This window comes from Melospiza georgiana, chromosome 1, assembly GCF_028018845.1.
Source record: "Melospiza georgiana isolate bMelGeo1 chromosome 1, bMelGeo1.pri, whole genome shotgun sequence".
NCBI lineage: Eukaryota > Metazoa > Chordata > Aves > Passeriformes > Passerellidae > Melospiza > Melospiza georgiana.
In genome coordinates this window covers 130,705,578-130,823,907 of record NC_080430.1, presented here as the reverse complement: position 1 = coordinate 130,823,907, position 118,330 = coordinate 130,705,578, and the positions used below count along the sequence as shown (strand labels likewise).

Here is a 118,330-nt window from a genome sequence, read left to right as displayed (position 1 = left end):
CCACATGAATAAGAAAATTAAACGCAAAATACCAAAGAAACATTAGTTTGTATGACTAACATTGAGCATGATGTCTTTAGTAACCTTCCTTAGATCCTTATTGGATTGAAACCCTGGATGTGATTTTTCTTTTTCTTCGGATACTAATAAAAACTATTTGGTTGCCTTGGAAATGGGAATAATGACAGGAAATAAAAAGGTGCTGGTGGCAAGGAACTGCAAGTTCTCCCCCAAACTACCACACTGGACCCTTAATTAATGTTCCCTCTGAGTGCAGCCAATGAGCAGCACAAATGAAGTTTAGAATTGAAGAGGATTTTCTCAGGGGGGTTTACTGATCACTATCATCCTGCCATCCCATTTGGTGGGGAACATGAGGCCAGCCCTGAGCACTGCTGGAACCCCTGTCCCCAGGCAGGAGAAAACCAGAGGCCACACTCCCAACACTCGTTTTTGACAGATGCAGGAAGAGTTTCTGTCTGATATAACTTTGCCAAAATTGTCTCTTGGTCCACAGCACCTGGGTGCTCCTGCAGGCCTGGGGCACCTGCCCACTGCCTGGGGAAGCTTGGGGAGGAGCTGCTGCTGCAAGAAACCAGCTCTCTGTGGAGCAAACAGGGCAGGGGAGAGCAGCCCAGGCACGCTCAGTCTGCAGTGCCTCAACAAACACGTACACTACCATGAAAACCAAGCTGTTTCAGAGGTTCAGTGTGCCCTTAAAATGTTTAATACTGCCATTACTTAATGATAAGAGATAAATAGTGTGGTACTCACAGGTGGGCCAAAGATGGGTAACCAAATCAGAAGCTGCTCCATTTAAGTGCATTAAGCTTGGCTCCTCCACATGTCAAGGGCTGGTGTTTGTTATTTGCTCACACAGAGGCTGGGAATGGCAACTGGGAGGTGGCTGCAGAGACTTGGAGAGCTGGACACCCTGAGCACATGCCCTGGGAAGGTGAGAATATCTTTGGTATAAGGTCAGGGCAAGAGGGGAAGATCTGAAACATCTCAGGTGCACAGTGAGTGAATACTGTGTAGAGGGTGGGTGGGTGGCTGGTGTGTGCCTCCGGGTCAAGGGAGCCCTCAGCCTGCCTGATAATGTCAGATGGCCATGTCTGTGGCAGGACCCAGGGTCCCGAGCCTCCCCACACAGGGCTGAAGCAGCCCAGGAGGTACCATTGACTGGGCTGGAGTAGAGGAGCTTTTCTGTGCTGGCTACTGCTAACAGGGTTTCACTGTGCAAATTCAGACCCTGGGCTACAGGCAGGGATGTCCTCATAGTTTTTCATTTCTCTAGTCTTTTCACATTGTTCACTACAACTCAAGCTCTTTGTTTTTCTTATTAGACAGCATTTTACAGGTGATAGCTTAATCCCAGCTACACATTGAAATAACACGATCTGTGGGAAACAATGAGAAGCTCCTTGCATCTGGCCTTTCCAGCTTGTTAAGATATGGACAGTACAGCTGGAAAGCTTTATACCTTATCCTCTGAAAATCCTCACCCTGGAAACAACTTCTTAGTATGGATAATTTGGAAACAACAGTAGCAAAAGCCAGGATGGAATAAGGGATACTGTTTAGATTCCCATAGAATGCAGACATATTTTCTGCAACGGGTAAGGAGATTGACTGTGCATCCAACTGATGGCTCTACTGCTGTGAAGGCCAGAGACACCTATTGGCTTTTGCAGTCCCTCAGCAGTGGTTCTGGTTTCTAATGTCACTGATTTCCATGCCAGTTTACAGTCCCTGCTGTCTTTTCTATGTATTTAAAACACAGATGTTCATTTCACCATCCTAGCCTGCAAAATGACACCTGGGCTTTGAGAGTCAATGGAGATTTCCCTTCTTCTGTCTTCCACCATGACCAGGAATGAACTCCCATAGGCAATGGTTTGTCCTCAGCTGCACTTAGGGAAAACCTTATGCTCATCCTGGGAGCTGTTTGTTCAATACCTGCCAGGGTATGGTGAACAGCTCTGCTCCTTAATTTTGGAGTGTATTTTGCCAGCACCTCTGACAGAATATGCAGCAGACAGAGCTGCTCACATAGAAGGTGCCATTTCTAGTCAAGCCCTATCTCGAAACCCATCGCACCACGTGCCTGACGTATCACTGCTGTTTATCTTATCTGCCTCCTGCACAATCACTGGAAAACTCTGCATGCAGCTCTGAGCACTGCTCAGCCCTCTGGCACTTGACAAGTTTCTCTGCATTTCCAAGTGCAGGTTCTGCCTGTGATGCCAAGAAAACCAACTTTCCCCACTTTCTGACTCCTACATGACATCCTGCTTAGTGAGACACAGAGCAAAGAATGCATCCAAGTACTTCTGCAGAGGGCAGGTGAAATATTCTTCTCCACCAGTCTTGCACCAGGCACCTGACATCAGGCTGCCATGCCTGGAAACCGAGGGAGCACCGTGGGGAAGATGAAAGGAGGTGCTGGTGTACTGGGTGCTCAGGAAGACTTGTCCAGCCAACAATCAGACCAGTCTGACTGTCTCACTTGGCACTTGTAGGCTAAACTGCGAAAGGAAACTCCTGAAGGATGCTTCCTCCATCCTCACCTGCTATATTGCTATCATGTTGCATCTTACACCAGTGGTGCTGAAAAAAGGGAGAGTTTTAAAAGGAGGAGGCAGCTGAGCTCAGGGCATTGTTCTGGGGCAGGAGATTCCCTCCTCACTGCCATACGTCCCCAGGGACCTGCCAGTTGTCACCGTGTTCTCTGGTTCACATGTACTGAGACGTGTGGCCAAGGCCATCTTCTCATCTTAGCTTAGTCTGCAGATTAGGGCTCAGCACCAAGATACCACAGTTCACCAAGTTTCCATGAGTCAGCTGAGACAAGGTTCTGCCCACAGCAATGCAAGGTAATGTGACTTAACCTGACCTGCAGTGAAAGAAAATCAAGCTAAGCAGCATTATTGCACTTTTGCCACCAGCAAAGAGAGAAGCCCTGGGCTCATCCCCCAGGGGCAGTGCTCAAACCACAGCGCCTTGGGCATGTGTGACTGCTTCCTGTGCTGGTGTGCAATATTTCTGCACACAGACCTCCTCCAGCTACAAAGTTTACATACTTCTGGCTTACTGTTTTAAGCAGCAGAAAATGTGGAAGTCATGACTTATAACACAGAACAAAAAAGAATGCCTCAGGAAGAAGATAGAAATCCTACAAGCTCCTAAGAACTGCAAGGGAACAGCATCGCTCTGGGTACCTCAGGAACATCATTGAATTGTGAACTGACAGGGCTTCAAATAATGTTGAAACATAAATATTTCTTCAGTCCCTCTCAAACTCTAAGCGCTCACAAGAACATGTGTGTTGATTTTAAAAGGGTTGTGTTCCCTTTTCCCCTCCCAAAGCACCCTGAAACAAGGAGAGTATTGCAAAACTCACAAGTCATAGTCCTCACTCCTCATCTTCTGGCCCAGAGTTTGACAAGCTGGCTGGGAATGTCAGCTAAATGAGACTGGCATTTTCCATGAGTTCAGTCTACATGTGACATATGCTCATTAATCCCTTTGGACAATACATAGTGAAGAATGCCTGTGCATATGTGAGAAAAACTAGAGAATGCATATACAAAATTGAGAAGTCATACAAAATAGCATGCGCTGTCTGCCATCCTTCCTGTGTGGAGATATTGCTAATGAATCACTCAAAAGTCTGACTTACTGTGCTATTCACTTTGACTTCAAAAGCTTTATGAAGGCAATAATGATTACAAATGCAAATGACAGCAAAGCAGAAAAAATCAGTCTGAGGCACAGCACACCACCGCTGTCCTGCTGATTTGAGGTCTGCAAATGTACCTATCACAATTTCAGCTACAAATCACTCTTTAAGTACATGCAGAGGCAGAGAAAGAAAGGGATAGTTAATAATTTAAAATAATACCAATCATCAGTGGCAGTCAGGTAAAAGAATAACCCTAGCTCACTCTGTAAATGTTTCTACAATAGCCTTATCTGCAGCTGTAAGCTAACTCTTATTACTCCAAATGTTGTGAGCTGTGGGAGCATTACATCTCTGCTGGGGTCACAGCACAGGCTGTGCTTTCAGACCTGTGTTGTACAGGAGTAGCACAGGAGGCGAGCCTGGCCCCAACACCCCAAAACTACTGAGCAAAAACAAACTGAGAGATTAGGTTCTGGGCCAGAAGTGCCTTGTAAAATGAAAAACAGGTGGAATGCAGTCACTTAAAGAAAAGGCAACATTTTAAAAGCTTCAGTCACATGCAGCTGCTTTCACAGCACTAAGAAGAAGATGGAACCGTAGAAGGTATCCGAGTTCACCTCCAGTAAATGCCAGCTTCCACAGGTCTGGGCTGCTTTGGACGTGGGTGCCTGCCCTGAGCCAGGAGGTTGGAAATTCAGCAGGGATCCTGTGGTGTCACCTTGTCCTGCCCACGCAGGGGTGGTGATGGAGCACCCCCAGAGAGGCTGGGGGGCAGCACGGGTCACTCCCATCTGGCAGAGGGTGTGCTGATCACTGCATGCCCACTGACCTTCCTTTGCAATCCCCAGAGTCTGGCCAGGCATCTTCTGCTGAAAAACAACCCTCAAGTACATGACTTTCAAAATCCACGAGGTGATGGACATGAAGAGAGGGCCAGAACGTGTCCAGGTAAAGCAGAAAATTACCTTGAAGAAGGTAGGCACAGACTGTCCTTCGAAGGGGATTTGTGCACATGGTGTCCAATTAAGATTTGGGAGAAGGAGATAGAGAATATTTTCATCAGCCAGAAAAATTGGTGCAAAACTTGCCAGTGTTGCTCATAACACCTGAAAGTGCTGGGTATTAAAATCTGTTTGTGTCTGTGGCTGGGCCCCCTTTGCTTTCTTATTTTCCCACACTCAGCTTGGCTTAGCTCAGTATTTTGATGAATGTAATGGAAATATATCATCAATTGGATTTTTGTGATTGTTTGAGACAAAAATGTGTGCTTGAAGACATTTATTGAGTGTCATTAGCCACTCATAAAAATTTTAGTACAATTGATTGACAATGTTATTTTCAATTTACTTTTATTTTCTCTTAAAATGCTTTGCCCTTAACACCCAGCAAAGCAAATGGTATGGGAAAATTAAGTATAGGATTGCTTCTGTCAGTTATTGTACATGCTAGCTAGTGTTCCACAGAAGATTATTTATGCTCAACTACTTATTCGTGACTTCTAATTAGTACTCAGCTAATCATCATCTGCAAAGCAGACTTCTTTTACTTGGTTTATTTTAAATTAAGGCTACTGGGGATTAGCATTTACAAGGTCACTTGACAAAATGCCAGCTTTGCCTGTCAGACAAAGGTTACTCTAACGAGCTCATGCGTTCCCAACACCGTGCCTGCCTGCATGGGTAGCTCTCCAGCAGGATCACAAAGCAGACTTCAGCTAATGACTGATTAATGCCAATTTAGTCAGCATAATGCCTCCTGTTGCTAAAGCTTTTCCAGCTTTTCTCTTGCAACAGCGCTTGTGAAGTCCCTAAGAAATCCCACATGTGTATACTAGCTTTGCATGCAGCAACTTTGACCAAAGGATAAAATTTTGCAGCAGCAAATTTCAGATACTCCTGCACCTAGGCGGAAAGATAAACATTCAACATTTCTCTCAAGAGCTGTTCTTTTTTTGTTTTAATTTTTATATATATAAATATATCATAAAGCGTACCATTTCCTCATTTCAGTACAGATTTTTTTGAACTTTACTAAAATAAATGAAATATAAATGCTACAATTTTATGTTTAAAACAAGTTTTGATGACAGCCTTCCCCTAAGAGCAGGCCCAGAAACTCTGTTAGCTACATGGAGAGAGACAGAAACACCCCCAAAACTTCCTGCTATGCAAGAGCATTGAGAACAGCAGATGTGCCTTAGCTGGAGCTGCTTGCAGGTGTCTGTGAGTTCCTCACATGAATGCCCACTCTCCCTAGTAGCAACTGCTTTATTACTAACCTGAAAATTTCACATTCAACGTGTATCTCACTTAAATTCATTGTCAAGACCCAGCTTTTCATATCTGTGTCTGCTTTTGCTGATCCCAAACGGCAAGAGGTATTGTCAGCTGTGGATTTGGAGATCAGGATTGCAAATTGCTGAATTTTCAGATAAAGCCATACGACTTCAACCACTGTAAACCTAGTAAAAAAAGTCAACCTTCATTTTGTCCCTTCTTCACAACCTGGAAAGTGTTCACAGCATTGAAACAACGAGGCAGAGGAGTGGATGATACACCCCACACGTATTTTGCACTTTCATACTTCTTCCCAGTCCTGTCTTTGATCTTAACTGGTGCCTCCTGGACAGGAGAGGAGGTTCCAGGTGAATCCTACCCCACCCATCACAACCCCTTTGGTTCAGCCTTACTACACTTTCAGGTCCTGCAGTTGAATACTTAACAACTAAAGCAGCAATCTAAAGTCTGTCAGTGTGTCTTGCTGCCAAGGGGTTTGTTGTTGGTTTACTCCTCCTCAACATGTTACTTTCCAAAACACATACAAACTAACAAACAAACAAAAAACAAAATGAAATTTTAAAAACAATGATAACACCACAATATCTGTTTAGAACAGTACTGCCCATGCTCTGGACAAATTGTTAAGAGCAATTCAGCATTCTTATAATTAATTAATCCACAACAAAATAAGCTATAAGATGCCACAAATGAAGGCATAATTGGCCATACAGAGGCAACACTACCATGAATGTTGTTTGGCAAGGAAATAAAAAAAAAAGCAGATAGATAATTCATCCAAAGTACGGGTTCAGAACTGCCCGGCACTGCTGGGATCGCACTGCAGGAGTCGGACTATGGACGGGTCACTCTTGGCGCCGCGGATGAACTCTTCCAGAGAGAGCTTGCCTGGAAAAGAAACACGCTAACTTGGAGCACCTGGGGGCTGCAGCACACCTGGCAAGCCTCTGGGCGGGCACGATGGAAGGCAGCTGGGGAAGCCAGGGAAATCCCTGGGAGAGCAGCCCTGGCGGGTGCAGAGCTGCCTGCCCGCCCCTGCTGGCCCCGCAGGCTGTGCCCCTGGGTCGCCTACCGTCACGGTTGGTGTCCATCTGCCGGAAGATCTTCTCGGTCCTCTTCTCCGGGGTTGACTCATCTTCTGGCATCTTCATCACGGAAGAAACCATCTTGTAGATTGCCTGTGTGACAGACAGTAGCAAAAAGCTGGTGAGAAGCACATTATCATCTTGATGCAAGGGTACAATGATCCTCTCGTGACAGAACCAGGCAGAAATGTCCTCGGAGCACCAGCAAGACCTGCTCTTTGATGCTGGAGGGTGTTGGGTGGCAACAGTAGGTGCAGCTTCCCTCTTCAGTGGCACACTTGTTTGTGGAATACTGTGTTTCTTTATTTAGTCATGGGCAAACACCATGCGGGTTTTCACTAGGGTGTGGACAATCTTTCCTTATTAAAACAGCCTTTGGACAAATTTATCACCTGTACAGCATGTTGGGCAATGGCAGCTCCAGAGCCTGGAGGAACAGACATACCACCAAGGTCTTGTCCCATGCTGTGATGAATCTCTATGCTTTGGGCACACAGCTTCATCCTCCCCACACCCGTCTCCCCACCGTGCCTTTGCTTCTCCCCCATCTCCATTCTCTCCCTCCTGTGAGCATCCTGTCTATGGGGAGAGCAGTGACTCCTTGCATTTGCAGCATCTCACAGATAACAAAGACTGGACCATCAGGGAGGTGGCCTTTTCACTGGGGGTTGATGTGCGTGCACAGCTCAAAATCCCTTCCACAATTTTCTCCACAGAGACCAGATGTTCTGGTCCTACAGAGCACCACTACCATCCACAGCTATTCTCTGCACAGACAAATGCATTAGCCAGCTTTGGTACCAGCTGCCCCTGAAAGAGGGGTAAGGTTAATTTTAAAACAAGGATGAGGATCTGTCTCTGCACTGGTTATCCAGACCTTGCTGGCAAACATAAGCATGCAGCACCAGAAACACCAGGGCTTTGTGTCAGGTGTCTCTGCAGTGCCACTTCTCGGAGCAGCAGCACTCAGAGGGCTGCAGGGTGGTGGCCATGTGGAGGGGCAGCACATCCCAGCCCAAGGCAGCATTGCCCTGGTCCAACTGGCCCCTTGTGCTGCCCACTGCAACTCACTGGCTGTCACCTGGCTGCTTTAGTGATTTGTTCTTCCTTTCCTCCTGCTTTGGGAGGGGGGTCCTTTGTGCAAGCCAAGATTTCTCATTGGGTTACCCCTCTCCCCTCTTTCCCTTCATGAAGTCAGTCTGCCTAGCAGCTCAGATCATCTGGCTCAGGATCCCCAAGGACTGGCTCCAGGAATGCAACAGCACAGATGGAGGATGCCACCAAGCAGCACAGACATTTTACACTCAGACTGGGGAGCAGCCCCTTCCTTGGCCATCCTGCTGGCTTCTCCTCTGCCAACAGCTCACCCTTGACATCTCCCAGGAGAATTAGTGTTCCAGAGTACTGGGCAGAGCCTCAGGAGAGGCGGGGATGCTGTCCACACCACCATGACACTCATACCAGGAGCACAGAAGAAAGGATGAACACGCAAGCATGTAAACACAGGGATGAGGGAACTGGGGGAAGGAGGCAATAGGGAAGGAAGAAATGGAGAGGGTGGACAGTAAGAATTTAGACCTTGCTCATCCTCATCAGCATGCAAGGCTTGCAAGGGTCAGAGCAGAGATGAGGCTTATAAATCTGCCAGTGTTTAAGCATTTGAAGCTGTCTGGCTTTTGTCTGGGGTAGGAAGAGAGGTGGAGGGGTCACTCCCTCTCTCTGGGTGAGAGGACAGCAAAGCAGAGAATCTGCATTGAAAGTGTGGGAGGAATGCCCCAGACTGGGAGTGAGGGCATGTTTACCCTGATCAAAGTAACCATAGTAAGAATATGCAGATTTTTAGGACAAAAAAAGCACTTCAGGATGACTTCATCCTACAGGGTCTTTTTCACAGAGGCGTGTGAAGGGAATAACAGATGAGATATTCTAGGAAAGCCAGATGGGAATAACATAGTGAGCGTTCTTTTCATGCTGAAAATGGTTACTCTGGACAAATTCTTATGTCCTTACTCAGAAGTTCATTGGGAAGTTTTCCCAAAGTAAAAGCCAGCTAAAGCTGATTAAGAACCTTGAGACTTGCCCCATATTAATTCAGTGCAGCTACACAAAACTCTTTATTGTATGTTTGAAAGAGCAAGCTCTGAAGGGAATTTGGTTTCATGCAATAATTACATAGAGCTGGGCTGTGCTAACCCTGGGCTAGGACCTGGCCCTGAGAGGCTGCAGGGGCTCCACTCCACATGGAGTGCAACTCTTGGCCTCCCAGAACCTGGGCTGAAAACCACCAGTGGCATTCTGCACTGGAAGCTGACGCCTGCCAGCACTCTCCTGAGTCAGGGCAGCTTCAGTAAGTGAACTTCTGTCAGGAGAGCTCCTTACAGCTCCCCGGCACCCTGAATGCCACCAGGAATTGTGCCTCCAGAGCCCTGGGCATGTCACCTGAGCAAGCACAGGCTCCAGCTTCATCTGCTGCCCTACTGATCTCCTTTGATTTTCCAGCTCCATGTGGATGAACAGCAGTGGGTGATTTCAGGGCAGTCTCATCCCTTTGCCCATTCACACAGGTTTTGCTCCTCGTTGCTGGCTGCCACTCTGCACTTGGGCCAGAAGCTTTGGTGAGCTGCATTTTCCTGGTACACTTGGCAAACTGGCAAAAAGCTCATTTTGGTGATGGCAGCAGCAATGACAGCACACATTTTCAGTTGATCCTTTTTACTCTTTTGAAATAAATTCTAATGGCCAGAAGTCTCATGAAGTGAATGACTTGTCTGAAAAAAATTGTTTTCCTCTCAATGTCATCGAGAATTTTGACACTGCCTTTACAGAGCCATATCAGCTTCTGCTCCTTCCCATACCAGATTTTGTTTCTTCCTGGCTTGCAAATAAGCTATCCCAGCACGTGAAACGTGTGTGCCCTGTTTTTATTAAACTGAAAGTGTTATTCTTGTCTCTGCTCAGTATTCTTAACATGCCTTTTGAGTCCATATAGTGCAAAAATGTATCCTTAGAGCAAGGTTTCCATCTCCCATTTGAACTCTTATTTTAAGAGACTAGCCAAATATGTCCTGCTTCAGCAAGGGGAACAAATCTTGTAACTGGTTTGCAGCTATTTTTGAGTGGACTGGGCTATTTAGATTATAGGTAAACATATGGGAGACACGAAAAGCTTGAGACATGAATCTGAGAGGAGCTGTGACAAGGTCTGTCAAATGGGCAGGCTATGAAGCCTCTTCCCACAGCAGTCTGCAGATGTGCTGTGCCTGGTGAGTGTAGCAGTGTCCTGTGGACCTTCTTTTTTGAGGCTCTACAACTATTAGCACACCACTGAAGTCCTTCATCTTCCAAACTGTGCAGTTGGCTCCATGTGGATCTCTAAGCAGGGATTTTTGGAGCCTGGCCTGGGGATGCTCATGGACAGGCATGGGGAGGGCCCTGGGCTGGCTGAGGGCATGATGGGGTACAGAGCTTAAAGGAATGCAGGTGCTTTGCCATCTAGCAAGGAAAACAGGCCTGAGAAAGCTGTCATGGACCCCTCACCTTCCTCTCCTTGGCAGCTGGCCAGTCACAGGGGCGCCTGTGGGACATCCTAACCAGCAGCTCTGCTGTGCCAGGGCTGCTGCTGCCACTGCTACCTCAACCTCCTTAATGCAGTGCAGGAGTGCAGTGGCTGCAGGGCTGTCAGATTAGGCCAGAACAATGGAAAGATAATGCAAGGAAGCATCAGCACAACAGTGAAAATCACTGCAGAGAGAGGGATTTCAAACCACAAAAAAAGCAGACTGAAAAAGAAGGAAACTGCCTTGCCCCTATGCTATTTAAAATACAGTAATCCCACAGTAACAGGGACAGTATTTTTCTGTTAAACTAAGACTTTTAGACTAAAGGTGTTTCTTTCAGCATTCATTTTGATGTATTGTCTCAGGAAAAATCCCAATGAAAACATAATCCCATTCTATCAATTTGAAAATGTATGCTAGATAAGGGACTTGCAATGGGTTCCTTTGAGACGTAGAGATATGTCAGAGTTCTGATTTTCACTCTCAGAAAAACTGTGATGGCTGAGGGCCCCCAGGAAGCCATTTGATACAGAATCTTGTCATTCCATGTGAAAAAAATAATAATCTTTCCTAAATTAAAGTGATAGTTGTTTGCTGGCTTTTTGTATCTAATCATTCTACATCAAAGGAACTTCTCAACAAAGCTAGAAAATATGCTCATCTACTTCAGTTTCAGATATCAGCTGAACATGCTTCCAGAGACTACACAACAAATCCCATCCCACTGGGAGGAACTCCTGGTGACCAGTGCAATACAGGGAGACCAATGCATTCAGAAAAAATCAAAAAAAAAGAAGAGAACAGGGTGAGAGCTACAGGCACACTGCCTTATTGCTCCATCACAGAAAGGGTTTGTGGTTTAAAAATTGCTGATAGTCCATGGCACAGAAATAGCCGCTTTTCAGGCTGTTCATTTCCATAATTGCTTTTCGTGTGGTCCCCAAAGCTGCGTCCCTCAAAATGAGGTGAGATTATGAGCATCATGCAGTTGATTTCACATTCAGTCTGAAGGGAGAGAGAGCCAAACATCCCAAGAAGGGCAGAGGGACTGCTGGAGTGCCAGGCTGGGGGCTGTGCCCAGCCCAAGTGCCGCTTGGCACTGGGTGCACACATTGACAGGATGCTGCTCTACACTGACCCCAAAGCTGCAATTCTGTTTGGTGATGGCACTATGGCTGTAAAGGACAATGCTGTGACTTGGTACTGACATAAATACGAAGAGGAGGCAGAGCATTTCAGCCTCTAGACTTGCTGGCAAGCAGATCTGGCAAAAGCTTCCAGCTTTGCTGGTCCTTGTTTGGCCCACTACAGAAAATCCAGCCACTGATATTTTCATTTCATTTGACATGGACAAATTTGTGGCCAAGTTCTGCCTGTTTGTAGCTCCCTTGCCCAGGGGTTTGTGCTGCCTGTGAGCACAGTGCCTTCCTGGGCTCCTGGACAGCAGTGAGGGGTCCTGAGCCCCGGGGGTGTCTCCTCCTCCAGAGGAGTGGGCGGTCACCCAGCTCTGGCTCCTGTGTTTCCCATGTACTACGTTAGTTCTTTTGGGAATCTTTTTGTTTTTTCATGAGGAGAAATACAGCCAGAAAAACAATAATTGACAGTCTGTTTACCCTGCCTGGGGGAGAGGAAGATTTGTAAGGACCAGAGGATCTTCCAACGCAAATATTCCATGGGGTTTGTCACGGCGCAGACAGGGAGGTCCTGCTCCTCAACTCAGACATGGGAGCACAAAACAGACCAAGTGAAAGACAACAAACTCTAGATTTGCAGCTGAGCTCTGGACCTGTCTTGCTGAAGCAGTGCAAGTGCTGCTATTGGCCACTGTTTGAAGGATTTGAGAAGGGCTCTGGTAGAAAGACAGGAGCACCACCCGTCAGGCTCTCTCCCTACATGCAGCTGGCCATCACAGACTGTAATTTGTGTGCATTACTTCCCTTGGTTTTCAGTGCAAATACAAGTCTGAATAATACAGTACATTGTTAGCACTTCAAAATTTCCAGGGAAAGGAAAGGATCTTGATAACAAGCGCTTTTTTTTTTTAACAGTGCTGCATTATACAGATTCAAGCTGTGTAAATACACTGCCATATAAAAAATGTTTAAAATCTTCCAGTAGATTGATGTGCCTCAAGGGCAAAAACATGTTGGAGAAAGCAACGTGGGACTCTTACTAACACCACAAGCAAACACAACCAAAGAAGCTGTGTATGGAATCATCATCTACTAAGATAAGGTTTATCTATACTGTCAACTTAGAATGAAGACAGCTAGTATGATTCTAATAAAGCAGACCTCACTGGAATTAGGCAGACAAAACATCTTTATAGTATGTGACCTGAGCTGCTTCTTCATAATAACATGATTTCAAAGTAGATTTGCTTCTTATTGTGGAGGGAGCCTGCGTTCCTTACAAGTACACTGCTTGGTTGCTCCAGTATACCTACTTGGTTCAACTGCAATTAATCATAATTAATTGACAGGGTTAGAGAATCACATTTATTAGTAGGTTAGTTACTGTGCTCGAGCCCAACAGAGCTCCCAGGGAGGAAATATCCATGCAGCCTGTTGCTCAGGAAGAACTTGCAGTGGATATTAAGCTGTAGTTAGAATTGTCACACGATCTTTGCCAAATGAAATAGCATTTTATATCCAAGCAGTTATAGAAGACCGTAAACCAGCACTGTCAGTTTTTCATTCAGTGTAACGTTGCTTCACAATCTGCTCTCAGGGAGGGAGCAGCACATACCTGCACGATTTCCAGCATCTCTGCCTTGCTGATGTAGCCATTCCCATCCAGGTCGTACATGCTGAATGCCCACTTCAGCTTCTGCTCCAGTTTTCCTCTCGACGTGACGCTCAGGGCTATGATGAATTCTCTGAAATCTATTGTTCCGTCTCCGTTGGCGTCAAAAGTGCGGAATACGTGCTCTGCAAACTTAGAAGCGTCCCCGTAAGGAAAAAAGTTTCCATATATTTTTTTAAACTCCTCCATAGATAAATGTCCACTTGGACAGTCTCTCAAGAAGCCTTTGTACCACTCCTGGATTTCATGTTCTGTAAAGTCTGTACTTTCTAGCAAATCCTGCATGACTTCAGGGCGTAGTTTGCTGTTTTGCTTTCCCATATTGGAGTTAAAGTATTACCTGCAAAGCAAAAACAAACACATATGAATTTATTATTAATTATTGATACTGATTAGCTTGGAGGCTGTAGAAGAACAGTATGCTGTATATTGAGCTTTCTGATGATAGTTCACTCTTGGGTATCAACCAAAACCTTGGACAATGTCCAGAACTACAGGTATACTCTGGAAAAATTAATAAACGTAATCTACATCTTGATTAAACTGTCTTTTGACAGTCTGGAGAACAGTAATTACACAGAATTCACTGCCATCCTATTTTGCCCTTGAAATCCTGAGGCAAGCAATGGCTGTGGCAAGGTACAGCTAACAGCAGCTGTGTGCTGCAGCACACCCTCCATCCCAGTCATCCTGTGGACCTGCCCTAACGAGACACAATTTTTGTATCTCTGGTGGAAGCCAGACTGGTACTAAGGTCTGTGTTCCCTTGGTCTTGTTCCAAAATGGGATCAAGGTGCAACTGCAGGGTATGCTGAAACCAGTAGCTCCAAAGCCGTTCTACATATATCTTTATAACCAGAAAGCAATGCAGAAACTGTTTGGCACAGATAAATTCCCATTTTATTTCAAAATTAAGATAAAATCTGAAGAGATTTTATCAACAGTGGATTCCCCCACTCAAACTATTACTGTGTTTTGTACCCAGGCAATGAAATTGAAAATTCATTTCCCTTAAATTAACCATTAAGGAGTATTATTGGATACAGTCTCTGTTAAATCACCTTAATTATATTCATTTGAGGCAAGTTGGTACATATCACATTGTGCAGCACATTTACTAATGATGGATGCCTTTGGGTTTTAAGTTTTGGAGCCTGAGTGTGTTGGCTCCAAAAGGCAACATCAGTTTTACTGGAAGCTTAACATCATGCTGATTTGTGGGAAGCCCTTCTCTACTGACAGAGACCTGCCTGAGAATTTGTCACGCAAATGACAGTCACAACTAAGATATGATGTATGGATAACTAAAGTAGAATTGCAAAATAATTTATACATGATTCACACTGTTGTCAGAATGGAGTCTCTGGCCCAGAGATGGGTTTAATAATGATGACTGGAATGGCTAATGAGCATTTAATAAAATGTCCTTTCTTAACCATTACTTTAAAAGACAAAGAATAATACAATATTGATACATCACAGAAGCAGCTACTGAGAAATGTGCCACCATTTGAAGCTAATCTACTGTCTCTTCTGTTTGACACTGTGAAGAAGAAACTGAGGTTCCCCTAGGCTGATGCTACTTTTTTTCTTGTGTCCTTTTCTCCCCAAGGACTTTGAACTCCACAAGGCAGCTAGAGGATTGATTCCTTAATTTCCTGTGTTCTTGGACCAGAATGACCAAAAAGCTGTACTTCTCAAGTGGAAAACTACAGCATCCATCCTAGATCCATCTGTGCCTCCAGGATTCACTGATGGCTGTCTGGTAGCATACAGTTGTTGCCTTTTTCCCAACCTGGGAATGAAACTCAACATAATTTTAGTAAGGAGGTAATATAAGAGCGGATATTTATTTGAAGGCTTTCAGGGGCAGTTATGGAAAGATGTCCACAAAAGTATACCCCCTCTAGGGGTGAATACATTTTAGGGGTTTTAGGAAATTAACATAATTGATAAAAAGCATCAATTAGGAGGACATGCAAGTGGTGATGCAATTTTCCTTCAGGTGAAGCCCTTTCTTTGAAGTTTTCTCCTCAGCACTCTCAGCCTTGGTTCCCAGGAATAACCAAGACAGCACTGGGGCCTTGTGCCCCAGGGACTTGGAGTTCTGAAATTTTGTCTTTTTGCCTAGGGAAAAGCCATGGAAAAGTACTGGGAAAACTAGTCACTAATACAATAGGCGACAGAGTTACAAATATATGTGTGAAGAATACAGAGAACATATAAGAGAAAAAAGGCAAAAAACAAATGGAATCATAGTTTGGTAACTATATGTCCTGTTTAAACACATTGCCTACATGGTTCATGGAGAACAGGCTTCCCTGTTCACAGGCAGGAGGATGGGAAGGGTGAAGAATCCTGCCCCATGCCTATGGTCTATCCATCTCCTGACAATTTCAGGGGCTTGGTTGACTACATTGACCAAACAATATATTTTCCTCCAAAGTGTCTCCAAAACACTTGAAAAGTGGAAGATGCCATCTCAAAGGTAATTTTTTCTACCGCCTTTTGTCTTTTCATCCTGATCAAAACACGCTGTACAGTTTTTAAGTTATCCAAGCTCTTCATGCCCTGAAAATAGCAAAAAAGTCCTTGTTTCATAGGCCCAGTCCAACAGCTGCCAAGGCAGCTGAACGTTGTGTTGCCTTCCATGGGTGTTGGATGGGGCCCATAATAAACAACCTGGGAATTAGCTGAGGGAATGGATTACATTAGAGCAGCCAGAGGGCTTTATGTCAGGCAAAACAACATGATCAGGGTCTTCCAGTGGGATGGAAGAGCAACTGGAAGTGGCCAGGGTCAGTTTATAGTGGCACCAGTTTAACGCAAACCCCCCAGTAACATCCCCAGCATAGGCAGCAGCTCCTCTCCATGCCAGGGGCAGCACACTTTGCAGATCAGAGAGCAGGGAGGGAAGATTGCTGACTAAGGTGCAAGCCAGCTGTGGTGGGAATGAGCTAGAATTAGCCATATAACCCCTCCTGCTTTTTAATAATGCAAACATTTGAAAATGGAAAACTCAGCTTGCACATTTCTAGTTGAGAGTCTTCTGAAAAATGAAATTCTGGGGTAAGATGAAGGCAGGGTCCTTCAAGAGGTGGTCAATAAGACTCTATTTCACTCTAAAAATGAATGCCCTTATAGCTGCACAGTGTTGTAGGTGCAATATATTTTCACCAAATATTAAAACCCACAGAAGAGTAGAATGCAGTGCCCTGCAGAGCATCACAACCAGAAAAAACTGTGCTCCCCAGGCAGAAAGGGAGAGCTAACCATATGTGACTTGCCGTACAAGGCTGAAATCCACAGCTGTTGTGATGCCAGGTGATGCAGTCAAAACTAGTAGCATTATTCCTCAGTCCACTTGTGATAAATTTTTATCATGTTCTTTGCCTTCCACTCTGTTCCTTTTTAATAGGTGGTGTTCTAGGAACCACCATAATGGGATTTATTGTGCCTATTCTATCTATCAACAACAAAATGCTTTTGCAGTCCTAGTACAGAAAATCATTGAAGACACTTGAAGATCCTTACAATTACTTCATAGATTGCTGTCTGACTCTTCAAGATAGATTAGATTGTGGGCAGAGTGCAGTAAGCTAAGAGGATGTCTGCTAACAATGACAGCAATACATGCACAGAACAAAATGAAATTGAAACTGATTCACATCTTCTCACACTTTATCATTCCTGTAGATCTTTCAAATTTCTAATAACTGATTAAAAGTTCTAAATACAGCAAGTAAATAGTGAACAGTGATCACAATGGCAAAGTAAAATATTGACAATACTGAGAAATGAATGTTGTAGGAGTACAAAAAGAAAGAAAAATTCAGTGTTTAGTTAATATGTTTAATTGCATTTCTGCAATTTCTTCCTCTGATACAATGGTGTTAGATATTATATATATTAATGACTTGCTAATTAGAACATACCAAAATACCAAGGTCTTAATTCTTAAGGCAATATTTTTTGGTAAAAGAATGTGATGTGTTTATGGCTTGAAAGACTGGTATAATTTCAGCCAACAACTACAGAATACCAGGAAGTAAAGCATCCCTGCTGTGTGGCTGCTATGGAAGGAATCCCGCTCACTGGTTATGGGAGGAAAGGTCACAGGAGATGCTCCTGAAAGGAAATACTGCAGGTTCCTCTATTCAGGTCCATGTGAGGAGTTTTTAAGGTGAAGATGACAGAGTTGTTTGACAGACAGCACAAGCCAAGAGTGACCCTGCACTGATGGCTTTCCTGCAGTGCAGCAGAGCCGGTGTGTGCAGGTTCAGCCTCCTCCGCACACAGGGAGCTCTGACTGGGCACCAGGGCAGTGAACACCTCTGCTACCATGTGTCTCTTTGCCAGCAGCTTGCTGCTGCTCACACACACTTGTTACCTCAACCTGAAACCTCAGAGTAAGGCAAACACCGCCTGCTTAAGCAACAACCTTGCAGGAGCTGGAAAGATGCAGCATGCAGCCAACCCACTGCAACGAGTGCAGTGCGATGCAAAAATGCAATGCAAACATCTAAACATATTTCCTCAAAAACAAAAAGGTTTTATTTTTCCTCTTGAAGGTTTGCTTAAGAAGACAACAAGTCTTCTTAATTTTCATTTAGGCTTAAATCTGAGGGAAAGTCCCCTGCTGGGAAAAAGTATTATGAGAAGGGGGTATTTGTGCAGGGAAGCCTTGTTCTAAAAATGGAAGTTTTAAGCTATTGGGTACTTCAGAGCTAACAGGGCACAAAGCACCTCAAAGGTCTAAAGAACCACCTTGAAAACAAGTCCTGCCTGATCTGTTTCTGGTGGAAACAGCAAGGTGAGTCACACCACAGGCTTGGCTACAGACACCTATTCTGTAAAACTGAAAGAAGAAAACTTTTCAGAAAGAAGCAATGAAAGTTCCATTTTGTGATTTTTGTCTTCAGAAACTTCTGTTTCTTGGTTTCTAACACACAGTTTGACCTGTTTCCAAGAAATAATCCACTTATGGGTGCAATGCTGTCTTTAATATATTTCTAACACATAATTTGAGAATTTTCCTGAGACAAGAAATCGTGGGACTTCAATCTCTGCCAAGCAGCTGCACAAGCTCCTGATGGCTGCTGGAATGAACTAAAGGCTGAAAAGGACAACAGCATCACTCTGAGCCAGCTCTGCTACCTGACAATGGTGAGAAAGCAATGCTCCAGCATGAGTCAGTCCGCTGTGGCAATGGCACTCTGAGGCACGAGTGTGATTCTCCACTCACCATACCTGCTGTGCTTTTTCCTCCGGTCAGATCATTACTGAAAACTTGGATGTGTGACAAGTGGACTCATATACACCATCTATCTCTTTAGTTGTCTGCACATCTGGAAATGGCAGGGATCTCGCCTTCCTTCATGTTCTACCCACCAGCAGTCTTCTGTCACTGCACACCAGCCTCCACAGCACAGCAGACAGGGCTCTGGCAAGATAAATTCCTCTGCCATCCCTTTCTGGCACCCCTACCAGTTCTTTCTCTGCTGCCACTGTGCAACTCAGCTCTGTCACAGGCTCAGAGGAGGGGTGCTGCTCTGTCCTGGTTGACCAAACCTTGCAGTACAGCATCCCTGCAATAAGTGCAGGGATATCGAGGGGAGACTGAGGTGCATCTCAGAGCATGAGACATTGTCTGGGGATGCATCCCCAGAGCTTTCTGGCCAAAATTTTGCCCTATTATTAAACTTCACTGCATTAGAACGACTCTCTTCCTTCCCCTCTGCCAGGTGCTCTCATTGCTTGGTAAAGCTTCAGATAATACCAAGTACCAGTTCACCACAATGCGTCAATGTCTGCAAACTCTGTTGTTGTTTGTACACATACAGTGTACACATGCTTCCAAATGCAGCACTGGTTCATCTATGTCCATGCCCTTACAGAAAGGGGGAAGTTATGTGCATTTACAAAAGTCAAGGCTTGGTGAACACAATGTGATGGAAAAGCTAAGTTTCTTTCATAAGGTCAGTTATTCCTTTGGGCTGTAATACTGCTAACTGCTGTACAAGCCATGTAATGAGGCAGTTCAGAGCAAGAGCTATCCTAAATGGTACATTCCCTCCCCATCTGTTAGTGCTGCTTCCCTGTGGCTGGAACACCAGTGTGGCCATGGCTTCATCATGCAAACCCAACAGTAAATGTGGGCAAGGCACTGTCTTGTGATCTTGGGGCTCTGCAGTGAGGCTTGAGCAAGGCAGGGATGCACTCATTGATCTCTGGTGTGCTCCAGCCCAGGAGAACTCTGTGACCAGTCCCTGAGCTCCCCATTCACAGCCTCAGAGCCACCACTCTCCACTGTCCCACTGGAAATCCCAGGGCAGGATCCCGCTGGTGGGACACTGTGCATCGTGACTGCAGCAGCAGCAGCTGTGCTGGGAAGAACAACTCCTCTGGTTTCAGTCATCTGCTGTCACGTGTAAGCACTACCTGGTCAAGAGATTTCTTTTATTTCCATCCTGCAGAAAGGAACCCCTCAGGCTCTTGGAAGCAGCCACTTTGCTTCCTTCTGGCCATTTCTAGTTTGTTTTCACACGTTCATTTGAGTAACCAGTGTGGAGATGCTTGCCAAGAAAGGCTTTTGCTTAATTTTTTTTAATGGCATCTTGGAACATATTTTTGAAAGAAAACCAAATTTATTAAAAACCACACAGGGACTTAACAAAAAAATAAATAAATACATGCAGAAAAAAAATTTGAGCCTTGCCACCCTCCATTTATCTCTTTCTATTGGCAAAGAGCAAAAACTGAATGAAATTAATGAGCAAGATTTAAAAAAAAAGTCTGACACTCTCTTACAATTTTCAGAAGAAACAGCAGTAAACAGATTTGCAGTGGAGTAAAACAAGTACAAATACATCTGGCTAAAACTATAGCTGACATCAAAGAAGAGGAATGAAGACTGATGAAGAAATTAAGAGGAAAAAAACCAAGGAAGAGGTGTGGATGGGATCATCATTCAGTATTTATGCTTTATTTATCAATAGAAGGAAGAGTGGTCATGTGCTACCCAGTTGCCCACTAGTACTTCCAAACGTTCATCACAGTATTCACTCATCTTTTTGTATTAGGATCTTAGTTCAATTTCAGGATCCTGACATTTTCACTGCTCTAAGTTCCTGTTTTGTTCAGTGCCACCTTCCTGTTTCTTTAGCCCCTTATTGGGAATCCTTCCCTTACCAAAGGTGCCCCTAACTTCTCCTTTGACTCTATTTGTTCTTTCCTGACAGAATTTGTTCTTTCCTGACAGAATTTGTTCTTTCCTGACACCCCAGGAGAAACTCAAGACAAGAAATAAAAGCAAATCCTTTATAGCTCTGTGTCTTGGTTGAGGCAGGAATCCAAGCAGGAGCAGCTGCACGGAGTTCCCACGTTTCAGACTTGGAGGTGCTCATGGGTGACATCAAAAGCCCAGGCTCTTCTCCCTTCAGACTTGCTCTGGCAGAGAAATGCTACAGCTGCTGCACTTTGTCTCCTGTTTCTCTTTATCCTAATTCCTTTGTGCATTTTTGCAGTGAGGGCTGGTGGGAGGGTGGCTATAGGAAGGGGATGCAGTGTCCCCTCAATAAATGCTGGGGTCTTCAGCACCACTGGGTTAACTAAACACCAAACACCAGCCTAGTGCTTGTCATGGTGCTCTCAGCAATGCTCCAGTCTTGGCTGGAGGTGTTTAGAGACCAATGCACAGTGCCTCAGTCTCAAGCAGTGAAAGGGCTGATGTGCACAACCCTCACTCTGCATCACCTTCAGCATCCCTGGCTGGGGCTTCCAGAAAAGGTCTCTGTTTCCAAAGCATTTCCTGAAAGGGGGAGTGTGTGGCACAAGAAGGATGACTAGGCACATGAGCATTTCCAATATTGGGAGCTGGGGAAAAGAGCATATTATGTGCATTTGTAGAGCATGTCACACTGCACAGTGATTCCACTCTCATTCATGGCTGATCACTCTTTACACCTTAAAGCCCTGCATTTAGGACTCAGAGCTTGTTTCTGAAGCTGCTCCTGGCTGAAATTTGGTGTACATCTATCCACCAAAGAGGAGTGTCTGTAATGGGCTACCTCTACCCATTAGATTTTGATTGATGGGGCAGTCAGGTCTGTCATTATCCTTTTGGAGTCAGGTTCTTGCTGCTGCTGCATCAGCAGCCTGGCTATCACAGAGGGGGATGAAGCTCTCTCACTTCATACAAAACCTCTGCTGCTTGGACAGAGCACACCCAGGGATCTGTAGGAAAATTGTCTGCTCAGCTACCATCAGGCAGTGAAGACACATGGAAAAGGGGCTGCTGGAGATACAAATAAAGCAATTCATGTTCCCAGATCCTACAGTGACCCTCCAAAGTGTAAGAGGGTGTAAATGTGGGCTCCTCTGAGCACACACTGAGGCATCCAGCACTTCAGCCTTTTTCAGTGTCCTGGCTTTGTCTGGAGTCCCTTTGGGAAGTGCTGCCATCACTCTATGAGCAGGGCAAAAAATGATGCAGTAAGTGTGTGGACAGTCATTCCCCAGGGCCAGCAAAGGCTTCACCCATCCAGAAAGGCTTGATAGTAATCTTTTCTTCCTTAATGAGAAATGAGCAAGAAAAAAAAAAAAAAAAAAAAAAAAAGAGAAACCACACAAAAGAGGAAGGACTCATACAGATTTGTTTACCCCTTCTCTTACACTCAGAAAAGGTCTCGCTATTTAATTTCATTTCTTCCTAATTCTTTTAGAACTCACAGCAATAAAAATCATGCCAATAAATATTCACATGCTTTTTTGGTTCATAATCATTCATTTGTGAAGCTGAGAAACAACACTTTACCATATGGTGTATAAGAAAAAACCACAACATTTTGTTTTAACCCTGGGTAGAACGATCTAAGGTCTTTAAAATAACTACTCTTTGTCTTGGCAGACTTCAGATGACTCTTTTGGGAATTAGATATATATATTTATGTATTTGATTTCTTAAAACTCTAAGGAAATAGTATTTTTGTAAAAGTATGTTTGCCTTTGCCTAATTTTGTATGGCAAAGGGCAAGAGAGACTTTGCTAACAGCGCATTAGAACATCCACCCTCAGGAGGCTGCCCTTCCAGATTTTACTGCATTCAGCTGTTTCACTAAGCACAGGACATCTGCAGTATTTATAAACATGAGTGTTAAGCCGACAGCAGGGGAGTTGGCAAAATCTCTCACCTGTTCCATCTGGAGGTGATTTTATCTATCAACATTCTTTCAGAACACCATACATCAAGATCCAAATGACGGAAATTTTCTGCAGTTACTGTATTTCCTGTTAAGCAACTTGTGAGCCTAAAGTCTCTTTGGTTAACAAGAACCTTTCTGGGCCACATTTCCTAAAATGCTCAAGGTCACATTTTTCCAAGTTCCCAGTACCCACAATTCAACTTGGGCTTCTCAAACAAAACACACCTTCCCTTTGGGCACCTGTGCAATGGGTAGCTTCTCAAAAAGCATCTGTATCCAGTAAACTGAGACCTGCCAGAAAGCAGCACCACTGATTTTGGTACCTGCTGGGGTCTGAGTGCTTTAGAAAAGCCACCCTTCCTACACACCTGCGTCACTCTGTCTGTCCTTATCCTGGTGCTCACATGTCCAGCCACGTCAAACCCACTGCACTCTCCTTTCTTCCACAGGGCTTCTCTCTGTGCAGGGCACTCACCAGCAGCAACATGATCTTCCCCAGTGCACCTGAGCACACCAGTCACCAAACTCAGCCAGCAGCTCCTTCATCAGGTTTCTAATCTGTCCTACATCTTGTTTGGTCCCTTTATGTAATCTTATATGCAATACCTCGGTGGAGGGTAGTGGAAACTAAAGCAGAAAGCTACTGTTGCACAAAGTAAGAGGAGAAGCTGATGTGAATTCATGATATTGATTTTTTTATCTTTGTAAATAAATAGCATGTGACTCCCAAAGACTGACATCTGTGCTTAGACTCCCCTTAAAAAAATTGTTACCAGATGGTCTCCTATCCCACAGCAGAGACTTGGTGTTGACAGAAAAAAATAGAAATCGTGATACTGGAAAAAATGGAGCCATTAGCTGGCAAACTAGATATTTTTTAAGATGTTCTTATGACAGGGAAAGGAATGATTGTGAACGTTCCTACCTGGACAGTAACTGTGAGTTTTTGTTCCATATTGAAGAGAGTTATTGGAACTTTTTCCAGGAAAGTAGGCAACTGGAGATTGGGAGTGGGAGGATCTGGCAGTCAGGACCAGAATTTTGCTAAGGAGATGGAAACAAGACTAAGATAATGTCACAGTTTACAAGTCCATAAATATGAAGGTCCGTGCCAGGGATGATTTGTCCAGCATTTAACACTCTCAAGTGTGCCTGAACAAAAGAGAGCTAATGTAAGAGACATCTAGATGACTAAAGCAATTTTGTGGGAGTTGTAGAAATTTTTAAGGCAGTCTTCAAAGGTGTTCCCAAACTGCATGTATTGTGTTAATTTTCTCTTTGTGCATGTCTTACTTCTCGGAATTTTTACATCCTTGGACTTGCAAGAATATCCTGTACATTACTGGCCCTGGACAAACAGCACTGGGTGAACATTTTTTCAGCAGAGCTCATTTCCATTAGGGTAATGCAGCTTAGCTGAAATCAAAATGTTTTGTCACATTCAAGAAAACAAATTTTGTAAAAATGTCAGAATTTATGATTTCAATTTAATATTTTTCTTTTAACATGGAAAAATGTCTTAGTGTTACTTTATGTGTTTATTAATTTTGTTCTGGCATTTATATTTGATTAATTTTAGAAATACACTGGTTTGGTATTATTGAGAAAACAATCCAATACCAATGAAGTGAAATAACTTGGTATTTCCAGAGCAGTTTTAATATCCATCCCACTGGGAAATTTTGATGTTTTGTTCCAATATGCAGTGAAAATAAATACAAATGTCAGAATTTCCTTTGGAAAGGGAATTTCAGATCCTAACCAGCTCTAATCAACAACAAAGCCATCTGCTTTGTATTAATGACTTAGGGCAGTATTTAATGCTGCAAGAGAGGGTGATATTCCACTGCTCAGCATTGCTCATGGAAGTCAATGACATATGGCAAGTTTCTAGCTTCTGGTTGTCTAGGGGAGTTTGAGGCTAGCCACTTCTATTTTATTCCTCATGTTCTACTGCCAAGTTCACGGATTCATCTTGCAAATCCAAGATTTTCCTGTGAATATATGAGAAAACATCCTCCCAGTGACATATGGCACAGCCTACAGCTCCTACGTTCGAAAGGAACTCGTAATTCCCAAACTGCAGTGCAGCAAGCTACTTCCATTTTACAAAGGTTTTAAACTGATAATTTAAATAGAATATTTGCTCTGTGATAAATGCCCATTTTTGAAGATTAACAGTTAAATAAATATATTTTATTTCAAAAGTTAACTTCATTCAGATGAGTCTTAATATGAATTCTATTTGAGAAGATATGCTGATGTGAAGGATTTTAGCACAAATGGAAGTATTTTGTTTTAAAACAATGTCTTTGCTGTTTTTTCCTAAGACCTCTTCTCTGTCTCCACATACAACCTTTGCACTGCAGATAAGGTACAGGAAAACCATAGAATATACTATAATTGCCCTGAGCTGGTCCAGCAATGCAGTCAGCTTGCAGAGCTCAGCCATGGGCCCCCGTTCAGCTGCTCTGCTGTGCCCCCTGAAAAGTTTCCATGGGCAAGGATGTGGTTACCATTGGTGATGACAGTATCTCCTCTCTTTCCCGACAATCTGATGATTAACCCAGCCACCTTACAGCACCTCCTCCTCCACACTCCACGTGGACAGCTGACCTGGGAGGGATGGATGGATCTGGGGGTGTACAGCAGGCATTTAATGTGGAGATTCCGCTCCGTGTGAGCACCATTTGTACACAAACCTGAAAAAAACCTCAGCTTAGGGAACTCAGGTTGGATAAAATCTATAAAGTTACTGGAAGAAGATTTTGATTTGTATTCACTTTGAAACTCAGAATGACATCCAGTCTTGACAGCCTGCTGTGAAAAACCCAGAGCTGTGTCCTACCCAACTGCTGTTTCATGCATAACACAGTGTGCTGCCTGATTTTAGAAATTACTCAACAGGAATGAATTTGGGAGTTTGAACAACATGGTAAAGGTCGGTAAGCAAACTCCCTTAAGAGGCATAGAAAAACATTTGACAAATTAAGTGCAAAAATAATTTGCCATGCTTCTCTGTCTGTCACACACATGTAAACAAATGCTTGTATAATCTTGGTGTTGTTACTATTGTTTGTTATCAGTAAACAAAACCACAGCAGTTCCCAATATTAAGTTAGGTAGTAGACACTTATATACAGTACTGGTTTAAAAAGGAACTTTTGAAATGTCGTGTCACACAGTCATTAAACAGAGTGTACCAAAAAATTGTTTGCATGAATTCAAGAAATTTTTTTACAAGTTTCTATCATTGCACAAATTGCAACATGAAATAATGTATAAAACCCAGGACAAAATCTAGACAGAAAAATATGAATTATGAGATGGAAAACTTTTCTGCCATCACTGAAAATTTTCAGTAAATTCAACTAAGATGAACTCCTTCACAAAAGAAAGGGTTAACAGCACTTCTGCCTTCACTACTAACATCCTTTGAGGAAGTAAACAAAGTCCATCAGATAACTGTCTTCAAACAAACGAACTGTTTTTTCTCTTGTGAACAACAAACAATGTGTGTCACTCTTGTAGAAAAGAAGGAGTGCCAGTAGAAAGCTTCTTTCCAAAGTTTAACTTTAGGAAAACCAGATTCTATCCAACATGAAACAAAATGTCACTATTCACCACTTCCTAGTGACTGTAAATAAACAGAAATGCTGATCCTGTTACATTTTTAGGCCAGTGTACTTTTGCCTCTTTGCTGTTCTCAAGATGTCAGTTTCTCTGAGATTTCTTGTATGTGAGTTTTAGTGCCTTTCCCCATTTTTCATTTTCTAGGGTTTTTATTTATTGTGTTAGTATATAAAACCTTGTCCTTTCTCTCTTTTCCCTCTATCTCTTACTTTCCACTACTATTTCTTAGCTCCCTAAAACAAACACAATCTTTTTTATTTTTCCTACTGTCTTTGAACAAGTCTGTCACATAACTTCTCTTAAGTTTTTCTGCATTTCCCATGCATGTCCATTCCTACTACTAGCATTTGCAAATAATGGCATTTTTGATGCCATGCACCATCAAAACAATATCCTAACAATGAAATATATAATCTCTGAAGCAGCAGGGGTTGGAAACCTTGGAAGAAGACCATCTATGGCTTAATCTCTGTCTCTCTCTGGTTAAATCATCCAAAAGAAATATGTAGCAAAGATGTATTTGGTATCTAATTAATAGAAAACTGTTACCATTTCATCTACCACGATTTGCCTTGCTGCTTTGGCCTTAATGGTAGAGTACTGGTACTGCTCTTTTTAAGAGCAGTTTCTGAACTCTGAACATCATCATCACCAATGTCAGCTACAAATTCAGATTCTGATGATCTGATTCCTTTGCCTGTGAAGCATTACTTTTCAGACAGGGAGAGGAGTGAAAATGTACATAAGCATGAGAGATGCTGACTCTAATGAGAATATTTTGCCTGTGGCTAATGAAAGATTTACTAGTTACCTGATGGCCAATATTTCAGATCCTTTCAGTGACAGATGCTCTTACATAATCATAATCTCACCAATGGAACTCTGTCTCTGACATTTGTTCCAGTTTCTTTTCTTGCTCTGTATGCCCATATGACCCATTCTTACTACAGAAATAACCTCTTGCACTCTGTGTCATGCCTTATAAAAATAAAGGTCTTGTATTTTAAATGTCTCTCTCCTCTTGCTTGCTCCATACAGCTTTTAAGATGTCCTTAAATTATCTTCAACTGACAATTCTCCCTTCCACATCACTTCCACCAATAATTTCTGTCCCAACCCACTCCTCAGACATTCCATGCTTCCTCTCACTTCATGCATCAAGTATTTCCTAATTCTCTCCTCTGCTACCCATGTTATGAAAACCAGTGAAGCTCCACTGCCTAGAGACAGGATGAACACTGAAGAATCAGCCCACTGTTTGCAAAGTGCCATGTAAAATCACCGTATAAATCACTTATTCAATAAAGAAAGCACATCCTGTTCCACCAAATAAGTCTCAGATCTTGATCTTCTAATGAATTCACTGGAAAGTCACTTAAGCCAGTGAGCAACACAGGGATCCTCCTGTGAATTACCAAAGGAATCCTCCAAAAAAGATTTAAAGATTGATAACTATGCAAATATATACCAAAAACTTCTGATTTTCTACTTGTTTTTTCTTTATTAAAAGAAGGATGTACCCTATGAGGCTCACTGCTTTTAAATGAATGTGCTAGGAAAGGGAGCCACAATAAGCAACAGTATCCATTTCATTGAGAGGTACTTTAAAATCTATCTCTCGGTTACATTAAAACCAGGATGTTTTCAAATTAGTCTCCACAGGATGATAAAACAGTGACTTATCAGCAGTTTACCACCCAGCACTTGGTAGGAGTCATTTGATCTCAATCTGAATGAAAGGTGGAGCTATCATCATATCATGGACACAGTTCAAACCCACACATTGTTCATTCATGTGTGATCAGATGGGAACTGGTTTCAGTGATCTCATACTGATTTGTGAAACCTCCTATTAGCATAATTGTCATTACTTCTTTTAAAAGGTTGGCAGTAAAGTTGGCTTTGGAGTTGGCTTTCAGGCACTCAAAAAAAAAAAAAAAAAAAAAAAAAAAAAGAAAAAGGAGAAAAGAAAAATCCCACACAACAACTTTGGAAGAAAATCAAAATTTTCTTGGAAGTTTCCTTGATGAAGTAGTATGAGTGGGATAGATCAATATCCTTGATTTTGGCAGCAAACCTTTCTTCTGGAACTTCATTAAAAAGCCATTCCACTTTAGGAGTTATCAGCGAAGAGCTGGTATTTTTGAGTGTGACTGATGGTCCTCCCTCTTCTGACAAATTTAGAAACATCAATAATTCTTAGATTAATTGCTTAGAAAATTTCCAAGAGGCAAACATTTCCTTATTTTTAGACCCTTGTTTTCTTCTGTAGTCAAAGCAGTAGAGGCCAAAGTTTGACTACATGTACTTCACTTAAATGATGGGATCTCCCTGCTCTCAGTTTTACATGTGCACAGAAACAAGTGTGCACCACTGCTGTGTGGGCAAGGGTGTCCCACGCTGAGCCCTCCATTCCCAGTCCCTGAATAAATCCTGTTTATCTCTCAGAGACCCGGCAGCAGTCCTCATGCCACATATCCATAGATCCTTCCAAAGGAGGTGAGGACATGGACATGCTAGGATCCCTAGCAGGGACTTCTGGCATGAGAGAGGCTGACTAATGAGAATGTTTTGCCTGTGGCTAATGAAAGATTTACCCATTACCTGATGGCAAATATTTCAGATCCTTTCAGTGACAGATGCTCTTACATAATCATAATCTCACCAATGGAACTCTGTCTCTGACATTTGTTCCAGTTTCTTTTCTTGCTCTGTATGCTCCATATGACCCATTCTTACTACAGAAATAACCTCTTGCACTCTGTGTCATGCCTTATAAAAATAAAGGTCTTGTATTTTAAATGTCTCTCTCCTCCTGCTTGTCAGGAGGACAAGACTTGCTCCATGATGCTGACCAGCCATAACAGAGTGCTGTGTGTGGCCAGCAAGGGGCAACAAACCTGTATGGGCCAGGGGCTGAGGAAGTGTGCTGGCAGTGACATGGTCTGATGGAGTCCTGGCACAGCAGTTGTGGCTACCTCAAGCACAAAGTGGAAAGCTGTAGTGAAATAATGCACATCTCACCACTTAGATTTTTTCTGTTCCTTACTCAGGGAAAAAAAAAAAAGGTCTTTCTAAACAAGTTCTGTGTACCCTTCTCCACTCGCTGGTTAGTTATGCACCTGGGAATCCAATAATGGGGTTGTCTTCTGGCCAAAGATCTGCATTAGTGCTCCTGAGAGGCTGCATGTGCTGCTCCTGGGCAGAGTACCAGGAGACAATCCTCACCTGCACAAGCTTGGGTGCTCTCACTAGCACAGAGCTTGGGTGTCCTCACCAACTTCTGCATGTGAAAAGGCTAAATACTGCATGAGATGGGTTAAATACTGCTGCTGAGAAGCTGTGTTTGTGAAGGAGGGTTGTAACAAATCTTTTATTTGACCCCCTAATGAGGTAAAATTAAATGGACTCCCTCAAGTGCCTTAGCAGGTCAAACAGAGCAGTAAGCCCTGAGATAAACATAGGAGAGAAACAGGTGGCCTGCAAATTTATCATTGTTAATGGACTATAAGCATGACAGAAAAGGGTAATTAGCACATTTGGAGCAGAGAGGGACACAGGTGGAGAAGGAGGTTGTCACTAACCTCTGTGGAACAGCCCCGCCTTCATTTTAAAGGAGGCAGATGGTGCATTAGAAGATCTGTATCATATCTGGTGACAAATAGATCTGGAATCCACTGGTTTTGAAGATTGTGGGGGCTTTGGCAAGGTCTGATCCCACCTGACACTTCTTGGTTCTTGGGACAATTGAACTCAGATGATGAACTGGGAAAGAAGGGGGGCTACTTGAAACCAAGTGACAGACGTCAGGAAAAAACTCATTTCCAGTTGTGACCTCATTCCAGCTCAGACAGAAATTCTTAAATGATCTCTTCATGTAGATGTCAGTCTGCAACACTCAATAGTGTATGCCAAAGGTAGGTTCTGCTCTTTCACAGCTTATAAACTCATGTAATAAAAATATATCATCTCCCTTACAAGTCTCTTTTCTGTTAAACCATCCTGATGACAGCACCTGTTTCACACTGAATGAGCATGAATGTCCATGCACCATGTGATCACTTCTCTAATTCCTGACTGATGACAATGAAATATAGCATGAATAAAAGGCAGAAGGCAGCCCTGAATGGGAACACTCATCTTGCAGACAAGCAGATTTTGCCATCATCTTAACAACTAGGAGGTGTAAGTCAGAGAATCACAGAATAAACTGAGTTGGAAGGGATCCACCAATGAAACTCCAGGCCCAGCTCAGCACCATCCCCAGGAGTCACACCATGTGCCCAAGAGCAGTGTCCAAATGCTTCTTTAACTCTCTCAGTCTTGGTGCTGTGAACACTGCCCTGAGGAGCTGTTCCAGTGCCCAACCACCCTCTGGGTGAAAACCTTTTTCTAATAATCCAGTCTAAACCTCCCCTGATTAACTTCAGGCCATTCCCTCAGGGCCTGTCACAGGGACCACAGAACAGGGATCAGTGTCTGCCCCTCCTCTTCCCTTCATGAGGAAGCTGAAGTGTCTCCTCAGTGTTCTCTTCTCCATGTTGAACACAACAAGTGATCTCATCTGCTCCTCATACAGCTTCCCCTCAAGGCCCTTCCCTGTCTCTGTTGCCATCATTTGGGTGCCCTCTAATGCCTTTACAACTTTCTTATTTTGTGGTGCCCAAAACTGCCCCAGCACTCGAGGTGAGGCTGCCCCGGTGCAGAGCAGAGCAGGACAATCCCCTCCCTTGCCTGGCTGGTGATGCTGTGCCTGGTGCCCCTCAGGACACACTTGGCCCTCCTGGCTGCCAGGGCACTGCTGAACCCTGTTCAACTTTATGTTGTTCATCTATGAACACATGCAGGGGATTTATTTCCTTCTGCCCCAAGGCAGAACTCACCTGCCTAGTCCAAACATCTTCCAAAACCTTGGGGACAAACCTCTGCATGCCTTCTGCACCAGGCAGCATGTGGGGCATACACTGAACACAGAATGTGCTGTCCAGCTCCCCTTACACAGTCACAAGCATGGACATCCCAGTTTTTTACACATTTCACCTAGAAGCTAGTTTTACTCTTTGTTAAAAAATTACCAGATCTTTTAAGCATAGCTTTGAAGTGGGCCCAAAGCAAACAAGAGTGCTCAGGGAAGATTAGACAGCTCAGGTTTATCATTAAAATATTCTTTCTTCAGAATATGTGTGAGATGTTCAAAGAAAGGAAAGGAGCCTCTGTATGTGAACTTTGAAAGCAGTCACAAACAAAAAAGCATTCTTCTGTTGATTTTTATTCCTGCAGGAGTTTATCTCAGCAGATTACCACTCCTGCATCTATTGAATGGCCATTTGAGACATCAACTTTTTCATCTGGGAACTCTGAATCTTTTATATATTCTGATCCCTTTCATTTACAAAGCTAGCTGATAGCAGACGCATATTTAACTAAAATTTGACCAAAAATGTCTAGAATAGCATATTCACAGAAGAAACTACAGGTCCTTGATGAGATGATCTAGAAACACAGAGACAGCACTGAAAGGGGCATTGTAATGACTAAGGAACATGGATGTGTCTTCTTCATTCTGAGAAAGACACATAGGACTGTTCAAAATGGAAAATTCTCCAGATACTTTTTGAGATAGTGATAGGACTCGAGCAAATGGGCAAAGTTACACTTCCAAGGACAGTAATGCATGTAAGCCCCTTGTACACTCAAGTTATCTGCAGGGAGAGTTGTGGTATGATGCTGAAAAGATTCCACTGATCTGCAGGACCATTTCTGCTTGAGGATAAAAGACTCTGGGGTGTGCAGTTGTTGAGTTGTAAGTAAATTCCCCTGGCTGAAGCCATCTTCCTTATTCACAAGAGCCCTGTATTGTTGCCATCAGGCAGCCTGAGCTGTCTAGGACAGGTACAAAGAAGTTGCACAGGTGTCCCTTGCATGGGGCAGTTGGGAATGGGAAAGCTTGGTGCTTAGGGGGTGCAGCATGGCAACACCTGACCTCCAATCCAGTTACAATAAAGCAGTCTCCACTGATAAATGGCAAAGAAGAGCTGACTGACAGACTTTGGGAGGGGCCAGGGCTGGCTGATGCAACTCCAGGAGTATAAAAGACTGAGCATCCATTTTGAACACGAACCGGCCACGTGGTATGCATGAGGGGCAGTTCCCAGCACTGCATGCTGGGAAAAAAAAAAGATTTTTTGTTGTATTCTTGTTAAGGTTTCATAAACCTTTTTAAATTTTCAAAGTGAGCAGTTGCCTCTCACAGACCCCACTCTTGGATTTCTGCAACCAGTTTCCAAGGGGTGTCACAAAAATGAAGCATATTAGAAAGCATATTGGAAACTGCAGTAACATATATATGTTCCTATTAGAAGAAAGAGATGCATACTAGAAGAGTTGAGAGAGAAAGCACAGATCACCCAAATTTCAACTTTTCCAACTACTTGAATTTGAAAATTCACCTTTATCTTTTAATGTAATATATGCATATGTACATGTATGAACTATATATGTAACACATGTGAATATGTACAGCATTAACTAGAGAGACACACTTGAAAGAGGAGAAGACAAGACACCCCCTGGTTAGGTTACCATGCAGGCTAGTACTACCCAGAGTGGGGAGCAGGGTGCAGAGGTGGATGCCACACGGAATTGTGAGTGCCCTGAAGACAGAGCCAAATGGGTCCTTCAGAGCTGGAGGATGGGACAGATCTGAGGTCAGCTGTCCCAGCTGCTCAGCACAGAAGCCCCTGCACCTCCACATGACCTTGGCACCACAGCTCTGCTGAGCTGCTGCAGTGGGGGATGTGATCACTCATGCATGGAGCACGAAGCAGATGTTGTAAGCAAGGCACTTCTCTTCCACACTGCAAACTAAAAACATGCCTTAAGTAAGGGATTGCCTAAAAATGTGCTGTCCTCCTTGTGGATGCTCTCCTGTCTCCTTTCCTGCTCAAGGCTGATTATGCCTCTGTGTAGGCACAAGGCTGTTTCTGTCCTGCACTCCTGTGGCTCAGCCACACTAGGCAGCTGGATTACTTAGGGTAAGTCTGCAGCATTACGTTACTATTCTAGAAGGAATGAGTTCCTAAAGCCCAAAGATCAACCTTCTATTGCTGAACTCTCTGCAACCATGGAAATGACACTGACGAGTCTGAGAAACAAGTGAACGTGAAAAAGTGTCAGGAACTGAGAGTTTTGGGTAGTGCATGGTGTACTGTGGGCACAACATGAGAGGGGTCATATTTAATTACAGACTCTGCACAGGCAAGAGCAGCTTTTACAGCAACACAAGAGATTGCAACTTAGCAAAATAACTGCATAACCAAAAATAAAGGCAAAAACATGACAGCCAAGCTTCACGTGGTCAGAGGAGAAGGGACTGTTGGGCAGTGGCTGAGAGGCATGTCCATTGTTGGCCAGCTCTCCCCTGCTGCCCAGCAGCAGCTGTGTGTGGGCATTCTGGGAGCATCCCATGGCAGCAGGGATGCTGAGAAGCTGCTGGACACTGAATGCATTTCCTACCATGGGATTTTCTGCAGCCATTGACCCTGAACTAAACTCCCTCTTTTGGCATCTCTGCTTCTATGTGGGATTCCAGTCCCATTCTGAGTCTCCCTCCATAGTGTGAGCTCTGCTTTTGAGGGGGAGATAGCACTGTCTTTTGCTCCAGTTGCAAAATCTTCAAATCAGTGTTCAACAGCATAATTGTTGATGAAATTATGATCCTCTTAACACACTAATAGCTTCAAGTTACTAGCAGTACTAGTTAGAGCAAACTCCACCACCAAGAGGGGCTATGCAAAAACAGCTGAACAATGAGATCTCATAACACATTAGGAAGCTGATACCTAGGAGCTCTGATTCAAGAAAACTTAGGAGGGTGTTTAACAGCATTGGTCTAGAACACCTATCTGTAGAAGGGAACAGGAGAGCAGCCTGAAAATGGAGATATGAACTCACATCTTTCATTTCTTTAGTGCATTCACCTTCCCAACACTTCAGTACATAAGGAAGTCAGCTTTGGTGAAGAGTTCAGGCACAGAGCAACAAAACACAGAGCCAAATAAGTTTAGACACTGAAGGTAAGAGTGGGATGAGAAGTAGGGTTGCTCTATCCAAACATGCTCAAGCCAAACACCCCAAAGTCCCTGCTCAGCAGCCCTGGAAGGGGGCTGACATCAGAGGCTGCCTTTTTGTGACATTTCTCAGTATAAACCAAGTTACATACCAGTCTCAGTGTGATTCAGGACCTACCTCATACTTGATCTTTCTTATAATCAAGTTGTTCTTTTGGCCTGAGAAGAATCTAGTGGGAGGGGTGTGCACAGGAAGATGACAAAGCTTTCATCACATACTGGAGTCACCAACATCACAGACAAAATGCTAAACTTAGGCAACCCTGAGTACAGGAAGCTTTAATGAACAAATCTTCTATTCTGTGACACAAGTGGTAATGTTGTCTAAGTAAAGAGGAACATACATGAACAATCCATGACACATCCAGGGGACCACGTTCCCTGCAGTCCTGTTGGCTGAGCAATCTCTTGAGCAATTATTGTCTCTATCCACAAACCAGGAATGCCACAATGTGGTGGAGAAGAACTCTTGTGTTTTGATAAATCCCAGAGGACTGCACACACAGTGGGGATAGTGACAGTCACAATACCTGGGCAGTGGGGACTGTGAAGGACTCTGCTGGTGATGTACAAATACATGGCTCTGGCTTAACATTGCTTCTTTGGGTAGAAACCAGAGTGTTCAAAGGACATTCTCAATCCTTTGGGGTTGTCAGTGACCAGGACAACAACAGGTGTACTTTCTACACCATGGTTCTCACTTACCTCTGATTATTGCTAATAACAATCTAATACCCAGTCCTTAAGATGTCAGGAAACTGCTTTCCTCACCTCTACTTAAAAGTTGTAGACAAAGTGCATATTGGCATATATTAATTACCTTCTGCTATTTTTCTCTAGGAAAATGATAAACAATAAAAAAGGACTTATTTTTTTTACTGAGGACTTCTAAAATGTCAGCTATACCTAATGAATGGAATAAGAAGAATGTAATTAAACATCTGCTCTTTCACTCCTAGTAATGACTTCAAAAGAGTCAGAAAATTCTGAAGGTTGTGGTCATGGTAACAGACACCAGCTTAGGAAAAAGGAAATATCTGCAGTTATAATTGAACATTGAGATTGCTCATCTCCTTCTCTGAGCTGGAAGTTTACAATCAAAGCTTTGATGTGTGTGCTGGTTCCTCTAATACAATTTCATCCTATGCCATGTGGCACATTTATTGTGAGAAAATACCAAGTATAAAAATATGTATATGTAGTTCCAATGCTCCATTCACTCTTGTTTGAAGGAAGAAAAACTGTTCTTTTTTAGGCAAGTGGCTGGAGCAACTGCTGGTAAATACTTTTGTGGAAAATGACAATGCAGCATGATGGAAATGGGACAGACTTCCTTAACACGCAGCTGTCTCCCTCCCTCACATCAGCAAAGTAATCTCTGCTTACATCAGAGTGATGTCCAGCAGTATTATTTCAGGAACATCCTGCAGAACTGAGCCTAGAGACCTCCTTGGCCTGGCTGAGAGAGAACTGACAGAACTGATTAGATCCCTCAAAAACCTGACCTTGTCACACCCTACTACCTGCCCTACTGCCTCTGGTGCCTCCCAAACTCTGTCCTGTCTGAGGCCACAGCCCATCCCACCCTGCACCCCACCAGGCACTGCAGCTCCTCAGACACAGGCAAGTGGAGGAGAACAAGGCCATCAGCCAAAGAAAGTCCAATAAAATAAGAATGGCAGCAGAGACAGGGAAGACAAGCTGAGACAGAGGTGGAGGTGGGTAACATGGCTGTGCTGTGCACAGAGATGAAGAGCAGCTCCTGGAGCTCTGCACGATGACTGGAACTGCTTGCAGCAAGAGCCAGCAGTGGAGGAAAGGGTTTCCAGAGTGTTCTGCACACCTGTGTGACAACTGTTTCAAATGGGAACTTGTGAGCAATGTGCACATTGGTCAAAGAATCCAAGCAAAAAGCATTTGTCCATTTTAGTGTCTAATACCAACCTTGGTACATAAAAAAACTGCAAACACTTCTCTTTGAAATGCAGATGGTAAAATATGATATGAAAATAAGCAGGCAAAGGAAGGCCTGGGGAGCTGGTGCTGCTGAGCCCTACTGAAACCACCAACTTGTATTTTCTGAAGGCTTCCTGTAAGCCTTGTCTGAGGTTCACATCTAGAACTGGGGTGAACCTCAGCTGCTGGCTGGAGGCCAGCTGTGAGGCTGGTGCAAGTAAATAGGTTGTTGCAGTCTTCTGTGCCGGCAATAATTATGGGCGGGGTATGAGTACCTGAAAATGTTACATTTTTTTGGTGTGACTTTCCTTTTGAACTGCACTTTAAGAACTCAAACAGCACAAAAAGTACCAATTTATTTGGATTTTGTTAATATAGAAGCCAAGAATATTTTTTTCCAGGAGTTTCCAAGTGAACACTGTCTCCTTATTGCAGATGATTTTAGCACACTGTTTGGAGCATCAAATGTTTTGGCCTTCAAAAAGGAAGACAACACACCAGCACAGGTATTCCTTTATGCCCTGATAAACAGCTTAAAATTATATTAAACTAGCACATATCAAGCACATAGCTGGAGCTGCAATGTAAATGCTGCCTTTTCAAACGTGAAGACAACCAATTTCTCAGACAAGCCCGGTGGAGCTTGATAACTCTAGCATGGCCAAGAGAAATAGAGCTACTGCCACCAGCATTACATGGGCTTCATGCCTGTGGTTTCTAACAATACCATCCTAGCAGCCTGGCCAGAAGAAAATTTAATTCAGTCAAGTTCCAAGAGACTCTGGTCTCACTAGCAGTGCAAGGCAGCTCAATCGTGAATGGAAATCAATGACCTGTTAAGATATGGGGGTTGGACTAGATGACCTTTAAGGGTCCTTCCCAACCTCAACTATTCACTGATTCTGACTTGTGATGCCTTGAGGGGTACCTGTCTACCTCTGCACAGCTGCTCCATGCACACGCAGCCACCTCACTTGACCACGCTGTGGCAGAGCCATTCCCATCTCTGGGGCTGCAGACATGGGCGAGTTCAGCAGCTGCACTGCTGAGCTGTAAGCTGCCATCCAGCCTAAGATGCTCAGCTCTTGGGCTTTCCTCACTGGTGCAATGCCTGTCCCTCAGCTGCTGCCACAGGAGGCCTGTGGGTACTGAGCAATCCCCTGACACCATCAGACCTCGGGCAATGCCCAGTGCATTCAGCCCTCCCTGAGCCCAAAGCACGAACGAAGGCCCGAGATGCCTACCCAGCATCACTGTGCCACAGGCTGGAATCAGCATCTCATGTGCCACCAGTACTCAGAAGCCACTCCTGTTCCCAGATCAAAGGTGCAGCGGGCTGGCAGTGCTTGTGGCTCTCTGAAACTCCTTGGCAGAGCAGGGTGGTCAGGAGCTGCTGCACAAGAGGGGAGGAAGCAGACAAAGGGCCAGAGAGCATAACCTGTTTTACTTGGAGGGCTTCTCAGAGCCTGCTCCACATGACCTTTCACGTGAGCTGCAGAGTGACAGCAGATGCTGGTAGCCAGAGGGAGGGAGATTTAGTGCTGCTCCATTTCCTTCCCTGGAAAATTTGGTTTTGTAGGAGGAGGTCAGAGACACAGAGCAGTAACCTGAGGGAGGGTGTTCTTGCCTGCTCTCCTGAAGGACTGTAAATTGAATGGAGTGGAGTGTGCCATGAAGCCTCACTTCACTGGAGCTTTTATCTTTTAAAATTAGGTTAGGAAATTTATTGCTACAGTAGCTTAATCCCACAGTGCATTATCTGTACATATGATGGACTGGAATATGAACTAATTCTGTCAATAAAGTGACTGCCTTCATCTTGATCATCAGATACAAGGAATTCAGCCTTCCTTTTGAGATGCTAAGCAGCTGCAGACTGGCAGACTCCCCTGCCTGTGCTTCTGGTTTGGATGCTTCCCACATTCAAGCCTGTCAGCAAGAGATGATGCCGTGGGAAGGGAGAAAAGGGGGGAGGAATTTGGTTCCAGGGACCTGGCTGCACACTGTGACTCTGCACTGGCCCGTGGGGTGGCACAGGGGTGCAGCCCCCAGGGACTTCTGTGAGTGATACCATGAGCTCTGCACATGCTGGGGACCCAGCTGTCCAGCTGTGCTCAGCTTCAGTCTGTGCCCTGCACTGAGAGGAGAGGCAGAGACCAGCCTGTCTGTGTTCCCTCTGAAGGCTCAGAGCAGCAGGGAGCTTCCCTGGCAGAGGGGATTCACCGCTGGGCACTCACAGCCCCAGTCCTGCTGAAGAGAGCAAGGGAGCTGGGCTGGCTCAGAGAGTGTGTGCAGGGACACACTGAGGGCTCTGAATCTAGAATCAACCTTTTACAAGATACATCCTCCAACAACAGCTCAGGAGGGGATTGTTTTAATGTCAAACTCTCCACATTACTTACCTACAGAAAACTCCAGATTCAGAAATCTAAATTTCACTGTCTCTATACAAGCTAGAGAAATCCAGTCAATACCATCTCTAAATGGAATCTAGAGAGTGAGTGAGCAAATTCCAAGTTTATGGTTGGCAGAAACAGAAATATGGGAGTCGAGTTTCACAGAATTGCTTGAGCAGACCACGGTCTCCGTTTGCTCAACATGGAGTGTCAGATTGAGTTACATAATTCCTTCTTGATGCAAAGTTCTTTGATTTTAACAAGAATAGCTGGAAAATGAAACCTCATGACAAAACAGACTTTTCTACCTGATTGCTCAGCTGACAAATCCTCAAATCAATTATTCTTTGAGCAGTCTCCAGGATAATTGGTCCACCAAACAAGTAAGATGAAGTCTGTAACGTTACAGGAGCATCTGGGCTTTGGCTTTACAACATCTCAGATGTAGGCACGAGGCAAAGGCTTTTCAGCCAGCCCACAATATGAAAAGGTGAAAGCTTATTGCTCAGATCAGAGAATGCTCTAATGTTCAAATAAAATAGTTAAATTATAAGCAGGGAACAAACTTAACTGGACTGACTTGCTATTTCTGCAGGGCCTTTCTTCTTCTTTTTCCTCTTCTTTTTAAAGGAACTAGTTCTCATTCAGTTCATTCAGTTCTCATTTATATAATATGTTCAGAAGTAGCTGATAACATTGAGAGAGATACAAAACCTGAACTACTCATGGGAAGGAGGACAAGGACTAATTTCCTGTCATCAAAAGGACAGCTAAATATTCTGTAATTTCTCCTCTCTTGGTCTATTGAGCCCAAAAGAGAAGTAGCTGTGTTATTTGATTTGTGAGATGCCACCACCAACTCCTCCAGAAGTCTCTAAGCCCTTTGGCACAAAGAAGAAGACAGTCAGATGTCTGTCAGACTTCACAGGGAGATGTGTGGGGAGAAGTCTCACAGGTTACATCTCTTAATTGAAGAACAAGCAGGAATGTTTTACAACTACAAGATATTTATAATCTCACACATTTTGAATGTAAAGGGTACAAATATCGTTTTTGCTCTTCCTCTGCAGGCCAAGATATGAGGGACACTTGCCAGAACACAAAAGAATTTTCACCCCATTCCAAGCTCCCATTAAAAAAAAAGTGTACTAAGTCTGAAAAATAAATGTAGTCATTTGAATCACGAATTTGGCTTTGTAACCCACTGGGAGACTGAAGCAGAGCAAAACACATCTGCTAACACCCCAACTTGAGCACCACAGTTGGCAAGTGCTGCTGAAGAGAGATCTCAGACTGAAGCTGTAGAAATATTAGAGGTTAAAACTGAAGTTTCTTGGCAGGACTGACCTTATATGGAAGCTCTGTAGGAAGTCTGCCTGTGCTGGCTTTCCAACCAGTACATAAGCATTCATTTCTAACAGATACATGGATGTATACAGAAAGGCTGATTCGAATCCACTTGGGTAAAATCAAAGCAAATGACTCCTCTGGGGATGTGCTGGACAGAATAAGGCAGATGTTTCCTCTTTCAGGATCATGAATTGAAATCAGAAGAGAAATCTCAGGTGGAAGGTGGTTGCAGTAGGGTTCTTCCAAGCTGAATCTTGGGATGGTTGTACATTTTAATTAATAGCCAGGATGCATAATCTCAAAGCAGCGATGACACCAAGGTGACAGGCACCATCAGGTGGACACCAGGCCACCCCACAAGAAGTATGGGACAATCTTAGCACTGGAATAGTGCAAAGGGATGAAATTCCTTATTGCAAAATGCAGCATGTGAAGGACAAGTGACAAGAACTGATGTTCTTAACTAGAAATGATGGAGCAGGAGGAAGAGCTGAAGGACTTATATAGTCACAAGATAACAGGAAAGCACCAATATGATGTGTCCTGCAGGACACAAGTGATGCTTTCTAATGAGCCTGCTGAGACCAAGCTGTTGAGTTCAGGGAGGGTGAAATACCAATGCTCTTAATGAGCAGGTTTTGGAAATATGAGGGCTCACCTGGATTACTGTAGCACATGGCCAGGAAAACACTCTGAGGAAAAGGGATTTTGGCCTGCAGTGGCTGCAGAGCAGGGCTATTAAGCCAAATAAGGGAATGGAAAGCCTGTGCTCTCAGAGGAGACCAGAGGCACTTGGATGTTTAGCCTTGCTAAAGAAAGGCCAAGAGGGGATATGGTTGAAGTCTATAAATACATCAGAGGGGGTAAACACCAGGGAAGGAGAAAAGCTGTTTAAACTGAAGGACAATGCTGGCAAAAGAACAAATGGGTATAAACTAGCCATAATAAATTTTGGCTGGGAATGAGAAGCAAATCTCAAACCACTAGAGCAGCAAAGTCTGTGGAACAGCCTTCTTCAAAGATCACAAGACAAAGAGCCAAAGTCATGGGAAAATGCAATTTTAAAACTCCACAAATAGGGTCTATATGACATGGATACCTGCAGTGGACTGGGGGAGTCAGTCTGTCCTGACTTCTGGAAGGAAAACAGCATCCAAAAAACCAAGCATGCTTCTGCCAGCAGGCAGTTTTTCTGGCACAGAAGATCACCATGAGGAGAGCCAAAGGCAGTGATGTTAAGTAAACAAGTTTGTGATATCTTTATCTTCCTCTGCACTACGCAATCACCCCCCACCACTCGTCAGCGATGGGGAGTGGCAGGAATGTGAGGGGAGGTTTGGGCAAGCAGAGGAACAAGTGCCAGGATGCAACAGACAGGTCAGGAAAGCTGGCCAGCTCTGTCACTTCAGGCATCAGACAGCACTGAGAGCAGCAATACATTATTGCAAAAAATTTAAATGAAATTAAGATTTACAAGTAACCTCAATAAAAGTCACAGCTGGTTGGGCTTAACCTCGGAGTCAAGAGGATTAGCAGGCTGTAGTCCAAATCATGAAATAGTAAGTTTTATATTTTCTTCGAAAGTGAATTACAGACGTGCCTGGTTTCTATTCAATATTGAGTAATTCAAGCTTTCTACAAAATTTCACCTCTTTATTGTCATCCTTTTGTCTCCTCTAATGAACACAATAATTTATTAATACTATTCTTTTCTTCTGAAGAGTTCTGATGACTTCACTGAAATTACTGGGTGACAGCTGCACTACAGTGTTGACTGAACAGAGGCACAGGAAGAGGGGAGAAAGGATTTTTTCATCTGTATGACTTTTTTATCAGTTGGTCATGTGCTCCTGGGCTAGCTGGGGTCAGTTTTCCAGATTCCTGGGTTGGCAGAGACTCACAGGAGGGTGGCACAGAACAGACTCTCATCAGGCATTTCTTGACCCTAGCTGGGCTCAGAGGCACCTAAACCTCCTGGCAGCCATCCTTCTGCCTCAGGGCACGCCCAGCACTGTCTCAGTTGTGACACTGGGAAGGCACCATGCTGCCTCATGCTCCCTCCCAAGCCACACCATGACAGATATGGAGGAATTCCTCTGCTTATCAGACCTTCACTCAGTTTTCAAACGTCCACCTAACAGGAAGAACACAGGCAGCAGGGAGCTCTTGTTCTAGGGCACCACCTTGGACTGACCTCTTCCTTCTTCTCCTCTGAAAATTGTTTGCTTGGGGTTTGAAATAGTACTAAAGTACAAAACAGTGAATGGCACCAGGCACTTCCCCCTGCACAACAAAAACCAGCCATGCATGTGTCTGCAAGCACAGGGGGCCACCAGAGTTCTCTGCCATCCGCTGAGCTTCCAGAGGGCAGCGCCCAGTGCAGTGAAACTGGCTGGAGATGAGATGGGGAGATCAGCAGCTCATCATCTGAACCCTCAGCCTGCATTATGGCTGTGTCATGAATTTCCCCAGGGCAAGAAAAAATAGCTGAGAACAGATACCACAAAGCCTAACAAACCCACCTGATGTCATTGTCTCTTGGGGGCTCTGTAATGCAGTTCACTGCTGTTCCCAGGAGAACTACCAAACCTAATTACTGGTCATGACTGCATTTGATGAAGAAGGTGCATGTTGCTGAGAGTTGCCTAGTGGGAACATAGAGTAGATCTTTCTTTTGTCCATTTATAATTAAAGCAATCTTCTTTGTATATTAGATTCAGTAGTTTATAATGAAATGCAATAAAGATTCCTTGAGGAAATCTCTTACTTTTCTTAATATGTTTATCCAGTTTAATGGAGTTTCTAATTGATTGGAGGAGGAGCAGTTTCAGAAATAGTGTGCTTAAACAGACATGACAAACCATGCAATCAATAATCTGGGGTTTTTCAAGGCTAATGCCTGAATAACAAGCATGTCCCACAACAGTGCCACTTTCATTCATGCCAGACACCTGAGAAGCAGCAATCATAAACCTCTGCAACGCCTCTGCAACGGGAAAAAAAACTGTCATTCTATCATCTGTGCAGACAAATTGAGCACTCTGTGAAATCTTTATCAGAATTACCCACCAGCAGAATTAGGTAACCAACTCCAAAGAGCAAGGAACAGGGAGTTATGTCCAGTTGAGCAGCGGCAATTTGGACAACACTGATTCTTCAGTGGAAAGGTTGGAGAAAAACACAAAATATGGTAAGGAACAAGAAAAGCAAACACTGATGAAACACATGAATGGTTGAATAGACTTTTATTATCAGATGAAATAACAGTGCCTTAAAATAGGATCCCATTTGAGTTAAAAAATGAACAAAGTCACGGAACTGCAGATTAGAGCCAGGTGCTTAGTGGAACTAGAAATTTAAGAACATTTTTGCTTTTATCTGATGATTCTTGGAAGAAACACTTGTGTTCATATTTCTGAAAGAAATATTTCCTGTTGTTGAGCTTTCCTTTGAAAGACATATTTCTATTTTACTGCTGAGAGCAGTTGCAGAGCTATAAATGCACAGCAGGCCACGCAAGACAGATCTTTAATCATACCTCTCCTTCTGTGAGTTCACTGGGAGCCAATTGCTCAAGCCTAATAAGGATTAAAACATATTCAATGACTCTGAAAAATTGTCTTAATGCTAATCTTCCCAAATCCCCTGTATTATTTGGAGCAATACTAGCACAGCAACTCCTGTTTGCAAGTGAAAAGGGAAAACTTCACACTTTCACACAGTCACACCCAAGTCCTGCTTTACTAAACCCCACTGTTCAAAAGTTTTCAGCCAGTATCCTCATGCTTTGCAGGACTTTGATGCAAATCTGCAGATAATATCAGAGTTCCATATGATGGCTTCTATGTAGCACTAAGTGATCTGCGACCAGACATGAAATTCAGGGAAAGTGGAAGACACTCCATGTCTAACAGAGGAAGTAATTAATATAATCAAACCTACCTGAAAAGCTGCAGGCAAAGAGATAGGCAAATGTTCCCCTGGCTCTCTCAAACTCTTCTGATATTATATTCCAAGGTCAAAAACATAAAGGTTGAATTCAACAAAACAGAAGTACTGGGAGAAAACTGCATTCAGAAGTGTCCTTTGCTTTTGACCTCTTTCAGCCCTGAAGTTTTATGAGGACAGCACCCGGACATCACTTTTTTCTTTGCAGAGAGAAATGTGAAATTCCTGTCAGTGCTGTGTGGCAAAGGCAGTGCTGTACGTGGGGCTGGGCAGTCCCCAGGGAGCTGGAGAGTGCATTGTGCAGTGCACAGTGCTCACTTCAGGCAAAAGAGGATTTGGGAAACAGATTTTAGGCATGAGACAGCATTAGAAAAGTGGAACTTGTTGGTCTCTTGCTGAGAAGGCTAATACAGATAATAACAATTTACTTATTCTGGAGGAATGGTAGGACAGTAGTGGATATTGACCTATGCATTTTTCATATCTTAAAAATAAATGGATTGTAAACTAGAAAATAATTAAAACTGAGCCTCACAGGGGAAAGAGTATATACTGAGAAACAACATGAAATCAGCATCAAACCCACACTCTGTAAAGAGTCAGGTCAGCAGCGTACACGATAATGTTCCTCTGTACAAAGAGAGGAGTAAAGAGCCTGGTGCTCTGTGGACCAAAGACTTTTCTTTATCCTTTCTTCCAGCCATGTTCCTCATTCCCTCCACTTTGGTCCTATTAGAACCCCACTGATGTTTTTGACAGACTGGAGTTGCCAGCCTTTTTGTCATGCTCCAATGGGCTGATTTCCTGGCTGGGGCAAGAGCCTGCAGCTCGTGAGCTCTACCTAGACCTGGGCTTCAGAACAAACACTTTTCTATTTTTAAGGCTCTTTTTCTCCCCCTGCAAGGATTCTCACCCAGTTATGCACGATGACATTGACCACATCACCTGTGACTATGGAGCAAAGGCATGTGGGTGCGTTCCCCACCTTGGGGCCAGCTGGCACAGAAGTTCCCTTGTCTGTGCTATTGAACTCTGCACCCTCCTGAAAAGTGACTCTGTGCCATTTGCCCCCTGGAACAGGCCAGTGGGCAGGCTGGGAACACAGGAACTGACTGGGAGCTGGACTGGGATAGGGACTGCTCTGCAGAGAGAGATTTTGGCTTCTGAGCTCTGGTGCTGGCATTGCCCCCTATTTCATTTATTATGAACACAGCCAGTGGCCATAGTACAGACACAATATCTTAGGAAGCTGGATAGCCTGACATCTACCTGAATGTTAGTGTCAAAACAAGAAATATCAAGGCTTGGGGAAGTAAATGCTTACCTAGGGTGGGATATTAGGAGGGGATTATGAACTAGACCCAAAGTTCAAATCATTTGGGACATGCTCTGCAAGCGGCCTTGGGCTCAGTGATGAATTTGCTGGGGCTCTGAAGGGGTCTCAGGGTATGTGCACACCAAGGAGCTGGACTGGATGCCAAGGAGGGCCAAATGTCCCCATGGAGCTCAGCCCTTCTACCTCCAAATGCCAGCCTTGGTTGGCTTGACCCTTGCAGCCCAAATGCCAGTCTGTGGGCTCAGCCCCCACCTGCACTAAGCCCACCTGTTGCTGGGGTTATTGCAGACTCCAGACCACAGGGAGGGCTCTGGTATGGCCAGTTCAGCTCCTCAGCACCCCACACTTGGACAGCTGCACCTGTTCAGAGGCATCTGACTCATCTGGCTCCGGCCACCCCTGGGTGTGACGCCTTCAGCAGGGCTCAGGGGATTCCCACACAGAGGCACATGCTGCCTGTTCTGGTCAGTTCTGTGAGCATGCAGCAGTGAAGCAGCTCCTCCTCATCCTCCCACGAGGGCCACAGGAGAGCTGGCTGATCTCCAGGGAAGGCAGTGAGAATGGGATGCTCCTCTCTCTGCTCCTGCTCAGGGCTTGGGCAGCCAGCCAGCCACAGTGAAGGTGAACTGCTGAGATGTGGTGACAGGAACTCACTGCCACGAGCATTTAATTTTTAATTCCTCTCAGGGCTTCTTTGCTCCCATCCCTCCCTGCAGCCCTAGGGGAAGGCTGCTGGCACCTGTTTCTGGAGCTCACCTTGTTTGTGCTTGGCTGCATGCCTGACTGTGAGGGGCAAGGGGGCCCTGGTGGTGCTTTCAGGGAGCCCCTCCAGAGCAGCTGCTTTCCTGGGCCAGCAGTCAAGGGAGGGACACACAAGGTGCTTTGAGGGCTGGAATTGCCCCCCAGGTCAGTGGGACCTGCCTGCATCACTAGTCCTTGGGGTTATTTTTCCAAAAGCATCCTTTCCTTCTTCAAAGGAGCATCCACCAGCAAGAGATGCTTCTTTTCAAGCTGGGCTATAAAAACAGTGGACAGCATGAGCACGCTGCCCAATGCTTGCCCCTGGGAAGCAAGGACTGTCAGGGGGCAATTACTGGGCTTGCCAGGGAGGAACTAAAATTGCCTGAATACTGAAATATGCCTCACTGCAGACACAGGGGCATGCAGCTGTCCCACTCGGCCTGAAGATCCCCTCTTCTCCCCACTCAAGTAATTCTTCTGTTTAAACATGTTATTTTGGGAAAGAAATGAATAATGGGAATAGCACTGTAAAAGCATGGAGAATTCAGCAAACAAAAGAAAAGCTGCTATTTTTGAGAATGTCTCAAATTAGCAATTGTGGCCTGTTTTAACTCCTTCTCTCCCAGCTGCCTCCCCAACACCCCGTTTGGGTGCCATCTGCCAGCCTGGTGGGAGTGGCATGCAGGAAGGGTGAGCCTTACTCAGCAACACCACAGCCTACTAATAACTGGCACATGGTGAACTAATAGTGAAATACTCTTCAATTTCTAATCAGATTCCTAGAATTGAGGCAGGGGTTTCTGCAAAGGTCCCAGTGTTCTAACAAAAAGAATGAAAATCAGGCAAGCAGTCACCCTGCTAGTGATTCTGTCACCTTCTGCCATCTCTGAAAGAATTGTGTTTTTCTAACTGAGGCATCACAAACATGATGTGTCCATGGTGAGTGGAGGGGTCTGACTCTGCACAGCAGCAGAAAACCCTGCCCGAGGCTCTCAGCAAAAACACCATCACTGCAAGACAAGAAACTGAATCTGCCAAGGCTGCAGATCCAGTTAAGCAGTGTAAACTCATCTTTAACAAATTCACCAAGACCCCCATGGAGCAGATGTGGAGCATGTTATACTGCTGTTTCATCAGCTCCCACTTTTTCTTGCCACTGGCGTGGCCAAATCAGCCAGGTCTCCTTGCAGCCCTGGTCAGGGCTGGCACAGCTCTCCTGCTGCAGCACCCTGTGCCAAGGGAAGGCACAGGTGACATCTGGACCTCTACTGCAGATGGCCCCGCAGTTCCTCCTGACAGAAGCAGCCCTTCTGGGCTAAAACCTAGCAGAAGAGAGGCAAAATAGGAAACAAATGTGGGGGAACCACTGCCCTGATGATACTGGAGGAAGAACTACCAAAGTCTGAGCTCATGTTTTCAGTTCCTAAAGCAATATTATTCTGCCCAAGTGCTGCTGTGCATGTTGGCCAGGACTCCCATGGATGCCATAGAGGTAGCAGTGGGGACAGGGGTGCTCTCTCACAGGCAATCTCATTTCTGAATTGTCAGAAAGAATTCTCTTTGTTTCATAAAGATGACTCCAAACACTGCTCCCTGGATTTTCCTTTCCAAGAGCAGTATGAGAAAATAAATATCTATTTTTTGTTCAGAAAGAGTTCCTCTTTGTATTCCCTCTGACCTTCCCAAGTCCCAACACTTCTGCCTTTCACTGCGTTCTACTTTTCAGCTTCTACCTTAGTGGTGACAAAGGGGACTTCCTTAGCAGGGTTCACTCAGCTCCTTCATCAGGCCCTGTCAGGAGAGGCAAAGCAAAACACAAGTGGTCTTTCTGCAGAAGTTCCCACTACCCAGTAACTCAGAGACCAGAGAGTCCCCACAGACATCAGAGCTGTAAGTGGTTTAATATCATGTGCCATCAAACATTACATGCCTTGCAGTTCACATTGGGGATTTTGATTAAGGAAACCCTTGAATGTGGCAAGGAAGAACTGTGAATTCTGATAATGTCCTCAATTTTTAGCAGTAAAGTAATTGAAAGTGAAGGGTGAAGTGAAGTAGTTGGATGTGAAAGCTGTGTACTGTGTCAAACCAGCAATAATATTCAAGTGAGAGGAGAACGTGGTTAGACTGAAAGATGAATCCTTGGCCAGCCATAATTTTGCACACTTCTCAACCACATCAGCCTGTGAAATAAAAACACAGGCCACCCTTCTGGTGGGACTGTTTCAGCAGGGTCAGAACGACTTTACATGAAAAGCCTCATACATGATAAACAGTGATGAATAGGATGCTTGACAGACAGGTCCAGAGGACAACAGACAGTGCTTCTGTTGGGATATAATTGCTCTAATTGGACCTGGGCTTGTGAAGATGGTAAAGCTAAAAAGGACTCTGCAATCTTGCTGCCATTCTGCACAAAAGAATACTGTTGAGATAGGAAGCACACAGCAGTTGTGGAAATAATCAACAGCTTTGTGCTCACGTCTCCCTGGCATCTTGGATTTGCGAGCACAACGTGAGCAGAATATTTCTTTAGAAGTTCTCAGGCTGAATTGCTTAATGAAATCTCTTTAAGTGTTATTCAGCTGAAGTTAGACACTTCATATGTGGATCCACTGTGGTTTTGCAGTCCTGAGGAGACGCAGAAAGATTGTGTGAGGCATGATCAGGAAACCTTGCTGCTCTAGGAGTGAGGGAATTTGCTAAGGAAAGAAGCCAACTTTGACCTCCTTCAGCTTTAATTTGTCTTCTCTTGGGTGATAGCCTGTAAACCACCACCTGATCTGCTTGTCTAATAAAACCTCTCTACAAGTAATGTTGGATGTCTCCAAAATCTGATCTCTTCTATTTATAATAGTAGAACAAGCGTGAAATTATTGCTCTCAAGTAGCAGGCACTGCACAGGGGGTGAGTGTGCAGTGTTCCTCCAGCCCTACTTTGAACCCAGTGCCCAGAAGAGAGAGCAGCCCTGTTAGCCACAGCTACCTCACATGGCAGCTAAACAACATCACTGCAGCACTGCTAACACAGGCAGAGTATTTCACTCTCCTGACTCCTTCAGACAGCTCCATTTCATGGAGCAAAAAGTCTTGTGTGGCCTCTTCTGCAGATGCCAGAGCTCCCTGCATGGGCAGATGCAGCAGTGCAAGAACATCAGCCTGCCCTGGACACATCCTGCCAGCACACACTCAGTCAGCCCTGCCAAGGGCTCTCCTTCCCCCTCATCCCATCCCTCCTGGTCCACTATGCCCCTGTGGCTGGACAGCCTGGTCCTGGCCTGCTCCCAAAGCCCATTCTCTTGACAATGAAACTCAGCACACAGCTAAGAGGCTTTGTGACACACGTGGCAGGTATAAACCTGTCTCAAAGCCTTTCAGCTCCCATGTGCAGACACAGTCAGTTGAAATGCTGCCTCCTGCTCCTTTGCAGTTCCTAAGTAAATGTGCAAAAATGCAGCTGTGATGTTCAGGGACTGCTCATGTCCCACCTGTAAACCAGCACTTGCACTTCAAGCAAGGCCACTTGTCCCTAAAGAGCCAACCTGGCTTACTGCACCCTCTTTTACAGAAATGGCCATCTGCAGTGACACCCTGGAGCTCCTGTCCTATGCTCATATTGCAAATACCAGACACAGGGGGCAGGATGTGCATCACCCAAAATGTGAGTGATGGACAGACACCTTCCCCAGCACCCGGGCAAAGTGACAGGGCTGGGTGCAGGAAGGTGGCCCTGGGCAGCCATGGGAAATGGTCTTAATCCTCAGCTTCTGTCTCCTCCCACTGCCATCCCTGCTTTGTGCACCACAGGCATGGTTTCACATAAGGACCTGACCAATGTCCCAACAAGGTGGTGAGAAAAAAATTGGCCATGGAGATGTTCTCCTAAAAAGTGCATGTCTCAAACAAAAGCACATGGGATTTGTCAAATGAAGCCCAGATAAAAAACACAAGACATGTTTGTTTCCAGGCAGTATGTCTAAGATAAGCCATAGATTATCACAAGAATAAAAAACACAAGGATTGACATCAGTGGGCTTTATACAGCTAAAACTTTGCACAACCCTGTGAACATATACTGCAAAAAAGAGTGAACTACAAAAGAAGATAAACAGAGCTAAACCAAGACCCACCCTCAGCTGTCTCCTGTGAAAGGAGGCATGGCTGGGAATTTCAGGTGCTGGGCAAATTGAAACCAGCATTTCAGACTAAACTACAAGCTTCTTGGTTTTTCTGCATGTAAATCAGATCCTTACATTGTCTCAGTGTCATTTTGTGGCTGAAAGCAATTCAGCAGCTATCAGCACAGCCAGTCTGAAATTCAGCAGAACAGGATCTGAGCCCTTCAGCTCGTAATGATTAGATGATTCTGTGGAAATGAATCTTATGAAAAAATGAAGTTAAGCAGAGAACTGACAGTATGTGAAGACCACAGAAGGGAGAGGAACTTTACAACTCAGCCTTCACATTTTCCACCTATAGGATTTCAACATTTTCTGAAGTTGTAGTAAGGGCAGCTTCTTCACAGTGCTCCCTCTGGGAAATATCACATTCAGCAATTCCTGAATTACAGTTTCTAATTATATTTTCATACTGTAATGCTGTCTGAAATGCAAATTTGATGACAGAATAATTCAATCCATATAAAATAATTACAAAATTACTGTTTCTCAACCCTCAACTCATACTCCCTGCTATTTAAGAAGATAAATTTAACAGCTGAAAAAGTACAGCCAAAACATAGTCTATTTTTTAAACTGTTATCTGACTATAGCTGGCTGTACAGATTTTGGCTCACCATAGAAGATTACTTCTAAAATATGACTACCAAAAACATTCCAGAGTTAGGATTTTTGTTGCTTTAGCTTGGAACCAACAGCCAGGTCAGCTTTTATTTTGCATTCAGAGTACCCTACATATGGCATCTGTATTTAATTGGAAAAACAACTGCTGGTTAAAATGCCAAATCTCTACTGCAGATCAGCTATCATTTAAACCAGTTGTTCCTAATGTTGATGCAGACATTAAATTAGCACAATGTAATGATTTTTAGCAGAGTGGGAACCAACTTCTGCAATAAGTAATTTAAGATCCTGAAACTCCATACTGAAGCATCAGTTCCCACTGACAACTGCCACCCTCTACAGAGGATTTTATTCCCCCCCATGAATGTTGCCTCAGCAGTAGCTAGGACCTTTACAAAGACAGCAGAAATCGCATTCTGTTTGAAAAAATTTAAGGAGTAATGCTCTGCACTGCAAGGGGCTTTTAGGTTTTATTATGATTCTGGCCTAAATTTAGATTGTCATTGCCCATCAACTCACCCAGATCAAGGTAGAGCACACTGAGTGCGTTATTATTATGAGGCTAGAGGCATCAACAGCTCACATCTGGTTTTGATTTCCCTGCTGTATGCAGTTGTGTGAGAAGTGACTTGAGGAGATCTCAGATGTGACTTTAGCCAAGCTCTTTCCTAAGGTGCAGTGCTCCAGTTCCTTGGGAATTGCTGCTCTGCTCTCCCTTTGCCATGGACAAGGAGTCTGGAGGAAGAGATCGTCCCTCCCTCGAGGGTGTGCAAAGGGGGTGACATTTGCAAATGACACGAAGGCTGATGGGAAGTTGGAGGGTCAGTCTAGACTCCCTAAAAGGAGGTGGAGTGTTGCCAAGCCCACGTGCATCTCACATTTTTTCTCTTTATGTCAGAGGATTTCAAGCCCAGGGAAGCTGGCAGTGTCAGCTGTGGTGTCGGGCAGAAGGGGAAGGATGCAGCCCCCTTCCCCTCTCGGTGGTGGGAAGGAGCCTACAGGCTGTTTGCTCTTTTCTCCTGCTGGGTGCAAGCATGGCAGCTCAGAGAGGGAGGGATGCTTAGCATGACCTTCCCTGGCAGCTTCACACACTGCCAAGGTAACCCCGAGAGCTTGTCCAAAGGGTTTGCTACAGAGCTGACCAGGGACAACAAGAGCATGACATCATCAAGCAGAGGCACATAGCCCCAGGATGACTCTCACACACCATTCCCTTCTCTCCTGAGCAGGGATCTGTGTCACCTCCAGCTGCAGACTCCGGCACTGCCTGTGAGCTGCCTGCCCGCAGCTCATTCCCATCTCGGGGGCAAAATGGGTAGAGCCTGGTGATGGGATGCCAAAACCCCCCGAAGACTCATCAAGAGGGGACAGAGCTGTCACTCTGCCAGGCAGGACGCATCCAACCTCAGTGGCACTTACCTGCTTCCCCTATGACATTGCCTCTCAGACCTCTTGCAACAGCACGTACAGGACCCTCCTGCTAGAATGTGAAGCAGTTTACCATCCTTCACTCTAAGGTCAAGTTAGAGCTTTTCAACACTACCTCAGTATCACTAAAGAAAAGTATCCCTATTCCATATTTTTAAGACATTTCTAATGAATAGCTCTTGAGCAAAAGTTGCATCAATTATTTTTCTCCTTACAGGTGGTTTCAAGGCATCAAATGCTACAGAACACTGTATTCAAGCCTAAATGAATGAACATGAGCCTCAGCCCACACTGAGCCTCATCACTCAAGTTCAGTCTGGGAGGTGACAGCAGCTACACATGGAGTCAAATCCTGCAGATGTGAGGGTGAATGACTTCTCTTGAATGGCAGGTGCCACTCAGCTCAAATCTGTCCCCACACTCCACACCTTGGTCCCTCTGCAGACTTATTCCAGCAGTATAAGCTGATAAACAAGCAGACCTCAGAGGGTGGTGGGCTGTATAAACCACCTCCCTGTCCTCCCCTGCTAGCCCATCTCTGCACTCTGGGAGCTCACATGCAGAGGGAGGAGGATGAATGCCCTGGGCTGGCACACATCTCCCCACAGCAGCTCAGCCCAGGCTGGCACACAGCTCCCCACAGCAGCTCAGCCCAGGCTGGCACACAGCTCCCCACAGCAGCTCAGCCCTGGGCTGGCACACATCTCCCCACAGCAGCTCAGCCCAGGCTGGCACACAGCCCCCCACAGCAGCTCAGCCCAGGCTGGCACACAGTCCCCCACAGCAGCTCAGCCCCAGGCTGGCACACATCTCCCGCTCCCCACAGCAGCTCAGCCCAGGCTGGCACACATCTCCCGCTCCCCACAGCAGCTCAGCCCCGGGCTGGCACACAACTCCCCACAGCAGCTCAGCCCGGGCTGGCACACAGCTCCCCACAGCAGCTCAGCCCCAGGCTGGCACACAGCTCCCCACAGCAGCTCAGCCTTGGGCTGGCACACAGCCCCCCACAGCAGCTCAGCCCTGGGCTGGCACACATCTCCCCACAGCAGCTCAGCCCAGGCAGGTCACCGGGCAGGGACACCCAGAGCCCGCTCACTGCCCGTGGCAAGGCTGCACATAGGGTGCCAGGCTCCTGCAAACCTGGGTAAAACTCACCTGTGAGGAGCCAGGAGAGATTCCCCATGCACGGTGCAGTGGCATCAGGTGAAGAATTTAATAAAGACCATTTGAAATATTTCAGCCCCCCAACAATAATGTCTTAGGGCATCAGTAGAATTGGAAAGGATTGATGAGATAACACCAAATGAAATGGTTTAGACATTTCATTAGATGTTTCAGCATTTATACTTGTTCTCTGCTAAGAATGCCAAATGCAGTGAAATCCAGAGCACTAAGCCATAACTTCCTTAGAGAAGTGCCTTCAGTTTTAATATCTGTCTTGCCTCTCTTTCTGAAGCAATTACTTATGCTGCATTTGATAACATGAGAACAATTGTTATAGATTTTTTTTTAATCTTTTACTGCTCTGTGTTTTAAATTGTCTGGTAGCTCCACACTGTTTTAGACCAGCAGCTGCTTTAGAGAATCATTACCATTATCGATAAACCCTTTGAACTTTGGGAGGAAGGGAATAGGAGTGTATAATTAGAGAAGATAAGAAAGATCTAACATACTTTTCCAGGAAACAACGCACACGATGCTTCAGCTGTAATCTGTTCTTAAAACAAATCTATATGTTCCCACACAAACAAACTCAGCCTGTGGCACTAAACTTCAGGAGCTCTGGGATATCCTTCCCCACAACAGCCACCTCGGAGTAAGTGCCATACAGAAACAGACACAAACTCCCTCTTGTTTGTACAAAAAGACCCAAACAGCATTTCGTTTTTCAGTCACTGTGGTGATTGAAAAATCATGCTGCTCATGCTGCAGTTCTTTTTTTAGCTATTCTAACTGATCTCAATGCACAACAGAAAAAAAAAAAAAAAAAAAAAAGAGAGAGAGAGAGAATAAACAAGCCCTGTGTGTGTGTGCTTGTGAGAAAATGGGTAAAAGCCTGTGTTGCAGTAACGCCGCTCTCTCGGCGTATTTCAGGCAATTTTTCAGGAAGGTTTCGATTCTCTCCTCTGTAAGACCATGCAGGCAGGAGTGCCCCGGGAGAGGGCAGAGAGCCCGGGCAGCGCGCAGGGACCCCGCGCGAACAAAGATGATTTCAATGCTGAACTCTGAGAGTTGGATTTTAAGCTGTTCCTGGCTGCAGTGACTGCTGGCTTCCCCCTCACTGGACACACTGGGTACAAACCCGCCTGAACCGGGCAGAATTAAAAAACAACAAATTCCAGCAGAGGTATAAAAAACACAGTGCCTAAACACCATTTCTTCTAACTCCCGAATGCATTAGTCTAGGATTACTCACGTTCATTTATATTCCTAAAGTGTCAAACGAGAGCGATAGCATTTTATTCTCCTTTCATGGATCATTAATCTATATTTAACTCCGTTTTGCCGTCTACACACAGAATTAGTAACTGGAAGCCGCTTTGCATTTATCTGATAGCGCTGGATTTGTTCATCAAGGCAAACTTCCAGCCAAAACAAACAAGTGAAAAAAAAAATATCAGTCACTGATACAAGCTTCTTTCTATTCTATTTTTTTTTTAAAGGAAATAAACCAAACCTGATGAGAACACAAAGCAAACGGTTACCTCACGCTGCAGAAATGCAAGTTTTCAGCAGTCCATGCTCCGGCAGCCCCCGGGATTCAGCAGCGGCGGCGGTGGCGGTGGCGGTGGCGGCTGCAGCATCCAGCGGGCTCGGTCTCTCCCGGTCTGCCGGCGCGGCCGGGGCCGCAGGCTCGGCCCCCCTGACGTCAGGCGCCCGTCACACGGCCCGGCCCGGCCCGGCCCGGCCCGGGGAGCCGCCGTTGTCCTGGCAACGCCAGCCCTGCTCCGCAATGATTTCCACGGGTCATCCGTCACGCTGCGCGCACGCCGCGGCAGCGCGGGCGCCCGGACAAGGCAAACACCGCGGGCTCGCTGGGGCTGCCCGCGCCGGCTGCTCCCTTAGCCCTGTCCCTGTGGGAAACGCGCTCCTCCTCTTCCTCCCGCACCCCCAGCCTCCCGCAGGAAAACACACATTATACACCTGGTATGGTGGGGCACAAAAGCTGCGCTGCCAGGGAGCCGGGGCACCTCAGTGACACGCTGGCTAGCTAAAATTAGGGTCTTTCTAAGTGACACACAGATGAAGTTTTATTCATAGCCACAGTGACACATGCTTGGTCACCCACACTGTGCCCAGATTCGGGCGAGGCAGCAGCGGTCCTGCTGGAGCGGTGAGGGCAGCAGCCGTGCGGGGCTGGCCCCAGAGCTGCCTGGCCTCAGTAGCTGGTCCCTCTGCTAGCCTGCATGTGATGCTTCTCCAGCTGCTCCCAAAAAACATCATGGGAAAGGGACAAAGCAGTGCATGCCTCCATCTGATTCTGACTCACCTGTGCAGCCTTCTCCTGCAGGAAGAGACACAACACCAGTGTCTCAAATTTCCTTGTAACTCTAGCTAAAATCCACTCCTTCCTCCTAATTTCCTTTTTTCCTCTCTCTCTCTCTCCTCCTTACCAGAGCCCCATCACACAGGCACATGCCAGGAGTAGGACACAGAAGATGCTGGAGAAGGAAAAGACTTTCACCTGTGGGAAGCAGGGAGGAAAGATAGAGTGTCAGCAACAAGAAAATGCTTCTGAGCTCATCAGGTCTGCATGAGTGGATAGTGAGGTGGAAAGAAAACTGATCAGCAGATCTCAGAAGGTTGTGGTCAGTGACACAAGGTCCAGTTGGAGGCCTGTAGCTCATGGTGTTCCCCAAGGCTCAATACTGTGTCCAGTATCATCTAACTGATCCATCAATAACTGGGACAAGGGGCAGGTGCCTCCTCAGCAAGTTCACAGATGGCACAAAGCTGGGAGGAGCAGCCAATACCCCACAGAGCTGTGCAGCCCTTCAGAAGGACCTGGGCAGGCTGGAGAGATGGGCAGAGAACCATCTGAAACTCAACAGAGGTGAATGCAGATCCTGCACCTGGCGAGGAACCTCAGGGACCACCAGTCCAGGATGGGGGCTGATCTGCTGGGAAGCAGCTCTGCAGGGAAGGTCCTGGTGGATAACAAAATGTCCATGAGCCAGCAGGGTGACCAAGAAGGCCGAAGGCATCCTGGGGTGATAGGAAGAGTGTGGTCAGCAGGTCCAGTGAGGTGATCCTGCCCCTCTACTCAGCCCAGGTGAGACACATGTGGAGTTTTGGGCTCCTCAGTGCAAGAGAGACAAGGAACTCCTGGAATAGGTCTAACAAAGGGACACAAAGATGATTAGGGGACTGGAACATCTCAGTTTTGAGGAAAGGCTGTGGAATCTGGGCCTGTATAGCCTGGAGAAGGGACCTTATCAATGTCTCAGTATCAATGTATCAATGTATCTGAAGGGAGGGCACCAAAAGGATGCAGCCAGGCTCCTCCTGGTGTTGCCAGGTGATAGGACAAGAGGCAATGGCAGAAACTGGTGCATGGAAAGTTTCACCTGAACATGAGGAAAAGCTTATTTACTCTGAGAGTGACAGAGCACCGCAACAGGCTGCCCAGAAAGATTGTGGAGTCTCCTTCTCTGCAGCTATTCAAAAGCTTTTTGGATACAGTCCTGAGTAGTGTGCTCTGGAGAACCCTGCCTGAGCAGGGAAGTTGAACTAGATGACCTCCAGTGGTCCCTTCTAATCATTTTGTGAGCAAACAACAGCCAACACTGGTTTACACAGCATTTAGTGAGTAGGGCACCTCCAGCACAGCTCACCAACAACCTCTCCAGCACCAGCACTGCCCTGGAGCTTTCCTGGGCACCTGGTATCAGGGGGCAAAGCCCTCTGAGATCCTGAGCTGCCCCCTGGGCCTTGGGGCAAAGCAGTGAAGAGAGCTCAAAGAGTTATTACAATAGAATAAGGCAGCCCCCACTGTCTAAAACTCATGCCATAAAAAGAAGATATTCACAATTAGCTAGGAAACCTGTGACTGTTTAACAAAACAAGAATAATGTGATGAATTTTAAAAACCCACTGATTACTACATGTGTTGCACATAATCCCACATATTAATCCAATATAGAAGGCTGACACTTCATGTCAACACCCACCAATACAATTGTATCATAACTTACAGATGTATTCTTTCACTTAATGGCAATGTTTGTACAATACTACATAAAATTTGGGTTTGCAGTTTAAAAATATATATCTCAACACTATGTAGTGCATTTCTTTCTGTTGGTCTGACAAAAATGCATGCACCTGAGAGATTTTAATGGTTCTTAATTCTTATAAAAGCGTTTTCAGAAAAGGGGACAATACAGCACATGCATTTTGATGGTCACAATACATTAAAAAAACCCCATTTTGCTGGTTCCCTAAAGAGCTGGCAGAGACAACCGGGCAGGATTATAGAATCAGAATGGTTCTGGTTCAAAGGGACCTTAAAGATCACCTACTTTCAATCCCTCTGCCAAGGGCACGGGCACCTTTCACTAGAGCAGGTTGCCCAAAGCCCCATCCAGCCTGACCTTGAACACTTCCAGGAATGGGACACCCACTGCTTCTTCTTCACAGGGCAACCTGTTTCAGTGTCTCACCACCTTCACAGAGAAAAATTTCTTCCTAATATCTAATCTCAGCCAGCACTCTTTCAGTTTAAAGCCTCTACCCCTAGTCCTGTCACTACATGCCCTTGTAAAAAGTCCCTCTCCGCCTTTCTTGTAAACCCCTTTGTGTGCGGGATGGCTGTTCTACAGTCCCCCAGATCCTTCTCTTCTCCAGGCTGAAGAACCCCAACTCTCACAGTCCCTCAAGGACCTGCACCTGCTCTGCTCCTCCACAACTGCAGACAAGCGTGCATGCAGAGCACCTTCATCTTCCAGTATAAAAATAGCCCTTTCACTCACCTTTACAGGATATTTCTGCTGCAGTACAAGAGCTTGGAGGAGGTTTTAAACCATGCATAGTGTTTATAAGGGGGTACTAATTATATGTTGAGAGGGTTATAATTTTCAGCCAGCTGAAAGATACTAAGTGAAAAAAAGAAAAGACCAATGCTCTGAAGAACATATGATAATGGCAGTGTAGGTTTGGATGTTTCCAGTTCCCAAGGCTTGGCTGAGGTTTTCCTGCACCTCCCCAGTGGTGTGGCTCCTCCACAGGGATAGTTTCTGAATTGCTGACCGAATCCCTACTTTTCAGTGTAATTGTCAGAGCTTTCCAGGAGTAGGGTCAAGGGAGTCTTATGCCATGCATAGAGATGCAGAAATGAAAGCAACAGCATCTGTCCCTCAGAGAACTGAAATATCCTGCAAGAAGTGGCAGAAAAACCTATATTCCCTGAATTAACTTAACTTTTCCATTACAAAACCCCCAACATAAAACCAGCTTCCTCTGCAATTTCAATCAACCAAATAAGCTCAAAGCAATGAGACATGGACGCTGACGGGAAAAATACAAACCAGATATTTTATACAGAGAAGGACTTGTGAGTGATGGCTGATGAAGAATTCAACATGAGCTGGCAGTCTAGAAAGCTTAGAGCAGTTTAGTTTAGTTTAGTTTAGTTAAGTTCAGAAAGCTTAGGGTATTTTGAATTTTTTTTTTTAGTTTAGTTTAGTTTAGCAAGTTTGGTTGTAGCTGGCTGCCCAGAAAGCCAACTGAATCCTGGGCTGCATCAAAAGGAGCAAATGTGAAGAGAAATAAGGGGATTGGACAATCACCAACTTGAAGTGTAACAAGGGAAAGTTTAGGATTTTTCACCTGAGATGGGGCAACCCAGGATGTAGAGACAGACTGGGGAATGAGAGGCTGGAAAACAGCCCCACAGAAAGGGACCTGGGAGTCCTGGTTGATGGAAGGTTGAATATGAGACAGCACTGGATGGTCTTTGGGGTTCCTTCCTACCCTTAACATTCTACAATTTAACATCTGAAGCCTGCTAAGAAACAAATGCATTGCATCCATCTGGGACTCCTCCTGCGGCAAGAACAGGATGCCTCCTGGGGAGAGGTTTCTGTCGTGCGTTTGGGAGCACCTCCATCCTCCCACCCCTCAAGTCTGGGGCCCATGGAGGGCAGAACAAGGGAGCAGGGGCTGGCTCCTCCATCCTTAGATGATGGACAGTCTGCCAGAGCTTCACTGGCTGCAGCAAGGTGTGTTATGTGTATCATAACACACACATTGGTATCTCAAACACCTACACCCAGAACACACATGTATCAGGACTTGTGTAGTAGCTTACACACAAATGCAGTACTACAGGTTAGGGCACCATCCAGCTTTCCCCCTGCACTTCTTTTGTCTCTGCAGAGCTAACAATAGATAACATTTGTTTGCCCATTAAGTGGAAGACATGCAGGGAGCAGAAACTCTATATGAGTTGCTCTTTGAACCCAAAAGACTAGATCTTCCCTGGCATCAGTCCCTGCTCTCAGGAAGGAGCCACATCCATGCAAGCAGCTGAGAATCTACTCTTGGCTTTCCTCTTATCAAAACAGAAAGTGTTTCATCCTGGAATCTTCCCTCAAACATCCACTACATTTTATTGTTTTTAAAAATAAAAGGAAGGAAAAAGGCAAGTAGGCATGATTTTGATGTAATAAATATAAAGAACAAACCACATGTGTTTTGCTGGCCTCTGCAGCTTGCTGTTTGAAAGAGTGGCTAATGTTTCCATTGGCATTGGTTACATAGATAAAAAAGAGACAGAAACAGGGCTCAGCAAACTTGTCATGTTGACTTTTGCTCTTGTAGAAAAACAACATGGAAAAAAACCCACAGGAAAAGACATTTTAGTTTTGATACAACTGTCATGGCACTACTAGCACAGGGGGTTTTGAAACAAAAACAAGAAGAGAAAGTGGTTCAGCCCACTCTGTTCACTGATGGTGGCTCAGTGAAAGAGTTATTGTTTGAGTCAAATCAGGTGGAAGATGGTTTCCCAGGAATGCCACACTGTAAGAAGATCCTACACTCTCCATAGATCTGTCATGACTCTTTACTGCCACTGATTCCTGTTCCCAGGGAGGTGAAAGATTCTTCTTTCCAGAGCAGTAATTTTTGTTTCCTGTACTGCAGCAGTGGCTTTGGGGTGGCCCCAGGACCATTCCTAATGGTGAGGAGAGCCCCCAGACTGAAGGGAGACTCTGTGAGGGTGTAAGCATCAGCAGTGAGGAGCTGGTCCCAGCCAAGGCCTCTGATGGCTGCTGCTGAGGGGTGGGAAAAGCTCCTGCAGTGTGATTTGCCCTTTTGTGACATATTCTGTAAAAAGGATCACTTGGTCTGCAACAACTTTTCTGGCATTTAGCCTAAATTGTGCCATCATCTATCCTTAGGCAGTATTGCACTGATTGTTTCTACTGCTGAGATATGCAACAGCTTCTTTTTAAAGTTTTGCTTGTACCTGCTTCCTTGTGGGAACTGATAACTTTTGGGGCTTGTGTATCCCTCCTGCATCTCCTCCCCTGTGCCAGTGTCTCTACATCCTCTTCTTTCTTGACTTATTCTCCTGCATTTCCCCTGCAATGCCCCCACCTCCACTCTAGGAAACTCCCTCAGTTTCACTGTAGATGGGAAAAGCATCTTGAACCATGACAAGCTCACTTTTGGCCACCTTGCACATCTTCCAGGACAACTCCAGCAGCTAAAAGGAACCAGGACCCATTTCCTGGCCCAGAGATCAGATGTCATAACACCACTGGAGCCTGCAGTGACAAACCTCTCCCCAAGAGGGTGGCCTCATCCCTTTCCTCCTGTAGTGAACGACCTCAAGCCTCTGCTCTTGCCTAATCCACAACCAGGAGAGTGAGAGGAGTTGAGGTTGGTTACCCCAACAGTCATTTAGCCTCTGGGCAGTAGCAGGTGTGCCAGAGTGGAATCACCCTTGTAGGAATCCCATCTCACTGGCACAGAAACACCAGGAGACCTGCTGAAAAACTTAAGAGACTAAATAAAAAATGAAATACTCTTAGCTGGAAAAAAAATCCCATCATCTAGCAATCACAGTCAGTGCCTCCTAAGGGACCAGCCTGAAGACTGATTTTGCTGCTGAATGTGGATGCTTTCCATTAATTGATGCACTTGAGTTGTGTGTCCTTATCCAGGGGCCAAACTGAAAGAAAACAAGGAAAAGTAATTTGATTAATCAAGAATTGATTACTTGGCAACATGCAGGGAAAAAATGCACTTTGGATCAAAGAAAGCATTTAGGGCATTTTAAAACAAGCCAAGGATATTTGGAAACAAAGGTCTTCATCTGCACTGGCCCCTCAGCAAAGACCTGTGTGGGCAGGAGGGGCCGCCATTGCTTGTCCTGGTGGTGGTCACCTCCCTCACCCTTGAGGCCTGTTTGGCTGGGACAGACCACCCCTCTCCTCTCGGTCTCTGGTATTTGTATGGTCTAACCTAGCCTGGATCATTTGGGCTGAATTTGCTGATTGTTTGCAATTCCTGAAAGCAGCACTGTCTGGAGAACAATTGATTTACCAATTTTTCATCCAGACTGAAATAATATTTCAGGTAGCAAATTACGCCCTGAGCCCTCTTGCTAGGAGCTCTGTGGTCTCAGAAAAACATTTTTTAATTGTCTGGCTCTTCTGCATCTCCTCCTTTCTGTGTCACAGTCACATCTGAGCTGCAGAGAAATTAAGATCCTGACCCCAAGTCATCCAAGCACATGGATAACCTTACACTGGCTGGGATGTTACACATGTGCTTAAGCATTTGCTGGCTGAGAGCCCAAGTGCCTGACAGCATCATGGAAACCAATGGTGCACAGAGATAGCGGTGCAGAAAAACAAAGAAACAAGATAGAAATACCCTTTTCCTCCCAAAGAAATCTTTCACCAATAGAGAGAATGGGAGAGAAATCACTAACAGGAATTCAGTCATCTGTATTTTAGTCCTACATATATTGAAGGAACCTTTCAGTTTTTAAAAAATGCTTTGCAGTGTTAATCACATCTGGCAAATTTCAAATGTTTTTGGTTTTTTCTTTTCCTGTGCTTTCACTCCCTCTCTTTCTTCCCCTTTCACTGAGTTGCTGCTGTCCATTTCTGTGTAGTTAATCTTATCTGAGTAGCTGCTACTATTTAATTTGTAAGAGCAAATCACCAGCCACCAGCTTGCAGTTCTACGTGGAAATACTCTGTCACACTTCTGTTAAATATACCAGTTTGTGAACAGCCCAGTTTATAAACCAGTGAATTTCAGGACACCTTTGACATCATGTTTCACTGCTCACCCTCAGGAATGAGAGCAGGATGTTATCCTTCCTTCATGGAGACACAGCAGTACCAGCACTTCCCATGGCTCTGAAGCCTTCAAGGTCATACCAGCCCTTGGCACTGGAAACCTGTTTTCCTCTCCAGAGGATGGTGGTGTTTTGCAGCCCACTCCCAGGATGGTGCCTGTGTGTATCCTTGCAAAGAAGGCTCCTGCCCACACATCTTGCCCAGAAGAACCTGGGGCACATGGGGCCTTTTGGGCTGTGCTGGTCGCTGCCAGCCTCCTCCTCACCCAGCTCCAGATTGCCACCCAGACGCTATCTAGCCAGAGGAGAATCTCCCCTGGGCTGAACTGGGACACAATAAACAGCTCATTCTGCTTCTGTTTTCTGCCAGTCCAAACCTGGACATTTCTGATTTCCCAGCACCTCCCCAGCAGCTAATCTCTACTCACTGCTAGATGGGTAAAGTCTAAATTGCCAGCTTTGCTTGGCTTTTTATCAGTGGGCAGGCAGGGGCCAGAATGGAACAAAAGGTCGGGTCAGAATGGAACAGAAGGTCAGTTCAGCTTGCTCTGGAGTTCTGCTCTTCAGAATGCAGCTCGCTGTCCTTGTACACGTTGTTATACAGCGTCTCTGGCAGGCACTTCCTCGACTTCTTCCTCCCCAGATAACGTGGAAAGGTTTCCTAGTGTCACTAGCTGCTGAGGAGATAGGAATGAAAGCATTTTTGGCATCTGTTTTCTGGCTTACACTAAGTGTTTTTGCCCTTTCCTTGATCACATACACTCTTCCCCTTTCTCCCCTTGATATCCAAAAGGTAAGTGGTGATAAATCTGTCATACATTTCCTAAACACAGCAGTAGGAGCCAGAGGAGCTGTCATGCTGGGACACAGACCATCCCTACTGCCTCAGCACCTACTTTGTCCAAGCTGAGAGGAAGGATCTGGCCATGCCTGATCAGCTGCTCTAACAGCAGTGGCCAACTCCATCCCTGTGACATCCCATTTCTCACATTTGCCTTTTCCAGCACCTGCTGCTGGTGCCTGCCCATGGCCCTGCTTTGAGCAGGATGGATGTGTGTGCCCAGCTCACCAGTTGGGCACATACCTGCAGTACAAGCTCACAGCAATTACCCAAAGGCATGAATGTAGGCTCTGCAGCCTGTCAGGGCAGCAAGAGGAAGGCACAGAGCAGCAGGAGTGATTACTGCATGGCCAGGCATCTGTGGCAGCCCCAAAACCAAAAGCTGTCAGTCTCTGGGCAGACAATAGCAGAATACCCTCTCTCTAATCATCATCCACTCCTTCCCCACAGGTGATGACAAACATGGAGTCTGCTAGGCCTCTGGATACTAGGCCAAATGTTTGAGACCTTTCCAGTCTCCAGTTGGTGTTTTGTGTCTCTCCTGAAACCAGACCTGATGCTATGGCGTTCTGTCTCCACATAAAAGCAATGTTGTGTGTAGGGCAGCTCCATGGCTGGACCCACAGATGAACAGGCAGATGTGCTCTGGGCCCAACAGTGTTTTTTGCCGGCAGGTGTGAGGTCACTGTGCCCTGGTTTCAACTGACTGGAAACCACATGAGTGTGGTTTACATGGAAAAAATCCACCAAAACTGAGCAAAGAAGGCAGCCACACTTGGATTAATATTTGCTTGCTGCAGAGCACAAGTAAGACAGAGCTGACAGCTGCCTGCCAGAAACATGTAGAAATACCCCAAGAATAAAATAAAACCACCTAGGAACAGCCAAATTCTGTAAGATCCAGTTACTAATACTGCTGCATTTATGGCTCCTATCTGTCTTTAACAGGACTAAGAACTATGTTGTCCTTTGAGTGAAAGGCCTCATTGCATGCAGTACCTTCCTGCTCCTGGTGGAGATGACCCTGTGCAGGCACAACAGATGGCCCTGGACTCCTCCTCAGAGAGTGACAACCGTGGCTGCTTTCCCACTTCCCACATTATCTCTGAGTGGGACAGTCGCCCAGTTGTGTTAAATCCCAGCAACTAAACTCATCAAAACAAAACAAACCAGAGCAAGAGTGAGGCTGTCACTGACACGAGAGGGACGTAACTCCAGTCAGCCAGATGACAAGCCACGGCTGGACGCTGCCGAGCCAGGCCTCGCCTTCATCCCCTCATCACTGTTGTCAAGAGCAGCATTTTCCAGCTCCTGTACCCTGGTTTTTTCTTCAGGAGGTGAATGCCACCCCAGTTTGAGGATGGCTTCTAGGCTACAAATGCATTAACTTTTTAAGAAGGTGCAAAGACAAGACAAATACAGGTAGGTGCAAGAATCTCTGTTCCTGACTCACTGAGTCTGAGCACTGCGGCCACCCAGTCCTGCTCAGCCTCCTCTCCCAGGTGGTCACAGACCCTCCCAGGGGTTCAGTGGCACCTGTTTGCCCCTTCACAGTCCTTTCCTTCCCTGCCCTGGTCCCTGGAGACTCATCATGGGGCTGGAGAGCAGAGCCCTGTGCTCTCCAGGGCTGCACAAGGTGTTACAGCTGCATGATTTATCTGCAGCTGCGTGACATTTTATTAATGCTGAATTTGATGAAATGTTACCCAAAACTGGTGAAAAATACATTTTTGGAATGTTTGAAATGTATTGAATAAGGACTGTTCCAAAACAATGTTAACTTTGCAAATGAAACTCACCCAAGTACTTAAGTGCCTCAAGCCAGCCCAGCAAGACAAGAACAAAGACAGAGAGGAGTTACTATGTAGAGAAAGGGTGACATCAAAGTTAAAGATGATCTGGGTATAGTCCCAAAACAAATTTAATCTTTCATCTCAATCAGTGGTACAACAGGACAATGAACAGAGGGGCAAAGATAGGGTAGATCATCAGACTCAGAGTATGGGAATATTACCAGTGGAATAACTTTTGAAGACTTCTAATCTGTTTGAGTCAAAAGACCAAATGATCTGCATCTGAGAATCAAAGAATAATGAAAGAGCTGGCAAATTAAACAGTAAGTCTGGCAGCAAGTGTTTCTAACAAATATTTCTAGTTCAGGCTGTCTGTAATCAAAGGACTGCTTACAAATATGGGTTCCTTTATCTGGTCTATGTAGCATAAAAAGCATAAAGTCAGATTTTAAGGGAGGAACAAAGAAGAAGACAATACAAGCACATATCTTTATGAAACAGGTGCATTCAGCTTAGGCAATATCTGCTTTTGATAAAGGATTTTACTGGCCAAAGGAAATGTTTTTTACCTAGACTCTGCTAAACCACCCAGCATGGTACAGTATGGGTAAGCATTAGAGGAAACAGATTATGCAAGCTGCAAGAACTGTGAGGTTCTGGAGGAGGAACTGGCCAGTGGACAACAACTTGCTGAAACCTGGAGCAGGCTGGCAGGTGGGTGATGGCAGAGCTCCTCAAGGGTGGAGCCTGGGAGTGCTCTAATTTATAATGGCTTTAAAAGCAACGTTTTGCTGGTGAAATATGGTGGTGAAGTTGTTGCCTACATGCAAGGTGATCACAGTGCCGGAAGATGGGCAGACAAACTCAAACTAGGAAGGGGCAGAGATGCTTGAGGAATGGCAAGCTGCCTGGCTGGAGGAAACAAAGCTAGTTTTGAGCTCTGTTCCCTGCAGCTCTGGTCAGACTGGATGAGCTAAAAAACATTTTGCAAGAAGGTATGGCGGCTATGGAGCAGTGGCCATCACTGTTTCCAAGCACATCCTGCTTGTCCCACAGACACTTCCCTGAGGACACAAGGGAGGCAATGACAGATTTCCCCTTTTACCCTACTGCTGGGCTGGTTAGACTTGACTCAAAACTTTCCTTTTCAAGATTTGTGTTTGGCAAAGAGCAGTGACTCCTTCAAACTACAGTCCACAATAAAAGCGAGACACAGTTGAAGCATTTTATTTCTTTTAACTGTCTGCATATTTGTCTGCATCTCTTTTGAATTGTTTTACCAAAAGGTACGTCTGTTCTGGAAAAAAGGCACGAGTCATTCCTAAAAGGCAAAAAAAAAGAGCAAGTTCCACTGTGCTGGGAGTTAGTCACCGTTTTGAACTGTTGTCATGCAACTTTTCATAACTAGGCAATGCAAAAACAAAAACAATATAAAATAAGCCTGGATTTATCTCTTGGAAATCCTCTGTTGGAAAATGAATTGGATGAAGGAGATTTTCACATTGCTAAAGGGTAATTTTCAGAGGATTTTAAGGTCTTTGGTGGGTTAGCAACAATGAAAATAAAGCAGTTAAACTGTGGGTACACAGTAAATGGCATTTACACAACAGAGGAAGTGCCACCATGACACTGAGAGGACAGGACCAGATCAAGGTAGCTGACCAAAAGAAAGGGAGTAGGCCAAAATGAAGGGGAAAAGTTATTGCCTTGTCTTATCATGAGCATTGCCTTTCATTTTTGAAACAGCAAGCAAAATAAGCCAGTAGAAATACATCTAAAATTAAAATAATGCCAGGAAAGGCAACAGTGGAAGCTCCTAGGATAAGCAGGAACTGATTCCTACTACTGGTCAAAACAAATGTATTTTGCTGTGAAAGGGGGCAAAGGCAATACCTAATTTCCTCTAGAGTTGTGTTTATGGCCCCTATGCTCCCTACCACAGTGACCCCAGACCTGCTCCATGTCCCCTATGATTCTTCACTAAAAGGCCCCCAAGCCTCCTTCACATCTGCAGACAGCTCCAGAACCCTTCCAGTTCTTCTGTTTTGTTTCTGAGCTGCCTCTGTGAGCACCCTGCTCACCCCCAGGGTCCACAGGCCAGCCATGCTCTGCCTCAGCCTCCTGCTGCTCCACATTGGTGGGGTTGGACGTGGACATGGATAATGGTAGCATCATGTGCTGCATGGCTGAACTGATTCAACTGCACAAAGAAGGCCTGAAATGTGTCTGGATATCATTGGGTGCAATATTGTTAATTTTGATTTATTTTAATAAGCTATTAGTTTTCACAAAATAAGAGGAACTTGTATTTTCAGGGCAGATTTCCCCAGAAGAGACTTCAGGCAGTCTGGCTGGATTTGGGCAGTGGTTTCAAAAGCTGTTTGGGGGCACAGTGAGACAAGAGATGAAGACATCTGGAAGAGATGGTTCAGAGCACAGACCCTACAAGTCAGACCCTGATTTCAGTAAATGAATTACATCAGAGGTTAGTTGTAAAGTCTCAGTGATATTTATGAGACACTTCTTTACATGAACAAGCCTGAAACATTTGGAAACTATTTGTTTTTTTCAGACACATACTGCTTAGTTCATCCTATTAGAGACAGATTTTGGACCCAGAAGCGTGGAAATGTATCCAGAGTCAGACTGTTGCAAATGTTTCAGGCCAACTCCACTGTGCTGATACACTTAACAAGATCAGGGGGCTGGGAGTTGTTTTCAGCAGGTGTGTGACCAGCACTGCAGACACCACAGGCATCCTGGACAGGCAGGTCTGGCATCCACCTCCAGTGGCCTTGAGCCTGCTGAAAGTTTACCTACACTGCAAAGCACTGGATACCTATATATCTATATCTATATAATCTATATCTATACATATTTCTTTCTATTTTTTCTATTTTTAATCCTCCCACCGTACCTTTTGAAACCCAGCCTTGCTATTGTTTTGAGTGCTAATCAGAAGTGGGCCTGCATCCTTTCCAACAAGAAGCAAGCCCTGAGCAATAGATCCCAGGAAGAAAAGGTGCCAGCCGCTGTCACAGGAGCAGGAGGGCAGGAAGGATGACAAATAACCCACACCCCTGCAGCCTGTGCAGCAAAGGGGCTGTGGGACACGAGTGCCCAGCACCAACAGCATTGCACCAGTGATGGGAAATGAGTGGGGCCCCCTACCCAGACCTCTGACCAGGCCATTCCTTCACCCAGAAGCCAGTACTCCAGTACAAAGAGTGGCCTACAGCACCCTGGGGAGGTCCCATGTCCTGGATCAGCCTCTGTGAGAAGGGGTCCTGCACAGCCTTTAGTTGCCTTGCAGTACAGAGTTTCCTCTTTAAATATGAAGTGTCAAGATTTAGGTTAAGTTCTAGGAATATTTTATAAATTGATGTCAGATTAATACCTGTCAGGAGCAAATGCCAATACCAGCTGACTGTGAGGATGAGGATGGAGAGCTGGGCTGTGGCTGTAACTGGGAGGTGGGATGCCCAGCGTGAGCAGCCAGGAGAAGCAGGGGGAGGAAAAAGCAGAGTAGGAGGGTGATCCGAGTTTGCTAAGGAAAGTCCTGCTCCAGCAGGGATCATGGTGTCAGAGAGAGTGCTGGTTGAGGGTGATTTTCAAAAGCTGGTTCAAGATGTGGAGGCACTTTTCTTCTCACTCAGCCTGTGTTGGCACACAACAGCACTTTTGGTGCACTCAGGCACTGACACCATGATTTGAGAGCCTGGTTTCACATATTTGCAGCCCTTCAGGAGACACATCCCGCTCCTTGTGCCTGTTCACACTTCTGCTGGTGCTGCCAGTGCAGCTCAGAGGAGCTGTCCCCAGCAGCCTCCCTTAATCTGCTGTCTGAGCACTTAATCGCTGACTTACAGCAGGGCTTGGGATGGGAGTGGCAGGGGCCTTTACAAAGGTTTTCCAGCCTCTGCCAGCTGCCCTGCAAGATGCCTGGCCTCATGTCTGATTATTTTATACCATTTAGAAGGCTGGGAACAGCCCCCACTTGAGCAGTGAGGACCAAACCTCTTAATTACGATAAAGAGAGAAGCTGGGGAACTGGATGGCAATGGGGAACACAGTGCCAGGGCTCCCCCCAGAGCTCCCCCTCCCCCTTATCCATGGAGCTGGGAACACAACCAGTCTCACACCTCACAACAATATGAGTAAAAACAGCTTTAAAATCTTGCAAGTGTCAGAACTATTGCACAGCAATGCCTAAGCCAGCAGTCCCTGCAGCCAGCGTCAGTCTTTCCAGTGATATTAAAAGTTGTTGGACAAGGGCCTAAGTGACTAACAAGTACAATATTTGAAATAGAGGCGTGGGGCATATTTGCAGCAATATGAAAAGAACCCCTATTCAATCTCTATTCAGTAATTAACTTTAAAATATGTCTATTGTCGCTAAGTGTTTTGCAAATATGCTGAGTAGAAAACCAAAACTGTCCCATTTATGAGCCAGAAAATTTTATCTGAATGCAGGTGAGGCATGCAGAGGAAAGGAAAGAAGTATTTCTGCAAATACATTTGAATAAAAAAAAAGTCAAATTTTGTGAACATAGGAGAGGCTGTACAAAGTCAGAGAATATGTAATGAGAAATCCTATTAAAAATCCTGAATTTGACATTCCTTCAGTCTAGAACCACCATAACTTAATTTTTTTTTGAGATCTTCAAGTGTTGGAGCTCCTCAATAATAGTCTGAAATTAGTTTTAATTATATGAGTATATAACCTTATAACTATATACAATATGCTTAAACACAGCTAAGTGAGGTGCCTCAGCCCCTGGTACAGTCACAGAGGAGAGAAAGGTGCCTGCAGGGAGTGGTTTGTCCCTTTCCAGTGAAGTTAAAAGTATTTTGACTTATTTGGTGTACATGTATGCCACAAGACACACAGAAACCAGTGTGAGGTCACCAGGGCCTCCAGAGTGAGCCCCTGTCCCCTGGAATGAGCACAGCCACAGCCACAGCCACTGCTGGGGAGCCACTTCAGGGGGCTGGGGCTGCAGGGGACACACTGGCTGTGACGAAGGAGATGTCAGGATTCCCAAGATGCAGGGTCTCCCAGGAGACAGAGATGCCCTCCCCAATGGCAGGGCAGTGGCTGGACCAGCAGAAGCTGAGGTCTCCTGTTGTTGCTGCAGAGGCTGTGGGGGCTCCAGGCTTGGCAGAGGGACGCCTGCTCTAGCAGGGTGCCACAGCACCACGTGGAGGAGCAGCAGATTGCATGTGTTTGCACTGGACTTCATGCTCTGCAAGGAAACGGCAGTTTTTCTAATCAATGTGTTTCCATAAAACATCACAGAACATGGCTGTGTGTTCACTGAGTCCTTATGATTGAACAGGCACCACATCTGTATTTGAGAGAATCCCTGCTTTGTTTCTGCACTGGCTACAGTTTGAAAGCCTCTGGAGACAATTTTTAGGGCTCTGACTTACACTGTGGGCACTCCTGCAGTATCAGGTTACCAGCAGTGTCTCACAGGCAGCAGAGACCTATGAGCCCTCCCAAGAAAATGAGATTACAGTAACACTGTGAAGCTGCACGAGGACATCAGGAACAGGATCTATAGCTCTTGTCTATGAACTGTCATATAGTTTTCAAATCCTAAACTTGTTCTTTTGTATTTCCTAGAAGCTGGCATCCCTGTTCTTCTTCTGAGCAGACAAGGACAGGAGGGAGATGAATACAAATTTCTTCCTGTTTTTTTTTAATAAGCTCAGTGGCAAAATTAAACAAAGAATTTTAATGTGCTGGTCAACCAACAGTCAGATCTCTGCAAATAGCCAATTCTAAGGATTTCTATGACCTTGGAGTATTTGAAGATCAACTGGGCATAAAATGCATAAATTATCTATATAGTTTAGTCAATATATATTTTATTCATTTCCTCGGATTGGTGCTGAGGGTTCATAATCCCCACACACCAGTTTTCCCAGGCCTTTGAGCTGCTCCTGTACCAGCAGAGCTCTGAGAGAGCCAGGCAAAGTGGAGCAGGCCCAGAGGAGAAGAAGGGTTTGTGTGACAGCTCCTGAGCCAGGAGGTCTCATAGCTGTGTGCCCTCAGACAGTGATGGACCAAACTGGGAGACAGAATTCCAGGACCTCCACTTTTCTGCACTCAGCCTCTGCCCACCTCGATGGAGTGGCTGTGAGGACAAGAACAGGACTGAAGATGTCCATGGAGATGAGCCCAAGTTCTCTGAGCACCAGATGCCCAGTGGGACCCACAGGGGTCTGTGAGACAATGCACATTCCCCTGGCACAATTGGCACTGCAAAGGCAAAATCTCAGGTGCTGGGGTACCTCCAGCATCTTCCAGACTGGGGCAGCCCAAGAGCAGTCTGGAGAACCTAAACTGTGGATTCAGGTGCCCACTTCCCAGCTAGGGACTACTTCAAATGTCTGATTATTTTCACGGGTTTGGACCTTGGTTTTAATAAAAGAAAATCTTCCCTAGAGAGAGTGTAAGGAAGATAAAGCTAGTGAGGCAGGGACTGAGGCTGCCTGCTCTATGCTCCAAGGCTCTCCCTGTTCCCAGAGAGAATCCACCAGTCCTCAGTTTGTCACTCCTGCATGTCCCTAGAGCACACAAACCCAAACCTTGGCCTCACACTGTAGGTATTTCCATATCCAGAAAGTCATCTTTCTTCCTCCACCCAGGTTCATCCTGGTCTCTTGCAAGAACTCCACAATTACTCCTCACCTCTTGCCTTCTCATGAGTCTCCTGGTTGCAGGCATCCAACAGATGTGAAAAGTACTAAAGAAAGGTGTCTCTGGAAGAGCTAGAGCAGTGCTGTCATCCTGAAGGGCCGACCAGAGTGTTTATATTTGTTTTTCAGTCTTACTCTGCTTGGAAACACAATTCTTCTGACCAGAGCTATTCCTGTGGCAGCTGAAGAACAGGATGTCACTCGTAGGAGTCACCTCCTAGGAGGTAAGGGATGTCATCTGCCACCATCATGTGAGAAGCTGTGGGCTCAGTACTGATCTGAGGCCTGTGACACTGTCCTGTGTGAGTGGCACAAGAGAGTTCCCCCATCACGGATCTGAGGTCTGTGACACTGTCCTGTCTGGCCTGTCTGGCACAAGAGAGTTCTCCCATCAGATTTTCATAGTTTTGTTAATCAGCTGTGTTACAGAGGAAAAGGCTCACATGGGATCAATACTTTGCTATCCCAGGTGGTGTTAAAGGCATGTGCACACAATTTGTAGGACAGATGCACATCTAGCTGAATGACTTTTTGAGTGCATGTAACACATACACAGTTCTTGTGTATCTGATTATATTAAAACACAAAAATAGGCAAGAGGTCACAAGTTTTTAATTGTCACATCTCAGCACCCACCTGTAAGAGCCATAAAAATGTCATGGATTTTCTTCCAGAGGAGTCACAGTGTATTCATCTGTGGTGCTGCAATCCTCACAAAGCCCCTCCTCAGCACCACTTCAGGGCTTGCTCTGAAGAGTCTGCAATGCCCTCAAGTGACCAGGCTGGATTTCCCACCATCAGAGCTCCAGTGAACCTGGTAAGGGCTGCTGTAAAAAGGCAGGAATGGTGCCAGAGGGGGACCATGGAGCAAAGCCCACACATTGGGCAAGAGGCCGAGAACCCAAAACTTCTAAAGAAAGAGAGGCAAAGCAGCTGCCAGCAAAGCAGTGACAGGAGCTTGCTGCAGAAAGAAATTAGAGAAAAGGAGTGAGCTCATCCACAAGTGAAGGGTGAGTGAATGTTATTCCCTGTCTCCTGGAAACTTCAGCTGTGGTTTTTGGTAAGAGAGACAATGTAAGTGAGAGCTTGGTAAGTGTGTAGCACATCCTCATTCTGCCTTTTTAGCTGGCACAGAGGGGGTAACCTCACGTACAAGGTATTCAGTGGCTTCCTTCCCTCTGAAGAAATAGTTAAGCTCCACCTACCTAACTTCACGGGCTGGACAGGAAAGATCTGATTTGTCAGCTTTTCCACCACCTCAGCACAGACCAGTGGAAAAACTGCAGCTGGGCTTGTGCAGACACGGCCCAGGGGGATGTGAATCTCCTGCTGAGCCCAGGTCCCTCTGCAAGGAGGGAAGAGGCAGAAAGGCCTTTTGCACCGGTGTAATTCAGATGCCTTGCATGTGAAGAATGTCACATCTGTCCTCCTGTGATGCACTGAGAGGTGGAGGTGGCCACACTCTGAAGTATTTTGAAGCATGAATATGCTTTGTCAAAGCTGACTCAGTGAGGAGCCCAAGGGCTGGTGAGTGGAAAGTGGGCTGAGAGCAAAAGGAGCCTTTAATTGCTGGCCATGACCAGTGGCTTGTCCGAAGTGGGGGCTGAGTGGAAGGGAGGAGGAGGAATGTCAAGTCCCAGCAAAGCAAATATCAACATATGTGCTCTCCATGTAAAAATAGAAATGTAAACAGAGCCCTATCGAAAATAAACACCTGTAAAATAAACACAGAAAGGCAACATATCAAGCAAAAATGAGCATCAAAGTATAGGAGAATGTCTCAGCAGGCAACCACCAGCCCAATGCTACCAGAAATGCTCATCTTCTTCCTTTCTGCATCTCCTCCTATAAATAAAGCTGCTCTGGAGAACACACATTGAGCGGGGGGGCACAGTGTCCTTGCTCAGCCCTGTGGGCACCAGCCCCATCCTGGTGGGAGGGCTGCTGGCCAGGGATGCAGCTGCTGCTGGGTCAGGCTGCCACTGCAGAGCTGCAGTGCCTGGCAGGCAGCAGCAGGCACGGGGAGGAATGCTGCTCCAGCAGGGAACAATGGAAGGGACAAGTTGGACAGATGTGAATAGTCCCTCACAACCTACACAAAAATTGAGAAAACCAGAAGCTCTCTTCCCTGGATGTCTGCCCTACTGTCCTGGTTGCCCTGTCATGCTCCTTGGGGCACACTGGCATGGCCACCACCCTGAGTGAATGGGAAAGTTCTTGTCCTCTCCAGGATGATCAGGATCTGAAGAAAGGCTATGCAGGGGCATGCTGGGCCTGGGCAGCAGCCCAGCTCCCACTCCCTCTCCATGCTCTGCAGAGGCAGACAAACAGGGGTTTATTATATTTTGTCCTCCAGCACAATATCAGCCCTTTTCTGTAGGCTTTGTCACAGCAATGATCCAAACCAGACCCCTTCTTGCTGCTCGAAATTTTTTCCAGCATGTACTTCATGCTGCACTGGAGATGGACCCTGCCCTCTCCAATGAGAGACAGTGATGTGCAGCCCTCTGCCCTGCCTCTTACAGCACTGTGTGCCAATCCTAATTCAGAGATGTGGCTCAGTCTCTGCATTGTCCTCCATCCCTCCTCCTCCATGCCCCCTGCTCTTCAGAGGTACATCATGGGCTGAAAAGCTGTCTCCCTGGCCCCTGAGTGTTTTGGGTTTGCATGGCAATGCTTTGGTAGTGGAGCTGCTGTGGGGCTGGCTTCTGTGAGAAGCTGCTGGAAGCTTCACCTGTGTCTGACAGAGCCAGTGCCAGATGGCTTCAAGATGGACCCACCCCTGGCCAAGGCTGAGCCCGTCAGTGACAGTGGTAGTGCCTTTGGGATAATGTATCTAAGAAAGGGAAAAGTGGTGGTGCAACAGTAGCCAGAAGAAAGGAGTGAGAATATGTGAGCAAAAAACTCTGCAGGCACCAAGGTCAGGGGAGAAGGAGGGACAGGAGGTGCTCCAGGCGCTGGAGCAGAGATTCCCCTGCAGCCCTTGGTGCAGCCCGTGGGAGGCAGCTGTGCCCTGCAGCCTGGGGAGGCCCACAATGGAGCAGAGATCCATCTGCATCCCTGGAGAACCCCATGCTGGAGCAGGTGGATGCTTGCAGGAGGTTGTGACCCATGGGAAGGCCCTGCTGGAGCAGGTGGATCCTTGCAGGAGGTTGTGACCCTTGGGAAGGCCCTGCTGGAGCAGGTGGATCCTTGCAGGAGGTTGTGACCCATGGGAAGGCCCTGCTGGAGCAGGTGGATCCTTGCAGGAGGTTGTGCCCCATGGGAAGGCCCTGCTGGAGCAGGTGTCTGTCAGACCTGTGGAGCCATGGAGATTGGAGCCCACACTGAGGCAGGTTTGCTGGCAGGACTTGTCACCCATGGGAGACCCACACTGGAGCAGCCTGTGTCTGCAGGATGCACCCCAAGGAAGGGACCCACACTGGAGCAGTTTGTGAAGAACCGTGGGAAGGACTCACACTGGAGAACTGGGAGCTGTTTCCCATGAGAGGGACCCCACACTGGAGCAAGGGAAGGAATGACAGAGACAACCTGAGGGGAAGGAATGACAGAGACAGCCTATGATGAACTGGCCACAGACTCCATGCCATGTGATGCTGTTTCAAAATTTAGGGCTTTTTATTTTCTCATTACCCTACTCTGATTTTGAGTGCCAATAAAATATTTTTCTCAAATAGATTTTGTTTTGCCTATGACAATATTTGCTGAGTGACATCTCCCTGTCCTTATCTCAACCCATGAGCCGTTTGTTATATTTTCTCTCCCTTATCCAGTTAAGGAAGGGAGTAACAGAGCAGCTTTGGTTGGCACCTGCTCCAGCCAGGGTCCACTGACCACACTGACCCACAAGCTAGCATTAAAAACTTGTGCCTGAAGGATGCCACATTTGCTACAATGGTGGGACTGGTGTCCTCATTTTTGCATTTCAACTCAAATATCAGCTGGTGATTGTATGATCCAGACTCATTTATCTGCCATCCTAGGGATCCTCACAGCACCTACAAAGACAGGAATACCAAGTAATTGAGTCTGCAAGTTTAATTTACTGAGCTGCCATTAACACTAATTATTTTTCCACCATTTCCCTCCATGGTGACATCTGTTAGGGATATAATTTCAGCAGTGGAGCTGAGCCCAGCCCAGCACTGGCAACACAATGTACACATCCCTTTGTTTTCCCGTTCTTAGCAGTCACCTTGTATTTTACATTTCCCAGGTCTGCTGAGTTCTTTGGAACAAAGCAGTCCTGTCCTGCACATGCCTGAGCAATGCCTTCCTTGCCCAGGAGAGCCTGGTCACCAGAGGGGATATCTCTGCTTGCAGCTATATCCCAAATATGATAAGCAATTCAGCTCTTGCTTCTTGTACATTGGGGTTCTCTAATGAAAGGGCAGAAACTTTGTGATGAAATCAGCTGAACCTGAAGAGCAGGAGTGTCTGGGTTTTCATTTTTCCACAAAATCAGCTGAGAATGAAGCACTGTAACTATTTGTATTTTTGGGCAAACCTGAGGCTGAAGAAGAGACGGTTTTCCATTATAGTTTCTATCGTAAATCTTACATCTCAGGCATAGTCTGTGTGAATACTTGTGAGATTAGCCACAGACATCAGGACTAGGGACTACAGCTGCAGTAGCTTTTAGGAAGCTGAGCTCTTCATGTCTTGTATCTGCTGAGTATCTAATGGACTGACCTCTTTAAAAAGCAGCTTTTACAGGAGATGCTATTAAAAAGGAAGAATTTATTTAATCATCACAAAAATACATATTAAATCTCAGTGTTTCCTAACCCCTAAAGTATTTCTGGTTTATGCTGAGGCACTTGCACTGTAAATCACTATGCAAGAAGTTTCCTTTTCATGGCAACCTCTTCAATTCCATACTCATTTGGCACATGAACCACAAGGGCCTGCCAACTTGCTGCTTCTTTCCATATCTCCTGGCTATTTAACAACAGTAACTCAAGTTAATGAGGTTGTACATTGGCTTTTTCCCTTAAAAAGTAGCACACAGCCCTTTCAGATAGGGCTGTCTTTGCTATGCACATTCTTCAAAGTCCAAATGCAGAATGAATGAGTTTGTATTGACAGCTTTGAAACCTCTGAAATATGCTTGTCTTTTGGGGTTTGTCTTCCTCTCTGCACTAGAAAAGAAGAAAACTTCTGTTCTTAACAAAAACTGAATTAATATCAACCAAGAAACACAAAAGAAAATTGTCACACTTTAGTAAGTAGTCTGTATTATAACAAAATATCACATTAATATTCAATAAAAGATAGTCTTTAAAATCCCCTCATTTGTTTAACTATTTGAGGTATAGATTACTGACTTGAAATCATTGCCAAAACTGGTGCCATATTAAGGTAATTTATATGCAGGGGGTGCCCCCCATAACTCTGATGTAGATGAAGTTCATATAATGTTATTTGCAAATTAGTATGTTCTTGAAGCTTAAGATTAGTTTGTTAAATAAAACATTGCGATCAAATTCCCTTCAATGGCTCATCTCTTTTCAGTCTACACAAACCAAAGCTTTGTATACCTGGAAATAAATATTAACCATGCTTGCTGCTCCAGCCAGATGGAGTTATTGGCATTAACACGGTTGAATAAACTTAGCATAATTAAAATCAACATTTTGCCAAATCTACACTGCTTACTGCAGGTGCACTTCTTGATTTATTATGTAAAATTATTCAATTTAATTAAAAACAGAGAAGTGCTATACAGAAGTAACAACAGCATTCCTTCAATAAAGTAAGAGGGATTTTCTCCTTCTGAGGCAAAAGCCATATGCCGTGGTCCTATCCCAGCCAGGGACTTGTTTGCTTTCTCAGTGCCTTGCTCTTCTGGAGCTGTGCTCACCAGCGTTATCCTGTGTGGCTCACAGACCCTCCTGGGGCACTGGCAGCATTTGCATCCTGGGACAAGGCTTGGGCTGCCACTCAGACTCAGCAGCATTGCAGGGACTGCAGTTAAAACCAGGATGCAGCACAGATTTGGAAATCCTCCCGTATTTCATGAACTTTCCTCCTTGCTTTTAAAGTGCAGCCAAAATTCCCTGAAGGGGGAGGTTTTGTCTGGGGCTGCTACCAAAGGCCTTTCCTGTGCAGAAGGTTGGCAGGTCAATGCACAGCTCATGTGCAATGGCATCACGAAGTGTTGTTGATCACTGCCTGCCAACAGAGACAAACAGAAATACTGCAAAAGCAATACGAAGCAAAGTGAAAGGCATGGCCAGTACCATACTCTAGTAAAAAAAGAAAAATCTCAAACACATTCATCAAAAGACATTCACCTGGGTAATTCAGTGCCCAGGGATCGTGGAGCCAGAGCCATGCAGGATTCAGATAGGGCCAGGCACTGATATAAACACTTAAATAAAGGGATATTTTCTCATTCTCTAATCAACTGAGATTCAAAAATGCAGTGTTCCTCATCCTCTGTCACATACCAAGTTTTTCAGTAAAGAAGAATTTGATTTAGGGGCCAGCCTCAATACTATCATTCCTTACAGAAATCTTTCTCCTGAAGCATCTGGAAGTTGTCACTGTGTGAGTTAAAAATACTGAGAATCTGAGCCCAGCAAGCAATGCCTATCTCCTAGCAGTGCTCATGCTCTACATACATATGAACTGCACATTATCTATAAATAATGGACAAAGTAAAAGGCACTGGAAGGAAGCTAATTTCAACATCTTTTTCATTTGTGGGTTTCTGCTGCAAAGAGTTTCTGCTTTTCATTTCCTTGGGGTTTTTGAACAGTAATATCATATCATATGTCATCTGTTTACTGAGATGGGAACAGAGTGTAAATATTGAGAAATCTGATAAACAATTCTGTAAATTCAGAGCTCAGCAAACAGGCTGAACACAGCCCAGCAGCTTCCCGTTGCTCCTTAGGAAAGGCTGATACTCACCCATGGAAATTACCTTATTCAGACTCAGGCTTAATCTGGCCACGCAGCTTAATCAAGGAGGAGAGGGAAGAAACAACTTTTGTGTCTGAATTTATGGGTTGAATACTCAGTGAGGAATAACAGTGAGATGTAACAAGAGCAGGCAGCTGCAGAAGGGACTGAAAGTGTTTGAATTCTTGTGGTGCCCTTTGGCCTCATGTTTGGGCTCTTTGAGTGTGTGTGTGACTGTAATGGGATAAAAATGTCAGTGTGAGCTTCTGGATAAAACTGCTTGAGCTTCTTTCTTGCTCACTACATCCAAAAATCTGCAGGGGCAGTAGGCACAGTTTGGGGTTTGGCTCTGCCAGGTGATTTGCAGCCCAGCAAGAGGAGTTTGACTTTTACCACCATGGCAGCACTGGTGTGAACTTGATGTCCACACTGAGCATTTAACCAGAAAAACTGCTGTGCCACAGCAAGTCTGCTGACACTTCCCAAGCAGAAGAGATCCATTCTGTTTTGTCAGGGCACGCCCTGTGTTCACAGCACTTTTTGAGGAGACAGTTTCGCATGGCCCCTGTTTTGACATTGTTCTTCACTTTTCTGTTTCTGTTCAACACCCCAAAGCAGCACCTTTTTTTACTGATTCATCATCCCCAGACTACCTCAACTTTTTGTCATGTTCATCCCCTCCACCTCTCCCACAGCCCACACTGGACCTGCAGGATCACGTGTGCCTCTGCTCTCCAGCTCCCTGGTTTCCTGCTCTGAAACTGCTGCTGGCCAGTGTCTCACTTGTTTCCACATTACAGGGTTTGGTTTGCAAAACAGCTAGGTCCCTTCCTTGCTGTTTGCAAGTTTTTCTTCAAAGCCAAAGATTTTCTGGGTTGTCCAGTGTCTTCCAGGCTTGGCAGTGGGGAATGGAGTGTGGGAACTGTGCTCTCCAATTTGTATATGGATTGATGCCTTGCAGCCCTGTATGGCTGATCTCTAGGACAAGCACTCCAGCAGGGAAGCTTTGTTTTACTGATGGCCTAACTCTGCCTTCCCTTGTAAACAAGGAAAGTATTGCTAAGATTTCCTTCATCCCAAGTACTTCCATTGGGCTTATGGGCTTAAACTGAAAAAGGATAGGTTTACATGGGATATTAGTGCAAAATTCTTCACTATGAGAGTGGTGAGGTGCTGGAACAGGTTGCCCAGAGAAGCTGTGCGTACTCCAGTCCTGAAAGTGTTCAAAGCTCTTTGGATGAAGCTTTGACCAGCCAAGTCTAGTGGAAGATGTTCCTGCCCATGGAAGCGGGTTGGAATTAGATGGTTTCTCCCTTTCAATCCGAACCACTCTATGATTCTACCTTTGATATACCTGTCTGGGCAAACAGGGAAGTTTGTCACTCTCACCAGTTGTGGAAGCCTACAGTTGGAGCATCTCTGTCTGTGACACATGGGAAAACCAGGAGATATCTCATCTCCCTAATGACACTGACGAGGTGCTCCTGACAGCAGCACAGAGGGGCAGAGGGACTGTATGGGCCTCCAGAGCAGTGGCATTTTAACTGGAACTGAAATACCAACTATGACATCCCAAAACAGGATCATTCTGTAATAGTCAGCAATAACAGTTTGAACAGGCAGAGTTCCACACCTGAGTGCCCATTGTTGTTTACTGGGAAGCATCCAGAAGAAAAATACACATGCTTCCCTTGTTCTTCCCGGACAGGTAAAGGCTTAGTGGCATGCCTGGATAAAAGCACAAAAAAGCCATATGAAAATGTGGCTTTACACCAAGGCCATTTAATTACACTTTCCAAATGAAGAAAATATTTCCTCTTTTTGGGATTTACTGGTGGGTAACCTAATGAAGAATAGTGTGTGTGTGCCATGGGGCAGAAAGGAGAAGCATTTCATGAACCAGAATTTGGGACAAGTGAAAGAGGCCATTTCTAGATAAGAACCTTGAGTCAGTGGGCAGAAAGCGGGTCTTCTTTGTCCCTAATTAATTTGTCTTTGCTTTTGTCTCTACCCTGCTCGTCTGACAGACAGTGACTGCCAGGTGCAGGTACTCCAGAGCATACCATGGGAGCCTGCAGAGAGCATGAGCTCCACCTTGAAGTCCTTCACTGTAGCACTGTGATGTTTTTATTATGGTTGCTGCAAGCTTCTGTTTTGCATAAACAGCCTTAAAACTGTGAGCACCAAATGTACCAGCAGCAGGCTTGGGACTGAGCATCCCCATGGTGGGGGAATCCATAAATAGAATTTCATGGGCTAAACAAGATGGTCTGTAGGGCAGAGAGCAACATGCAGGGTCAGAAAAAATTACCCAAAAGGCTCAGAATTTTTTAGTTTTATCAGAAAAGCTGAAATTCATGCAAGCAAGATGTCATCATTGTTCTGACACTATTCTATTGAGCTGGCACTTTAATGATAGAGCTGGCAGTGCATTGTATGTTCTTGAATGATGACAAATGCACCATGGAAATTAAAAGTGAAAAGCAAAATAATAGCCGAAAAACATCCTGCTTTTAGAGTTTTGGTAGCAGAAATCATGAACTACACTGCTTATTCAAACCTGAAGTCAGTTGCAGGCTAAAAGAATTAATCAACATGCACAGTAGTGTAATTCTGTCCTAATTCTAGGAGAAAGTATCAAACACACATTTAAATGTCATTCTCCAGCCATTAATTATACCCCCTTAGGAAAGCTCTCACAAGGAGCTGTACAGGGAGGTGTCACTGCCCACTGGCTGGGATGCTGTGGCTGATGGAGCTGCAGGAAGGTCCAGCCCAAGCACTGAGCTGCTGTTTGGGGACACAGCAGCTGTTTGGCAGCCTGTCTGTGTCAGCAGACATCCTGGGATGTGTGAACAACTACAAAGGAATGAGAATTAAATGATGAAGAAGATGAAGGCTCCAGCCTCTTCTGTGGCCCATCCCTGCAGTGCTGGTGGTGGCACCTGCTCCCTGACAGCAGCTCACGGTTGAGTGCAAGACAAACTGCAGCTTGGATTCAGCTGGGGACCTGAATCTCTTTTTGTTTGCAAAACCCAGTGGTTGTAGCAATGTCTGGGAATACCCTAAGCTGGGTTGGTTTTCTCCAGGATTTGGAGATTCACAGGGTGCTGCTGCTGTCTTGCATGCAGTATGTGGAAAGAAATGGGTGGGAGAAGCAGATCCAGCTGCAGCCAGCTCCAGAGGGCTGCCCACAACTGCAGTATTCCCTGCCCTCCAACCTTTCTGAAGAGTCCTTGGAAAGAGACTGAATTGTTGGCTGGTGTTTCAGAGGACCAAGAGCCTGTCATGGAGCCAGTGGTGATGGCAGGGAGTCTATAAACACCTCTCTCTCCTTATTTTAAAGTAACTTACCCTGAGAAAACAAGATTGCCCAGAGCCACTTCCATTTTCTCCTGACTGATTTGCTATGTTTTAGGAGTGAAATGCTCTCCATTCTTGAAACTGAGCTTTTCAATACTACCAAAAATCTTTGTAGATTTTGTACCAGGTCAAGTTATCTTACTGCGCAGTGCTGGATGTGAATGCATTTGGAGAAGAATGGAAAGAATCAGATCGTGCCTTGACTGGCTATTTCAGCAGAGTAAAGGGTTAAGGAACATGTGTCCACACTGTTGGAAGGCACTGAATTTGCCAGTGTGTGGGAGATATAATTACTGGGGTTTGCTCTGGAATAGTAAACTCCATCCCTAATGGTCATATAAGCAATTTTTCTGCTTCCTACTTAGTCAGAATAGATGTTTTAAATACATCACAGTTAGAGCTTTTATAGATTCTCAAAATTACATTACACTTTTTACTCAGCTGAATTAGAGCCTTGTGTTACACAAAAGAGATCTGAGCCATATTGATTACAAAAAGTAGAAAAGGTTTTATCAAAGACATGAATGGGGGTTTTTGTTGGATTGCTTCACTCTGGCAAAGAGGGATTGAAATTATTCCATTTCTACAGCTCTACAGCACTTACCCATCTCAGCAGGTGTGTCTGTACACCCCAGTCAGTATTTGAGAGGTTATTTGGCAGTTTAGCACAGATACAAACACTACAGCTCAGATCTCTGAGGGGATATGAATTGTCACTGTGCTGAAATCTGGCTTCCCTTTCAGAGTTTATAGGGAGCTGCAGGGTTCATCCTTCTCTTCCACTGGAAGCCATCCAGGCTTCTCTTGATGGGTGGGTGGTTTTGTGATCCTCCTCAGAGGTCAGGTGGAGATGGTCAGGGTGATCCATGGCTCCACACGGAAAGCCCTGATTGCATCTTTCTGTCTCAGGCAGTGGAGCCTCCCACAAGAGAGAGGAAGGGAAGGGAAGGGAAGGGAAGGGAAGGGAAGGGAAGGGAAGGGAAGGGAAGGGAAGGGAAGGGAAGGGAAGGGAAGGGAAGGGAAGGGAAGGGAAGGGAAGGGAAGGGAAGGGAAGGGAAGGGAAGGGAAGGGAAGGGAAGGGAAGGGAAGGTCCTCTGTGAAGACTGTTGGAGATATTTTCCTAGGGCAAATTTCTGCTGCCCATGGACCACACACCAGCTTTAAACTATCCCCCTAAGCCTGGAGCCTTTAGCACCAGGCATAATAAGGATTGGTCTGTCAGTTGGAGATAGGGGTAGAAAAGGCTCAGAGAGAGAGCAGCCACAAAGCTCGAGAGAAGGCTTAAGTTAATGAAGATGTTGCTATTTAAAGTCAGCAGTGAAGACAATCCCTGGCAGAGGATTTATTTGAACCAGGTCAAGCTAAGATTGGGGTGAGGCAGACCAGGTACTCTCCAGCTGATGGGAATCCTCAGCATGTGCAGGGGTCACCTCTCCCTAGCAGCAGCCACCAGCAGGCTGGTATCCACCTACCACCACCTTCACCTTCATGCTTGATCACACACCTTGCACTGAACAGCTCCTGCAACTGGGCACTCATAGTGTTAAAATAAAGCCATTGTCCTCTGGCCTTGCATTATGAGGAAAGTGCCTCTGCTGCCTTGGAGCTCTCCAGCAGAGGTGTCAGGCACCTGCACTGTGTTAGACAGGATGTCTATCTTGCCCTCCATCCAGGGCTGGCAGTGCTGCCCAGGTTGCAAAATCACAACCAGCCATAACACCTAGAATAGCATAGCAAAGCATAGAATAAAATAACCCAATAATGACATTAAAAAAATATTATTAAAATGACAGAGCTCTAAGCAGTCAGGTCAAGATCCAGACTGTACACACAGATTTGAACCCACAGATAGGCTTCCCATGCCAAGTGACAAACTGTTAATAGCAATTAGGAAAATCTACCTCCTGTTCAGATGAGGCAGCCAGACAGTGGCAGGGATCATTTTAAAGTCTCTTAAGTCTCTGCTGTAACTCACCAGGAGCTAAGTAAGCCTTTCTCTCCACAGGAGTTTCACCTTGGAGGGAGGTTTAAGGAGAGGGCTGTCAGAGGGACAGCTTTTCCCTGCCTACCCCTCAGCAGAAGCTAAGCCTGAGGCTGGTGCTCAGCAGGTTCCTCCTTCCTGCTCCAAGGAGATGAACAAATGGCACCTCCTACCTGCAAACCAGATCACACAGGGCAGCCTGAACTTGGAAGGTGAAGCTCTTCCTTTTTGCACAGATTTACCTCACACAAATAAAATACTGTAAAATCCCCCAAATACCTAATAGATTATAAAAGCTCACTCATTAAGTGCAGGTGGGGTTGCTAAGCCCTTCTCAGGGGTGAAAACACCATTTGCTCCAGGAGCCAGGAGAGCAGCAGAGCCACTGGAAGGAGAACAGTTACAAACCACACATTGACTTTTGCAGCAGGAGAACCCCAAACCCACCCTGTTCATGGGTGAGATCTGTGATCCTCCAGAGCATGGCACACACCATGGCAAATGAGGGGCTCAGTGCTAATGATTAGTATTTAAACAGGCTGCTGAGCAGGTTTAGTGCAAGGGACAGGTGAATGGAGGAAGGGACTTCTGCTGCCCCCATGTCTTCATGGAGCTCAGCAGCAAGGTGCAGCTCATGAGTCCACATTCTGGGGTGCGGTGTGGGATCAGGTTAGGATCAGGCTCCTTCCATCTGCCAGTCATGGTTGTAAATGGCTGTATTATCTCATGCCCCTGGATTGCTATATCCTGCACCCCAGAGATTTCCAGGAGATGAGCAGGATGTCATGCACAACTGAGTTTTTAAGAAATATTAATTCCCTGCATGTAGCATTAGAAGCACCAGCACCATTACAAGGGGAGCTCAATGAAAGCTTAATTATGAATTGTTTTTTAAAAAAAATCTTTGCTAGTGGGCCACTGGGGAACTCTCACTAGAGTTTATAGCCATGATGGTCCCCCAGGCTTTCTGTAAGGAGAGCTCATAAAATACTCCCAACTTCTCCTCTATCTCCAACTCCCCAGCAGAACGCATGTAACATTGCCAGCTAACACACAGTCCCTATGCTAAGAACTTGAGAGGTGACTAAATCAATTTGCAAACAAAAAGAGCTATCCTGGATGTCATCCCAAATGCTGAGGAATTCCTAGAGGTAAGTGTAAGGCTGAACATAAATTTAAATGTAGGGGGGGCAGAAAAACAAAAAGAATTGAGTTAAAATCAGGGCAGGGAAGAGACAAAGAGCTCAGCAATGACTTTGTGTGATGGATGTCCAGAAAAGCCACGACTCCATCTGCCTTTGAACCCTTCAGTTCTGGTCATGAGGAGCCCTTTTTCCCCATCACCCCCAAGCTGAGGACCAGCTGTGCCTTCCTCCTTACTTTTACAGCAGGGTGGTTTAATTTTACACCGAGGAGTCAGGTATGGATGATGGGGTTCTGGCTGAGCATTTCTCCATGGAGCCAAGCTGAGCAGCTGGTCCAGAGGAGGGGGAAGTGCTGTGGGTGGACGTCTGAGGTGTGGCTGTCATCGCTTGACACGGCTCATAATAAGAGGAGTCCTCCCCTTCTGATTCTCCCAGCAAATTTTGGTTCTCCCAGGCCTCCCACACACGTCTGATAGACCCAGCAGCCACAGCTCAGGGTGCCCCAGGGCAGTGCTGCCTGCCACCCCTGAGCCAGACCAGGGACCACAGCCTGCAGGAGCTGCTGTCATGGTAAGATGGTTTACGAGCCTGCACAGCACTCCCATCATGGAGAGACAAAAATGAGGAGCAGGCTATGATATTGCATGGCCAAAATGTTGTGAGGCTGAAGGAAATTCAGTTTCAGGTCCCTGTGGTACCTGTACCAGAGCAAGTATTGAAGCCCAGCATTCTGCCCGTCAGGCTTGTGCTGCCCACCCAATGCAGTAGCTCTGCTCACCTGAAGCAGGGACACAGGCAGAAGTCTGACATCTCCCCAGGCAGAACTTCAATCCATCCCTGGTGTTAAAATGCCAGCTGGATGGAAAGGCTGAAAGCTCATTTCCCAAGAAAATGCCCAGCGCCAGCTTATGGACAAGCAAGGTAGAGGAAATGTGTTCTGATGCTCCAACTGAAGCTGTGTCCTGTGCTGAAGAAACCCACACAAGGGTTTCCTTCCCTCATTACTGGATTGCACTTCCTCCTGGACTCCTGTAAGCCTTGCCTCCACCTTGCTGAGAGGTAGGTCCTGCCCTGGAGAGGGGTAATGTGCTCCCTCCCTCTGCTCCCCCATGCCACTGATGGGGCTGAAGGTGTGCGGGAATGAAAGGTGTGTGTGCATGAAAATGGCTGCAGCTGCTGGCCAGGAGATGAGACAAGCTGCTGGGGTGGGAGGGCAAGAGAAAGAAGGAGAATGCACAAATGGCTGGTCTGTCCCAAGGAAGAGCAAAGGTTGGTATCATTGAAGTCAAAGCCCAAGGCTGCTGCCTGTGGAGTCATTCGGGGTCACACCAGCACCCAGCCAAACCCTGTGGGAAGCAGGGTGGGACCCACCAGTGTCTGGGTGGGAGGAACAGTACTTCTCACTGCATGATTCACTGGGGTTTGTGCCAAAATATCACCCCTGTGCCACACATTCCTTCTCCTAGCCCCCAGCACTCACACTGCATTGCAACCTCCTTCAAATGTGTGTGCAATGGGAGCAATGGGCTCAGCACAGGGCAGGTGTAAAATGCAGCTCCAAGATCTGGTCCTCATTTTTGGGAAGGGGAGGAGTGTGTGGGACAGAAACCAGAGGAGCAGCAGGACAGGTGCCTCACTCCCAGCAGTATCAGCATGGAACAGGGGCAGGAAAGCCAAAGCTCATTTCTCTCCCCTGGCTGCATTTCACCACAGCCTATATTTGAAAATAACCAATGTAATGTCAAAAATAAAATGTGCTCAAAAAGAGAAACTTAAGCTATATAAAGCAATTTTTACATTGGTATTAGGCTGTGTTCTCTGTCCTTTGTATATCAATTGCCAAGAAGCACCAATATGAGGCTGAAATTTATATAGCAACATATTCAATGTTCATGCATCTGTTACTGCTAAGGGAGGCCCAAAAACTCAGGACCAACTTCTACTACCTTTAAACTGGAAGAGAGATTCATTCCAGAAACAAGTGTCCATTACAAGACAAACCCATCAAAACCTACTGTGTATCTGATTTCTTGAAGTAGCAGAAAGCAGGTAGGCCACCACAGCAATGGAGACTCCTCTGCTCTAAGAGAACAAAAATTTCTCTGTATGCATATCAAAAATATACTGATATTCCAACACAGGCCATATATCCTCTCTTGTTTTATCAAGCTTCACCGTCTTCAGAAATATTCCCTAAAAAAAAGACTTCACTTGTGTTTCTGGGTTATATTTTTGAAGGTAAAAGGAGAAATCCCCACTTAAGTCATTCAGTCCAGCCTGCAGGATGAAAACAGGAGGGAAAATTCAAGGCATGAGATCCCATAGCACACCCAAATTCAGTATCAAATATCTGATCATTTAGTATCTAAATGATCAGATATTTGATGTTCTTTGTTTTTTAAACATTACCAAAGCAGGAGTTGTTCACCAGAGGCTCATGAGGCACTGTACACTCCCCGTCACCACATTTTCAAACTGACAAGCCAGATCAGCTCAGTCTGTCCTCCCAGAGATGCCCCTAACACAACTCTGACTCTACATCTGATACAAACTCATTAACGGAGCAGAGGCTTGGGACACTCCCAGTGTGAAGGTCAGCCCTTACACCCTTTCCCTGCCATCTGATCTGGACCTGCCCCACTGCACTGCCAGGCACTCCAGTTGTGCTTGTGGGTGGGTCTAAGCAAGATAATGAAGTCATTTATGTAATTAGTGTGCCCCTTGCTAATTGGTTTCATCTTTCTCACACAGCATTAAAGAGCACTGCAGGACATCAGGAAGACCCAATGTCTGAGCTGGGTGCTCAGGCCAGCTCTGAAGTCTCATGTTGGCAGAGCTGTGGCTTCAGACACCACTCAGCCATGGGAGCCATGACCATGATGACTCAGAGGAGTCAGGCATGCTGCTTTGTCCCAAGGGTGTCACCTTCCCCAGCAGTGCTGAAAATAGGGACTGCTTACACCATGGGGAAAGAGGTGGCTTAGAACAGTTACTGTGAGACGCAGAGTGGGCTGCTCTGCATAGCTCTGTGCAGGGGTTCACGTGGACCTGCTGAGCACTAGTACAGAGTGACATTGGCTGGTGCTTTCCATAGGCTTGTGACAGCCAGGAGATGACCCAGATGTGATAATATACTGCAAACTATGCAGACACAAACAACTGAAGTATTTAAAATGTTTTGCAATGAAGGTTTAGAGTAATGTTCTTAGAGGCACTTTATTTAAGAATTCAACACTTGGCCATTTTTAATTCATACTATCAGTATTAACAAACATTAAGTTTCAGAAGGATGAATTTTTAAAAGAAAATGAGAAATTTTTTTAATCTAGTCATGATTTTTTTTATTTACACAGCCAAAGTATTTTAGTCCTTGTTTCATAAAACACAAAGGTCTTCTAACCAATTTTAAACTGTGAGATCCTCATCCCTGCAAGTGTTCAAAAGGCTCATGGATGTGGCTTGTAGGGATACATGGTGACATGGTGGTGTGAGGTTAATGGCTGAACTTGATGACCTTAGAGGTCTTTTCTGAGCTCAGTGGTTCTATGTGTGCCTTTAACAATTCCCAGCACTGCCATATCCCCCCTTTATGCCAGGCTGGGGAAGCTATGGATGAGCAAGGGAGCTGGGAGGGGGCTGTCCTGCTTGGGGGCTGCACTCCCACTGCCCCAGTGGGTGACACAGGAGCAGGACACGTTGTGCTGGTGCCAGCAGAGGAGGAGAAGGGCAGCTGCCTTGCAGCATGACATGCGCACCTCTCTTTCACACTGCCTTCTGCATCTCTGCTGAGCCAGTACATCTGCACTGCTGAGCAGCCAAAACCCCAAGTGAAGCCTTTCTGAGCCAAAGGATGCTGCCTCACAAAGCAGGGGAAAGGCCAGCCTGTGGCTGAGGGCTGCAGGGAAGCAATGGGCAGCTCACAAAATGTGTCAGGGAAGGGGTGTGTTTGGAGAGCTATCTGCTGTCCTCATTGGTATTAGCACAGTACCTAGGGGGGTTAAGCATTGTTTTAAGTGATCTATTGGCACAAAAGCCACTTCATGTGGACCTTAGCCATTAGGCATCACATGTGCTCTAACATCTGCCCTTAAATGTAGAAAAAAGATAAATTCAAGTAAGCAGCCCAAAAGTGTTGGTCAATACAGCAGGCAATGCTCTCTTCTGTCCATATCCCAACTGCCTTCCTCTCCTAAGCTGGTTACAGGTGTCAGAACAAAACAGATTGCTCAGAAAGTTTTCAGGGCTGAGAAAGAAGCGTTTTGGATGACTGTGAGGAGCTTCTTCCAGCACAAACAACACGTAAGTGCTCATAACAAAACGGAACCAGCGAGTGATGGTGGGAGAAAGGGTGGGAGGCAATCCTGCTGGGGCAGGCATGGATGTTTTGACAGCATGTGAGAGATGATGCCAGGGAAAGGAATGGAATAGCACTGTAGGAGAGGAGGGAAGCTGATGGTAGGCTGGATAGAGAGAGCTGGCATGTTCAAAACAGCAAGCTAGGAAAACAATCTTAGCAGGATCTGGATGGATATATTGGTAGGGCAAAAACCTTGAAACAATTGAAAATCTGGATAAGACTATTAGGGTGGAGAATAGTCAGACAGAAATTAGGAAAAATTGCACTGAAATAATCTGCAAGATGTGGGTATTGTCTGCATATGAGGACCTTTAGAGACATTCAACCTGAGGATGCTGCCCATCCTCAGGTGAAAGTACAAGGTGAAGATGTATGCCCAATATCTGAGAAAGATGCAGTTTAATGGGAAGACCAAAATCTCTGGTTTAGGCATCCTGAACTTGTGTTGATGGCAAGAGTAGAGATACTGCTACTATTAGAGCAAGTAGATTTGAAACAGAAATGCAGCTTTGTACATATCAGCAGTGGAAAAAACTTCCTGGGGTCAAATTCATACAAGAGATATCACTGAGCACGGGTTTCTGGAGTCACTGTATCTCCACCAACCACAGAGAGAAAAGGCCACCTTCAAAAGCAGACTTCCCCTGGCAGATAGCAGCCAGACTCACCCAACCCTGAGTACCCAAATGCACCATGCCAAGGAAGCCAGTCTGCATCAGTCACATGTCAGGAGCAAGGACACAACCATTTCTGTAATTTCCAGGGACACTCCTCTAAATACCACAGATGGACCTGTGAGTAGCAGGAAGAGAGAAGTTCAAGAAGCCAATGTTGGTGTTATGAAATCATCAGCAGGAAATTCCTTTTCCAAAGAAATGAAGGCTCTGTTCCACCTCCATAAGAACAAAAGGGAATGGGAGTTGAATCTAATGGTACAGCCAATTCAGAAAATTCTGATGTTGTGAAAAACCTACAGTAGAATTAGAGGCAGTGACAAGAGCTGAGTCTGCAGAAAATAAGTCTTCTGCACTCTCTTCACTTCCCATTGAGATGAATTTCTTTCTAGTCTAGGCTCTGGCCACATTTTTGATTCACAAAATGCGATACAGACTGCATGCATTATTTCTTGGGATTGCAAGGCAACTGTCCCCATGCACCACAAATGAAAGGAGGCATTTTTTGTCACTTTCCAACCACTATCCCATATTCTCACTGGCTAATGAAAATAACCTTAATAACATACTCTGATTTACCAATAACTGACTTACTGAGACTTAGGGGCTGGGTTGGTTCTAGCCCTACATGTTCTCTAGTAGTACCTGCAAGACAGCACACTGCATTCCTCCATCTACATGTAAGCTTCACACAGGTTGGTGTGGATGGTTCTTCTCACCAAGGGCAGGCAAGGGAGCACAGGAGAGTCAATAAAGGAACCTCAGCAGGCCCATCTGGAGAGCTGCATAGGGAAAGGTTTTGGGAGGGTGGCTAGAAGCGTACACAGGTCCAGAGCAAGACAGAAATCCCTTTGCAGGTGAGATTTCTACACCTTCTGTCTTCCAAATTCAGACACTGCAGGATAAAGCCAGGCAGACCTAACAGATGTAACTCTGTTTGCCAAGAGAAAGTGGTGATATGGCCTCAGGACTGATGGCTGGTTTTACATAGAAACACTTGGTGACACATCTGGTATTCGTAGCAGGAACCACCTACTTTCAAGCCTGCCAAAAAAAGTATGATTGCTTCACTCTGTATCAGCTGTTCTCCTATACACAACCATTCACATGGTTCCCTGGAAGATGAACAAGCCTGTTCCCTGTACCCTTCCATGTAGCTCTGGGACTATTTGAGTTTCAAAGAAACCAGATAAAATGCACTAAAACCAAAGAGCATGAGTACATTTGGAGCACAAACCTCTTTTGTTGTGGCTTCAATGGCTTATCTGTGTGCTGACACACCGAGTGCACAGCCCTCTGGTTGTGCCCACACCAGGCACAGACTGATGGGCACACGCTGGATAGTTGTTTCAGACTGATGGGCGCACTCTGGAGAGCTGTGGTGTGCTCTTCTCCCAACTCACTAAGCTGAAAAACCTGGAATGCCTGGTGTAGCAAGCACAAGTCATTCAGAGCATCACCTTAAACACTTCAGTCCCACATGTGAAGAGCCAAGATCAGTTTGCTGTATTCCCACCAAAGCTGCTCAGAAAAGGGGAGTAGCATGTGATACAAAATAATTAACCTAGTCAGCAGAAATTCATAAAACTCCCCTCAAAACCTGTATTACAAGGGTTATCCTTCAAACCTAGACAAGCTGCAGAGTGTTTTCCTAGGTGCTCTCATACTAATATATTACAACTCCTATTTATCGTGAGGTTTGCATAATTGCTCCAGAAAAATATCAAATTATAGCAAAAGAGGCAAAGAATAATAGACAAAAATAATTACAAAGTGTCATTCAGCAGAATTCAAACTGACAGGCATTTTAGCTGAGAGTATTTTAGTACATCTGACCATCCCATAGAATTGTTCAGCCGCATTTTAATCTATTTGTCCCTCACTTTAGCATTTTGGTAATTTTACAGGACACACAAAAAGGTCTTTAAGACATATATTAATACCAATTTCTTCATAATAACCAAGTACTACAGGGGTGTTGCACTGTGTCTTTGGAGTGGTGATGCCTGTGATTGCTTTCTGAATACATGCTACATTTCAAAGGAGTTCTACATTTCCAGAACTCCTCTAATCAGGATGACAAGGCCACCAACTGGGACAGGACAGTGACAAGCAGCTCTCTGCTGCAGCAGGAGGAGGTCATACAGGCTGCAGAAATGTAACTAAGTTTTAATTTCAGAATTTTAAAACCTTTTTGTAACAGTTCCAGTTTCCCCAGTCACATGCACGGCCTCTGCCACACCCATACATATCCCTGCCAGCTGCCTCCATCCTATCCAATGGTAAAGAAAATACTTTTGTTTACTGAAGTATTTTGTTTCTGGTCTTACAGAGACATTTTTAAAATGCTCCCACACATAGTTCAATATTTTATCAGCAATGTTTTATCTGGCACAGGAAATTCAGTCAAATGTCTTTGGAGGCATCATGGAGCCTCCATAACTGATATTGGATAGCTGAAGTTGGGAGAAGAATGCTATTATTGAGTAGGAAACCCTCTCGTATCATCTCATGTGCCTGACTCAGCTTGAATATTCACAACAGATTTCTCTTTTCTACGTAATTGTACATTTTATCAGCCTTCACCATGATTGCACAATTATGTACATTTTGAAGAATTAACTGAGTGTCACAGCATTTTTCCAGCTATTTAGACATATTCCTGAGACTTCTCCTGAAGGCCCCCAATTAGGCTGGAGAGGTGACACCAAATCCCTCTGAAAGATTGCTGGAGTACATTTGATGTTAACCCTGCCCAGAATTCTCATTGTGAGGTGACACAGTGAGATGTTTAGAAGAATGCCAGCACTTGTCCATTTGGGCTACAGATTGCCTTTCCAGATATTACAGGCTGAATTTGGGGTTTTTTGGGGGGAAAATAAACCCAAGCTATTCTTGCTGTTTTGATATAAACAAGTAAAAGACAAAACTGTTTTCCAGCATTAAACGTTCAAGTATTTTCTCCCATCAGACTATTACCCCTCCTGCCCTTCTGCTGGAGATGTAACCCATCTGGAGCTGCCAGCCCCACAAACTCTGGGCTGTGTCCCACCTATGCAGAGCCCAAATCCAGGCTGCCTGAAAAACGACACTTGCACATTCTTAGGAAAAGCTGCAAGGTCTCAACAGCTAAAGCTTTTCTGGGAGCCTGTCCCAGCTGGGTGGATGCCTGCTCCTGTCTGCTTCCTGTCCCATCCTGGTGAAGATGCTGGTGACCTCTCTGGGAGCATTTCCGCAAGTACAGAGAAAACCAGGCACTTCAGGAACAGCTGAGCTCTTTGGAATCAAGCCCTGAAAACAGGAGCTAGGAGTCTCTTTGCCATGTCTTTTCCCTGACCAGAAAGCTCCTGGAGGATGGACCTGTCCTGCTGCAGCTGAGGAGGAGCCAGGCCAGGGCTGGTCAATGAGTGCCAGACAGAGGGAGGGGCAGCAGGGGCAGTGAGACATTGGTAGCCGGGGATGGAAGGGGATCCTGGAACCTCTGGGCAGAGGGATGCAGGAAAATGGATGGAGGTGGGGACCATAAAGGAGATGGTCTGGCTGAAGAGGAAGCCTGGGAGTCAGAGGGGTGTGGGGAGGAGGGGCAGGTTGAGGAGAAAGGACCACTGTGGGGAAAGCAGGCTTGGATGCAAGAGTGGAATGTGGTGGGTGGGAAGGGGTGGACATGATGTGAGGTCTCACTGAAGCTGGTGGAAAGATTCCCCTTTAAAAAAGAGTAAAGGAACAAATGGTCTGAGTGGAGGAATGCAGAATCCCCAAGATAATTAAGTACAAGCAAGAAGCCTATCTAAAACCATGTCTCCTGACAAAGAATCATCCAAATATATAGTGAAAGAGAAGGAGATAAAGGAATTAAACCTCCTGAAATGCAACTCCTGGATTTTTCCCTGTGTCATTAAAGAGCAATTTCCCCTGCCAAGCACAGGAAAGGAGGGCACTGACTGCACTGATCCGGAGCTCCTCACCTGCCTGGCCAAGAGATAGGGAGCAGACACCATTTGAGAGAGGGTGTTGTGAGCATAACTGCAGAGGCACTGAGGCACACTTAGTGGAGGGAGGGTGGTGGGAGTGTGGCACATGCCCTGAGACAGGCAGGAGGTCTGAGCCAGAACCCAACCAGGCAGAGCTCCTCCTGTGCCCCAGCTGGCTCCCTCCAGGAGACCTCCAATGATTCAGGCTTCCTGGGTTTCCATGGGCATCCCCAGTACAGGGGAGGCTCCTGCCAAAGTTAGCCCTTTCCTGGTTACCAAAATCAGGTTTGCAAGGCCCTACATCCCCAAAACCCAGGCTTGGATAGCCCCAATGCCACTGGAGCTGTGTGGGTTAAGACAGATTTCCCCACATGAAGCATGTCATGCATGGGAGAGCTGCACAGCTGTAAATGGAAACCGTGGTTCCCAGAACTTCTGCTCTTGAGTCCTGCTTCTTCCCACTCTGCCAGTTCAAAACTGAGTGCTAGATATTTCAAACATGAACAAGATGAAGTGCTTATTTTTAAAAAATGCTTTCTGAGGACACAGCGCAATTTCTTCATGCTTGGTATACCAACACTCAGCTATGGTTTATTCAACTGTATTTGGTTGTTGTAATAAAGTTATTTGATAAATGAACATCTGGCTCTTGTTAACTCTTCCCCAAACTCTCCAAAAGGAGGGATGGTATTACTTTTCCAAGATATCACAGATCTGATATTACTTCCCAGTCCCCTGAACAATATCCATGCCTTGCAGCTCCACCTGATACAGTGTGCTGTGTCCAGTTTGTCGCTGGGCTGTTTGTGTTCTTTCCCATCAGCTTATTCTCCAAGATGATTATAAAATGTCAGAGCTCCTCTCACAATACTGCTCTCTCAGTCTCTCACTATCCCTCCTCTTTGCTGATGGTTTAAAGCCTGCTTACAGTTCCCACATACTAAATTATTTCCTAGGAGTTAAAGCTTTCTTTAAGCAATGGTCAGAAAATCCTATTAATCATGTCTGTGGCAATCAAAATTCCAGTCAGGGAAAGTGAAACATAATTACTCAGTCTCATCAGGCAAGCTGCTGCCCTGCACCTGAGTTTATTAACCAGGCAGCATATCTCAGCAGGGAACAGAAAACTCCTACCAGATGTCAAAGGGGAGAAAGTGGAAATGTGCCCAGCTGGTCCTCAACTTTCTAAAACTCTGCCTTGTCCCTGCTCAGCCTTTCACAACCAATTTAACACATGCTACTTCAAAGGGCAGCATGAGATGCAGGTTGCCTGTGCAGCTAGACAAGTGTTTTTAGCAATACACAACTGGCCTCAGAAGGGGCTGGCAGTGCTGTGCTCTTCATCAGACAAAGCCCCTCCCTGGTGCAGGTAAGGCAGAGGGGCAGGAGCCTGCCCTGTGATACCACAGGGCCCTTTGGAAACTGTGTACAGCCCTGCATTTAGCATCATCCTTGTCTGTTGTTGTTAGGAATTAAAAAGAAACACAAAGCAAAAGATTCAGGGCAAAAACATGGCCATTTAGGTCACCATTTTACCTCAGGTACATGGTTAGCTGCGTTTTTTTGTTGTTTTTTTTTTTTTTTTTTTTTTTTGCTTTTTTCTTTTTAAAAGAGCTTCTTCCTTATAAATATTCATATTTTCTTCAATACTAGACATGATCCTGAGGCTCAAACTTAGCATCTTATTAGCTGAAGCTTATTAGTCTTAGTGTAGTTAATGAGCATAACTGGGCTAATGGAGCATGTACCTAAAATAGTTACTCTAGGAACTGAATAGGCCATTTTGGAAGTATAAATGTTTTTTGATTTTTCAGGAAAGGCTTCTCAGAGCATTTCCTGGATAACGGCTGGCTGCAGAGGAGACTCAAACTGCCCACACAAATGTGTTTTGATGCCAGAATCCAGACTGAGAGAGAGAGAGAGAACACAAAAATTAACTGGTAAATGTCTTTAAGATGACTGGCACACTGTTATGAGCTTATGAGAAATAAATCAGAACATTTAAAATAATCAAACAGAATTCAAGCACTTCTTAGCAAAACAGAGGCCCACTTTGAGGCTCAGATATTCACTCACCCAGCCACTACATCATTTAAATGACTGTAAGGATTTTTGGATTTCATTTTTGTTACTGCTAATGTGACATAATTACCCACTGAAATTCACTTATCTGAGGCCTTTGTTTATCGTGGATCCAGAGTGATTTTCTTCTTTAAAAACAGGAACTATCAACCAGTCAGACAATGGCAGAGATAAAAAGCATATGACCAAAGAAGTGAAGCACAAAAAAAAAATGAGCAACAAAAGCCCTCCTACCTGCCAAAAGCCTTCCTACCTGCTGTTACCAAAACCCTAAGATTTTGTTTAGCAGCACAATGCACTAATTACAAATGGCTTTGGTAGCACATACATTGTTCACATTATTTGGCATAGGGTAAGAATTTAAAAAACACTGCTAAATTAATTTCCTTCCCAAGATGAAATGAGAAGTTGCTCAAGGGATCAGGTGATACAGAGAATTAACAGAGCTTTGAACAAAGGAGAAAACAGAGCAGGGAAATAGAAAAATCAAAGGGGTCTAAGTATTCATCAGCTATCTTAATTTAAGCATGAAACCAAAGAGCTGTGACAGCAGACACACAGAGCACTGCACAGGGCTCACTGTGTCTATTTAACACAGAGACAGTTCATGGTTGGAAATGGTTCCTCTGGGCAAAATCAGGTTTGTTCCATAACCAGGGATGGTGCTGGCTGGGATGGGGAGATGAACAGGCATGTCTGCATTAACTTGTGCTTGTTTTAAGCTGCAGCCTTCCCCACATTCCCTGGTGTTGCCATCCATGGGAAGCCAAGCAGAAGGAGTCGCCTCCATCCCCCAGAGCACATCTCATCCCACCAGGCTGATGTCCATTCCATAGGGGGCTCCCGGGGTGGGTGAAAGCCACTGCTAGAAGACCAGTCTGGTTAGTCAGAGGCAGTGGAGATCCCATGGATCTCTTACCAGATCCATAAGAGTCAAAGGTGTTGGTGTGAAGCCCATGATGACAAGGCAAGGCAAGTCCTTGCTCTTTCCCACCTTATGTCCAGCTGCAAGGCTGTCACCTGGAAAATGTAAACACTCCTTGTGCTTATGGGGTCTCTCAAAGGAGCTGGCTTTTCTTAGAAGGGGGGAAGCCATTCATGTCAGGTGCAAAGGGAGAAGCAAACTTTAGCTTTGGCATGCAGAGTCACCTTTTACCAACACACCTCCCTGAAGTGAGAGCACATCTGAGAACCTGCTTTTGGTGGTGGTCCCTTGCAAGCATGAGAATGTCCTTACTCTCTGTGTTCCTCCTGCAGGAGCCTCTGTGTGGCCTCTTGCCCTCTTTTTTGACTACATTTTGGACACAAGATGCATCATTTGATCTGATGTCCTGGTGGTTTCTGGTGATACCAAGCACAACCACAGAGAGATTGGGGAACCTTCACCCCCAAGATTGGGAGCCTACAGTTCCCTTTCACACACATGGTGGCTGTCTTATTACATTCTGTATTTTCAATTATTCCTGTATGTTGTGGGATAGGGAATGCACATGCCCTCTGGGAAAATGGGAAATCCCCTGTGACCCTCAGCACAGGACAGGTTCCCAACATTTTGTTTTGTCTCCTGGGTACCCCAGACAGGAATCCCATTTTCTGAGCACTCCTGCTCACCTCCCTCCTGGAATGGTTGGAGGGAATTTGCCTTCTGGAGGCAAAGCCCAGGAGAAGCTGACTTGGTGGGAGTGCCAGAACCTCTGGGGGAGCAGGACCTGCTCTTTGCCTATCAAGCAAACTGGGAAAAAAGGATGTGAAGGATGGAGCCATTTGCAATTAGAGAATTCAGAGGGGGGCAAGAACTAACACTCCCACCATACTGACTTCCCACAGGCATTACAAGCCAGAAATTACTCTCTCTTCTAGATTTTTGGCTTCTCTGGCCCATTCTACTGCTTTCAGTCTATAGCTTAGGCTCTGTGTTCACATAAGTAGGGGGAAACAAGCCCCAGGCAAGGGAACAGAGGGAATGGTAGTCAGAAGTTCCATGTTTCCTACCTCAAAGGCACCCTTAAGAATTTCAAAATTAATATCCACACCATTTTTTTGCCCTCTGCATCCCTCATTGTGTCTTGGGTATTTATTTATGTAAGAAGGATGACAGCACTTTAAAAAAGGGTTAATTGGCTTAGACACAACTGGATTCTGCATGAGGAAGAGCACTCAACTTGATAGATCAAAATATTTCTGCTTTCTGTTGCATAAAACTCACACAAAATTGATCAGAAAAGATGCATGAGCTTACAAACATCTCAAGAAGTTGCCAGAGTCACAAAGACTGAGTATTTAATGATTTGTTATTTATGCAAGAGGTGAGCACAAACCCCAGTTCCACTCACCTGAGAAGGAATGCACTGAGGTGTACTGCTGATGCCAGATGAGTGGCATGGAGACTTGCCCAGCTGCCACCCATGGCTCAGGGTAACCCAGCTTTCACCTCAGCCTGCAAGAAAATGAATGATCTACTTTTAAAAGGAAAAATTCATAAGTCTTTAAATGTTACTGAAAGACATTTTTTTTAACACCGCCCACATTGCCTTCATTTCTTGGTAAGTCTCAGAGTAAGAGCCACACCAAACCAAAGTTTAACAATCCAAATTTAGATTTTCTAAAGCCTATTCCCTCACTGCAGTATTTGTGGGCACTTTGGTGAAGTGTATTTGCTTCAAAATGTGCTTCAGTTGTTCCTTAAGGGGGTAAGAGCCCTCACTCAAATGCTGAACCATCACAAAAGCCTGCAGTTTTCTATTTAAAAAACCATCTGATGTAGCTGGAGAGTTTGTTGGGTGAGAAAAATCAAGGTTGGTCACAGCTGGCCCTTGGCTGGAGGCTGCAGCCCTGCTCCAAACCTTCCAGTGCCCTGGAAGCACAAGGGGCTCCATTCACTGCCCACGTAACGTCCCTGGTGTCAGATAAATCAGCTCAGCTTCTTCTCAAAGGAGCACAACCATTTTTCACATTGCAATTCCAAGAGAAAGAGAGGAAAAAATGTATTGGGCTCCAGACACCACACACAACTGAGTCTCACTTTGTCTGGAAACAATACAAAATTCACATGCAAAGCATAAGGAGGACAAAAAGGGCCCTGTCAACCCCCATGAACTCACAACAGAGGGTTCCCCTCTGAGCCCATATAAACACCATACGCGCTGCTGGCTCTGAGGAATCCTGGGACAGCTATGGCTGGATGAGAGCTGCTGGGTCAGAAGATAATCCAGGAGAGAGTGAGACAAGCTGGTGTGTTAGACAAAGGGCAGCACAGTCCTTGCAACAATCCACCACACGGCACAGTGTGCACTGCAAGGAGCTTTGCTGAGCTGCTGAAGGCAAAACATGGACAAAAGATGAATTGAGCCCTGAATAATAGCTCCCAGTGTAGTGCTGAGTCTCTGTGCCTTGAAGAGCAATGCACTTGAGTGTGTCAGATGCCTGACAAATGCCAGTAATGCCCAAAGAGGCAGGAGGTGAGCTGAATTTGCTAGCCTTTAGGAGAAAAAAATAGGTATTTAAATGGTATGGTTTAGAAGGTAAATACTCAAGAAAAGAGATGGTACCTATGATGTGCAATGAGTACCTATGTGTTGTACTTACCTGAAACAGCAGAGCCCAAGCCCCAACAGAGGGAGGCTGGAGGCTCTGAGCTGGTCCTTGTCAGGTGTAGCTTTGCCAAGACGCTGTGCAGAACCTGGAGATGCCGGTGTGAGAGCCTCTCCCCACCAGAAGTGTGCCTGGTGCTTAACATCCCATAGCTCATGGGCTGCAAAGGTGGAAGGAATCATTTCTACTGCTGGTGAGACATTATTTCAGACCTCTCCATGGGCCTGGCGCTTTGTCTTGAAGAGCTACACAAAAAAGACTCCAAGACTGTGATCTAATTCCTGAATGTATTAAAAACAGGACTATTCTGTGGCATGGACGAATAGGAGGGAAAACTCTAAGGAAAGGCTGGATTGAGACCCTCCTGCCTATAGCATCTCCTACCCAAACTCTTCATCTTTGTTGTGGGACACAGAATGAACAAAACTAACCCATGAACGCCCTGTCTTTCTGGACAATTTGCCATTTACTTCATCTGAATTGGCAAGCTTTGCCACCAGTGTTTCCCAGCCTGTGTGGTCAGCAGAGGTCCCTTCTGTGTCTGCGTGTCACAACTCCTCACTCCCCCAGACCTTTTCACTCCAGCTAGCCCTGTTAGAAGCACGAGATTTACATTTTGGTAAGGACCTGCTGTGTTTACACTTTCCAAGTGGCTTATATGTGTACAGTGGGTTATTGGGAACCTCAAGTGTCAGACAGATTTAAGAGCTAAATATCACAGCGGGCAGTGGAGAGAACTTTGAAGTCAACCAGTGCTGACCAAAGCCTTCTCTCTGAAGATTATACATTTTGCTTTTGGGGTTGGTCCCATATGAAGTACTGAACTTCAACCTTCTAAACTGAGAATTTTGGAACTTCCAATCTTCTCCTACAAACACGGGTTGCTTTATAAGTGTGACCGAGATAAAAAAGATAAAGATTTTTAATCTTGCCTTGGCAGTTTTATTGCTAAGAAAGTCTCCAAAAATGCAGTTTCCTCAGCTGAAGAATTCTCAGCTGATTTTGATGAAATTTACTAAGTTATTCAGCATGAATTTAACACATGCCTCCTCTCCCCCAAAAAAGCCAATAAAATATTTTAAACATTTCTGCTGTGACCAGACAATGAAAATAAATAATCTTATGATGTTTGTTGGTCAAATTATAAAGACTTTGTAGTGGCAGAATTTCTTAAATTTGAGGATAACTTTTTTCAAGCTTATAATGAGAAGACTTAAGACTGAGAGTAGACCTACAAATATATCCATGCTAAAATGAGATCCCAGAGACTTTGCAGTGCCTTTTCCATAAATCTGAGTCACAATGAGCAAACCTCTGACACTGCTTTCTTTGAAGTATTGTTTTACTAAAATAAAAAATGAAAATCCATATGCTTCCTTCTATGATGAATTATTCAGCTCCTACAGAAAAAGGGACAAAAGAAGGAAAGAAGAAAAAAGCTGGGAAGCACATAAATATCACTCACGAAATGCAAGAATAAATCTAATAGCTTTTGGAATTTCGATGGAAATATATTTTAATGTTCTTTTCAACACAGGAAGCGTGGCCTCCATTCACATGAAATGAATGTGCATCAAAAAGATACGGAAGTTCTTGTGCAGCTGCAGTGCAGCGAGCTGCAGCCATCCATCATGCAGTTGCTGCCCAGGGGGAACTGCCCTTTTATCCTAATTGTGTGCAGGGTTGTTCAGCTGTCACATGTGACTCTGGTAGCTGCTTCTGCGGTTTTGGTCACATTTTGTATACAGATTTCTGCAAATGGAACTCTGGTCTTCATTTGAGCTGCTCTCTTTTAACCAGGTACAGTGTATCTGCAAGAGGGGAACTGTGCTCTCAAAATTCAACCAGGCATGGTTCATCTTGTGCACTATCAGAAGTAAAAAATCTAAACCAATATTAAATCCTGTGAAGTGAAACATCTTTTGTGTTAAGTAGTTGATATATGAAACAGACACATTTATATTTTACAGTGCTGATACAGATGACTTGGATCCTTTTCTCCTCAGCTGCAATGTCCCAAATAGTTATTTCTAATGACCATCATTTTAAAGTACAGCATTATACACCTCCCTGGGTACAAACAGACATCATGTTGTGAGCTCCCAAGGGCAGAGGGTTGCTGCCCTTCTGGGCTGCTGAGTGCTTGGCACCATCACATGCAATACACCTGCAACCTGTTCCTCCATTTCCAGAGTAAAAATTTAAACTTGGTCAGACACGAAATTCAACTTTTAGTGGCTTCAGAAACAATATTTTTCCAGTGTGTCAGAATTCCTTGGTCCTGACTTAAATCCACCAAAAAAATTCTCCAAAAATCATGTGTCTTGGTGTGATGCAGGAGGAGTTCAGACAGAGAGGAGCCTCCCAGTTCTTGCCCGAAGTTGGCCTGGCCTCTGACACTGTGGACTGAAAACATGGCAAGAGGCCAAATGATATTTTGTGAAAATATGCAAGTCCTTGGGAGATGAGATAAACAACCTTTTATAATAGATTCAAAAACAGCTTCCCTGGAGAAGTGACAAAGAGAGCCCTCATTTTGAAGAGTGGGGTATAAAAGATAACTTCTTGGAGGTCCATGTCAGTCACATTGATGAGAGGAAGATAAATATAGCTGCAGAAATAGCTGCTGTACTCCAGCCCATCAGATTGGCTGTGGAAACTGCACAGCCTCCCTTACGTCGTCTCAGAGATGATGTTTACAAGGAATTAAATACATAATTAGGCAAGCAGTTGGCAAAAGACATAATTTATCATATTAAGCAATTAAGCAGCACTGGACAGATCTGGCTGCAGCTCTGAAAAATCCACATAATGAAACAGTGGCACTTGACATTAAAGTTGAACTTTCCTTAGGTCTAATTTTGACTGCCATTCATAGAGACAAAGTTTTTTGAACCAATTGAGTTGGGAATGTGGCAGCACAGACGCAGACCCTGTTTGTCTCCACAAGCTGCCATGGCTGCAGCAGGGCTGTGCCAGCCTGGAGCAAGCGCCAGGGCACAGCGAGGGCACAGCAGCAGCCAAGCAGCCCCTCCCTGTGCTGTGCTTGGAGAGATGTGCCACCAGCAGGACTGGGATTTCTGGGGACTGCAGGGGTCCCTGTGCAATCACCACTTCCCTGCCATGGGGTGTTCCCATCCCAGAGTCGTCCCTGCAGGTGTGCCTCCCACTCAGGGTGATGGTGTGACACTCCTGGCGTTTGACTTGGGGCAGTGCAGAGGACAGGGGAGGGGAGACCATGATCTCTGCTGGCCCAGCAGCTCTAGCTTAGCAACAGCCACCCCAAAACTGCACAGACATTGCTGCACACCACTGCAAACCCATCATGTTTATATCTACTGAGGCAAACTGATCCCACCTGAAATGGGCCTGAAACCATCTTCTCCTAGTTTAGGGAGAGAGAAGGACGCTAGCTAGGACAATGAAGCACCCAAAGCATCATAGCAATGCACTTGTTGTTTGCTTTCTATTTTTGTTCTTTCAGTGAACATCAGCATTTAACTCTAATGGAGCCATTTTACATCTCTCAATGATCCTTCATGATTTTGGAGCAGAGAGAAGGAAATCAAAGCACAGCCACAAAGCTGCATGCCCATCATTCATGCACTCAGGTGTGCTGCCAACAATTTGTCTTTTAAAAGATACCAGTTTTGATGTCCAACATCCTCTAGTTAAAAAGTGATCCATTAAATGTAACTTTCTTATTGCTTTTGCTGTTTAATTCCACCCGGTTTAGTCGAGTGAAGCAGGTGAGTTAGTTCTGCTCTCTGCCTCCCTTATATCAACACAAAAGTTATTTGTTTGTAGTCTCCAGTGTTGCAAGATAAATGTTCAAATAAACTGTTCATGCCTGGAATTGTTAAATGTTTGAGAAGTCTTCTGTACACAAGAGAGCTTGAAAACCTTTATGAAAACAAAATCATTATTTTAATCAATAACCAGCTAGTAATGACAGGAATTTTTAAAAGTTAGTGGTTATTTCAAGGGTTTGACTTGAGATGTTGAGTGGGCTTTCAATTACAGGAGCTCTGTATTAGGTTTACCTCCACAATCACTGTTCACATTCCCTGGTCATTACTCCTGAGATGAAGTGTTGAGGAGATGGGGGATCCCCTGTGTTTTGCCTGCAGCAGGTACCCATTATCAATACTGCTATTATCCCTATGTACACAGCCAGAAAGGATTTTTTGTGCTGTCAGCAATCTGCACATCAAAACATGCTCAGTGCAGAGTGAGAGTTAATGAGCTGACTCCTGTGTGCAATTTTATCAGAGATCAACAGACCTGGGTATATGAAAGGCCTTTATGTAACTGAAGGCAGCAATGGAACAATGCAGATTTTGTGAAATGTCATGAAATTGGTTTTATAAGCAACACTTCTGCTGTTTGGGTTTTTTCTTCCAGCCCTTTAAAGGCTGCTTGGCCAACATAAAACCTCTATTTTTATCTTCATTTCTACTTTTTTCCCCTTAGAAGAAGGAATGGGATGAAGGCCACTCCAGGAAAACATAACCTGCAGCTATCATATTTGCCTGAAAATTCCTTCTCAAAGCTTGTCTTGCTGAGATGTTTCCAAAACATGGCATATCTAGTCACTGATGCACCTAAGTAATCTTGCTAAATGCTGTTCCTAGTGTTTTGAACCTGTTGTCACCACTATTTCCAGGATAGATATAGCTCTGCTGCCCAGCAATGCCAGAAGTCTGACCAGCAGGCTGTTTCTCAGGGTGGAAGTGCCCTTGCTCATGGAAATGCAGTGTGAGCTAAGCACCCTGGGTCTGCTTAACCCATATCTTAAAGTCACATCTTGCACTACTTCGCTTCTCTGTGCACCCAGGTATGTCACTCATGTGTCCCTTTCCTTGGGTGCTCAAGGACAGGAAAAGGAGGGATGGATGGATGGATGGATGGATGGATGGAGGGTGCGAGGATGCTCCCAGTGATGCTGGGTGCTTGACAGGGCTTCTGGGAGCAATCAGACTCAAAGTTATGTTTGCACTGAAGGAGGATGCTGGAAAAAGCCATGAAAGGGAGAATCATGTCCCACTGGCATCCCAAAATTCAACTGATTTTGGTGCAGCAAATGTTTTTTTTTCTTTTTATATTTTTCTTATTTTTTAAATAAAAAAATAAAATAATGATTCTGAAATATTTGTATAGCTCTGAGACCGCTCAAAGGCTCTTCTCAGAACAAATCTGATGCAGTGCTCACAAAAATGCTGATTTATAGGCTAAAAGGTTATGTAATTTAGTTTGGAGCACTTAGACCTCCATGCACGCACTTATTCCAGGAAATAGAAGTCAAGGCTCAACCTGAGAAGAAACAATCGTGTTTCTGCACTTACTTGATCATAAAAGACTTGAAAAACATCTCTTCTTTGGAAAAATATGACCTCATTTTGTTCCTCATGTCTTACAAATCGACTCCTCCTTACAGCAGGTCTGGAAGCTGATGAACACCATCTTGTAACTATGAGAAACCCTTTCCTCCATGTGTCTTCTTGCAGTAGGCAAATCTGTTCCCTCAGATGTGAGACTAAATAACAGCTCTAGGCTGGTGCCACTGGAAGGACATGCAGTTTACAGCATGGATGTTTTTTTGCCTTGACTTTCTATGCCAGCTTCTGGGGTGTAAGATGCACCAAAAGGAGGAATGTGTCCTCTAGCAGAGAGTCCCAAAAGGCAAGCACAAAGCCTTCAGACATCCTGATGCTTGCTGCATCCAGTCAACACAGTGAGATCTATCTCTACACATCAATCTCCCTGTCATTTCCTGAACATATGTAACCCTGCAGGCAAACCACAGCAGGCTGTGGCCGGAAGAGGAGGTTATCTGAAAAACCATGCTCTGCAAGAGCTCTGGTCTCTCAGAGACACCCAGGCAAATGCCTACTGCTTGCAACTAAAGTTATTTTCCTCGACCATCTCCAAAAACTTATCCCTGAAATAAAAAGCCAACTCGTCCACCAGTAAATGCCTCCTAAGCCCAAACAGTTCTTTCATGCATGCTGGTGAGGCTGGTGTAGTTACAGGGATTTATGCAGGGTAAACCACAGATCTGAATCAACTCCCCTCTGTCTCAGCAAGCTCTCATTCCTACCAGGACTAACCTGCCTTTCACTGCACACACGGCCAGTGCCTCTGCTCCTCTGTGCTGTCAAGTCCACACTTCACTGGAGTTTATTCTGGCACTCCGATCACAGCCCTGCTGCTCCATGGTGTTGTACTGGGATCCCCTGGCCTGCCCTCCATGACCTCCCCACAGTTCCACCTCCTTTTTCTCCCTTGTCATAACCTTTGCCTCTGTTTTGTTCTTCCTTAAGGCATTTCCACCCTTTCCATTGAAGCCATACACATTTTCTGCCCTGACCAGCCTGAATGTCACTGCTTCTTTCCCACCCATCCTAGTGTGTATGCTGGAGATGTGGTTTAAGGATCTTATTTGGGAAAACACTCACCTGAACCTGTGCGTTGTTTCCACACTCATGGGAGCCCCTTTCATCCCAATGCATCACCAGCATGAACAGTTAATTAGGACCTATGTGTATCTGAAAGGTGGAAACCTCTTTTTCTTGCAGAGTGGCAGAACACGTGCCCACGTTCCCTGCCGTGGTCCTTGTCCATTTGCAGATTTTTGGCTATGTGCTCCCCACGAGTTAGTGATTAGCTCTGCTCTTACACCCAAGCTCACAATTTCACTGTTAAGGCTGAGATCTCGTGGGTTTGAGCAGTGAACCAGGGTGCACCAGTAAATACATTTGCTAACCAAGCTTCTCTCGGGACTTTTGCTGGTCAGAGTGACCCCAGGATGCATTAGAAAATCTCTTTTCCCAGCCTGGTAGTCGAAGAAGGAGTCAAAGCTCTTCATTTCTTGGTCTCAAGGTTGTTTATTGTTTCTTATCTGTAAAATCCTTTCTCCTGTCCTGCCAAGGTCCGCTCAGTGAGACAGTCCAGGCCCTCTGCCTGCCCCCGGGCAGTGTTATCTTTTTATACTAAAAACTATGTGTACAGTATTTACAATTATTCCAATACATATCACCTATGTTAGACAGAGAGCTTCTACTCTAAACCAATCAAAAAGTGCCACCATCAAAGCAGAAGATGGTGGCCAAGAAGAAGAAGAAGGAGAAAGGCTGGACATGCCCAGATCCCTCCATCTTGCCCCCTGAACCTCCATTCTAAAAACTCCAAAAAATCTATTTTTCACCCTGTGACAAACTGATTATTATTCTGCTTATACTTTTGTGGCTTGCAGATCCTCATATAAGATTGGTAACTTTTTCCATGGGTCATAATCAAAGTCACAGGTGTCTTGGGCTCTGTGCCAGGGTCTCTGAGCCCCCTGGCAGGGTCCTTGGCAATCCAGGACAGCCAGAGGGATGTCCTGAATTCTGACAAGCTTTCTTAGTTATTTGTTTAAAACCAGAAAATCAGACATGTAATGAAGTAGTTAATTGACATTTGAAACATATTTTTACCTCCATCTGGCCTGAGGATTAGCCAATAAGTGGGGTCTTGCCAGGTTGTTTCCAGTACAATACAAGGGATGATACGTCATGCATATCCTTGGTGCAGCAATGTTTATTTATTGTATGAGACATACAGAGTCTTGTTTCCCTGAGCACAGAGGGCAAACAAACAGGAGCAGGTTCCTTGCTCAGCAGCCCAAGCCTGCCTTTCCAGGGAGCGCTGTGCCCAGAAGAAGCTCTGTCTCTTGGCTTGCTCCCACAGGCTGCTCCTGGATCTCTTACTACAGCCTTTCAGTGACTCCATAACAAATACATTCCTCTGGAAAGCTGCAGAGCTATTTTTAGCCCCCCTCACACACAGCTGTAATCAATCCATGGCCTGGCCCTGCGTTTGCCAGACCTCTGGGGAAACCCTCCACCCACACAGCCTGGCTTCAGCTCAAGCCTCATGGGCATGGCCAGGTGCTGCTCTCTGATTCCACAGAGGTGTGTTGATTGTGGCTCTTACTCAGGCCACATGGGGCTTTCAGCAGTGCCAGAGGTGAAGGGTGTGATGAGCACCTTGCAGGATGAGGTGCAGACAAGGCACCGGACATCACACACTCAGGTGGAGTGATAAGGAGCACCTGAGGACAGCTCAGGAATTCTCAGCTGATCTCCTGAAGTACATATCCATATCCAGTTCTGTGGCACCTGGGCCATCACCTCTGGTGGCCCAGCAGCTGCAGACAGCCAAGTAGGGCTTGCTTTCTGCCCCTCCTGTTGTACTTACACCTGCCTTGATCCCTAGCCCTACCCTTACTTGCACTGCTCTGCAGACCCAGTGCATCACCCTTCAGGGCTGTCCAGCCAGGAACACATCTCTTGAGATCCAGATGAGCCCATGCTTGGTTTTATTTTTGTCAGCTACACAATGAGAGTCAACTGCAACCTTTTCTTTGCTCTTTCTAATGTTTAGAAAATTAATACTTTGGAACAACTTCATAGTCAAAAGTCCTGAAGGTCCCTGAGAACACAAAGCCTTCAAGAAAATAACAAAGATTTTAGAGTCAGGATAAGTCATTAAGGAGGCACTAAGAGACCACTGTAGACCTGCCTGGGAAAACTGTGCATCTCTCACACAGAGAAGGTGGAAGGAGGTATGCAGGGGCTGGAGCACTCCTCCATCTGCGTTCCAGAGGAAAGCATTAAAGTCGCTGACCTTTCCACTCACAGCAGCAGTAATATCTGAATGGAAACACTTAAGGAAGGAAATCACGTCTGCAAGAAAGGAGGAGTTGTGCTCCTTTGGGATGGACCACGACTAAAAGAGAACTCAGCCCAGAGCAGGCAATAACACAGCTGCTCAAGGTGCTCATCCATGGTATATTAAACCAGGAGTCCAAAACTCATTTTAAGCTCTCCTTCAGAAGGAAATCCTTGTGTCTACATCAGAGAGGGCAAAAAATTGGCACCATGTCTGCAATAAGGCAGATGCCATCTTCCTCCCCAGTGGGCATTTTTCCCTCCTGCCCCACTACCTCTTATTCCTGCCCCACAGTGCAGCAGGGCTGCCCATGCAGGGCTGTCCCTGTGCACAGCCTAGTGCAGAGCCAGCCTGAGCAGAGCCCTTGGGGGGCTGCAGCAGTGTAGGAAAGAGGAAGGCACAGAACGAGGCCACTGTCCCCTCCTGTGAAGCTTTCATAAGCAATTGGCGCCTGTGTGGGCACACCACAGGCTGAACTGGCAGCACCAGAGGCCCAGCTACACCAAACTAAAATAAAGGCAAATTCTTTTCCTTTAGCCCCCAGGAGAACTGAAATCATACTGTCTCACCACCAGCCCCCACAGGGGAGCTCCTGCTCCCCTCCAGACAGTCCTGCTGGTCCCCCAGGCCTGCAATGGGAGCTGTGAAGGGGCTGCTGGAGGAAAGGCAACTTGCACACACTCCTGGAGATACTCTACCTCTCTTTCCAAGCAGAAATCCCACTGACATGCAGAGGGGTGGCTGCTCACTGAGTTACTCCTAGAGTATTATTTCTAGCCCCAAAACACACACAGTGCCTTTAGAATGGAGGAAGAGGATGGTGGACTCCCTACTGCTCTGTGACAGGGCAGGCTGTGCTTCCCCTCAGCACCAGCTGCACTCAGGCAGGCTATTAATTAATTTTATAGGCCTTTAAAATTTGTTATGAAGAAAAAATGGTTTTCAGGGAAAAGCAAACACACCCTGTGCTTTCTCTCCAATTAAAGCTGATGAGCTACACTGGCTCAGCCAAGACATAACAAAACCATGAAAACAAGGCATAAGGTTTCAAAGTGCAAGTGGTCGAATCAACAAAGAAGCGTTTTCCCACGTAACAGAAGAAAAATAATTAAATAAAGGGTTGCTCTTCAGAGCTATAGAAGGAAATGAATGTCTAAAGATGAAGATGTGGCAATGGTAAAACACAAACCCACAAGCAACAGAACATCCAGGTCTGAGAGAAGGCTACATTGACTACTAAATCAGTGGTCAGAAAACTTCTCTGCAGCAAAGACCATTACGAGGCAATTGCCAAAAATAGCCAAAGTCCATATTTTAATACTAAACAGGTATGTTCAGAGGCAACGGAAATTTTTCTAGTGCAGTGTCTGCACACATAAGAATAATTATTGCCTGCAGTAGCAGGAAGCTTCATGAAGGATTTGATAAACAAAACTGCACAAAACTAAAGCCAAAGGAAAACATCAGTGAAAAGATCCCAGCGCAAGAGACCCAGATAATACAACTTCATGTCAAGTGCAAGAGAAGAGCCAAGTCATGAGACTGAGTGATTCAAAGTCAAAAATACCTCTAAGGACAGATCCCAGGGCAATGTGAAGTTTGAGGGTCTTGCTGGGTTCTAGGACAGGAACTGAAATATCAGCAGAGATAAGGCTGGCCTGTGCAATGTCCAGCCCTGGAATAACCCAAGGTTTCCATTCAAAATTGCCAAAGCCCCAGAGAGGAAGATGTTTTCACCACTGTATGCTGTGGTGTTTCACAGTCCTCCCTCTGATTTTGCACAGACTGAAGCTGGAGGGAAGCCAGGGGAGTAGCAGCAAAAGGAGAAGAGTGACCATTTCCCTCATCTCCCCTGACCAGAATCGCTGCTCTTACCAATGCTCCGTTACTTCCAGTGCAGAATGACAAGAAAATCCTTTCTAATTCAAGATCCAACAGGGAATAAAGAGTGTAGGTGGCCAGAGCTGAGGACTGAAATCACCCTCTAAGAAATGCAAGAATTCAAGTGCTCCTGTTTTGGGCAGCCACCTACAAAAGCAATTGGAGTGTGCTGCAGAGCAACCCTGTACCCTTTCAGACCCAAGTGCACAGGAGGGAAGGGAGCGATGTCTGAGGGACAGCTACAGCAAAGGAGTACCAGGAGCCTGCTCACATCCAGCATGGTGTCTTCTACAGACACAGAGAGAAAAGAATTGCCACGGCTGATTTTGAAAAGAGGGAACTGGTGCTTCATAAATGTCGTGTTTCACAGCAGCACAAGATTCCTTAGCACCAGAGCCTTGCCTTGCCAGCCTTGGGCTGGAGCTTTGGGAGCACAGAGTGAGCAGAAACTGGAGCTCTGCATGAGGAACATCTTGTGCATAAAGACCAGCTGTGAGGAAATGCAAATCCAGACAGGCTCTCTGCAGGGAAAACTTAAGAGTATTGACTTTTAAATTGATTTTTTATTATGTGGTATTCCTAGAGATGTGACTTTTATCCTGGCCCAGCAAGTTAAGGAGACTATTTTTGGGTGATTCAACCACCAAACCCATGTGGCTCTAATACCTCCCATGCTTTTAAACATTCAGTCTTTGGTTTCTCACCAACATTTACTCCAATAATACAACAAGGAAAACTCAAAGTGCTCCTGTGCCTTCTTCTGCCAAAGCAGACAAACAAGCCCTATTCCTCCAGCCACAGAGGTGATGGGAGGAAGGCAGATGAGGATGAGGAACAGGCAGATGCCAAGATGAATATCAGCAGTGGTAGTCCCAGGGTCACAGCGTGGAGTTGGACACGGCTGAGTCAGGCACAGGCAGAGCCCTTTAACACCCAGTTCAAATTCTGTGGGGACGCTGTCAGGGGTAGGTCACAGGTACCTGCTGGGAAAAGCTACAGTCTCTGCAAGATTTGCAAGTGACTGTGTGTGAATAGTCCTGGAGAGGCAACAGACCATCCCTACAGCTCCAGCACATAATGTTGCCAAAGAGAAAATGCATCTTTTTAATTAACCCTCCCCCTAGAACATTGATCTGCACTGCACAGATTCCCCTAGACCTCCATCAGTAACTGCTAATGCTTAGAATATGATGAATAAAACCCATTTTATTCATCATATACGAATATCCTCTTCCCTTTATCTTTTAGGGGTCATCCCTTCTTTCCATCCCCCCCAGCTGCTTTTTCCCACGTATGAAATCATTTTGCCATGCTGCAGTTGTTTCAGTGCAGATGCTTTGCCTCCCGCTGCCGTGAGCCCATCCCGCAGCTCTGCGGCCGCGGCCACCGCAGGGAGCGCGGCCTCGGTGCAGCTCAGCCAAGGAGCGTGTGGAAGCTTTTAAAGAGCAGCAGTGCCTGTGGCAGAGCAGCCTTTCCCACTGCCACTGACAGATGGAGATGGAATAGGCTTTCCTAGTCTCTTCTTAGAGAACTGATGTAATGGCAACAACCATCTGCAGATCAAATTGCAAGAGTCTCCCCCAGTTTATGTCTCAGCTCCCATCAGGCAAACCCCTCCTGCAGGTCCAGCCCCAAACACCCTCATGCAGGTGCCCTGCTGAGATATATTTTCTGCCATCCTTACAATTTGGCTCATTTCCCACCCTGATCCAGTCACTCCTTCATGGCATCTTATCCCAGCAACAGCCCTGGCCAGTGCATTTTTCTAGGCAAATTTATCCCTGCCAACATCCTTCCCTTGAATGTCAACTCTAACCCTTCTGAAAGGATGAGTGGAAGCCTTGAAAACAAAGACCAGAGAAGGAACTGTGACACGGCCACATACAAAGAAAAGTGACTTCTTTCTTCTCCATTTCAATCAAAGTCAGAGTTACTGTCTATGGTAGCAGGAGACATTTCAGGCAAAAATGGGATTTGTTAAAATTTACTAACATCTCTATGTGTCCTTTTATATCCACCAATAGCTCATCTTCCTTGCAACCTTACAATTCTTTTGAAGTTTGCTGTATCTGCAGACAATTCTTCATTGAGTAAGCCAAAAGTGTTTGCTGGCTGTGAATATACAAACTCTTAGTTTCCCCAAATATTTTCTCGTATCCTGATACAAAGTGAACACAAACTTTTTTACATATATGTACATGGTGTTATTCCCAGAGGAGTGCTGTGCAGTGCTGGGAGTTGCACTGTGATAGCCCACTGTGGGTCCCTTCCAACTCAGTATATTCTATGATTCTATGATTATTTTATGTAAGTTTATTATCTTTGATTCAAGACATATATATAAAATTTGTTTTACAATTTTTTTTTTTACTGTTCCCCTTTGTAAAAGAATAGCTTAAAACTCCCCCTGGGCTCACTGTTGCCCATAATTTATTTACATCCTTTTCAGAAAGAGCTGAGCAGACTTGAGCACTGTCAGGTAACTGCAGCCCACTTCCAAATGACTGCCACCTTCCTCCTTTTCTTTTTGCAAAAGTGCTGGTTGCCTTTTAAATTGCTGCTGCATTGTGAAGCAAAGCTTGTCCTGAGCCACACAGAGGGATGGCCAGAGATTTGTCCTCCCAAGCGCACCTCTCCCCAGCAGCACCTATAATTTAGACTTTAGAAATGGATGCAAGTATTTCACATTTATTCCCTAAATAGGGCAAGCAGGGATTGTCTGTCCCTTCTTCAACTCAGCAGTAAGCCACTTTAGTACATTTACTGACAGCTAAAAATAGACTGCCCGTGCCTCTGCTTCCTCTACTGAGTCACCAGCAGTTTTCTGACCAATCCACAGTTGTGCAGCAGATGGCTGGGCTCCAGTTCAGAAGGTGCAGGGCGTTTAACTCCCAGCACCGGCACACTCACAGACCTCATCCATTGCCTTACAAGGGTGTGCAACTTGGAAAGTGATGGGCAACACCCTTACTAACAGAGGTGCTGGGCATCAGGGAGCACCAGCACGGGCTCTGCATTACCTGCAGGGCAGGTAAAAGCAACTCCTCTAGCCCTCAGGATCTGTGCAATGAAGTGGGAGCAGTCCCAAAGAAGGGGGGAATTCCCCGGGAGCAGAGAGGGCACATCCTGGCTGAGCTCGGGCACTCCTGCTGGAATGCAGCCAGGTTTTGCACAAGGCAGCCATAAGCAAACACAGCCAGTGCTCTCCAGAGAGCTGAGCAAACAGAGCGCTGGGCAAGACCTTGCCCCAGTGCTGCGAGAAGCCAGAAATGTGGCCAGACTCCCACCCCTAAGTGGCTCTGTGTCCGCAGCCAGCAGCCCTAGTGATGGTGATGGTGCCTACAGGGATAGGTGCTGTGGAAATCATCCAAATCTCTAACCTGCCGCCCCTCAGCTGCCCTTAGCTTTGGTGACTTCATGGTACACCTGGGTTTGGTAAAGGGAGGTGCTGGCATGGCTCAGTGACCCAGCAGCAGCTCCTGGTGCCCTGCACAGCCCTTCACCAGCTCCAGGGATTCCCATGGGATGTGCAAGACCCAGGGAGGCCCAAGGCAGCCCTCTGCTTTCTCTCAAGCAGCTGCAAGCCAAAACAATGCCCCTTGTCCACCCACTGCCCCAGCACAGGCTGAATGCTGGCGCCTCTTCTGGGAAACTGAGGCAGGGACTGCCTGGGGCAGTGGGAGGGTGACAAGCCCTGATGCCATGCACACATCCCTAACACATTAGTCACAGATGTCTAACGAGCTCCTTTAAAACAAAATGTTAATTAGATTTCTCTGATGAGACAGCAAGTTTTACTGGCTTCCTTTTCAGGATTACCCAAAATGAGTAATTTTTCCAACTTTCTCTTGGCTTAAGAATAATTATTAATATATTTGTTTATTTAAAGTCTCTTCAGATTTTTGTTGTTGTTTAGCCTCTCTGGCTTGTGTTTTTCATTAAAAGTAATTCAGTATACTTTTATATTTTTTTAAAAAAATCCCACTTTAAATATTCCAGGCTGGTCTCAGTTTGACAGCAAGAAGGTGGGTGTGGGGATGTCAGAAAAGTTATTTATATTGCATAACTTTGTTGCTAACTGTTTCTTTTGGGAGTTTCAATAAACCAGTTAGCCATAGGTTGCTATTTTTATATGGCATTACCTTATTTAACAGAGGGATGAGCTCAGAAAAGTGAGACCTGGGCTGCCACTGGCTTGGAAGAGGAGTGGAAACACCCCTGGGTCCAGCATTTCCTGCAGGCTGGAGCAGAGAGGTGCCCCCAAGTGACCAGGCTGTGTCCAGGACATGACAGGGCATGCTGACCCCACAGGATCACCCCCAGAAAGCTGCCCAGTTTCACCATGGTACAAATGGGTTGTTTTTCAGGGCTACAGGATGAGGGAGCATGGAGAAAGTCCTGTCCTCAGGGCAGAAAGCATGTAAGGTAATTACTTGCCTCACATGATGCTGTAAAATCTGGAATAAGTGAGTACCAAAAAAATTTTCTTCCATAGGATGGAGCAGGGGGTCAGATCACCAGCCTTGCTCCAGCCTGTGCAATAAACCTGATTCCCCAGCCACTCACTTTGATTTTTTTCCACCACCTGCAGCCTGGCAGGGAGAAGCAGATGCTGAGAAGACACAGCATTTCAGAAGGAAATTTGATTTCCCTTGAGTTTACCACTTCTCCCTCCTGGCTCTGCTTGTCTTTTTGGCAGCCATCAGCAGCTCCCATACATGCAGTACACCCCTCCCATTTCCTAGCTGTACCAGGAGCTGTCATAGTAGGAGGTTCAAATAATTGTTTTTGCAAGAGCTGCTTTCCACAGATCCTTTTGAAGGTCGTGCTGATTATTTCCTCCCAAGCAAATAAAGCACCATGTAATTATTGCAAATGTCACCTGGTGAAAAATCACTTCCAGTCAATCATCTCAGCCTGAAGATAACTGCTGCAGCTCTTTGCTACTGCAACAAGTCAACCAGAAGTGATGAGAGGTCTCACATCTCTCCTGTCAAGGCTTGTATTTCCATGAAAACACAATAAATCAGTTTAATAATATTCATGAGAAGCCAGTCCATAGACTCAGTGCTCAGTAGGGGTTGCCTGCTGGTGGATCATGCAGGGTCCTGCCCTTGCTATGGCTGTTCACACGAGACAGAGCAGGTTGTGGCTTTCTAATTCAAAGTGCAAACAGGTCCTGTAAACCTACTGCCTCACAGCTGCTGCAGAGCAGGTGCCTCAGTGACAGGACACCAGTTTGGCTCTGCCAGGACCATCAGGCACAGGAATACCACTGATCCCAGCCTTTTCTGCACTATTAGAGTCCTAAGCCAAAAGGAGGTAGTACATGGCATTATATAATGATGGTGTGGAACATTTTCTGCTATAGAGCTCTGGTTCTATTTAAACTTAATTTGTGATGATCACTGTTTGGGACAAAATATTCCACATTTAGTTAATGCTTAAAGACGTGATTGCTCTTTTTAAAAGACAAAGCTTAACAGTAAAGGTGATTCATTAACATCAACTGCAATAAATGTGTTTAAAAAACATGGAGGCCTCAAATATGTATATGTATATATATGTATGATGTATATATATATATATATATATATATCTGCTTATCTGTTTCAAGCATCTTGGAAAAACAGCATCTTGTTTTATCTTAAACAATCAATTGTTGTTATTGAAAAAGAATTACTGAAAATGAGCCCTTAGCACACCACAATTATGAGCACTGATCTAAACCTCTCAGCAGGTAAACTCCTGGTTCTGAGAGCAGCTGTTTAGATGTGCCTGAGACAAGGTACAAGCCTCATATTTAACCAAGCAGAGAGGAGACCAAACTCCATACACAGGCAACTGTCAAGCATCTATCAGGGATGAAATGCAGAGCAGAAAATACATGAAGCAAATTTATCTGCTTGTAAGTGTGCCTTGTCAGAATTACTGGCAGAAGTTAAAAAGGACACACCTGACTAGAGAAAAAAATATTAATGGCATCTTAATTTACTAAAAGTTTGAAGAAAAAACTTTTAAGGGCCTCACAGGGATGAAATAGAGGAAAGAGCATGGGTGCTGTAATGTGCCATTCAGCTAAGGGTATATACTCATAAATGGGCTACTGCCATAACACCCATGGACCAAAGTAGCAAATACAGCACATATTTTTATATATATCTATTTAAAAGATTTTGTTTTGGCATTAGCAGCTGCAATCTAAGAAACAATAGTGAAATTCTCTCTTACCAGAGCTTTGAATAAAGCTGACATGAAGAGGAAAGATTGTTCTGCAGAAATGCTGGAGGAAAATTTGTTTGTACAGATTTTGTCTCCCTAAGTCCAAGCAGTGTTCTTGTCCACTTACCGGACTTGTCAAGGAAAACAACATCCACAGATGTTAGAAAATACAGCCCCAAGCACCAATCTCACACAGCAGGACAGCCTCAGAAATAAATGTCCTGGCACCCACATGCTGACTCACGGCCAGGCTGGTGTTCTCTGCAAATTGGTTAATGTAAATTACATCTTCATCAACAACTTAAATAGGGATGAGAAAAAATTCAGATGGCTTAGAAAAAGCACAATCCAGTGGAAAACTCAATGACCATGGAAATTTTCTTGCCAGAACAAGGAAATTGCATATACTTCCATATACTGGAGATCAATACGGGTATTTTACCTACAGGAAAAAAATACAGGACTTGTGATCCAGCTGCTGTGAAGTCACAGATTTGTGATCTGGTTTAAAACTGATCTGTCACAAAATGTAGAATAACCAAAGAAATCATTAAGAAAGTTCTCTGGTATTTTCTGGCTGGCAAAGAATAGGCAATGGAGCAAAATTTCAGCACAGGGTTAAACCCAGCCTTGCCCAGAAGCCATCTCATTCAGAGATCATTATGTACATCACTTGGAACAGGCAGGGTTCCCAATGGCATGGGGCTGGGATGCAGTGGGAGCCCTTGCTCTGGCTCCAGGCATCCATGAGAAGTATTTCTCATGTCCTGTTGTAGCTCCCCCTTGTTCCTATTCCCAGGGCCCAGAAGAGGACAGAGTCACCTCTGTGGCACCTGGAGCTGTGGGTGCACAGCCTGGCTGGGACACAGGCATTCCCAGGGGATGCTCAGGGACCCTCGCAGGGAGAAAGCTCACCCTCAGCCCCTTCTGTTCATGTCAGAGAACCATTTCAGAGGGCTCCATCCTTCTGTTCTGACCCAAGGACTCTTTGGTGAGTGACTGTTCACGACGCACAGCTGGCATCCTGCAGTACCACACAAAACTCCTTCTGACAGCAGCTCCTGGTGTGCCCAGAAGCTGGAGCTGGGATTCCCTGCGCAGGGCAGAAGGGCTGGGCTGCAGGGTGCTGCTCTGTGCCTGCCAGCTGGAACAGGGCTCCCCTCTCCCCCAGCCCTGATGTGCCTCTCTCCCTTCAGCATCCGCCTGTCTCAGGAGATGAAGCAACGTGGTGATGGGTGCCTGGGGCTCAGACAGGCTATTTTTAGATCAAAGGAAGCCAGATGCTCATCAGATTGAAGGCAATTTCACCTCTGCAAGATGCAATTTCAGTGTTGGAAATTATGAGAGTTTAACAGAGCCCTTGAGGATTTCAACATTTGTCTGAAAATTATTTGGCAAGTCTTGAAGCAACAACATTGTTTTCTCAGTG

General features: G+C 45.3%; 1 protein-coding gene across 1 annotated transcript; it reads right to left on the bottom strand.

The window, feature by feature from the left end:
• Positions 1-3,977: 3,977 nt before the first annotated feature.
• Positions 3,978-55,218, bottom strand: NCALD (neurocalcin delta). The gene is made up of 4 exons (XM_058018539.1): positions 55,056-55,218; positions 13,373-13,769; positions 7,055-7,160; positions 3,978-6,870 (listed from the first exon to the last, which is right to left on the bottom strand). The coding sequence occupies exons 2-4, from the start codon at positions 13,748-13,750 to the stop codon at positions 6,773-6,775; spliced, it is 582 nt and encodes a 193-aa protein (XP_057874522.1). The 5' UTR covers positions 13,751-13,769; positions 55,056-55,218; the 3' UTR covers positions 3,978-6,772.
• Between the last annotated feature and the right edge of the window lie 63,112 nt (positions 55,219-118,330).

What these genes read in the sequence shown, in the direction of transcription:
- NCALD (XM_058018539.1), bottom strand. Translation starts at nt 13,750, where the DNA reads ATGGGAAAGCAAAACAGCAAACTACGCCCTGAAGTCATGCAGGATTTG. An exon ending in AGATGCTGGAAATCGTGCAG is followed by an intron (nt 7,161 to 13,372) that starts GTATGTGCTGCT and finishes TCTGTCACACAG; the next exon opens with GCAATCTACAAGATGGTTTC. An exon ending in GATGGACACCAACCGTGACG is followed by an intron (nt 6,871 to 7,054) that starts GTAGGCGACCCA and finishes TTTCTTTTCCAG; the next exon opens with GCAAGCTCTCTCTGGAAGAG.